Source organism: Sarcophilus harrisii, chromosome 3, assembly GCF_902635505.1.
Source record: "Sarcophilus harrisii chromosome 3, mSarHar1.11, whole genome shotgun sequence".
NCBI classification, from domain to species: domain Eukaryota; kingdom Metazoa; phylum Chordata; class Mammalia; order Dasyuromorphia; family Dasyuridae; genus Sarcophilus; species Sarcophilus harrisii.
In genome coordinates, this window is record NC_045428.1 from 83,989,555 (window position 1) to 84,133,733 (window position 144,179).

The following is a 144,179-nucleotide window of genomic DNA, read 5'->3' on the forward strand; positions in this document are numbered from 1 at the left end:
GTGTATATTTAATGTCATCATGGACCGTAGCAAATACGTGTATAAGATGTTTGACATCAATTATATTCATATATATAATATATGCTTATGTCATAACATTAAAAATGCATGTGTTATATTATGCTATATGAAATAAATCGCATGTGATGTCAAATACCTGTATAGATTTAACATAGAACATTTTTATAAATAAATGCATAAAAGGTTAAATATAGCATCACATGTCACAGATATATTTATATTTTGCTTAATGTGTCATAATGTATATTGTTATAAAAATATGCATAAAATATTTAATATATCATCATGTATATTGTATATTTATAGTATGTTTAATGTGTCGTAATGTATATTGTTATAAATATATGCATAAAATATTTAATATATCATCATGTATATTGTATATTTATAGTATGTTTAATGTGTCATAATGTATATTGTTATAAATATATGCATAAAATATTTAATATATCATCATGTATATTGTATATTTATAGTATGTTTAATGTGTCATAATGTATATTTTTATAAAAATATGCATAGAATATTTAATATATCATCATGTATATTGTATATTTATAGTATGTTTAATGTGTCATAATGTATATTGTTATAAATATATGCATAAAATGTATATTATATAAATACATTTGTAATATGCTTAATACATAATTATGTAGATAATCGCTGTCTAATTTATTTAATAGATCATTTAACATTGTTACAAATGCATGTATAAAAATGCTTAATCTATCCACTTGTATATTGTCATAAATACATGTGATGTACATATACATGTATATGACAATATACAAGTGTCATAAATACATGTGATATGATTAATATGTCATAATATTATTATGAATATGTGAATTTAATATAACATCACACAGGCTATCATAAATGCATTTATAATGCACTGATATAGCTTAACATTATAAATGCATACACAGAATGTTTAATACGTCACATATATTATCAGAAATATATTTATGCTATGCTTAATATATCACTATATATCATTATAAATATATTTATAATATGCTTAAAATAGAATAGTATTTAGAACATTACAAATATATTTTAATATATAATTTACATTATAAATCTATATATATAATGTATTATAAATATATTTGCAATGTGTAATATAACATTCTAGATACACAATATGTTTAACATATAAAACTTATACAGTTTTGCAATGTTTAATATATCATAAAATGTATTATAAATGCATTTATAATACATTATTGTATCATAAATATAGATATATTTATTATATCTGATACAGCAAAATGTGTTCTTACAAATATATTTATGATATATTTAAGTGATAAATATTATAAATGCATTTATGATATATTTGATATACTATAAAATAATTATAAATGTATTTATAATGTATGAGTGTGGGTGTTTTTTCTTCTTTAAATATAATAAGATGATCGTTCTCTCTGGGAGAGAGGGTTTCTCGGGGAGGTTTTCTGGAGGCAGCCTTAGTGTCAGTCACAAGTAAATAATCACCCAAAAATTGCAGCCAGCTGGTAAAAGTTCAGATCTTTTATTGTGTCTTTCAATATAGCCCGGTTAGCTCAGAGGCCTATCTCTCCGCTTGGTTCTCAGAGCTCTTGCACCTTTGTCCTTTGCTCCTCCCTCTGCTTTCTTTAGTCTCCAGCCAGCACCAAGTTGGGAGATACAATGAATCTCTCTTGCCTTGAACAGAGGGTTTGTGGGCTTCCTCCCAGAGTGCTCCTCTCCCACCCCTGGGAATGTTCCCAAGTAACTCTCTCTAGTGGCTCACTGAAGCTGTATTTATGCTGCTTCTCCGAGAGTGGGATTGTGGGATATCTCCCAGCGTGCTCTCTTCAAGGAAGCTTCAAGGGAGGTGTGAATTCAGATATCTCTTTCTAAACCCTGAAATCTCCCAAACATGTGAACTCCAATGAGTACTTAAATATTTCTTGCTTCTATGAGCTCTCTAAAGGTGTGAACACAAGCATGGTTTCTATCGTGTACTTAGTACCTTGTTTCAAGTTCTGGCCCAAAATATCTCCTCCTAAGATCAAATCAATCATATTGAACCATGCTAAATTAGATAATTAGATAAAATAATCTATCAACTCTAATGGCTTAACAATTTGTAAAGATTCCAAAATATGAGTATATTTATAAAGTAATTTCATAATATAAAATTATTCAACCTGACCACCCTGCTCCATCTCATCTAGTTGCAAGACCTTTTCCCGAAGAAGCCTACTTTTTAACTCTCAAGAAAAGTGCTTTATTAATCTATAGTCATTACCAGAAAATTCCTTTACCCTGAACAAACATGCATTAGGTGCCTACAGAGGGCAGTTCTAGCATTTATTTAAGTTCTTTCTCTCTGCCAGGCACACTATACAAGGTGGTGCCTTGAATACTATTCTGGACTTGAGTTCAAATTCCTATCTCAAATCCTTACTAAGTGAATGACTTTAAGCAAGTCATTTAACTATTCTTAGCCTCAGTTTCCTTCTGTGTAAAATGGGGATGATAATAATAATCCCTACCTCCCAGGTTTGTTGTGAGGATAAAACATTTGTAAACCTTAACACACTATAAAAATACTACTCATGAACTGAGTTCAAATAATACCTCAGATACTTATTACTTTCTAACTGTGTTTCTGACCAAGGCACTTAACCCCAATTGTCTCAGGAAAGAAAAGGAAAAAAAAATGCTATTCCTTATTAGTATTATAAAATCAGAATCAAAGAACAATACTTAAAGGAGCTTAAGTTTCTCTAGACTGCAAAGATGCAAAATCTGCATAAATAAGCACTTTGGGCAGACCAGTAAGGGAATTTCTCTTCCAATGAGGATCAATTCCAACATTTTGGCACTTAGAGTATAATTGAAGTACCAAGAAGCCTGAGAAGTTCAAAGGCTTGTGCAGATTCATTCAGCCAGTATGTGTCTCAGTGAAGATCTCTGTTCACTATATCCTTTTTGTCCATAACAAACATATTAGAAGAAAAATTGAGGAGACAAGGGATTCAGCTAGTAGGGACCTGGAAGGGAGATAAGGGTTCTGAGGGACAGAGAAAATATATTGCAAGCGTCAGGAGAGCATCAGGAGAGAACATGTAGAAGCTGGAGTAGAAAACAGAAGAGCTTGCTGTCTAGCTTTCCTATAATACATTTATTTTTTCATTCAGTCAACAAATGCATTAAATGGCTAACTTGTGCAAAGGACTGTGTATAGCCAGTGAGTCTAAGAATATTAACTGTTGTGCCCTAAATTGCTATGCCCTGTGTAAAATTATTATTCCCCTCCCCCCTCTCCGTTTTTCTTTGTCATTAGGACTGGGAGAATTGAGGCAGGAAAACCTTGAAGCTCTGGACACTTTACATTCCATTGTATCATAAAATCCAGGTGCATTATCTCAATCCTTGCTAGGATAATTCTCCCATAGTTTTAGTATTGCCCCTTGCCTTGCTGTCTCCTGCCCTCGACTTTCTTATCTTGACCCTTATCCTGTCAGGACTAAGTTTTGATTCTTTCCTGGAATTATGGCTTGTCTGCTCACCCAGTGTCCTCACCTTATTTATCTGCCTTTGTTTTCCCTATAAGCTGTTTGCAAACCCTAGTTAGCTATAAAGGTTCCTAGCCTTAGTAGGTCGGGGGCCAGAATAATTTTTGGACATGAGTCCCATCCCGGTTGACTAGCCTAAACTCTCCACAATTAAAAGATTAAAAATTAATTTCTATCTAGCCTCAGTTTCTCTGGCATTACATAACATTATAAGATATAAATAAACCAACAAGAGTGACCAACAAGGTTATCAAAATAATATTCTGAATAGCATTAAATATTTTTTAAATAGACACCATTTATCTCCATCTAACCCAGATCAACAAAAATCCTTTTTGTTTCAAGCCAGCATAATTCCAGGCTTAGTCTGCTTTCCTCTAAACACGATTTTGCTACATCTTTTAAAATATTTTCAACATCTGGTAAAACACAATGCTAATGGGATACAACTCCCCTACTGGGATGTTAGGATTGGAGGTATAAAGGCAGAATGTCTAATTATCCTCTTTGTAGTGAACTAAAGTGGGGGCTCCCATACTCAAACTGTAGTTGAAAAGAAGAGGAAAGGAATAAAGATCCTTTGGGGGTCTTTGTGTAAATAAAAGACAGATGCATAACTAGCAATTTTTTGCACCCAGTAGTTTCAACTTCCATTCCCCAGCTCAGCAGCTACAGCTGGCAGTGAGGAGTAGAAGTGTCTCCACCCTTTTACAATTACTCCCCTCCACTATTATCACCCCCATGCATTTTTTAAAATTACTTACTTGCAATGCATATGCGAAACAGTCCCAAAATCTGATTTGAGTGCATTATCTTTGAATCCTTGAGGTTGAGAGACATGGATCCCAGCTTCTCTGATCTGCCATGAACCACCAAATCTGCCATTGGTTATTAGCAGGTGTGGAAAAGAGGGATAATACAAATATATATTTAGAAAGATATTTCTTTTTATTCTTATGCATTTCTATTATTCTTCATTTGCAAAAGTGCAGATGTCTTCATTCTAGTGTTACAGATGCAGTGACACCAATATCCCAACTCCAGTTTGCTTTGCCAAGTTGAGTCCTGCAGGATTAGGTTATTACAACCCTTCAGGGCTCTAAAGGTAACCCTGAGGCATGTGGGATATATCTTTCTAGTTCTATATAATTCCTTAAACTCCCACCCTTGTGCTTCCCCTCAAATGAATGGATTATAATTTTGTCAACCAGTCTTAAGTATACCTTTTAGTCAGAGATCTTTTTATCAAGGCAATAGAGTAAAAAAAAAAAAAGTTTGGCACAAATTATTATCCCAAAAGACTGTGACACTCTGCTATCAGTCCATACAGACCAGGAGTAAGTGGGCTCAAACCCACTTGAGTACATGAGTACATGAGACAAAGAACTAACTCATAACTCTTATTTGTTGGAAGCCTTTTATCCCCTTGGGTGGGAGAGGTGCTCCAGATGTTCCCCTTAGGCATAATATAACTTCTTTGCTGGGTTCCTTTGTGGAGCCCTAAAACTATATCCATCTGGCATTAACATTTTAAAGGAATTAAACTAGACATAGCAACTGACTGATTCAGGGATGCCTGGAGAAAAGATGTGAAAGTCCAAAATCTTCCAATAGATTGTAAAGTTCACATGGTCCCCTTCTGGCCAAAAGAAAGAGAGGGGAGAGACAAAACTGAAACTTTTCTTTCCCTCCTTCCACTCCCATAGACCCTTCTCAGGAGTTCTTCTGAAATACCAAATGCCAAAATTATCCAACTTCTAAATTAGTTTGATATTTTATAGCTGACACCTAGGTCACCTTAGTCATCACTAGGGTGTGACTAAGTTTTCTCAACATAATCAAAAACCTTTCCTAACCAGTCACTTCAGTTCATACAAGTGCATTCTATATTTTAATCTAAAGTGTTGTTGGTTGTATATCAGATTTTTTCCTGTCTTGGGAGGGAAAAGAAGGAGAAAAATTTTGGAACAAAAGGTTTTGCAAAAGTAAAAATGTATTTGGAAAGATAAAATACTATTATAAATATAAAATAAATAAAAAGGGGGCAGCTAAGTGGTGCAGTGGATAGAGCACCAGCCCTGAAGTCAGGAGGACCCCAGTTCAAATCTGGTCTCAGACACTTAACACTTCCTTGCTATGTGATCCTGGGCAAGTCACTTAACCCCAATTGCCTCAGCAAAATAAATAAATAAATGAATAAAAAACAAACAAATAAATAAATGTGAAAAAAATTTTAAAGTTGATAGGGTACAGAAGTAATCCTGAGGTCCCTGACTTTAGAGTGCTATTGTTGTAACAATCTGTTTATCAATGATCCTAAAGTCTATTGACTTTTGGAATACTATAGTATAATCCTAGAAACTTTCCTGCCTTCCAGATAATAAGTTGGGTCAATAATAACAGGGCCATTAAAATTAGCACCTCCTTTTCTATGCATTACACAGCAACAACAATGTGCTTACAAGATAAGAGAGCATCATTAAAACAAGGTCTTGCAAGAAATAATCTTTTAACTAAACCAGAATGAAAAAAACATTTGATACCCTTAAACTACTTATTACCCATATCACTCCCAGTATTCTGCCAAACTTAATTTCAGTTTCAAATTCTTTAGCTATAATTTCTAGCTTGGTTTCATATTTATTAGATCAATAAGAAATATGATAAATTTTATCCAGAATCTTTTTAAACAATTAACATGTTTTATTTCAGATATTGATTCATCAATTAATCATTGTAATAGAAAACTTAAACAGTGTCAAATGGTTTTTTTAAGGAAAACTTGATAACAATTTCATAGCTATGCCAGACTTTCTTCCCAGCATTGTAATAACAACCTCAGAATAAAATGCAATTAAGTTCCTTTTTAGTTATTCATTATTAAGACCACAATCATTTAATGTGGACAATAATGTATTGAAAATAACTCTGCTGTGGTTGGTACCAATTATTTGAAAATAACATATAACCTCAGATATTTACTAGGTGTGTTACTCTGGGCAAGTCACTTAACCCTGATTGCCATGTGTGGTATGTGAATAGACATACACATAACAGATACATACATACGTACAAATATACAACATGTATATTACATCACAAAAACTAATTGCAAACACTGTCTGGGTTTAATAACCAGCTCAGACTCCTGAAAATGTAACCAGCTGCTCTCCCAAGTTATCAGGCACTGGCTCCAGCATACACTCCAGCACTTTGGATACAAAAACAAAAGTAAGCCAGTCCCTGCCTCAGTGATCTTATAGTCTACTGGAAATAAAAGATAAAAAGTCTTAACTGCTCAAGCTCTCTCAGTTCATTTTCCAAGCAACCTGGAACTTGATTTTAACTCCCTACCTTCTTCCCACACTCTTCCACCTGCTGAAAGGAAAAAGGGAGAAGAATAGACACATCAGTGTGGTTGAGAACCTCAATGCCAGCTTTATTCCTGATTGGCAAAACTGAATTAGGAAATATTTAGCGACTGGGTAAAAAAGTAGAAACATGGTGGGATACAATTGAAAACCTTCAATTTTGTTTCAAGAAGCTTATGTGACAACAAAGAGTTGATCACATGTTTTACATACACATTTTGCACAACTCCAGTGTAAAAGCTAGAACAATACAATATGAAGTAAAATTTAGTATGATATGGCCTGAGAGGTGTACTCCCAATCTACTGAATTATTATTCTGGGACAGACAAATGAACCTTGTGCCCTTTTCTTACAGTGAGTGATAAATGCTGGCTATTCCCCAAAGAAGGCACGGGCTTCCTATTATGGAGTTAATTACATACCATGTGCTACAGGGAAAATGTCTTCCTGTTCCCAGTTGGTGATTAGCTCATTCCCTGAAGCATCAAAAGGAATGAAAAATGCAACCTGCCGTATTACTCCCATACCTGCAATATGTTTATTGGAATGAGACACTGATCACAGTTTCCATAGATACGATTCGAGGTGACAGTAAAATTGCATTTGTCCATATGAGTTTATGAATGTATGACTCTGTATTAAAAATGCACTATAATAGAAAGGACTATAATAAATGTGTGTAGTTACTTCTATAATGAGTTTGGGAATGTTTCTCTTCCTTCCTCCCTCTTCCACTTAAATAAGTGAAAAGAATAAATGGCATCAACTTAAAGGCATTTACACAGAGGGAACAAAGAGATGATGATAACTGACAGAAAATAATAGAAAAGAAAAAGAGCCAGGGAGTGAAGAAAACAAAACGGTGAGAGGTTTACCCTCACCCCACACAGAGAATTTGGCAAAAAAACATATGTGTCCTGGTCACAGAAATAAATAACTTTATGGGTTGTGGATCTCCTTCTACTCCCTCCTTGGGAAAAGTGAGATTGACATTCCCTCATTCTACTACTTGGTACCTTACTACTCATTCTTCAGGACTATCCAGGGCCAGGGTCATACAGCTAGTGTAGGTTAAATGTCTGAGGTCATATTTGAACTCAGGTCCTCCTGATTCCAGGATTGATGCTCTACCCACTGAGCCATCTAGTTGCCCCGATGTTTTTTTTTTTTTTTTCAGGCCAAATCAAAGCAAGGTAAACAACAAAAAAAAGGAATAAATAAAAAGATAGGTAATTAGGTAGATAAATAAATAGATGAAACCTCTAGTAAGTACTTAATGAAGTATTTTATTAAGTAAATACTTAAGTACTATTAAATACAAAGCACTAGGGGTGCTAACAGAAAATAAAGACAATCCTTTGCTCTAGGTAGCAGTGCCACAGTGGATAAAGGGATCGATGGCCTTAGAACTGGAAAAACTTGAGTTCAAATTTGTCCCTAGCTGTATAACTCTGAGAAAATCACATAATCTCTATTTTTTTCTCATTTTCCTCATTTGTAAAATAGGAATAATAGCAGTACCTATTTCCTAGGGTTGTTGTGAGAATCAAATAAGATAATATTTGTAAAGAGTTTAGCACAGTGCCTGGCATATCATAAATGCTTTATAAATCTTTATTCCTTTCCCTCCCTGTTCCCATATTCTAACGGGGGAGACAACAGATATGGAAGGTTTCAACAGTGGGAAAGAAACTAGTAGATAGGGAGTAGTTGAAGATGGTTCTTATGTTTCAATTGCAAAGTATATGTTTATACCTCTTCTTTAGTGTCATTTCTACTTATAATATCATATCAGTTTCTGGCATCAATTGATTTGATAGTGCAAAGGACTTTGATGGCAAACAATTTCTTTCTTGGGTCAGTCATCAGTAGCAAGGGTTCTGGCATCTACAGGAACAATGGCCAAGCTGCATTTCCACAGGAGTTGTTTCCTAGAAAAATAAAGATACTACTACTACTATTAACTAAAATAATAATAATAAAGGAAGTAATAAGGAATTCTCTCCCACATATGTGGTTTGAAGAAAAGGATAATTAGTTCAGTTTTGAACATATTGATCTTGAAATATCTCCATGATGTACAATTTAATATGTCTAATAGGCATGTTTTTAAATTAATTTTATTGCTGTCTTTTGGGCTTTTTAAAAATCAATATAGTTTCCCTAAGTTTCCCTCTCCTCCTTCTTTCAGAGAACTATTCTATACAAATTCTTTTAAGACAAAAAAGAACAATAAGAATTAGTATAACTGATAAATAAATTGAAAAAAGCCTGAAAATATGTGCAATATGTAAACACTTGTGGACTTTTCACAACTGGTGAGTACTGCACAGTAGAATAGTAGTATGCTAGCTAATGCTTAATAACTAGCTCTCCAAAAATGCAAGATATACTTCCTCCATTTCTTTTCTAAGTCTAAACAATGAACAATTAAAAACTTCTGGTCTGATTTGTTGATTTCTGAGGTATACATATTCACACTGAAAATCGAGAGACTGAGACAGAAAGAGAAAAAGCAAATCAAGTTGGCTCCAACACAATCCTGATTGGGAATATCTTTTCATCTCTTTCAGTCCATGCTTATTCTTTTTTAAATTCTGCAACATTCATTTTTAATTCTGTGTGTGTGTGTGTGTGTATGTCCCATTATAGTCATGTATCACAATTTGTTTTGCTATAATCCAATTGATGGGTATCTATGTAAATTCCAATTCTTTTCTATTGATGTGATCTATGATGTGGAGTTTGTCAGCAAATGATGGCAGGCATCAAATGCTGGATTCAGTCCTATGAAAAATTCACAATGTTCATTCTCTTTGGCAAAAGGTAGATTTATTTAGGGGAATAGGTTACGGACAAAATGAAGGGATTGGTAAATATGAAATAGAGTGGAAGAACACATGAAAGTCAAGTTCCTCAGTAGAGCTCATTTAGAAACTAGAAGAAAACAGACCTAATCAAGCAGAGGGGGACAGTACCATTGCAAACACCAAAAGGGTCATTTGGGTGGCTAAGGACACATGTGCCAAAGTGTTCAAAAGGACTTAGGCACTGAATAAAAGGATGACAGCTTGAGATCAGCCTTTGTCCTAGTCTGACCAAATGTTCTCCTATCCCAAAATGCCAGGAGCCCCACAGTGGGAAAGGGATAGCTTGAGAGAGCATTAAAAGCAAGAGCTCTTGGGAAGTGTGTTCAAAGGGAATAGAATGTCCTCCACCTTTTGAAGATAGAGTCTGCCAGACAGAGTGAAGATAATAATCCATTTTAAGTGCCTTAGCCACAGTTTTGTTAACTTGAAGGCTAGTCACTCTGCAAAGAACTAGGCAGACCAAAACAAAGTATGATCTCTTTTAGTAGAGACTTAACTGTTCTTGTGCTGGCCTGGATGTTCCTCCTGAGGAATTTACTCTGCATCAGGAGTAGAAACAGGCTTAATTGGAAAGATATGATACCAGCAGAGAAATATAAGCTTGAGGGTTTGACATAATAACATGGTTTTCAATATGGATACAGTAAAGTAGGTTTCCAGATCTCCCAACTTGGGATGGAACTTTAATCACAAGTCCATTGCCTGGAGAACTGGGAGAGTAAGGCCAAAATTGTGGGTCTTTTGTGCTTCATCAACAAACCAGTTCCCAATGACTTGATCTGTGCATATCAAATAAGTTATTTAAAAAACCATGCTTGTATCACAGACACACAAGACAAACAGATGTTATTCCCTATTAAATAGAATTGACTTTTTGCATGAATATAACAAAAACTCTAAATTATATATATTTTTAAAACCACACTAAAATTCTCTACTCTAATTCACATTACATGAGAATAGCAATTGGGTCTCACAGTTGCATCAGGAGCTAAATATTCTTACAGTTTGAAAGACTGAAACCTTATACAAACATATTTTTAATAATATCTATCTCTAAAAACAGATAGATGACTATACCAAATATTAACCTACCTAATGATGGAAGGCAGTCATTTACCTAATGACTATACATTTTCAGATGGAAAACAGGAAGATTTTATATTTGCATTTTTGCTCATGGTTTTTAATGGTCATGGTCACCTTGAAGCTTAAAGTTCACTTGCTTTGAATATAGAGATTTGTTATAAGAAAAAAAGCAGGGACGGGACAAAGCATCCTTAGCTGTTTGACTTTAGGTATGAAAACCACGCATGAATTACACCCTCTGCCAGACATAGATGGGAATTATTCCTACAGAAAGTGTTGAGATTGGGGAAAGGGACTTCAAAAGATTGGAGTCACTCCCAAAAGAAGAGTGTCCCAATGTGTCTCAAAAGAATTTGCTCAACAGCTATACCCAAAGAAAGAACACTGGGAAATGAATGTAAACTGTTTGCATTTTTGTCTTTCTTCCAGGTTATTTTTTACCTTCTGAATCCAATTCTTCTTGTGCAACAAGAGAACTGTTTGGTTCTGCACACATATATTGTATCTAGGATACACTGTGACATATTTAATTTGTATAGGACTGCTTGCCATCTGGGGGAGGGGGTAAAGGGAGGGAGGGGAAAAGTCAGAACAGAAGTGAGTGCAAGATAATGTTGTAAAAAAATTACCCAGGCATGGACTCTGTCAATAAAAAGTTATAAAAAAAAAAAAAATTTGCTCAAAAGAGCTTGAACCCATTTCCTGGTCAAGGGAAAGTTTATTGTAATTGTAACTCCAATTGAAGTGGGCTAAGTTCCAAAAGAATTTAGTACTAAAAGAGTGCTAAGAGAGAGGAGACATCTTTATCCAGCTTTCTATCATTGACATGCTAATTCTATGGCCTAGAGATAGGACCAAGGAGTAGTCTTCTCTGGAAATTGGTTCTCACTGACCAACAGATGATCATATTGTCTCAGGAGTTTGGTCCTTGGGACTATCCTTTTCCCCAGGTGGGTAGCTTGGTGGAAGGCTAGTGTTAACTTCCACATGATGGGTTGAGGAATTAGCAGTTGTCCTTTTGGGGGAAATGTTTAAATTTAAAGAAATCTCATCTAACCAGTGGGGAGCCCAAAGAAGGGCTGAGCAGAGTGGGATTCTTTCCATCTCTCCCAATAATCAGTGAAGTGAGGAAAGGTCTCAGGCCAGATTAGGATCAGACACAACCAGTAAGAGAAGGGTGGATTTGCCCTCATTTATAATTATGCCAACTGATCTAAAATAAAACTATGATAGTTTTCACCCTAAATTTCAGATTATACCTGTATTTTCTTTCTTATATGGGAATTTCACATTTCATACCAAGTTCATCTTCTCAGGCTTATGAACTTGTTAGCTGTTAGAAAGAATGGACTAACAGATCCAAGAATAGAATTCATCTAGATAAAATATTTACTGTATCCTTCCATCCTAGACACAATAGGAACCAGTTTTAGTTTTTAAAACCATCAATTTCAAATAACTCAAGAGAATAATTTATCCCAATACTACAACCTCAGAAAGAACCCATGAACTCAGTTAATATCTATTGAGAAGATTCAGCTAACAGTTTTTTGTTAAGGAAACAAGACAATTCTAAAATTCAGAATATAGGTGATAAATAAATAATTTTTAGTGAAAACTTCACAAAACAAAGTAGGCACATGTCCAGCGGGGCTGAAGGAATTTTAAAACATAGCTCATAACATTGTACAATTGTACAATATACAATTTAGAAAGCAGCATAACACCTGAAATAAATTTCATCCAATTAGGAGATATAAACATGTGACTCAATTTTTGCTTAAAATCAAATCAAATACAGATTTAAACTTCCAGTAGCAATACTTCAATATTTGCAGGTTCTAAAATCTTCTATCAAGGCAAACAACTTCACAATTTTAGCATGCACTAGTTAATAGTAATTATCTCATACAATTTCAGGATCAGAATTAAACACACAACCCCAAAATTTAAGGTGACAGAAAACTGCCCTTTCAAGTCTCTCTATCCAATTCAATCTTTCTGCAGTTAGGATTTAAGGAAACGAGGGTGCAGGATGGCTGAGCCGATAAGTCACACTCTTTTACCCACTTGGCGTCCTGAGAAGAGGATTTTAGGGTTCAGGAAGTTGGGGACCCAGGAAGTTCCCACCTAGAGAGAAACTGAGGAAAGCCTACCATACATTGGAGAGACTGGGTATAACCACAAGCTTCAGAGATATTAATCAAGGCAATGATCTAATTTTGGACCTCAAATCTCTTCTGCAAGGAGAGAAGCTTAACTTAGGAAAAATTCAGGTTAGTCTGAATTGCAAAAATAAGACAAACTGACATAGATAGGCAGAAACAGGAGCACAGAGACAGGAACAATACAGAAAGAAGCAAGCTTCTTAATCTTAGATGGCCACATTGCACTAATTCCCTTTGCAATATTGAGGACACAAACACCCCTAAAAATCCCACAACACAATCCACTCTAGGGACCTTTCCTACTCCTATCGCATCATCACAGCCAATGCTCACAGATGCAGCATTCTAGAAAAGTGGGATTCTCACTAGAAATAAACCAGGAAACAGAAAAGGGAAGCATGGAGACAATAGTATCATTAAAACCTAGAGATGAGAAAATACCCATCCGGGATGAGAGATTCAATAGTAAAAAATACAGTAGATTAGGTCAAGCTAATGGTAGCAATATGACTTTTAACAATCATTCAAATGAAGTTGTTTTCACCAAAGATACCAATGGATGGGGTCAGAGTGAAATTCCTAATTTGAGATAAACATGTGACAAATTCATAATGGTCATTCTCTTTGGCAAAAGGTAGATTTATTCAGGGGAATAGGTTACCGACATTGTGAAGGGATACAATAAATGCCAGTAATGGTAAATATGAAATAGAGTTGGGAAAGCATATGAAAGAGATCCCCAAGGGAACTCACAATTAACCAGGAGAAAGGAAATACTCCATTTGGTGGGAGTAAGCCATTGACTGGAAATTTAGCTCCATAGAGGAGTTTAACAGACTAACCAGAGTTAGCTAGAGTACAGAGAAAGACATCATTAGAGAGAAGGTGATATGAGGAGGGAGAGAGAGAGTAACCTCATAGTGGGCTTAGTCTTGGAAAAAACTTAGCAAAGATCTTCATAATCAGATCTTTCTTAGGGGAAATACAGTCTTGGGGTTTTTTCAGGGAAGAAACATAGGGCAAAACTCAGAGGGAGGATCAAAAAGCACCTGATAGACCATGTCCCAGACCTGCCTGAAGATATGCTAATCAATATTTCAAAGTTTAAAGATGAGCTGAGTTTTGAGAGATAAATAAAAGAGTTCCATCTTCATAACCATTCTATACAAACAGGATACTCTGGGAATTTGTTTATATCTAATAATAACTGGTTGGGCTTCTTCCTGACAGGGGAAGAGAGTATGTCACATAACAATCATCTCTTAATTGTCAAATCTGATAGCCTTTTTCTCTTTCACTTTCCAGTAAAAAGTCATTGGTAACTTTACAGAGAGTAGTTTAATTTGAAATATGAGATCAAAAACATTTTACAAAGGATTGGGGCAGGGGGTGAGTCAGGGAAGAGGCGGTATGAGCAAAAAATGTAAACAACTTTTTCCAAAAAAATGTAATCAAAAAAGGAAATAAGATATAGGATAATGATGAGATCCTGAATGGTGTGTTTCATATACTCTCCCACTCTATTTCATTTTTACCATTCCCAGTATCTATTGTATCCCTTCATTTTGTCGATAACTCCTTCCCTTAAATATCTACCTTTGCCAAAGAGAATGGCCATTGAAAATTCTTCACATGGCTGAACCCCAACTTTTGATGCCTGCCATCATTTGGTATCTACATTGCCCCCATCATTTTTGTCCTCAAATTGCGTCAATAATAGCTTGTTAAAAGGGAAGATACAGTGAAGTTTTTTTTTAAGGAAAGGAGAGAGTGAGATATACTTGAAAACAGTAGGAAAGAAGATAGTAGATAGGAAGGAGTTGAAAATTATAAAGAGAGGAGATGACTGAGGTTAAAATATAATCTGCTGGGAAAAACCAGAGAGGCAGTATCAAGCACACATAAAGGGATTAAGGAAAAGTGCTATCTCTTAAGTGACTGTAGATAAAGAGAGTCTTATATAAAAGAGGTTTTGAGATGGAGGGAATGGGAGAAAAGGGAGTTCATGTCAAAAGGACTCAGTTTTTGTTTTGGGGTAGCTTTTTTGTTTTTGTTTATTTTTGGTAAAGTAAGAGACAAGATCTTTAGCTAAGTGCAAAATGTGGAAGATTCAGGAGAGAAGATCTGCATTAATTTTGTGGGAATCAAATCAGGGAAAAATGAAAGGAATTCATAGCTGCAGGGGAGGACCCACTGAGGTTGTATGACAAGAATTCGTAATGTATCCAGTCAGCACTTTTGAGAGACTTCCTCCAGTACAGTTCAGGACTTCTTGAGTAAGACCAGATGGCAGGAAATAATCCAGGTCTGATAAGAAAGATGAGCAATGATAGGACCAGGGGGAAAGGAATTTGAAAACAAAGAACTTGCCAGGAAAACTGACAATGAAAGGGAAATGGATGAATATTGATTGAAGAATGTCTTCTGATTGACTGCTGATCCAGAACCAATTATGCCATCACTAAAAGACCAAAGTGAAGCTTTTTTTTCTTTTCCCTATTGGTGATTGAGGCAAGGACTGGAGTAGAGAAAGAAGCACCAGCAGCCTGATCTCCCAATTGTGGGCAAGGAGGAAGCCATCCGCTCATGGTGCAGTGATTTTCTGTCTCTGGTGTATTCCTGTTCTTAGTTGAATGAGTGTTGAAGATGAATCAACTAAGTTATGATTTTATGAGCTTTGAAAGGTTAGAAGAGTCACCAAAAGTTGAGGGATTGGAGTTCATCCTGGATTTGCCAGAAGGAAGTCATTGAGTTGATCAGGCAATGGAGAGTGCAATGTCCTACACGCAAAGAGCCATTCAATTCATTGGTTATGCTTCATTTGGTACTGGTCTTGGTATGTTAAATGATTTGTAGCAAATGTTAAGTTTGAGCCAATTCTCCCTATGAACCAAGCTAATAGGGGATAGAGTGCAGCCGCTTCAGAGGGATATTTTGTATTTCTGTTCTTACTATATGTACAATCTTGGTAAACACTATTTGGTATTAATTGGCCTGTTTATAATGCTTACTAGCTATGTGACCTTCAGCAAATCATTTAATTTTCTTTTTCTTATTATAGCTTTTAAATCATTTAATTTTTGTAAACCTCAAACTCCTAATTTATGATGCTATGATATTTAATGATTACAATCCAACTCTCAGCTCAAATGTTACATTTTCCATAATTATCTGATAGCCGCACTTCCTTCTCCCAGCCTGAAGGGATCTTTCCCTTCTACCTCAGCTTAGTGCCCTCTATTTCAGAGCCCTTTATGCATTTTTATATTCTATTTTGCATTCTCATTACTTGTGAATTTTTTTCCTTACCTTTGGGATTGTAAATTCTTTTTAAAATATCCTTGTCAAACTGTTGGCAAAATTGGAAATTAATATGGCAGAAACTAGGTATTGACCCATGCTTAACACCCCATACCAAGATAAAATTGAAATGGGTTCACTATTTAGACATAAACAGTGATATTATAAGTAAATTAGAACAAAGAATAGTTTACCTCTCAGATCTGTGGAGAAGGAAGGAATTTGTGGTCAAAGAAGAACTAGAGAACATTATTGAAAGCAAAATGGATAATTTTGATGATATTAAGTTAAAAAGTTTTTGTACAAACAAAACCAATGCAGACAAAATTAGAAGGGAAACAATAAACTGAGAAAGGCTTCATTTCTAAAATATAGAGAGAATTGGCTCAAATTTACAAGCATTCAAGCCAGTTTTTAATTGATAAATGGTGAAAGGATATGAATGAGCAATTTTCAGATGAAGAAACTATAATCATTTCTAGTCACATGAAAAGGTGTTCTAAATCATTATTGATTAGAAAAATACAAATTAAGACAATTCTGAAGTACTACTACATACCTCTCAGTTTGGCTAAGATGACAGGAAAAGATAATGATGAATGTTGGAGGGGGATGTGGGAAAACTGGGACACTCATACATTATTGGTGGAGTTGTGAACTGATTCAACTATTTTGGAGAGCAATTTGAAACTATGCCCAAAGGGCTATCAAACTGTGAATACTCTTTGACCCAGCAGTGTTTCTACTGAGTTTGTATTCTAAAGAGATCTTAAAGGAGGGAAAGGGACCAAAATGTGCAAAAATGTTTGTGGCAGCCCTTTTTGTAATGGCCAGAAAGTGGAAACTGAGTGAATGCCCATCAGTTGGAGAATGGCTGATTAAGTTATGGTATATGAATGTTATAGAATATTATTGTTCTATAAGAAATGATCAGCAGGATGATTTCACAGAGAGGTCTGGAGAGACTTACATGAACTGATGCTAAATGAAATAAGCAGAACCAGGAGATCATTATACATGACAATAGCAAAATTAGATGATGATCACCTCTAATGGACATGGCTCTTTTCAACAATGAGATGATTTAGGCAAATTCCAATGGTCTTGTAATGAAGAAAGCCATTTGCACCCAGAGAGAAAACGGGGGAATTGAAGGACCACAATATAATATTTTAACTCTTTTTATTGTTGTTTGTTTACATTTTGTTTTCTTTCTCATTTTTTCCCCTTTTTTAATCTGATTTTTCTTGTGCAGCATGGTATTTGTGGAAATATGTATAGAGGAATTGCATATGTTTAACATATATTGGATAATTTGCCGACTTGGGGAGAGGATGGGGGTAAAGAAGGGGAATAAATTAGAACACAGGATTTTGTAGGAGTGAATGTAGAAAATTATCTATGTATATATTTTGAAAATAAAAAGCTTTAATTTTTAAAAAAATTAATAAATAAATAAATATCTTTATCCTCAGCACAGTTGTCTGTCCATGGTAAATAGGTAATGTGTCTGTACAATGAATGACTAAATGCATAAATATGTACACAAAAGTATGTAGAAGAGAAAAAGAGATAGAGAGTAAGGAAGTGTTTGCAAAAGACTTATTTAATAAGAATTAGGAGAAAAACATATGGCCAGGGTCACTTTCATCTCTAAAATCCTGGCATCTTTAAATAATGATGTGCCTTAAGAGGATTCTAGTACCAAATGTCTCCAGATCTCTTGATTTGAAGCAAGAGTGTTGCAAGGGGGCCAAGCTTCTCTGAATTGTATTCTTCTGCTATGTGTACAACCAGTCGGTCCAGGGAATAACATTAAGATATGTATTTCTCTGAGCAGGACCAGGAGATCATTATATACTTCAACAACAATACTATATGATGACCAGTTCTGATGGACCTGGCCATCCTCAGCAACGAGGTCAACCAAATCATTTCCAATGGAGCAGTAATGAACTGAACCAGCTACGCCCAGAGAAAGAACTCTGGGAGATGACTAAAAACCATTACATTGAATTCCCAATCCCTATATTTATGCCCAACTGCATTTTTGATTTCCTTCACAAGCTAATTGTACAATATTTCAGAGTCTGATTCTTTTTGTACAGCAAAATAACTGTTTGGTCATGTATACTTATTGTGTATCTAATTTATATTTTAATATATTTAACATCTACTGGTCATCCTGCCATCTGGGGGAGGGAGTGGGGAGTAAGAGGTGAAAAATTGGAACAAGAGGTTTGGCAATTGTTAATGCTGTAAAGTTACCCATATATATAACCTGTAAATAAAAGGCTATTAAAAAAAAAAAGATATGTATTTCTCCCCATGTGTCTTATAACCATAAATAGTTCTGAAATACCCTTGAGGATAGGAGGAACAAGTTTCCAAGTATGTCAGCTTGTAAAAGGCATTAGAGAAAATATTTGGAGCAAGGGCTAAGGAGTCATACTTCAAAGCTTCTCTTGTTTTGGCTGTAATAGGTTCTTAGACAATCCAAAAAAGGTTTTGAATTTGAGCTTTTCTTTTGCTCCCAAACACTCCACTAACAATTGTTTTCTATATTTTCTATATTAATTTATATTTTATATTTTAAATATTATTTTACATATTAAAAAAAACTGAGGTACAAACAGTTTACTGATTCATTGTGGTAAAGTAGAAAGAGCAATGGCTTTGGAACCTAAGGCCCAATGGCTAATACTTAATTATTGTGTGACTTTAAGTTCCTGGGACCCCAGTTTTCACAGGTGAGGAATGTATTGGAGGCCCCTCCCAACTCCAAAGTGATGATCCTATTATCCCAGGAATGTAAGTGTTTCATTTCTTATTTGTCCTATTTGATCTGTCCTGAGTCACGTCTCCCAGCTTGGATTGACTGGGTACAATCAGATGTATAACTGACTTCCAAAAGGCAGCAATGTCAGAAATGCTTATCACAGAATTTCAGAGATTGAAAGAAAGCCATCCATTCCAACTCATACAAAACTATCCAACAAGCAATCTAATCTTTGCTAGAAGTCTTTCAATGATACAGAAAGTACCTCCCAAACCAACCCGTGTTGTTTGGAAGTTTTTCTTTACTTCAAGCTTAACCAGTAGTCTGAAATTTTTACCTATTGTTCCTACTCCTACTTAATGGGGCCAAGAAAAAAAGTTAAAATAACTCTTCCATGCGATAACTCTTCTTATCTTTGAATACAACTACCACATCCCCATTTGATCTCCACACTAACTATTCCATTTCCTTCAACCAACTCTTGTATTGTTTCATGTCTCTCACCATTTTATTTTGTTGGCATTCTTTCTAAAAATGTGTGTTGCCCAAAAATGAACACAGTGTTCCAGATATATTCCAAATAGAGATGATCATGGGAGAAAGAACTTGTTTTATACATTAGTAGCCCCCCTTTTCTATTTCAATTTGACACCATTAACATCAAACTGTAAGAGCTTGTGTAATTTTTTTTTTTTTTGGCTTTTAGTTCTACATGGTAACTTCCCATCCTAATTAATTATTCTTTCTTTCTGGGTACAAAGTTTAGTAGTTTTTATACTACTGAAAGACTGCTATTGGTGCCTCTCTAAATTTTAGTGTTGTAGGAAAAAGTCTCATTCTATGCTTCTACATAATCAACCATCAAATATTTTTATTTTTCCCTTTAAATTATCTTTCATGTTGATCTCCTATTTTTCATTCCTATTGCCCCTAAAATATTATAACTCAATCATCTTTTTACTCCTCAAAAATTACAATAGCTTTTTAACTGACATTACATTATTAGAACAGTCTTCTACCTCCTCCCTCTGGTTGGTTTACCACACCACCACAATGGTCATCTTTTAAAGGTTATCACTCATTATATCACTAAGAATCTGCTTAAAAATCCTTCAGTAGCTTCTTATTACCTAATATTATTATAATATTACTTATTATAGGTTAAAGTCCAAGTTTCACAGATTAGTTTTCATGGACTTCAATAATCTGTCTCTAGCTGCCCATATTTCCCCACTACTAACTGCAATTTACTCTCTGTTCCAATTAGACTAATTACCTTTGTGTCCTTCAGATCCAACATACAAATTCTTGCCTACTTGAGTTTGCTCATTCCATATCTCTTACCCTTCCCAATATTCTCTATCAATCAAAATTCTACTCAACCATTCAAAGCTAAGCTGAAGTCTCATCTTCTCTCTGGAAATCTTCCCTTACCACATCTATGACTTAGCAACTCGAGCTCAGCCAAGAATATATTTGGACCTTTCCTTATATGTCCTTTCATGTAATTATTAAAATATTTCATCTTTGTACAAGAACTATGTAACTTTCAGCCTACTTTTGCTATTTTGCTTCTACATCCTCAATATTTTGCAGATAAATGAACATTCTCAAATTAACATCTGGGGGATCCCTCCTCAGGACTGTGCATTGGTCAATTTTTTTCTCTTACTTGCACATAAACTTATCTAAATGGTAGCCTTTGAGAGATTACGCCTCTTCTCCTTCCTAGCCTAGGTTTCCTCATATGTAAAAATTGATACCACTTGAACACGGGATCATCTAATACTGTGGAAAGAATACGCCGAAATCTCTCTTTGTACATTTAATATCAAAGTGACCACGAGCAAACCACTAAACCTTACCCTCAAATTTATAATCTGTTAAATGTGGATAAAAATATTTGTAAAAACTTCTTCACAGGGTTAGGTTGTTTGTGGGTACTGGGTGAAATCACATATACGATTTGTAAATCCTAAGGTACCCTAAAAATGTTGGTGAGGAGGAAGATGGATGTATAGATGGATGAGCTTTATGCCATTTTTATCTTTTTTTTTTTTTTTAAATTGGGGTTGTTACTTCCCCAGAGTCAATCACCAAGCTAATAAACAAGTCCAGATTTGGTATCCTGATCCCAGAATTAGTGCTATATTCATTGCACCATCTAGCTTCCCTGGCCATTTTCATTCTTAAAAATAAAAACTTGGCAGCAATTTATATTTTCATAGTCTCTTGGGCAAAAGGAAATTATGGTTTCTGGTGATTTTTTTCAGTCTTGTTTATTAGATACTATGATATGGCCCATATGTAGACATCTTAGTAAGACAATTGTGTTGAGAACACAAGTACCATATGTAATGTAATGTTACTTAGACAACTTTCCAAACAACTTCCAAAAATCTATCCAAAGTCTGAAGAAAAATGGAGACAATCTGATGTCTGGAAGGTATCATCTGGGTTCATCCTATGGTTCATGAACCAGAAATACATATTCTACTCTTTAGAAAACTCAAAAGAACATAGTACAGTCTATTTGAAATCTTTACTCACATTTCTCCAAGTTATATGGATGGATGTATTCATAGGTGTTATTTACTAAATTCTTGGAAAAAGTAGAAATTCTTCATATCTATCTATAAGATGCATTTTTCATGGCAATAAGATTCAGTAAGTGTAACTTTTATGTAGGGTAGCATTTATTATTATCATATATTTTATTGTTATTATTATACTATATATTGCTTGAGATACAACTTTTCTCTAGGCAGTTTTTCCTTATATAGGAACTTTTGTTATTTTTATGTCTTCTAGATGGTTAAGTTGAATCTGTCTGGCAGGGCTGTGGGAGCCTCATCATCAGGGATGATCAGAAAAGCTCAGGTCCTTTCACTTTTTTTTTTGTTCTTTTTAGTACAAAAGAACAAAACACTAGGGGTTTAAAACAATTTGATATCTAAAAATTCCTTTCACCTCTAGATTTTTTCCTTGTCAATTCTGTTGTGCTACTAACATTTTAAATTAATAATTTTATTAATAGTTTCTTTTTATCTTACCCACACAGCAAGGTAGCACAGTGGATAAAGCACTGGGCCTGGAATCAGAAAGCTATCTTCCTGAATTCAAATCCTATCTCAAATACTTGCTGTGTGCAAGTCATTTTTTAAAAAATTAAAATGTTTGTCTATATGTCATGGTCATTTTATAAAATCTGGGTTACACACACACATACACAGAGACATGAAAAAATACATGCATGTAGCACATAGATAACCACATATATATAGATAGATGCTGTTCAAGTCATTTAAGCCTGTTAACCTCAGTTTCCTCATCTGTAAAATGAACTGAAAAAGGAAAGCTACTCTAAAATTTTTGCCCAGAAAACCCCAAATGAAGTCACAAGGATTGGATACAAACAATCAAAACATATCCTAATGTATCCCTTCTTCCTTTCCTACAGTATCATCCCTTGACTAATGGGAAAAGGGGATAAAAGCTTATCAAAACTAACCACCACACTGAAAAAGTTTGATATGGTGAGCAGTGATCCAAATTTTTAGTCTGCTATCTCTGCGAAGAAGGAAGAAAGGTGACTTCTCATATCACTTCGTGGAGACCAAGGCATTTAATTTCACAACATTCAGTTTTAATCTCATCCTTTTCATTTGCATTATTATAGTTAATGTGTATGTGTTTTTTTCTATCTTCTCCTCGTTTCACTTTGTTTTGATTCAGGTCCATTTTTCTTTGCTTTTTTGTAGTTGTTACATTCATAAAATGATATCAAAAAAATTTACAGCAAGTCCTGATAAAGGCCTCATTTCTTAAATACATAAGAAAATGAGTCAAATTTATTTTTAAAAAATGAGTCATTTCAAATTGATAAAAGGTCAAAAGATTTAATTATATGAAAAAATGCTCTAAATCACTATTAATTAATGAATTATAGATAAAACAACTCTGAGGTATCACCTCACAGCTATCAGAAATGACAGATGCTGGAGGACATGAAGGAAAATAGGTATACTAATAAATTGTTGGTGAAGTTGTGAACCAGTCCAGTCCATCCTTGAGAACAATTCGGAACGATGTCCAAAGCAGTACCACTACTAAGTGATCTGTAATCCCACAGAGAGATCAAAAAGATAGAAAAGAGATTTATATGTCCAAAAATATTCATAGCAGCTCTTTTTTGATAGCAAAAAATTGGAAATTGAGGTGATGCTCATCAACGGGGAATGGCTAAACAACGCATGGTATATGATTGTGATGGAGTACTATTGTGCTATAAAAAATTCCTGAGGGGGGATGGTTTAAAAAAAAAACATAACAAGACCTATATGAACTGATATAAAGTGAAGTGAGAAGAAAAAGAAGACCACTGTAAGACACAGTAATAGTAATGTTGTAATAATGATCAATTATGAAAGATTTGGCTACTCTGATCAACGTAATGATACAATATAATTCCAAATGGCTCATCATGAAAAATGCTATCCACTTCAAGAGAGAGAACTGATCAACTCTGAGTGTAAATTGAATATAATTTTTATATAATTCAAATATAATTTTCTTACCTATTTTTGCTTTTTTCTGGTATGGTTAAGTGGATATATAGTTTGCATGATTTCATATGTATAATTAATTGATATTTTATTTTCCTTCTTAGCAAAGGAGTGATATGTAGAAGGGAGGGAAAGAATTTGGAACTCAACATTTAAAAAGAAAAGAATGTGTTAAAATAAATAAACAAATAATTTAAAGAAAATTTTAAAAAAGAACACAAGTCAAATAAAACAAAGAGCTTATAAAAAAGGAAAAACAAGAAAATGTAGTCTCAGCTCCTCTGGATGAAAACTATGCTCTAATAGAGTATTCTGTTTCTACCAACAATAATGAAAGATGAAAACTTTGTAGGAAAATTTGGTTATCTTATGTCAGCCTCTAAAGGCTAAAACCCCCAGAATTTCTCTGGTTTTCCTCAATAATTTATCAGGCATCAATCCCCTATAAAATATCTAACCCCTTTGAACAAATTTTTATTTTAAGCCTAGAGGTAGGTAGGTGAAAAAGTGGACAGAGCACTGGGCCTAGAGTTAAAATAACCTTTGAGTTCAAATCTGGCCTCAGACACTAGTTACTAGATGTAAGGCTCTAGGCAAGTTACTTAATTCTGTTTGCCTCAGTTTCTTTATCTGTAAAATTAGGGTGATAATAATACCTACCTCCTAGAATTGTTGTAAGGATCACTGAGATAGTAAAGTGCTAGAGTACAGAAGGTACTTAATAAGTGCTTGTTTCTTTCCTTCTGTACTATCGAGTTAGTTGAACTATCAAGAGGCAGCATGATATTAATGAAGAAACAGGGACTAGCAGCTAAAAATAAATTTCTAGCTCTGATACAAACTGTGAGAATATAGGCAAGTCACTTCCTTTTGGGGGGGTCTCACTTTCTTTATTTTAAAACTGAGAGGGTTGGAGGAGGATGAGTCTCTTCTAGCTCTCAACCAGTAAATGTAGATATGATGGAAAGAAGAGCAGCCTGAGAGTTAGGAGACAGTGCAGCGCCAGATCTGCCCTTAACCAGATCTCAGTGCCAGTCACTTATTCACTCTGAGTTTTGGTTTATAACATCTGTTAGATGCAGACAGTGAATGAGGTGGTCAATTTAATGCTTTCTAGCACTTAGATTCTATAACAAGTTTGCTACTGCATAAAATAGTTTATATATATACATATATATTAGAGTTATATATATGTATTTGTGCATGTTGTTTGTGTATAACATATATGACATACACAAATGTGTTTGTATATATAAGCATGAATGCATACATTGTGCTATGTATACAAATGTGTACACACATGCATGTAATACAACACATGTGCATATATATATACACTATTTGCTTTTATGGATGTATGCATGCAATGCACTGTGCATGTACATATATACACATGTCTTTGTTTTATACACACATATATCCATGCATGCATGTGTGTGTATGTCTGTAGGACATTTGGAAAATGTAGGAATTTGGAAATCCTAGGGGCTCACATTCTTAAGTTACAAGATTTGCAAATGCTATCATAGTTTAATAAAATGTGATCCTATTGCCTCTTAGCTTTTGTTTTACTAGGTTGAAGTAGCCATATCTTTTTAATCTGTTGTCACATACAAGTAGGGCAACTAAGGGGTACAATGGGTAGAGTGTTGGGCCTGGAGTCATCTTCCTGAGTTCAAATCTGGCCTCAGGCATTTACTAGCTATGTGACTCTGGACAAGTCACTTTTTCCTGTTTGTCTCAGTTTCCTCATCTGTAAAATAAGTTGAAGAAGGAAATGCAAACCCCTCACTATCTTTGCCAAGAAAACCCTAAATGGGGTCACAAAGAATTGAGATACAACTGGAATAACTCAACAACACATACAAGTAATTCACACACATTTATACAAAGCCTGATGATTTCAGTTTCTTTTATCTGCACATTGTTCAGCTCTTTTGCTGCCTCATTGGGGTTTGATAACAACAACCAAATACAGAATTCTATTTTTTTATTATAGCTTTTTATTGATAAAGCATATGCATGGGTAATTTTTCAACACTGACCCTTGCAAAAACTTGTTTCAGCTTTTCCCCTTCTTCCCTCCACCTCCTCCCCTAGATGGCAGGTAGTCCCATACATTTTAAATATGGTAAAGAATATGTTAAATACAATATATAATATATATATATATGTATGTATGTATATATATATATATCTATACACACACATATTTATATAGTTATCTTGTTGCACAATAAAGATCAGATTTAGAAAGAAGATAAAAATAACCTGAGAAGAAAAAACAAAAATGCAAGCAAACAGTAACAGAGTGTAAAGATTATGTTGTGATCCCTACTCATTTCCCAGTGTTCTTTCTCTTGGTATAGGTGGTTCTGTTCATTACAGATCAATTGGAACTGATTTGGTTGATCTCATTGCTGAGGATGGCCAAGTCCATCAGAATTGATCCTCATAGAGTGTTGTTGTTGAAGTATATAATGATCTCCTGGTTCTGCTCATTTCACTCAGCATCAGTTCATGTAAGTCTCTCCAGGCCTTTCTGAAATCATCCTGCTGGACATTTCTTACAGAACAATAATATTCCATAATATTCATATACCACAGTTTATTCAACCATTCTCCAATTGATGGGCATCCATTCAATTCTCAGTTTCTAGCCACTATAAAGAGGGCTGCCACAAACATTCTTGCACATACGGGTCCCTTTCCCTTTTTTAAGATCTCTTTGGGAGATAAGCCCAGTAGTAACACTGCTGGATCAAAGGGTATGCACAGTTTGATAACTTTTTGAGCATAGTTCCAAATTGCTCTCCAGAATGGCTGGATGTATTCACAATTCCACCAACAATGTATCAGTGTCCCTGTTTTCCCACTTCCCTTCCAACATTCTTCATTATCTTTCCCTGTCATTCTGGCCAATCTGACAGGTGTGTAGTGGTATCTCAGAGTTGTCTTAATTTGCATTTCTCTGATCAATAATGACTTGGAGCATCTTTTCATATGACTACAAATAGTTTCAATTTCATCATCTGAAAATTATCTGTTCATATCCTTTGACCATTTATCAATTGGAGAATGGCTTGATTTCTTATAAATTAGAGTTAATTCTCTATATATTTTGGAGATGAGGCCTGTATCAGAACCTTTAGCTGTTAAAAATGTTTTCCCAGTTTATTGCTTCCCTTCTAATCCTGTCCGCATTACAAACACAGAATTCTAGTTGTGGACAGATCATGGTTTTATACAAGAGTGGGAGTAACTTGCTTGGTTTCCAGTCTACTTATGGATGACATCTGATATTTTGACTGCCAAGAACAACTGAAGATGACTCCTAGGTTGTAATGAATAATCTAGGAACCATTATGCTATACCTTGGATGGTTTTTCTGTAAAAATGCCATGACTTTGTATTTGCCGATGGTGATGTCCATCTGCTATCTCTTGGTCTAATCATACAATCCAAATCTTCCTGCCGTTTGTCCTTCTCATTTTGGCATTTCAAAATCCAAAGAACTTAGGTATTACCAATAAACTTGAAGGTAGTGTGCACACTCATATCTTCCAGAGCACTGATTAAAAAGTTAAATTAAGAAACCTGACTTAACACTGAAACACTGAATACTGAAACCTTTAATTTTACTTTATAAGCTTATAGATTACAAAGAACACAGTAAAATTTGATTCATTTTTCCTGTGACATTCATCAATTATGCATTTCAATTTTGTACTTCTGAAAAATAGCATTATCCTGTTTACTTACTTGCTTAGATAATGAACTTCCTTCCGTAGAAACAGGCGGCTTGATTTCCAAGTAAGGATGTAATAGAAGATAGAATAACAGCTATTTCTTACGTAGAGTGCAATATATTTGTTTTTCTTGGCACATTTTCGGACATATTGATTGAATCATTTGACCAGAACAGAGTAAGTGGGATGTTACATTTCCCTTTATGTAGCTCGAGACTTCATTAACTTTTTTGGCAGCTACTTTCTGCTACTGACTCATAATAAAGCTTACAATCAAATAAAACCTCAACTTTTCAATAGATGAATTATTGTCAAAAAAAAAATCTCACCCATTCTGTATTTGTATGGATGATATAAAAAAATTAATCATGGGACTTTACATTAACCATATTAAATTTCATTCAAATTCTGTTCAAAAAAGCATTAATTAGCCCAAGTTTAAGAGATATTAATTGCTCCTGGGTAGGCCGAATTAATAAGGTAAAAAAGACAATATTACCTAAGTTAATTCACTTATTCATTTCCATATCAAACTACCAAAGAATTATTTTATAGAGAAATTTTTAAAAACACAAATGAAAAATAAAAGTGAGAAGGAAGGAAAGTTAGCAATAATAGCTCACAGACTATTCTTGAAGCTGCAATCATAAAAATAATTTGATACTGGCTTAAAAAACAGCAACATTAATCTAGGGAACACATTAAGTATATAAAACCAACCATAGTAGCCTAGTATTCAATAAACCCAAAGACCTAAAATACTAAGATGAACTCATTATTTGATTAAAACTGCAAGGAAAATTGGACACCAATCTTTCAAAATTAGGAATGTACCAACATCTTATGTTTTATCTAAAGAAAAACTCCAAATGAATCCATATCTTAGAAATAAAGGGAAGTATAATAAACAAACTTTTAAGTTTATGGAAAAAATTGCCTATAGGTGGATACAATAAGAATTCATGATTAAATAAATGATAGCATCAGACAATATAAAATGAACAATTTTGATTACATAAGAGAATCATGTGTACGAAGATATTTCTGCATAAAAATACGTACAAAAATTCTTTTTGCAATACATTTTTTAAAGAGTTTTAGCTTTTGATTCCCCCCCCCCCCCAATGGGGAGGATGGTGATAGAAAGAAAAATTGATTATTATTTATTATAAAAATTAATTTAAATTGAAAAGTAAAATAAAAATGATTAATTTAATACCTACAATGTACAGTGCTAGCTATTGGAGATATGAAGATGAATTTTTGAAAAGCTCCTGCCCTTAAAGAGCTCATTCTAATGGAAGTTCCTTGTTCTATCCTAGAAAGACTGTTAGTACATGATTCCATTATCCAACATATTTTCTGTGCTCCACCTAGCTTTTCACCATCTAGAAATGTTTTTATAAAAGTTATGGATAAAAATGCTGGACTGAAGCAAAAATAATTGGACTGAAGCAGTCAGAAATATAGATAGATAAATCATTTTTCATGGCTGTAAGGTCAAGAGATTGTGGATTAGATCAGAAAGCAATTAATTACATCTAAGACTATTCTTAATGATTACTATAGATCAAAATTAGCTTCTCTTTCTGAGTTCAAACCTGGCCTCAGACACTTCCTAGCTGTGTGACTCTGGGAAAGTCACTTCATCCTATTTGCCTCAGTTTCTCATCTATAAAATGAGTTGGAGAAGGACTAGATTTAAAGGGTGGCCCAGGGACCTCTAGTGGTCCCCAGTACATCGATACGGGCAACCTGTGAAGTCAAAACCATTTCTATAATAATATTAAGGTGTTTTCATTTTTTTATATGGTAAATATCGATAGCCATAATTTATAAACAAAAGCACCAAGGGGAAGAGGGACATCTTCAGTCATTTCAAAAGTAATAAGACAAGACAAAGTTTGAGATCTGCTAGACTAGACTATTATTTTATATGAGGACTTTCATCATTTCCTTCCCTCCTTCCCAGCTTCTAGTGCCTCCTCCACAAAATTACCTTGTATTGTACATATGGGTATGTATGCATATATACACAGATTATTTTTGTCTATGGAATGTAAGCTCCTTAAAGGCATTATATCTCATTTTGTCTTTGTTTCTCTAGCACAGTTCCTAGCACATAACAATGCACATATTAAAATTGTTTTTAAATTGACTTTTTAAATTGAGTCAAGAGCATCCATTCAATAGGAGTAAAAATAGTAAAAAAATAAAAAAATAAAAACAAAAGTAGTGGTCCCTTTCATCAGAACACAAAGGAGAGTATTGGATCATGCATGAAGAGATAGCATTGACACTCTCCTCTGCAAGCTGCAGGCAGTAACTCATTAAACGGCTCTATATCTTTATGGGGGCACAGTGGTACTAGGTGACAGCATTCAGAGTGCCAGACCTGAAGTGAAGACTCATCTTTCTGAGTTCAAATCTGACTTCAGATGCTTCCTAACTGTGTGACTCCAGGAAAGTCATTTCACTCTGTTTGCCTTGATTTCTCATCTACAAAATAAGCTGGAGAAGGACTAGCTTCCTCACTTAAACCTGTGTGAGAAATAATTCATTTGGATTCCCAATTATTTTCTTCCAATCATCATTAATCAGTTTGATATTTTACATCTATCATGTAGGAATAATTAGATAGATAGGTTCTTAATTTACTTTAATGTATTGTTCTGGTTTTAATGTAATGGCTTTAATTACTTTAATGTAATGTTCACTACTTGTTTATTAAGTTAGGAAGCTCATTTGTACAACCACAAGAATGCTGAAAAAGATATCTCTATCTTGTTTTACTCAAATTCCATGTCCAAAGCCGGCATGGATGGGATTCCTTAATGCTTTGGAAAGTCTCCCAATTTATTTTTGTACCTCCAGAGCTTTCTGTCTCTTGTCCAACATGAGCAAATGACCATCTTATCTCCACTTAGTGGAGAGGCCCAATGCTTTGCCCCACCCCCCACTATGTTATTTTTGACCCTCAAGAACAAGGTCTATAAACCAATGAGATTCTGTTGTTCAGTATCTCTCTTTTCCATATTTTGAAGCCCTACAGAAACAAGGTTCTGGAAAAAGGGGACATCTCAGAAAATGAGCAAGAGCTGAGGTCCACTTCATTAAAAGGGACCACAGACACTTAAAAAAGTATCATTGGCTCAGAGATCTGCCTTTTTTATTCTAGTTTGGACAATTGTAAAAATTAAACTGCATCTGAGCTCAAATGAAGAGACAGAAGGGGAAGGAAACTGATAATCACACTGGTAAATGTCTGAGATTACAATCAAATTTTTCCGACTCTAGATCTGGTGCTCTAGTCACTGTGCCATCTAGTAGCCAAGAGATTTCAAGGGATATTTGGAATAGCTATGAAGATGTAAGAAAAAAGGTATTTCTATAGATCCATCCATCATCTATCTATCTATCTATCTATCTATCCATTTATCTATCTAATAATCTATCTGTCCAGCTGGACAGATCTATCTATCTATCTAATTTAAATGAACCTGCATCCTAAATGATCATCAATTATTAAGGGATTCTCATCTCATCTGTTCCTTTATGTGATCTGGAGAAAAAGTCTTTTACCTTCTCAGTGCTTTGGGTTTTTCTATCTGCAAAATAAAGATCTTTGCCACTAACAAACAAGAATAACGGTAGAAATACCAATTCATTTCTTAATTGATGCTAAGTGAAGTGAGAGAACCAAGAGAACACTGCATACACTAACAAGATTATGTGATGATCAACTGTGATGGACATGGCTCTTTTCAACAATGAGGTAATTCAGGACAATTTGAATATACTTGTGATGCAGAGAGCTCTCTGCACCCAGAGAGAGGACTATGGAGACTGAATGTGGATCACTACACAGTATTTTCACCTTTGTTGTTGTTTGCTTTTTTTTTTTCATTTTTTTCCCTTTTTGATCAGATTTTTCTTGTGCAGCATGATAACTGTGTTAATATGTATAAAAGAATTACATGTCTTAACCTACATTGGATTATTTGCTGTTTAGGAGAAGAGGTTAGGTAGGAGGGGGGAAAAAATTTGGAACGCAAGATTTTGCAAGGGTGACTTGAAAACTTATCTTTGCATGTAGTTTGAAAATAAAAAGCTATTAAAAATTTTAAAAAGCAAATCAATTCTTAGGGAAACTTGGATAAATGAAACATTGCTTGATGAAGGACTTTTAATAAAGTCAGCCCACCTCATAAGAATATTATGTTTCTCCTATGGTAGACATGTATTTGTAGGATAACAGGAAATTATTTTACAAAACTAATACCTTATCCCAATTTCTAAGGACAGATGATTCCTAAAGGGATCACAAGGTAACAGGATTATCTTGTAGCTCAACTATGAAAGAGGAGGGTTTGAGAATGTACTTTTCAACTTGCTGGAAGGTAAAAATTCCACACCTGTCATCATGGACTTAAACTGTCTCTGATTTTTAAGACTCTTGAAGACAATATTTCTGTCTTTTTTTGTAAGTTCTTTGGAATTTTTCCAAAAATGATTAAAACTTTTGTTTGCTAAAGTAATCCTAACAAATACCTCTAAGTCAAGCCTTTGAAAGACAGGCCAGGTAATGGTTCATTTATATATACACATAAGTATAAATATACATAGAATATCTCGCTCTCTTTACATATATATATATATATATATAATATATATATATATATATATAAGATATATATATTATATAAAACCTTAGAAACCCTTGTTTCTAAGCATCTGTTTCTAAGCATGTTTCTAAGCAATGATCTTAGGAACTCTCAAGTGTGAATTTAGGATTAGGGTTAGGATCACTGAAGAGTTTCATACATCAACTCAACAGCTGCTGCTGTTCAAATTTTTATGTAAAATTAGCCTCTGTATAAACTGCCTAAACTTCATCCCAAATTAGTTGTACTTCCCCAGCTGCCAGCTTTAGGAGAAAAAAAAGAAGCATGCTGGCTTTGGAGTCAAATACACTGAACAGCTGAAGCAATACAAAGGGAATTTTTCAAAAATTTTTTTACCATTCTGGAGCATTTGCGATCTCACCAGTGGCCACCTGTCATCACCAATCTTTCTATGATGCAAAAATCTACAAACAGCTCATTTCATTCATCTCCTAGAACTGGCAGTACAATTCCAGTAAGTTTCCCCTCTGCCAGTTTAAAAATGTGTTCTCTGAGTACTAAGAAAAAATACTGATGAAATGCTTCTAAGTATTCAATCCCTGAATCTGCCGGCCATGTAGCCCAGCAAGTTGTTCTCCTGCCACTGATTACACTGCCAACAAAAACTGGGTCTATCTTGTTCACAGCAGGATGATGATCCCAGTAACCAGTTGGCAGCCAAAGCCAACCTGTCAAAACGTGGCACTGACACCAACCCTTAGTGCCAGAGCTGCTGCAGGACACCCACATTCTGGCCAAAACTTCTTGCTCGCTGCTGAGTTGCTTAATTGTCTTATAATGAGAGGAGGCAGAGGAAAGGTTCTAGAAGCAATAACTAAGCATCTCTATTAGTTCTCTCTTACTCTGTCACTTAAAAGTTGATCTCATCAATGCAAAAACCAACCATAATTCTAAAGGATCAGTGATAAAGCATACTATCCACCTCCCATCATCCTAATGGAGAACAGAGCAGTAATGAATTAAGGGGTATGATTAATTTTTGAACATGGTTAATAAGGGAATTCATTTTGTGTGACTATCCATACTTCTCCCAAGTTTTCTGTTTCTTTTTCCCCTCAAGCTGTATAGAAAGCAGAGAAAATTTTTGTTCATTGAAAAAATAATTTTTAAAAAAGCTGACTCCAATACTTTATATGTGTGAGGGAAATGTCCATATCTTCTTTTGCAGACCCTCACTTTGCTCTAGATTTCTAGATTTTTGGGTTTTTCCTTCACTTAAATAAAATTGCTTGAAAAGATCACAAAGAAAGACTTTTTCATTTTTATGCATTGCTCCAGTTTATTAAAAATTGGCCTCTGTACAACTCAGCAATATTTAAATAAAAAGCTAGAAGCAGAAAAGCTTATGAAAATGACAATTGTTTGTAAAGCTCTGTAATTCAAACTCATAAATAAATATAAGTAGGAAACATTTCTCTATACAGTGACTGGCAACTTTTAATAACAAAAGCTAAATGAATCCACATGCAAATAATAGAAAACATTTTTAGCAATTTGATTATAGAAGATATAGAGAAAACAATTTTAAATCATAAAATTATTTTATTCATATTCCAAAAACATACCAAAAAGTAGGGAGTAGAAGAAGGCTTTAGCTGTGCCCTTAAAACATATGAGAAGGGTGTGTCCTCCCAATTCCTCAGTCACTGACTAGCATCTTCTTAAATGATCCTTGATCATTCTAAGGCCTAAAGCTAGTCGAATCAAGTGCTTCATGATAGTGAATAACTGAGCCCTTAAAAATGGTACATTCTTTTAAAAGGTTTTAATGTGTTTTAAAATGAGGCTTTTTTTTAAAAGTATTTTTATTTAAACCACTGAATTTTCAGATAGAAAGGGACTTAGAATTCATCTAACCTAACCCTTTCAGTTACATTATAGCATGAACTTTGCATGCAAATAGTATGAAGACAAAATAATAGGACAAATACATAGGACGATCATAACTACATCAAATTATAATAGTTTTAATAATGAACTTGCCTATCTTTTGGAAAATATATACACCTTCTAAAAAATATTAAAGTGTCTTGTGCAATTTAAAAAAGAAAACATTATTGAGTGATTAGCTGGGAGAAAAAAGTCCTCTGAATTTAAAAGGAATCTGTCTTTTGATTTAACTATAGTCTATTGGTGGAATGTGTGGTAAAGTAATAAAATACAGAGATGGGATTTGGTAATGTTAACAAGCGATCTAAGGCTTGGATGGGCTCGGCTGAGTGATCCTATACTGCCACCTGGAGAAAAATCACTAAACAAACTTATTATTTATCTTAGGGTTTTGTCATTTAAACGAGTGCCTTGGGTTTTTTTTCCCCCATCCTGGTTTAGTTTCTATTTTTGGTAATCAAAGTCTACTTCATAAAATCTGAACAAACAACTCAATATATTCCTTAAACCATCAGGGAAGGCAACCTATTGTAACACAACTCATCTTTTGAAATGTAACAAGTCCAATACAGTAACTGCTTGCTGTAAAACTCTCAGCCTAGAGAAACAGGAAACATTATCATCTCTCTCAACACAAGGATTTCGAGAGATTGAATGATGTCATTTCACCTTTAGTACATTAGTAGGCCACTTCATAACCATTTTAGAGATGAGGAAATTGAAGAACTAGAAGGTTTTTAGGCTTTTCCTAAAAAGTTAAACAGTATTATTAGTGACACGGCCCAACACAGAATGCAGATTTCTGGACATTCTATCTAGTACCCCTTCAAACAGTGAAATAGCTCTCATTAAAGGCAACTTTCTTTGAAGCTGCAACAGTGGTAACAAATGACAGCATTGGCTAACACTTTGCCACAAAAACAAAGTTCTTAAAGCTTTACATTCATTGTGAATATGAAGTTAAAAGACATTCATTTAAAAATGAATCTAAAAACAACCACATACAAAAAAACAAAAACAAAAACAAAAACAAAAACAAAATTCAGGTATAAACTCTCTATACAATGTTTTCACTGATTATTCTCAAGCTGATCACTTAGAACCATCCTCCTTGCAGGGTTCTCTCTTCCAAAGATGCTAAGTCAAAGTCACCAGGAGTCCAAGAACCAAGTTTCTGGAGACTCCAGGAAGAAGCTAGAGAGGGCTTCTGCAGTAGAGCTCTTTAACATTCTCTATATAAAATACAGCTGCATGAGAGACAGTATGGAGTAGTAGATAAAGACCCTTCTCGGAAAATGGGAAGATCTGGATTCAAATCTTCCAGAGGCAAGTCACTACTCCAATCAACTCTTTAAGTTGCAAGGAAGTGGCTGACCTGCCCTGCTAGACCAAAGTTCCTTGGCCGGGAGCATCTACAACAAATGAAATCACAGATCCTTTCCCCATCCCCTGCCATTGTATAAGATACTGCCAGCTAGAAACTGAGCTATATCAGTCATCTTGTCACAGAAGAGATTCTATCTTATTTCTTCCTTCCCCCTACATAGTACTATAAATTGCAGCCTATCTTTTATACGTGTGATATCCAGGAGCACTGAAAGAGTAAGAAGAGACGTTCTGACTGCAAACTTTATACTTTCAGGTAATTGGTAAGTTCCATCTGAGGGATTTAAGTGGACACTCTTGCGGTGACATTTTTGATCCGCTGTCTGCATCTCAAAATTTGTGATGAGTCAAGCACTGAAAAGCAGAAAGCATTACTGTTGCTGAAAATAGCCTCCTTGTCAGAGTGGTGTCTGAAGCCATCTGTTCGTTGTCACAAGTCCAATTTTTTTAATTGTTCATATGTCACAAAGAACTGCAATAGTCAGTTAAGGCCAACAATAACTCCTTCTTGACTCCAATAAAGTAACCCATTGCATAAAAGTGAACATACCTAGTCTAGTCCTAGATTTGAGGCCCAAAGAAAATGGTAAAGCTGCCAAGAATCTCTCTTCCATAGGCCTGCCTTGGTGCCATCCCCTACTCTACTTGTGTTGGAAGCAATTCCCAAGAGCCCCAGTTAAACCATATGCTAGGAGGAAGCAGGCTCCTGGCTTTTCTCAATATTACATTAGTGCCAATTAGCTTATGAGATTAGTTAACAGACATGGTACTTTCTGAGTAATGAGATACAGGATGAAGGAGTTTCAGAGAGGGAGAATTTGGCATCTGAAAACCCTGGAGGGGAGTGGGGCAGCATAAGGGGAAGAGGGCCAGGCTACTGGAACAGGCACTGAGGAAGGAAAAGGCTTGGGCTAACAGAAAAGAATAAAACACCAGCTTGTTTTCCAACTTCACAATTTTGTCTGGGTTGAGTCCTGGACATGAAGTATTCAATTATTTTCTCCCTTCTGTGAAAATATGAATAACAGCCTTATAACATTCTCAGCTTCTACTCATGATGGAAAATGCTATTCATAACCAGAGAAAAACTATGGAGTCTGAATGTGAACTGAAACATATCAATATCACTTTTGTTGTTGTTTTTTTTCCTTCTCCTGATTTTTCTCTGTTGTTCTGATTCTTCTTTCACAATATGACTAATGTGGAAATGTTTAATATGATTGTACATGCATTGTGTATATATATATATATATATATATATATATATATCAGATTGACTTGTCTTGAAGAAGAGGAGCAGGAAAAAGGAAAAAAAGGGAAATAAAATATTATTAAAATGACTGCCAAAAGCTAATAAATGTATTAAAAAGAAAAAAAAAATATCCTCAACTTCTAACACATATCAGCTAAAATTGAGCTGTCATGTGGTATCACCATTACCTCCATTAATATATCATTTTTGAATACATCCAGGCTTCACATTGTCTGAAATGGAAATTCTAAATACTGTTCATTTTTTTTTTTAAAGCAGTCTAATACAAATGTTTCTTAAAATCATAAGCAAAGGGATTTTTAATATCATTCCCACTCTATTTTAAAATAACATTAATCAAGTGATGATCACAACAAAAACTAAAGTCAAGAACCAAGTACCCATCTAGTGCCAAAATATAAACTTTTAAATTGATGAAATCTCCAATTCAATTTGTCAAAATAAATAAATTGGACTAATTGTGGGTTGCAGTGGAAATTGACTTATGTCTGAGTTGAAAATACCTAATGAAATGTAATGAAATAGGCTCAATCACTTTTTTCCTGTGGTCTTTTGGTTTCAGAGCTTGACATATGGTAGTACATTAATAAATGTTGGATGAATTAAACTTATTACATTTGTGTGGGAAATAGTGTCAATGGGTAAATTATTGAGCATGTTAACTTCAGGTAAACCTCTCTATTAAGTTATGTCTAATAGACTTGTTATTAAGGTAAAAATTCATCTGGTAATCTATCAATTCAATTAAAAAAAATCACTCCTGCTTCATGTTTGACAGAATATATAGCCAGTTAAGTAAGCCACATAATTAAATTAGTAGTTGTGTGAAAATGGGAGTTCTGATATTCTGACAGAAAAGAAGTGCCATATTATATGTGAATGGGTGAGTACAAAATTAAAGACATAGATTTATAGCCAGAAGAGAGGTCAGAAACTATTTAGTCTACATTTTTTTGTTTTACTAGATAAATAAAATGACTTGCTCAGGATCACATAAGTTGTAAATGTTTTCTGATTTCCAATCTGATATGCTTGTCTATTATCCCATCTTCAGACTTACTTAAGTTTTCTATAAGCTTGATATGAATGCAAAGTCTGGTACTAATAATTATGTCACTTTGCCCTTTACTCATGTCTCAAAAGAACAAAGTCTTTGGAGACATCATTTAAAAATTCCTCCAAAAAAGAAAAAAAGATATACAAACTCAATTATTTTATGTATGAAAATGCAGGAAGTCATAACCTAAAGGCAACTCCCAAAGAATATGATTACCAAATCAGATTTGTTCTTTAGAATCACAAAGGAAAATAAGTTCTGAATATCAAGACTATAATTCATAGCAACATGATCATTATTATTTCAAAAATAGCATTCTTATATTTAAATTACCTTCAGACTTGACGAAACAGAAAAGGATACAATAATATTCCAAGGACCGAGTCTCAACCAATTTGGCCAAAATCCTTTATACAAAGCAAAAAATCCTTCATTCTTCCACGTCTATTGGGGAAGAAAGAGACATTATTTAAATTGTGAAGTGGTGAAAAGCATTCTCAATTAACAATATATCTTATTTATTTACTGTGAAAAGAAAACTAATAAGATTTTTTTTTTAGCGACTCTTCCATTTAGGAAAAATCCAATCCTTCATGTATAGCCTGACATAAGACTAATGATTCACCCCACAGCACAGTGTTATATTCATAGAAAGTTCCAAAAAACTTAGTTTGAGTCTAACCCACAGTCTTTCGGTAGTTTCTGAGTGACTGATTTCCCTGCTGAGCTACATAAGGGCTTAGACTAGAAGAAAAAGGAAGTCTTATAAAAAAAACAGTTATTCAGCTCTTTTCTGAGGGGAAAGAACTGAAAATTGAGGGGATGCCCATCAATTGGGGGATGGCCAATAAATTTATGTGATCATAATGGAATACTATTATGGTATAAGAAATGATAAGCAGGATGCTCTCAGAAAAACCTGGAAAGCCTTCCCTGAGCTGATGCAAAGTAAAATGTACTGTATACAATATGGTAAGATGATTATCTATATATATCATAAGAGTTCTTAGAAATATAATGTTTCAAGACAAGTCTGTTTATGATGAAAGATGCTGCCTACACCCAGAGAAAGAATTGATAGTATCTGAGTACAAATTGAGGCGTACTTTTTTTTTACTTTATTTTTCTTGTGGGTTTTTTTTTTTTTTTTGAGGGGGGGGATTTTTTTTTAATCTATGTTTTATTTCACAACATGACTATTATGGAAATACTTTGCATGGCTACACATATAATAACCTATATTGTATTGCTTACATTCTCAATGAGGGAAAGAGAGTGGAAAAGGAAAAAGGGAGAGAATCTGAATTAAAATGAATTACAGTGTATCTTCTAAGGAAATTTTGTCCCTTTCTCCACTTACACTTTCAGGCACAATAGGGTTCTACTCAATTCATATAAAGTCATTTACTCATTACTTACAACAGAATAGGGATAAAAAGAAAATAAACTTGGCTTTCCTATCACTTTTACAGATTAGAACAAATTAGAACAATGATCCATAATGACTAAAACTTGTGAAGTCTATTACCTTAGAACCTTTAAATATTACTCCACTTAGTTTGATTTTACTGGCAATAATCTTTGCTTTTATCAAACATATATTGTGGTTGATCAAACAAAAACATCAGAGGGGGCTCATGGGCTGTAATTTTCAGCAGATGCTAATCTAAAGTGTGCCTTGTTCTCAATTTGATCTCAGAAATAAACCTTTCAGAAATTTTCAATGCTACACCTGCCCACCCTACCTTCACAGTGATAAGTATGGATGCATACATTCCAAATTTATTCCTAGAAATTCATCCTTACCTGTAACAAGCAATCCAGGGTGCTTTTGTAACCAGAACATGCTCCATCTTGTAATGCTCGCTGATTCATCATACGTGTTCTCACAACGTCAATAGGATTGGAAGCAAGAGCTCCAGCTAAACCACAGGTGAAGCTTGAGCTAGTAAGAAAAACAGATAACTTTTGATATCTGAATTAAATACCACTATCAAATATTGGGTAATAAGCCCTTCCTTCATCATATTAGATTTCTTGAGGGAGACTTCTAGACTTGTAGAGGGAGATATGGGCTAGAAGATAATGATCAGGATTTTGGTGTCTTTGGTTAGGTTATGATTTATCATGTCTATTCAGGTTCTTTAGGTTTCACCATCAAGAGTTATAACTTTGAATATCAGACAAAAATTCAGACGACTCACAGGTAATGAAAGAAAATCATAGATATAAAGAAGATTAAAATCCATCCCCCAAGAGATAAGAATTTTAAGTATATTAACAAATAGTTCTCAAAAGAAATGCAAATTATTAACAACTATATGAAAGAATATTCCTAATCACATTCTCTTTCCCTAACAAATATCACTATCTTTTTCATTTTAAACAAAATCTAATCATCTGTTGGAAGTCTTACATGCTGCAGTTAGCCCAGGGCACACACATTCTATGAAATTGGAAGGGATTGGTTTTGAAAATCTCAACATCTTGTCCAAAATTGAAAAACTTTTAAAAAGAGACACACAGTAAACATCTGGAAGTTCTTACATATGTGTATGATTTCTCTTTTCATTATAATACCAATTAAAATTTTTAAGGATAAACTAATAGTATATGCATTAGTGATTTGAAAACTCTGAAAAAAATTACTTTTATACACACTTTATTTTGAGTATCTATAACAACACTTCCTTGCATTGTGACCAAATTACATTTCTTTAAGTGTGTATCAAGAGACTTCATGTCATGAAGATCTGGATTCAAGTCCTACTTTTATTAAATGCTGGCTGTTTGACTATAAGCAAGACACTTAACCTCTCAGGGGCCCCAGGCAATTAAGATTCTAAATTGCAGAGCAAGTAATAATCTGCTTTGGAGAGAAGCATTCCCTACAACTATGAAATCACAGGTCTGCCCCCAGTAACTAAACAAACAAACAAAAAGGATGTATTAAATCTTAATTTAATACTCAAATCCAGCTAATATATTTTTAAAGAGACATTACATGGACATACAGAAAGTGTGTACAGACAGTATCTCCCATCAGGCCAGACAGAATGAGATGCTTCTTGGTGATGTCATAGACTGGTAATTCCACTCCAACAACAATGGCGGCTCTCTGAGCAGTTAGGGATACCCCCTGAATAAAAAAAATGAACAGAATATAGCACATTAAAGCTAATCTTATCCAATATGCTGCATAATTTTGCAGATAGCATTACATATGAGCTAAACAATGTTGGTATCTTTTAACCCAAGAAGAGACAAACCAAAAGATACTAAATTTTCAAGAGAGAAAGCCTACACCAGAATTTATAGAATTTATAGAATAGGAATTTATATTCCTATGAGAAGGAATCATTTTAACAGCTACTTTTCCTTTTCTCACACTTGCTCAGGTACTTGCTACAGTACTGAACTGGGGTTGGGGGGGGGGGGCGATAAAAAAATAAAAGTTTTAATGATAAAATATAAATAGAATATAACCTATCTCAGAGTGTTATCATAAAGAGAGCACTTTGTAAATTGTAAAGGATATAGAAATGTGAGTTATTATTATTAGATATTATATATGTATCATTAAAAATATCATTATTTTTATTATCATTATTAGGGATAGAGAGAGGAGTAGGAACCAGACTTGTGTTTTCACAGGTATAAGGAGCTACCTGATAAAGAAACTTCCTCTGCTATTTACCATCTCAGAGAAATACCTAGAACACTGAGAGGTTAAGTGATTTGCCCAGCCAGTATGCGTCAGAGGTCAGAAGTGAGCCCTGGTTGTCCTAGCCCAAGGTTGGCTCTTTACCCATAAATTATTGCTGCCTTTCATCAGTATCATCATCATCATCATATATAATGCAATTTAAATACTTACCTTCCAAAGTCCTCTTGTTCCTTCTTGTTGGTAAATATTGATGAAGTTGCCTATCATTCCTCCTTGAATCACATTGCTTTGAGCTTGCATTCTTATCTAAGGATTATTTTAAAGATCCAAGTTAGAAGAAACAAGCATTTTCCTCCAAATAAATGCACCTGAAGACTATCAACTAATAATCAGTCCTAGGAAAAGGAATGTACAACATAAATAATTTCCCAAGATTCTCATCAAAAATATCTCCCACCCCCCAGGCTGTACCAGACCTAAAACTGTATTATAAAGTGGCAGTCATCAAAACCATTTGTTACTAAATAGTGAATCAGCGAAATAGATTAAGTTCATAAGACACAATAGTCAAAGACTAGAGTAATCTAGAGTTTTATAAATGAAAAGACTCCAACTTCTGGGACTCACTATTTGACAAAAATTGCTGGGAAAATTGGAAAATAGTATGGCAGAAAGTAGACATTGACCAATCTCAATACTCTATACCAAAATAAAGTCAAAATGGGTTCATGATTTATACATAAGGAGTGATACTCTAAACAGATTAAAAGAACAAGGGATAGTCTACATCTCAGACCTGTGGAGAAGGAAGGAATTTATAGCCAAAAAAGAAGTAGAGAATATCATGGAATTCAAAATGGATAATTTTGATTTAATATTAAAATAAAAAGGTTTTGAACAAATCAAAAGAATGCAGCCAAAATTAGAAGGGAAGCAGAAAACGAGGGAAAAATGTTTATATCTAGTGTTTCTGATAAAGGCCTCATTTCTAAAATATATAGAAAATTGACTCAAATTTATAAGAATACAAGCCATTCTCCAATTGATAAAAGGTCAAAGGATATGAACAGACAATTTTCAGACAAAGAAACTAAACTATATGAAAAAGTGCTCTAAATCACTACTGATCAAAGAAATACAAATTAAGACAACTCTGAGATACCACTACACCTGTCAGATTGGCAAAGATAACAGGAAAAGATAATGACGAATGTTGGAGGAGATGTGGGAAATGTGGGTCACTAATACATTGTACCAGTTGAGTTTTACAATTACCTCATTTGATCCTCACAATAATCCTGTAAGGTAGGTGGTGTTATTGTCCCCATTTTACAAATGAAGAAACTGGGACAAAAGCTAAGTGAATTGCACAGCGTCTCATAGCAAACATCTGGTGCCAAATTTGAAGTCAGGTCTCCCTGAATCCAGGCCCAGAACTCTGGAAGCTGTGACTCCCCCCAGATACTATCCTGTGTCTCTAAGCTCCTACTGCACTTAATGCAGGAGTTCACATATGCTGGTGTTCGGTCCAGATCCTGAATTAGTTACGAGCCAAGCCACTACTATTTTCAAACCGCTGTCCTGGAAAGTGTGCCAGAGAAGGAAACATGGGACTCCTGCATGATGCCCTTTATACCATCACCTCACTTGAACTTATCAGTGAACTTATCAGGTGGCAGGGAGTTCACACAGCTAAAGTTCCAATATAAAGATTGCTTAATACAGTCTTGGGCATTTTTTTTTAAGAATGAGAAGGGATTTCTCTTGAATTCTTTCTTTCACAGCATGGGCACTTGATAAACATTAATAGAATTGAATGAACTACTCGGCTAACCTGATTTTCTCAGGGACAAATGATTTGCTCCTAATTTGGACAGAAAATTATCATCATCATAATCTTAACTTTAAAAGATCTCTGATCTCTTGAGCTTTAGTAAAGGCCTTTATCCTTAAAAAGTAAGATTTTTTTTCCCCAAACTTCTTAATTAAAATAAAGGGAAGACATAGCAAAGTTAAAATTTAAGTCACTTTTCCAGGAAAATAGTAAATAGTAGTTGCAGTGAGCTAAAAATGTTTTTTTATTTGAAAGTCAAAAAGTACCCAACATAGGCTTAGCAGCTATGGTTTTCAAGAAAGACCATCTGCCTCAAGTTTTCACTTTCTTAACTTCCTATGATAGCAGCAAAGCCTGCTATTCTCTGTGTGGAATTCCCTCCCCAAATCTTGTTTCCATTTATTCAATTATTATTATTATTTTTTGCTGAGGCAATTGGGGTCACATAGCCAGGAAGTATTAAGAGTCTGAGACCACATTTGAACTCAGGTCCTTCTGACTTCAGGGCTGGTGCTCTATCCACTGCACCACCTATCTGCCCCCCATTTATTCAATTTTGACTCAATAACTCAAATTTTCTCTCTACTATGAATCCTCCTATAAGAATTTCAAGCAGAATCAAGTTCTCTCTTTCCTGAATTTCTCTTGTACTTTATATCTCTTTTTATCATTTTGCCCCGGGAGGCTTCTGATTCCTTTTTAAATTACTGAACCTTGAAAGTGAGCCTTTAATACTTATGATTTGTTATTTATATCCAACATCATGATCTGTTAATGTGGTTATGGTTTTTAACTATAAAGGGTCCCTATTGTATAGATGCATTTTTTATTTATTCAGTTCAGAAATTTCACAAAGGAGGTATTAATCTGTTGTATCCACTGTAAATAGCTGGCACAAAAATTTTATTGAATGAATAGTCTCTTTCTAAACTCCAAAAACAGGATTAACAAATACTACATTGAATATCATTATTGCGCCAGGAAATTATGTTCCAAAACAGCTAATATCCCTTAATTAATTGGACAAATCTTAATTTGCTTCTCTTTTTAGTTTACAAATGGCAGTTCTTTACCATTACCAAATATATTTTATGAGACAAATTAACCAAACATGGTCCCTGTCTTCTATGAAATCTCTATAATTTGTACTTATGAAAGTAACTTTAAAGGAGAAAAGAAAAATTCACCCCTAGTTTTCACATACATAATACAGATATGTGGTAGAAAATATGCTTTCTTAAAACATTTCTATTCCCAGAATCAAACACAATATCTGGTATATATCAGATTTCTAATGAATACTTGTTGACCTACTGATTCACTGAAAAATAATGTCCATAATTATAAAAATCAAGATTTTAAAATCACATTACTTTTGAAATGGGCTGAAAGATTTAAGGTTTGCCATAAAGTTAAAAAGCTGGGCCATGTCAAGGTCAAGACTAGAACCCATATTTTCTGAATTATCAGTAGGAAAAGATGTTCAAAAAGCATGTAATATACATCTTAGATTTGTGCAAAGCACACAACAGCATCATTTCTAATGAATAAAATAAAATAAAGGGAGAGTAATATTAACTGGGAACAAATAAAATTTGCTCTCCTTAATTCTCACAGAGTTCAGAAAATTAGTTCCCTTTTTAATCCAGTTTCAGGTAAAAAAAAAAAAAAGCTACAATATTACATAGGATACGGACCCTGCCTTCATAGAATTTATTAGTAAGATAACATGGCATATGCACAGATAACTATAATATAAAATTATACATTATAAGTAGATAGGGAAAATAAAGACTATATGAGTTAAGTGAAGAGGATTCTGGAAGCATTCAGAAAAAAAGGTATCATCTAAGTTGGGCTTTAAAGAAGTATCCAGAGTCAAACACAATCAGGCCACAGAAAAAGAATAAAGGCAGAGAGCCAGGAAATCCCAGAATATGTACAGGGGCAAAAAGAGCAGCCCAGCTGAGCTGAAGTGTAGAGTATATTATGAGATAAAGGTGGAAAGATACCCTTCAACAACAGACTGGAGGCAGATTGTGTAAAGCCTTGAAGGCCAAGTTTGAGTTTTAACTTAATTCAATAGACAATAGGGACCCCTAAAAAAGTTTTAAAAGTAAGGAAATCATATGATAAATCTATGTATAGGGATTAGTCATGAAGGGATGTGAAAGACTGAGGGAAAAAGAGATAATATGGAAACAGGAAGACTACTTAGCTAGTTCAAAAACAAATCCATAAAAATTAAGTTCTCAATTGGTTTGTTTTAAGGAAGATGCTCTACTAATGTTAATACCTTTTGGCAGTTAAACCTCCTAGTGAATTATTTCTATTATGAGCATATAGTAAAATAGGTTTGTCCTGCTAAAATTCTCATAAATTAAAGTTTTTTGTCCTTTGGAAGGAATGTAGATCAAAGCTTCTTAAAGTGTGGGTAGGGACCCCACATGAGGTCATATAACAGAATGTTTAGATTGTGGAAAAAATGACAACAATAAAGGTATCAAATATTCTACCAAGATTTAGTTCTTTATGTAAAAACAAACAAATACATCCATCTCATTAGTATGCAAATTTGCTTTCATCTTTAACAAATGGTAAAATTATATGTATGTCAAAAGAATTGTTTTAAAATAAATTTCTTTATGATTTATTATCAGTTTAAATATTGTATTTGTATTTATATACTTATGTACTTAGGGTTGCATAAAAATAATAACTTACTTTCAAAACATCTGTTGGATTGGCAATGGATGAAGAAATAACACCAGAAAGAATCCCACATATGACATTTAACAGGAGGGTTTCATCTATGAGTAAACAAAAGAAGATCATTATTTTGTCTTTGATTTAAATAAGCTTTTCTCTGAGAAAGTTGTGACTTGGTTTATGCGAAGATGAAGGTCTCTTCATCTTTTAGTTTCCTTATCTATATAATGGGGATCAAAGTAGGTGCTATTTTACAGTTCAAATGAGCTAATAATGCAAATAAAGTGCTTTGCTACATAAATGTCAGCTCTCGTTATTATCCAGAAGCTACATGGTATGGTAGAAAGAGACCTGGCCCTGGAAAAAGAAGGCATGATTTAAGTCTCATCTCTGACACATACTGATTGGAAGACTCTAAGCAAACATACTACTCTAAGCAACCAAGATTATAAATGGCAGAGGAAGTGTTTATATTGACAGAGGGAGTTTCTTCATCTTGAAGTTCCCTATACCTATAAAATCACAGCTCTCATTTTTTTTCATCATCATCATCATCTACTAGCTAGTATTCCTTCTAATAGAAGGACTCTTAAAGGCAGGGAGTCTTGTTTCATGTTTGTATCATCAATGTCAACAGAATTGAACATAACTGTGACAATCATTCTTATCATTTTACAGATGAACTGAGAATAAAGTCACAGAGCCAACTAATCAGCAACGTTTATTTAGCACCTACAGTGTGCTAGGCACTGTATTAGACAATGGGGATGCAAAGAAAGAAAATTAAATCAATTACTTCAGAGAGGCTTATATTGTCTCTAATGATAGCACAGAACTCAGAATTTCTAATTTTGACACATGATTAGCCTGTTAAACTATGCTGCTCTGTGGGGAAACAAATGGTTAATGGAATCATAAAAGTTCCAAGCTGGAAAGGATCTCAGTGATCATTTTGTCCAGGCTTTTCATCAGACAGATGAGGAAAATAACTAGAAACAGCTGCACAGATTTCTCTTCTATGCCCTAAGTTCTTCCCATTTATTAAAGTTGTTCAAATGCTGGCTGCATTTTAGCTAGAAGAATGGTTTCTGGGAAAGTGTTTATTTAATAGCAGATAACCTGGTATGACTTTGTTCAGATAAAAGTCCACAGTTCATTGGCAAATAACAGAAATGAATGAGTCTGAGTACAATCAACCACTCACAATCCCTTTTCTCATATACTTTTGCTTAATTGCTATGGAGTTTTTTTTTCTTTTAAACTTGTTAATCTTGTTTGCTCTGGCTTTGATTTTGCTTGTCCTGTCTCGGTCTCTCATTTCTCAAACTTTCCCTCACTGTCTCTGTATCTCTCTCTGTCTCTGTCTCCCTCTCTCTGTGTCTCTGTCTCTGTCTCCCTCTCTGTCTGTCTGTCTGTCTGTCTCTCTCTCTCTCTCTCCTCTTGTTCACATATTTGAATGCCTGCATATATTATTAAAAGCTAAAAAAAAAAAAAAAAAGCTAAAAACAACTTCGTGCAGTACCCAGACAATTTTTTCAGTATGTAAGAAATCCTGGTAGCCTAGGCAGCTATGTGATTCAGTAAATAGATTACTGAGTTCAAATTCAGCTTCAGAAACTTAGTTATGTGACTTAGACAAGTTGCTTAACTTGTGTTGCCTCACTTTTCTCAATTATAAAATGGAGATAATAATAGTACCAATCTCCCAGGATTATTGGGAGGACGAAATGAGATCCTTCTGAAGAGTTTAGCACAAGACTTGACACGTGGTAAACAAGAGTTTACTCTCACACACTGTTCACAGGATCATACATATAAAGCTGAAAGACTTTTAGTCCAATGTCTTCATTTTATAGATGAGGAACTGAGGCTCAAAGAAATTACAGAAACCCAGTCCTTAAACCATTAAGCCATGTTGTGTCTCAAAGAAAAATATGTCATATCCTTTTAAAAATAAAGTATTTATTTATATATTAATCAGAGTTGTTTTTGATAGTATAATGCCAGAAATGAATAGAAGATAATCTGATACACCAAACTGTAATGAAATCAAGAAGGCAGACACCTGGGCTTCTACCCACTAGGAAATAAATTTTAAAATATATATATTTCCTCACTCACCTTCTGGTCGATCAGCAAACATTCTCTTCAAGCTCTGATAAATGCCTATCTTTATTGTTCCATAAGAAGCTTGCCGTAACATTGCAGGGGCAATCCTGGTGCAGCAAATGTATAAAAGAAATATAAAAGAAGAAATGCCAATAGGAAATATTAAAAATCATCTGCAATTACCCTAAAAATTCACATGTATAGATCAGGCACCTATCTTAAAGAGAATCTGTTAGAAAATGTCTGAGGTCTTTTCAACTTGAGAGGTTATGAACTTTTTCCTATGAGGGCATGGTATCAAATTGGTAATACTAGACTTGGGAATCAGGAAGACCCGACTATATTTCCAACTACTAACAGTTATTAATTGTGTGACATTGTGGCAAGACAACCTCTGTTAGCCATAGTTTCCTCATCTGTAAAATGGAGATAATAACAGCTTCTCCTCATAGGGATATTATGAGGATAAAATATGCAAAGTATTTTGCTAACCTTAAAACTCTATATAAATGCTACTTATTATTATTTTTCTTATGTATAACAAGCTTGTCTTTCACACTCAAATTGTATTAACCAATTTCTTAATTTAATGCCTAAGTTCAATCATCTCATCTTCTTCACTCATCTAGGAAAATAGGTACTTTTTTTTCATCATTTGTGGTAGTTCAATAATATAAATTAGTAATCAGCCTTTCAACCATTAGTGAAAATATAAGGGAAACACATAATTCTATTAACTGCTGCCAAAATTAGATATATGAAAAACTGTGATGTATAAAAAGTTTGAGAGACATAATTTCTGGGTAATTAATCATTTTATTAATCATACCAGAATATAATTAACAAAATAATTAATTAACTAGAAGCTATATGTCTTGAACATTTCCTACACCACAAAATAATATATTTATTATAAAGGATTTCCATTTCTGTCTGCAAAGTATCATGAAATATGGTCATTGATTTTCATGATTCATTTGATAGGATAGACTTTGGAAAGACTTTGGGCTAAAAGGAACTTTAGAGATTATCTAATTGTATGCTTTCATTTTAAAGATAAGGAAACTGAGGTCCAGAGAGATTAAATCATTCTAAAGTATCACAGTAGTTTAGCAGAAGAGCTTGGATTCCTATGCACATCCTCTGATGCTAAATCTAGTACCCAACCTCTACCCATGTTAATATAGTGAAAACATCACTCATATGGTAGAATAAGTATCACTGTTGTACTTATCTAAGGTTCTAGATCCCTGGGATCTCTGGGGGTCCCAAAGATCCTTTCAGAAGTCCAAAAGATCAAAACTATTTAAAAAATAATATTAAGATATCATTTGCCTAATAATAAGTAAAATTATTGCTCTTCCCTTTTCCAAATACATAATATGTTAAGTTGAATTTTCTTCATATACCTCAATCAAAACAACAAATCACAAAAGACTGAATGCAGAAACAGATAGGTGAACCCAACTATCTTCTATTAGGTTAGACATGAGAGTTTTTTTTTTTTAAATAATACCTTTTTATTTTCAAAATATATGCAAAGGTTCTTTTCAATATTCACCCTTGCTAAACCTCATGTCCCAAATTTTTTCTCCCTCCTGTTAACCCATCTCCTCCCTTATTAAAGCAGCAAGTAATACAATATAGATTAAATAAGATATTAAAGAAATTTACAAAAAGTTTATTAAACAATCTTACTTTTATTACTATATTGGAAAATACTGTTTTGGAAAATATGTATTATTCAATAAAATATGATACTTATAATGATATATAATGGGCTTATTGTTTCTAATGAATACATATTTTAAAATTTTATCCATTTTCATTTCTATTACAGTAAATATTAATAGATATAACTCAGGTACATAAAAACTCCTTGGGGTTCTCAATAATTTTTAAGACTATAAAAAGGTCCTGAGGCTAACAGGCTTTAGAACTGCTGAACTAAATAGACCACACTCATAAAATAAAATCTATTTGAAAGTAAAAACATATCTGTAAGAAATGACCAGCAGGACGAATACAGAGAAGATTGGCGAGACTTACATGAACTGATGCCGAGCGAAATGAGCAGAACCAGGAAATCATTATATACCTCAACAGCGATACTGTATGAGGATGTATTCTGATGGAAGTGGATTTCTTCAACAAAGACAATATCTAACTTAGTTTCAATTGATCAAGGATGGACAGAAGCAGCTACACCCAAAGAAAGAACACTAGGAAATGAATGTAAACTGCTTGCATTTTTGTTCTTCTTCCCAGGTTATTTATACCTTCTAAATCCAATTCTCCCTGAGCAACAAGAAAACTGTTTGGTTCTGCACACATATATTGTATCCAAGATCTACTGTAATCTATTTAACATGTATAGGACTGCTTGCCATCTTTGGGGAGAGGGTGGAGGGAGGGAGGGGAAAAATCGGAACAGAAGTGAGTGCAAGGGATAATGTTGTAAAAAATTACCCTGGCATAGGTTCTGTCAATAAAAAGTTATTTAATTAAAAAATAATAAAAAAAAAAAAAGTAAAAGCATATAAATACATGAACTAAAAAACATAATCAATTAAAGCTTATTTATGCAAGGCAGATGTAAAAGGCAAAGTTTTGCCTCTATACAGATCAGATCAAATATCAGACATAGGACTATGTGTTATTATTGGATTTGTATTATATTATAGTATCATGTACTATGATATAGACTATATAATACTATATTGGTTACAGAAAGTTTTCACTAAATCAGGATAACATAAGTAAATAAGGGCAATTTGAAACAGTGGAATATCTGTATTTGAAGCATTATTAATTAAGTACTGCCAAATGCAGCAGATGACAGAAAAATAAGTGGATAGAAATGAAAAATATGGAGGAGAAATCTTGAATGTCATCACATTTTTAAAGATCATAAAAATCACTTTTATTTTTTCTGTAAGCATTACTTTGAAGAACTTTATTGATTTTAGAAGTTTCCCTTACTACTAAAAAATTAAATGCACAATAAAATTTTATTTACCCAGAATATAATGCTTTCAGTCCTTCTTCTCTGAATATCCTTACTAATGCATGTAACATTCCTCGATATCGAATTTCCTTGAATTTGGCATCATTTGTCTGTCCCTGAATCTGGAGACGTGTTTTGGTTAAATCAATTGGAAAAGTACCTTAAAATTTAAAATACAGAAATTAGAAACAGAATTAATTTTTAAAACTTCACTTTAGGCTATGTAAGAAGAGGATAAGAATCAAACAATAGCAGACATAGGATAATTTATTTTTTCATATTCCTGTGTTCAGAATCAGTCAACAAAATCATGCAAAATATTTATCAGTGTTACACACATATGTTTATCTGAAAATATATTTTATATATACATATATGAAAGCATACACATATATTTATACTATATATATATATATATATATATATATATATATATATATATATATATATACACACACACACACATACATATATATGTGTGTGTCTGTGTATCCAAAACAATGATGTTTCTTCTACCCACAAAGAAGAGCAATGAAACCTTGGTATTTTTGTGTATAAGAAAACACATTAATACAGTGTCAAGAGAAATCAGATAAAATGCTCATTTTTTTAAAAAACAAAACAAAACTCTAACTTCCTATACCAAAAAGGTATAACCCTATTCACTCATAATGAAGTAGTATTTAGTTAATCATGAACTTGCTTATTGAGTATTGAATTAGGAAGGCTATTGTAGATTCAAAATCTTCAAATTGTAAATGCATAAATATTTTTTAATGAGAATTATTGAAATTGGGAAGACTGAACTCATACAAATAAAAAAAAAAAGGTAATGAAACAAAGATTATAAAGTTTTAATAGAGAAAGAGAATCAAAATATCTCCAACATCATCTAGACCAAAATAAAGGTGGGTCAGAAACCTTTTATGATAACTCTATGACAGGAGCTTTTTACCTTAATTGTATCATGGACCTTTTTGGAAGTAGGATGAAGCCTATGAACCTTTTCCAGAATATTTTTAAGTGTATAAAAATTAAATACAGAGGATTACAAAGGAAATCAGTTGTCAAAATAGTCAAAATTTGTTTGTGAAAAACAAGTTACAAACCCCAGTTTAGAACTGCCCTTTTGCAGTGACAAAAAACTGGAAATTGAGTGGAATTAGGGAATGGCAGAATAAGTTGTAATATATGAATGTAATGGAATATTACTTGTTCTGTAAAAAATGATGAGCAGAATGATTTCAGAAAAGTCTGGAAAGACTTACATGAACTAATGCTGAGTGAAGTGAGCAGAACTGAGAGAACACTACACAATAACAACAAGATTATGTGATGATTGACTGTGATGGACTTGGATCTTTTCAACAATGAAGTGATTCAAGGCAATTCAAATGGGCTTAGAATGGAAAGTGCCATCCACTCCAGAGAGAGAACTGTGGAGAGTGAATCTAGATCAAAGCATAGTATTTTCACCTTTTTGTAAATGTTGTTTGCTTGGTATTTTTTTCCTCTTCTTGTGGTTTTTTCCCTTTAGAACTGATTTTTCTTGTGCAGTATGATGAATATGGAAATATTTTTAGAAGAATTACACATATTTAACCTGTGTCAGATTGCTTCCTGTCTTGGGGAGGGGATAGGAAGGGAAAAAAATTTGGAACACAAGATTTTGCAAAGGCAAATGTTGAAAACTATTTTTGCATGTATTTGGAAAAATAAAATACTATTAAAAAAAAAAAAAAAAACACAGCCCTGCTATGAGTACTCATCAAGTTCTTAATAAGTATCTCTAGTGATAGGTAACCCACTACTCACTTCATTTCAACACATATATAAAGCATCTACTGTGGAAAGATGAATAAGTACTTGAGAAGATATAAAATTTAGCTATAAATGGTCCTTGCCCTCATGCAGCTTAAGGTCTAGTAGAAGTATAAGACACACACAAAAATATCTAAAACATATACTATTATATGATAAGTACATTAAAAGAAGTATTGAAAAATATACAATGAAGCCCAAAGAGGAGTTATAGGGGAGGATCAGAGAAGACTTCATCAAAGAAGAAGCATTAGGCTTTAAGGTTTAGGTAGCACTCAATAGGCAAAGACTGAGAAAAAGAGATTATTCTTGTCATAGAATACAGAAGCCAGATATGGAAAAGCATTATACATATTCAAGAGATAAGAGTGACTCAATTTAACAAAAGCATATAACACACTATGGGCAAATCTGAAACAAGCTTGCAAAGAGCGGATGCAGAGCATGAGGGGCGAGGCACGCCGCACAAATCTGAGATGTGGAACGAACCACAGACGTCAGTCTCAATTATACCAAAAGACAATCAAGGACTACGGAAGTTTTTTGAGCAGAGTAGCAACATGACTAGATTGATGCAAAGGAAAGTTAGCCTGGCAGCAGGACAACCTATGGTTTGGAAGGAAGAAGAATTTAATAAGACAGTGAAGATCAGTTGGAAGGGGCAGAACTATTTTACTCAGACCCAGAGAGTAGAACCAAGAAACCAGGACCAAAAAGGTCCTTAAATCCCTGCCTCATCTGTCTCCAATGCACACACACATACTGGGGGGAAGGGTCTTTTTTAGTTCTCTCTTCTCCAAACTCAGTGTTAATTAATCATCAAATAATGTGACTTCCAGTTTCCTCACCGTCCTGGTCACCATCCGGCTCCAGTTTGCCAATGTTCTTTTGGAGAGGTGACCTCCAGAACTGAATACAGCACATCCAGTGTAATGTGACCAGGGAAAAGAACAGAGAAATTCTAGACAAAATAAGATCAGAATCGTTTTTCTGCCTGCCCTGTCGCACCACTCACTCATATGGAGTTTAGAGTCCGCTAAGCTCTACAAGCCACACCCCTGCCACACACAAAATTGTGCTTCATACACATGTGTGTATGTCCAATGGGTTTATGCACATACACACACACCATTGTCTAATCATATGACAGCCTACATTTTATCATCAAAACCACAGAAATCTATTGTACCATAAACATAACATGGGAAACTGTCAAAGATCTAAAATCCTGCCATACAAGCCAGTTCAACAAATATTTATTAAGCATCTATTACATGCAAGCCATCGTGTTAGCCGCAGAGGATACAAAGCCATAAATAAAATGAGGAGCCTGTGTTATCCCGAGTCCTCCCCCAACAAGAGGCAGCTTGGCACAGTGGATGGAGTACACACTCCTGCCTCAGAAGGCCTAGAGTGACATTCAACTTCTGATGCTTCCTTTATTTTGCCTCTTAGGCCTTGGTTTTCTTATCTTGTAAAATGAGAAAGTTGAACTAGGTGAATTTTGAGATTCCTTCTGCTTTTCAATTTGTGATTTATGATCGTGATTCACAATCTGTTGTTGTGAGCCCAATTTGGGGTTTTCTTGGCAAAGATACTGGACTGGTTTGCCATTTCCTTCTCCAGCTCATTTTACAGATAAGGAAACTGAGGCAGGGTTTTAAGTAACTTGCCTAGGGTCACACAGCTAGTGAATGTCGAGGGCTAGATTTAATTCAAGATGAAGAGTCTTCTTCCTGATACCAGGCCCAACGTGCTGTCAGTTGTGCCATCCCACTGCCACTCTTCTTACCAAGCAGGAAGGCTCCCTGATATGGCTTGTTGTGCTGAACCCATGCTGGTTCAAAATGATTATCGCTTTCCTTTCTAATCTCTGACAGAGCATCCTTCTAGCTGAATTATGACATTAAGAAGTATTAACGGTATCAACACAGAGAAGAGAAGTAGTTAATCAGCAACCATTTCCTTCCTGCTGCCACCTACACTCTACCAGGAAACACTACACAATTTTTCTTTCAAACAATGCAACTTCTATCCTATCACCTCCCACATGGAGCTTTATCTGACTTTCCCCTAGATCAACAGAAAAGGCAGCCTGGAAACTTTCCTGGACAAAAGTGTGCTAAGGTTCAAAAGAACATTACAGACTAAACAAGGGAAATTTGGGCATGATGGAACTCAATAATCCAGTGTTCAATGAACCAGAAAGCATGAATTGCTTACGAAAGAATGTGTTTGATTAAAAAAAAAAACCTGCTGGGAAAACTGGAAAATAATCTGGCAAGAATTAGGCTTAGACCAACACTTTACATCATCTTCCACAATATGGATATGTGATGTTAATATTAAAGATTATAGATTTTTTTTTTCCTTGCTGAGGCAATTGGGGTTAAGTGACTTGCCTAGGGTCACACAGCAAGGAAGTGTTAAGTATCCGAGACCATTTTTGAACTCAGGTCCTTCTGAATTCAGGGCTGGTACTCTATCTACTGTACCACCTAGCTGCCCCAAGATTATAGATTTTAAGAAAATCTTAAGAAATCTTAAGAAAAGAAGCTAGAGTTCAAAGCCAGGGTTTTGGATAAATACAGAGAGCATATAAAAAAAAAAAATCTGTGGTTAATTAGGAGTTAATTAAGTAATTATAGATACAGTGATATAAATATATCCTATATGCTCAAGAGTCATTGGAGTGATACCAACCCATTGGTTTTTTCTGTATAAATCTAGTCAACTGTGGGTTAACTGTGGCATTGAAGAGAGAAAAAGTAAGCCAGATAAAGGGAGACTGCTGAAAAAATACAGACAAATGACCTTAAAATTTTCTTTGGCCAAAAGATTTAACCCTTCACCTATTGGACCTTGAACACAGCTGCTAATAAATAGCCAAAGTGTCTTCTTTTGTTTAAAAGAAAATTTACCAAATATAGGACAGTTTGAACTCTGAAGTTAATTTTCCATGACCCAATGCTTTGCATTTGAAATTTGTTTACATTCAAACAGTATTTGTTGGTTTAAGATTAAAACACTACTACGTGGAACTACTACGTGGAGCTATTACACGATACTACTACATGGAACAGACAAAACATCTTCAGTGACTTGCTGTCCTTACCACATTCTGCAGTGATAGAGGCCAAACCTCCATAGACAAATGGTTTCCAGCTAGGAGCTGACATTCTTCTTATAAATGTTTCCTGCCCTTTTCAGTTTACAGAAGCACATCAATGTAGTTTCCTACAAAGAGAGAAATAAGATATTTCAAAATGATAACTTCTCATAAGATTCACTTTCCTTCCAATAACTTCACATTTTCTTTCATTTGAGAAAAGATTGAAAAGGGATTCCCAAACTATCAATGGTAAAATAAAGGACCTAGAGATGAGAAACTAAAACAGTAGAGAAATGAGGGACTACCAGAGCAGAATGTTGTATACACTGTTAGATGGGTCACTATATCAGGTATTTTTTGCTGAAGTTTTTTCTTTGTTTAACTGGAGAGAGATACCTGTTTTACAGATGAAGAAACTGAGGCCGAAAGAAGTTAACTGATTTGCCCAGGATCAGACAACTAGAAAATATCTGAGGTCAAATTTAAATTCAGGTCTTTTTGACTCCATGTGTGGCATTCTATCCACTATACTGTGAGCTGTGTCTAGGTGGGTCTACTATATTTCTATAGCTATGGAGGACACAGTTTGATCTATGTCTTTGTATCCCAGTGTCTAATACATAGTAGCTTAATAAATATTTACTGATTAATTGACCCACTTAAGAGTGACAATGTATCTGATGGAGAGGTAAAGTGGAAGTTGCTCTAAAATTAACAAACAAGAAACAGCAGTAAACAGATCAAGTGTTGTACATGCATCAAGCAGAAATTATTCTCGTGTAGCCCTCCTCAGAGGTCCATTCTTTCAGTAGGGAGCTCCACAGTAGAATTAACACTGGATAGGGAGTCAGAGGATCAGAGAACAATTCTGTCACTACCACTGGATCAAATGAGATAATATTTGTAAAGTACTTAGCACATTATGCGGCATACATTAGGTACTTAAAAAATGCCTGCTTCCATGCTTCCAAAATCCATGAGCAATGGAATATGAACATATAGTAACATAGCACAATCAAAGTCAACACTGGGCATTAATTCTCTAGCACTATTTTACTCACAGAACTCTGAACTGTACTAATCAGTAGATTTGGGGGGAGTTTTGTTTGGACCTGTGATTTCATTGTTGTGCAAAGAACTTCTTCAACTGATGCAACTCCTGTGTAATTTAATCTTAGAAAGTTGCCTGGGACAATGAAAGTTTAAATGATAATTATTTAGTTTAATGTATACTTTAATATACACTGATATAAACCACGTTTATAGTTCCACATATAAGCCTCTTTTCTGTTCTTTGTATAGTGAAGTGTTGATATTTGCCAGTTTCTTAAGTTCATTTTTTTTTTTTTAATCAAATGTTGAGAAGCACTGCATAGTGGATAAAGAACTGGTCTCCAGTTGGGAAAGTCGGATCTAAGTCTGAGCAACTAAATGGTGCAGCTGACAGAATACCAGGCTTGGATTCAGGAAGATCTGAGTTTGAATCCAGCTTTATTTTAGGCTGTGTAACCCTGTAAATGTCACTTAACCCCTATGTGCTTCAGTTTCCTCATCTGTAAAATGGGGGCATATGGAAAAGGAAGGAAATGGCAAACCACTCCATATCTTTGCCAAGAAAATCGGTCCATGGGGTCACACAGAGGCACAACTGAAGCGTGGAACAACAACAAACTGGCTATTTGATCCTTGGCAAGTAGCTTAGCCTCTCAGTGTCCCAAATAACTCTTTAAGACCATTCATGACAGAGCAGGTGCTGATCTGCACAGGTAGAGGAAGTTTCCTTGCACCAATAAAATCACAAGAATTTTTTTAAACCCAAAGAAGTTAAATAATTTGCCCAAAGTCATGCAGGTAGTGCATGTCAGGGTCCCCTTTTGAATATAAGAACTATCTGTTCACCTTGGTCTTACTTTATTTACCAAATAGCAGTCAAAGGGATATTACACAAGAGCCAAACAGCAGATTATTTAATGACTATTTAACAAAATCTGCAAAACCAGGACTTGTACTACTAATATTTTCTGAGGTGTCACAGTTTTTAAAGATAACTAATTGCTGGCATGTGGCCTAAGACCTAAGTCATTATTAACTTCAGTTTTCAGCTGGATAGAAACCCTGGCCCTTCAGAAGGATGCCAATGAAACAAAGACCCAAACAACGAAGGAGCCATAATTTCATGTCACTGTCTACCCCAAAGGTTTTAAGAACCATAAAAGATTTCATCATCTGTTGCTACATGGGAACAAACTCACAAATCAATAGCCCCCTCATCTCTAAATGTATTTGCATCACTATGTCTAAGAAATACTAGTGTACATGAAAGCACAGCTCTTCCAGAGTTTAATTAGCTGGGAAGAGGATAGAAATTCTCAAAATAGCTCTGACCTTTGCTCCCACCCTTTCCTAGGATTAGATAAATTCCAAAACATCCTAAGGCTGGTGGATTTTTCCACAGGATATGCTACTAATTTCCAAGACTAAACCATCTTCAAAGATTGTGCCTCCATCAAAAGGAGAGAAAGTATGCAGCTGGCAGTCATTTAAATGTGTATGATCCAATTACTATCTCTTCTTATTTAATTAATAATAGCACAACAGTCTTGAAAATTTACAACATATTTGAAAACTTCATAAGCACTATCCTATAGGGGTCCTTCATAAAGATGTTCAGGGGACATAGGGTGGGGAACAAAGAGAGTGACAGATACAGGGAAGGGCTGAGTCCCACATCTTCAGTAGAAAGAAAAAAGTGGGGTGGTTTCTTTTCTTTGTCAGAAAAAAAAAATCAATTCAACTCACAACTCAACTTATTAATACTTACCCCAAAAGGCATTACACTAAAACTCTGAACAAAAATAAAAGCAAAAGTCCCTGTCCTCAAGAAGCTTATATTCTACTGATACCATACAGTTTTTGCTTACCTATGCAGATAAATAAAAACAAAGTAATACAAAATGTAATTTTAAAAAGAAGAAAACACTAATATCCAAGTGGATTAGAAAAGGGAGTAAGGGTTTTAGAGCTGTGCTTTGAAAAAAGAAAAATCTTAAGTGGTAGAGAAGAAATGAGTGTATTTTAGACCTGGAAGACCACCTTGGTCAATGCATGGAGGGAAACTACTACAATGATACAACAAAGAATTGACTAGGTCCCAAACTAGTATAAAGTATCTGAGAATTGAGAGGTACAACAAGATCTGGCAAAGCTGTTTGGAATTAAGGACAGTAAGGAAGAGATAAGAATCTCTCAGAGGTTGTAACTAGAGTGACTAGAAGAATTTCAACAGAAATCTGGAAGTTTAGAAAAAGATGGATTTACAAGCCATTCTCCAATTGAAAAATGGTCAAAGGATATGAACAGACAATTCTCAGATGAAGAAATTGAAACTATTTCTAGTCATATGAAAAGATGCTCCAAGTCATTATTAATCAGAGAAATGCAAATTAAGACAACTCTAAGATACCACTACACACCTGTCAGATTGGCTAAGATGACAGGAAAAATAATGATGATTGTTGAGGGATGTGGAAAACTGGGACATTGATGCATTGTTGGTGGAGTTGTGAACGAATCCAACCATTTTGGAGAGTAGTTTGGAACTATGCTCAAAAAGTTATCAAACTGTGCATACCCTTTGATCCAGCAGTGTTACTACTGGGATTATATCCCAAAGAGATTATAAAGAAGGGAAAGGGCCCTGTATGTGCACGAATGTTTGTGGCAGCCCTTTTGTAGTGGCTAGAAACTGGAAACTGATGTCCATCAGTTGGAGAATGGCTGAATAAATTGTGGTATATGAAAATTATGGAATATTACTGTTCTGTAAGAAATGACCAACAGGATGATTTCAGAAAGGCCTGAGAGACTTACACAACTGATGCTGATGAAATGAGCAGGATCAGGAGATCATTATATACTTCAACAACAATACTAGATGATGACCAGTTCTGATGGATCAGGCCATCCTCAGCAACGAGATCAACCAAATATTTCTAATGGAGCAGTAATGAACTGAACTAGCTATACCCAGAAAAAGAACTCTAGGAGATGACTAAAAACCATTACATTGAATTCCCAATCCCTATATTTATGCACACATGCATTTTTGATTTCCTTCACAAGCTAATTGTACAATAATTCAGAGTCTGATTCTTTTTGTACAGCAAAATAATGTTTTGGTCATGTATACTTATGGTGTATCTAAGTTATATTTTAATATATTTAACATCTACTGGTCATCCTGCCATTTAGGGAGGTGGGGGTAAGAGGTGAAAATTGGAACAAGAGGTTTGGCAATTGTTAATGCTGTAAAGTTACCCATGTATATATCCTGTAAATAAAAGGCTATTAAATTAAAAAAAAAAAAAAAGATGGATTTAGGGATGTGAGGGAGAATAGATATAAGTTTGAAATGCCCCTAGTATTAACAGTATGAACATATTATGTTCAATAAAGTTTGGCAATCCTTTTATAGTATTTCTTTTTGAATATTATCTAGTAAAGTAAAATCAGTAGTAATTATCAGTAAAGTAAAATCACAGAACAGGCTATGGAGACAAGAAGATTCAAATGACCCTGGTATAGTGTAACAACTAGGGAGGAGATAGAAATAACCCCAAGGACATCTGGCCTTGGGAATGCACTAGTTTCACAAACAAGGCTGGCTATCAGAGAGCAATCTGTTGGTCAGTAATAACAAAGTTTCTGAGACAATCTAAGTCAAAAAATTCAATGATGGGGGTGCAATTCCACCTGTAAGGCATAAAATTCAATACTGGGATATATACCAGACCATTCCTCAACTCCACCCTTATCTAAAACTACTCAATTCTACCTCTAAATCATAAAATTAGCATGTCAGTGACATGAAACATCTGGTCATTCTATCTTTTTCCTATAAATTTATCTTCTTGGTCCTGTTTCTTTGCTAAATTCTTTTGGAACTTAGCCCAAAGGCATAATAAATCTTTGCCCCTAAATTTGGAGACAGAGTTTGCAAATTCTTTCACCATACCAACCTGGGGACCCTAAGATTGCTGGGGTATCTTACACTTCAACAACCTTGACATGAACTATCTGTGTGACCCCAGGCAAGTTACTTAATCGGATTGTCCAGTCCTGTCTGACTCTTTTTGACCTTCTCTGGTGTTTTCTTAGCAGAGATACTGTAGTAGTTTGCCATTTCCTTCTCCAGGTCATTTAACAGATAAGGAAACGGAGGCAAGAAGGGTTAAGTGACTTGTTTAGGGTCACAGAGCTAGTAAGTGTCTGAGGCCACATTTGAACTCAGCTGCAGGCCTGGTGCTCTGTGTTCTATGGCACCATCTAGCTGCCCTAGTTACTTAATTACTGCAAGTAAAAAAAAAAAAAATTCTTATAGACTGTAGATTTCACTGATGCAAGGAATCTTCCTTCATCCTATACAGGAAAAGATGTCTAGTAGGCAGCTGATAGTGCAGGGCTATAATTCAGGAGAGAAATTAGAGTTGGACATTAGGGATTTGAGGACTATCAATCCAGAACAGACACAATAATAGAGCTTGTAGAGGAGAACAAGAGATCCAGAACAGGGCTTTGTGGAATGTCTATATTTAAAATCCTTTACAGCTATTAAATAAATATTTTTAATTATTTTAAATTTATTTTTCTTACTGGAGATGTCTAAAAACACTACCTATAGAAGGGGGAAAAGCAAACTATTAAAAAGTAAATTTAAGGGAATCACTTTTTTTTTGGTAGACTTAAAACTTCCTATTTTCTCTCTTTTGTACGTCTACTATCTTTAGTTGTATTTTCCTCTTGTCAGTTTTTTATAGTCGATCTTAATAAATGAACTGCTAGTGTTACTACTGGGCTTATATCCCAAAGAGATCATAAAGAAGGGAAAGGGACCTGTATGTGCACGAATGTTTGTGGCAGCCCTCTTTGTAGTGGCTAGAAACTGGAAACTGAGTGGATGCCCATCAATTGGAGAATGGCTGAATAAATTGTGGTATATGAATATTATGGAATATTATTGTTCTGTAAGAAATGACCAACAAGATGATTTCAGAAAGGCCTGGAGAGACTTACACGAACTGATGCTGAGTGAAATGAGCAGGACCAGGAGATCATTATATATTTCAACAACAATACTATATGATGACCAATTCTGATGGACCTGGCCATCCTCAGCAAGGAGATCAACCAAATCATTTCCAATGGAGCAGTAATGAACTGAACCAGCTACGCCCAGAGAAAGAACTCTGGGTGATGACTAAAAACCATTACATTGAATTCCCAATCCCTATATTTATGCCCACCTGCATTTTTGATTTCCTTCACAAGCTAATTGTACAATATTTCAGAGTCTGATTCTTTTTGTACAGCAAAATAACAGTTTGGTCATGTATACTTATTGTGTATCTAATTTATATTTTAATGTACTTAACATCTACTGGACATCCTGCCATCTGGAGGAGGGGGGTGGGGGGTAAGAGGTGAAAAATTGGAACAAGAGGTTTGGCAATTGTTAATGCTGTAAAGTTACTCATACATATAACCTGTAAATAAAAGGCTATTAAATAAAAAATAAAAAAATAAATAAATGAACTGCTAGGCAGGAAAATTCAAGTTATGTTAGATTTACTTATATAACCTATGCTGAATCTATGCTTTTAATTTTAACAGCCTCTTTTTTCTCAACCTTCACTATTTTCCCTATCCCCATCATATCCCATGATTTCTTCCATTTTCCTTATCAGAAATAATATTTTCTTTCTGTTTTCTCTTCATCTAGTTCCACTAAAAAGTACCTAATCCAAAGTGAGTCAAAGCTAATATAGTTCAATTTTTGTAGAATATTTTCTATGTTATCTTCCATTTCTTCTGGCACTTTTTTTTTGAATATTTGTGACCCCCACAAAATCGGGCCTGTTGTTATCACCAGCTGAACTGGCTGGACCTGCAGAAAGAGACCTTGTTTTGGAAGATTAAGAGAATTATGGTATAGCTGAAGCACTGAAGTTTTTTCAGAATTGAGCAACTGAATAATTCAAGCCTGTCAATATCTTTTGGGCAAGGAAAGTGGCCAGTTACTTTCATAAAACAGAAAACCAAACCAAATCAAACCAAGACGATCAACAAATAAATGGAATGTATTTACCAAACACTATTATGTGCCCAGTGTGTGCCAGGGTACACTGAAGATGAGGAAATACAATTCTTATCCTTTAGGAATTTTATAGTCTAGCTAGGGAGATAAATCACACACATGGAATAGTCAGTGAGATACAAGATAGACTAGAATGGAAAAACTTTATGACTTTAAATAAATGACCTGTAGAAATAAATATGCATTAAGCACCTACAATGTAACTCGGTTTTCTTTTTTGTAAATGAAGTCCCTTACAATTTTAAATCTCTAAAAATAAGACTGGGTCTTGAACTGGGGGCCAAGAGATGGGTCCTAGTTCCAGCTTCACCGTGAACAATTGCAAGACTTCGGGGAAGTGGTATATTCTTCCTAGAATTCATTTTGGATACATTTGATAAGATCGTTCCTAAAGACTCTTTCAGTCTTGAAATTCTTTTTCAGCAGATGACACCACTTTATGTTTTACTGAAATGCTTTACCATCCTAAGGTACCTCATATCTCCTTTCTGATATGGAAAAACCTGTAGCCCTTTACTTATTCCCTCTTTTTTGGTCTCAAAGAATGAAGTGATTCCTCTCTTCCCCTTCTTGCCAAGACTTGACCCCTTATATCTTTTTTCTAATCATCCCTTATCTCCTTCAGGACCTTCTGCTATTCATAACTTCAATTTCATCTGCAATCTCTTCCTCTCTAAGGACTATTTCTACTCTGCCTACAACTACACTTAAATCTTCCTCTTTCACCCCTACTAGTCTAGAAAGACCAGACCATCTATACCACCTGCCTCTATTTCCTCACCAACCTCGTTTCTCAAGGACATTCAGTCTTGCTTCTATACCTGACCCCCACTATTCAAATTATTCTCTACACAACCACCAATGATCTTTCAAATTCAGGGGACATTTCTCAGTTCTTCCTTAACTTTCTCAATAACATCTGACACTGTAATTCACTTGTCTTCCTTCTTGATAAGTGTCTTCACTTCCCTTGCCTTCCAAGACACTTCTCTCACTCAATTTACCCAGTCTATTGACAACTAGGCCCTTATTTTAGATCAAACACAATTCAATAAACCATTTATTAAATGTCCATTATATACAAAGCTCTATACTGGAGCTATAATTAAAAGATGAAAAGTAAAACAATAGTTTTATATAAAAAGCAAAGAAGAGGTCCAGGGAAAGGTCTTAGGAAAATCCCACTGGGATCTTCATAGTCATCCTACCTCCCTCTAACTTCTCCTTACTTCTTTTCATTTCTTCTGGTTCTCCTTCTTGCTCCTTTAATGTAGCTTTTTCCTTAATTCTCTTTTCTATTTGTCCCCTTTATCATTTCAGCCATTCCCACTATTTTAATTATTACCTCTATGCAAATGAACTAAATTCTCCAAGTCGAATGTGGTGTAGCCTATGATTTTGAATATCAATCTCCACCTAGAAACTGTCAGCTCTTCAAATTCAGGATGTTTAAAAGGGAATTCATTTTTACCTCTAAATTTAGCCTTTTTATCCTCTCTGACACTCACATTTGAAACTGCATTTTTCTTACTAACCCCATCTACTCTGGCACTCAGTCTTGTTGACTTTACCTTCACAATCTCTTTCACAGTCCAATTATCTTAGTGCTAATCTTCATAATCTCTCCTGAAAATTTTAATAGCCTCCTAACTGGTCTCTCTCCTTCCAGCCTCTCCTTCAAATCACTTCTAAAGTCATGTGTTTCTCTCTCTCTCTCTCTCTCTCACACACACACACACACACACGTTATACCTCCCATTTTTCATGCAATCTTTTTGAGAACAAGGATTGTTTCATTTTTTTTTTCTTTCTATCTCCTGCAACTAGCCCAATAGCAGGCCTGTACCATTTAATAACTGATTGATCCTCCCAATATATAAGTTTTATTACATAATTGGTATTCAAAAACCTTCAAATGACCAAAGAAAACAATAAATGTAGTAACAACTTAAACTCAACATCCCCCAAACTGAATTATCTTGCTTCCTTCAATAGTCTCCTCTTACAAACTTATCTTTCCACTCATCCAGGTGTCATACTCTCTCACTCTCCATACCCATTCTATTACCAAATTGTACTGATTTTTACATCTGTTAAGATCATTCCTGTATACCTTCTCTCCTGTTACACATCTATCACTCTAATGTAGGCTTTCATCTTCTCTTGTCTGAACTATTTCAGTAACGTCAAAATTCTCCCCACTTTCCATTATCCACTTAAGCTACTAAATAAATCTTCCTAAAGCACAGATTTGGCCACATCACTGCCCTTATTTAATAAAGTTCACTGGTTTAATAGTTTAATTAATTTTATTTAATTAATTGATTTAATAAAGTTCATTGGTTGCTCGTCACCTCCGGGATCAAATATAAAGTCCTCTATTTGACAACCTAATCCCCTCCTAACTTTCTAGTTTTCTCACACTTTACTAGATTTTTTAATCCAGTGACAATTCTGTTCCAAACTTTTTCAGATTTCCCTTTAATGCTGTCTTCCCTCAATCATCTCCAGTTTTCCCTGTATATATCTTGTTTGTACATAGTTGTCTTCATGTTGTTTCTCCCATTAGACTGTGAACTCTTTGAGAACAGGGATTGTCTTTTGTCTTTCCTTTAATGCCCAGAATTTAAGTGCCTCACACAGAGCAGGCATTTAATTAACGTTTGTTGATTGACAACAGTAATGTAAATGAGCAGATAAAAAAAAAAAAAAAACTGTTCTGAGGAACTTAAAAACTAACAAAAGGTCCCAGAGAACATATACTATCTGTCCTCTCTCATAACAGAGATGTGGGGGTATAAAATGTCAAATACACTGTCACATGTGGTAGTTGTTCATATTGGATATTTTCTTAATTTTTTATTTTGCCACAATGGATGGTTCAATTTGAAGGGAAGGTGGAAATGACTCTAATAAACACAAAAGCCATCAACAAAACAAAACAAAAATTCAAATGCATATTCACTATATAAGATAATTGTAATTCAAAGATCCATTCAATTTATTTTCAACTTATTTCACAGGACTCATCTTTATATTCCAGCCAAACTGAACTACTGACTTTTCCCTATCTCCTTCTTCAGTCATTATATATAAATCAATAACACCATCCCCCATGTCTAAAATAAACTTGACATAGTTGATAAAGCACAGAGTCAGAAGTTAGAAAGACCTGAATTCATATTAGGCCTCAGACATTATTTGTGTGACTCTGGGCAAGTCACTAAACCTGTTTGCCTCAGTTTTCTTGGCTGTAAAAGGAAAAAAAGTGTGGAAATCAAAAAATGCTTAGCACAATGCCTGATACATGGAAGGCAGGCCCTCTATAAACGGTGGTTCCCTCCCTCTTTGTTTTGAAAACTGACCCAATTTAAGGGCCACAACTTCTGTGGAAGTTTCCCAGATCCCCTTCTAGCTAGAATCTAACCTTTTTCATTTTTTGAATTCCTAATTGTTCTGACCTGTGTATTAGACGAATCTACTTTGTAACTTGCAAACTTACCTGTGTGACTGAACTCTAAGCAAAGTTATATCACGGACCATTGTCATTGTTTATCTTTACATCCTCAAAGAGTAGTACAAACTACATCCTTCATAAACTTTTGCTGAATTAAACTGAACTCAGACTTCTGTGTGATTTAGATCTTTCTCACACTAGGAATGATCAATTCTTTTAAAAATAAAAAAGAAATTAATCTTTAAATTTGTGAAAATTTCAGATTTTCAGCAATCACACTGGGATCTTTGGGTTTGGCTAGGATGCAGTCAACAATTTTAGGCACAAAGTTTCTCTACCATCATTACTTACCATTATAAATTTTAAGTGTCTAACTTTCTCATAGAAATATAGAACTGGAAGACACATTAGAGATTATTTAGTCCAACTCATTCATTTTACAGATGAATAAGGCCCAGAAAAATTAAATGACTTACCCAATATCACTAACCAGTGGTGGAGTCAAGACTAGACAGCTGGAAACTGACCCACTTGTGTAGCCCTCTGATGGGACTAAGACTTATAAACAACTAATGGAACCAGCAAAAAAAAAAACAAAAAGTAAACTCCACAATACAAATAAGCATTGCTTATTTATCACTGCTAATAACTCAAGTAACAGTTTAAGGTTTACAAGGTGTTTTCCTTACTTTTTGAATCAAATATTCCCTAAATTTTCAACCCTCCATTTTATAGAAGTGGAGGAGAGGTTCAGAGAAATTAAATGACCTGCACAGAGTCACTCAGCTATCAAGTGTCAGAACCAGAATATGAGCTTAGTCCTGACTCCAAATCCAACGCTCTAAATTACGATTCTGTTGCCTTCTAATTAAAAAAAAAAAAGTATACATATAGCTTATAATATCCCAATGTGAGAGCGTTCTGCTGATATGAGTATGCTATAAATCACAAAATGAGGGCCCCAAGTCCTGATTTGATACCCGTGGGAGCACCTGTACAGTGACTGGCACGGTTGCAAGTGTTGCCCAGTGGGGAGGCCACCCACAGTCCAGCCCTGTCCCCTCCTGAGCTGCCCTAACCCCTCTCTTGGGGGCCAAAGAGGAACCAGGCTTAATACTCTAGCTCCACGCCGGGACCAGGCCAGCCTTCAGAGGCCGGGGCCGGGGCCGGGAGCTGCGGGACTAACCAGAGCGCAGCAGCCCGGGATCGCCTGGGAGGAGGAATTCCAAGTCCAACCCCGCCTACGTCTCCGTAGCTCGGGACCCCATGCGGGGCTTTCTTTCTCCAAGACCGAGATCGTACATGAACCTGAAGCCGGGCGGAAAAAAAAGACAGAAGCTCTGCAGTGAGCTTGAGCTGCTCAGGTCCGAGGGGCACGCACGGCCAAACTCGAGTGGTACCGCCCCAACTCGAGGCAGGCGAGAAGGGAAAGTCCCGTGGGCCCCTCCGCCCCTGGGGAGGCCGGCGGCCCCGAGCTCGCAGAACTTACCGCAGGCCCGCACGGAGATCGGGCTCCGGCTCAGAGAACGCGGCCCAGGCAACGAAGCGGAGACTCCAGCAGCAGCAGCAACTACGCTCCAGACGTACAGAGCCTCTGGGGAGGCGCGAGCAGCTCGCACCGCAGTCCGCGTGGAAACCCCGCCCTCCGCGTGTCCCGGCCGGCTTGCCTCCCATTGGTGGAAGCGGGGCCGGCTTCTGCCGTGCACCAGCTGGCCCAGACTGGCCCGGAGGCTCCGGGCCGCTTTCCCCAGCTTCCAGGGCTGGGGCGATCTGCAGCCTGCTGAGAGGGGCGAGGGAAGCCGGCAAACCGCATTTTCCCGTTGTCTCCACGGTCCCACGGGAGCCTCCCAGAGAGCTGGGGTTATTTTTTGCTTCTCTTTGTCTCCCCACCCTTGGGCACTGTGTCCGTAGCACACAGTAGGCCATGAATGAATGCCGATCCCGGTCCCGCGGTATAGGCAGGAAGTTCCCCCGTACATAAATCCCGAGCTGGGTGGTTGCTCGGGAGGAAGGAACTAACCTTGTCCCGAAGGTGTAAGGTTTTATTTTTTGTTTGGGGGAGGGGGAGTAGGAGAACCCTCCATCCCAGTGGCCGCCACGGCATTGCTGGATTTGACTCTTCAAGTCAATGAGCAATTAATAAGTATCTGAAATGTGCCAAACACAGTGCTAAATTCTGGAGGTATCCCCCTTCCCCCCAAAAAAAGCAGTAGAGAAGATGCCATTAAGAGCTCACAATTTAATGGGGAGATTGCAGTCAAGTACCCTCACTTTCTTTCGCTGCTGTGTGGGGTCAGGGGAAATCTGGGGATTTCGGTCTGAAGCCGACCTAGTTCAACGTCTCAGGATGCAGAGGGGCCCCTTTAAAGGAAGGAAGTTCTTTCAGGCAGCCCCTACCTCCCCTGTGTTTTCGGAGGGGAAACCGTCTTAGCAGGAAGTAATGTAGTGCAGCAGAAAGAACCCTGCTGGTGAGCCAGAGCCCGGGGGTTTGTGTCCTCGCCCGGCGTCTTGCTTGCCAGCTCGGGATCCTTAACTTTGCTTCTTTGGCCAGAAACTCCGTCACCTTTGAAATTCAGGAGCTCTACTAGGTGATTCCTTCCAGATCTAAGCCCTGGGGGGCTGGCAGGATTTTTCCTTTGATCCCCAAAAGGAAGCGAAAACTAGCCCTCTTACTTTCGTGCTGTTTCCTTTTTTAGAAGAGAAGGAAACTACCAGTTCCTAGCTCCAACCCCCAGGAGTCCAAGCCCAGAACTTAAGGACTACAGTAGCCCAGCTAGGATGGGAGTTCTATATGTACCCCTGGGGTTTTCAGAGGGGTGGAGGAACCTGGTAACTGGAAAGATTGTCGGTCCCCCTGTTGTATTCCGAATTAACTGTTGTTTGTTTAGAATGTTTCATAGGGAGTTAAGAAACAGAAAATAAAACGATTCCAAGAACAAGTGGCTGAACAGAAGAAGTGAAAAAGGGTATGAAAAATCATTAGTATATAAATTGTTGAGGTCTAGATTTGGGGTACCTAAATGAAATTAGGGTTTAGTTGAGGTCTAGTGGCAGGTTTGGGGTACAGGAAGTCAAGCAAAGCTCCCCTGCAAGCTCCTTGGATTCCGCGCAAGGATACGAAGATAAATGAGTTCTAGTAGCAGGGCGAGTCCCCAATAAAAGCATTTATTGGCGGAGAGCTAGATTGATAAAAGAGGTTTATTATTGAGTTTAGCAGTAAGGAGATAGGTGAAGGTAGAGATAAGGAGGGCCCTTGATAGAGGGTCCTCACATGGCTAGCATGTTTGGAATCTCTTCAAAGAGGGGGTCCCAGCATGTCCCTTTTATAATGGGAGCTTTAGGTTGAGGGGCTTTTGGGTATAGCCCCAAAGTTGGCTCAGATCCTGGTGGGGCTGGGACAGATCCTGATCTTCTATTGGAATTCAAACGGACCAGGATTTGTGAGTCAAAGGGTAATTACATTAACTAGAGGGGTTTGGGAATCAAAGATAGGAATCTTAACCACATCATAAACTAGCTGTATGATCTTAGCAAAGGAATTTGAGATTTCTTTGGATCTGTTTCCTTTGTACGATGAAAAAATTGGGCTAGTTAACTTTTTTCTTATATAATAATTGCTTTTTATTTTTCATACGGCAACAAGAAGATTTTGTGATGATCAACTGTGATGGACTTGGCTCTTTTCAACAATGAGGTGATTCAAGCCAATTCCAATAGACTTGTAATGGGCAGAGCCTTCTGCACACAGAAAGGACTGGGGGTTGACTGTGAAGCTGGTTATGGTCCTTTTAATAAACTATTTCCTATTGATCTGTGATTCCTTTCAGATTTCTGGCTGAGGCATGTCAACCCCAGACAAGTTGTCTTTCCAGATGCCAGAGCCTTTGATTCATTACAAATCCTGGCCAAAAAGCATCCCTTTGAATTCCAAAGGAGATCCGTGCTTGTCCCAGACCCTACTGGGTCTGAGCCAACTTGGGCTCTCCCAGCCTCCACTGGTTCTGATCTGCTCCGGTTGTCCCAGCTCCCACCAAGACACCAATTATAATAAGTTTCCATCAATTAAAGTCTTTGCAGATGGACCTTGGCAGCTCTCTTTGCTATCCACTGAAAACTGCATTCTCTGTGCAAAACTCCATTTTCCATAGATCTGCCACTATAGAAGTCGGTCTCTTGGTAAACTGATTTCTATCTAACAATAAACTTTCATTTTGCAACTAATAATTTGGGAATGAATGAATTCTTTCACTCCTAAAACCTGTGGCCAATTTAAAGGGGATTCTTAATAACTCTATTATAGTCACTAACCTCTAAACCATCAGGAATCTACACCACTCAAACAGCATCAACTGTGGATCACAACAATATTTCCATTTGCTGTTTGCTTGCTTATTTTTTTTCTTTCTTATTTTTTAACCTTTTTGATTTGATTTTTCTTGTGTAACATGATAAATGTGGAAATATGTTTAGAAGAACTGCACGGTTAACATATAAGATTACTTGCTCTCTAGAGGAGGAGAGTGGGAAAAAATTAAAACACAGGGTTTGCAAGGGTGAATGTTAAAAACTATCTTGCATGTTTTTTGAAAAATAAAAAAATATTTTATTTTTTTTAAAGTTACCAAGTCCAATCTTTTCATCGTACAAAGGAAACTGAGATCCAAAGAGATCTTGTTACTTTGCTAAGAATATACAATTAATTAAAGGCAGCAACTACATCACTAGAATCCCAGTGCCCTTTGCAATACATCCTCTAACTTGTCCATTTCACCTCATACCATTTGCCTAACCATCACCATAACCAGGAAATGGAAAACTATTTTTGTCATCTAGTGTTTGGTTGTAACTATACTTATTTAAAAAGCTCTTCTCTCTATTTGTAGTGTGTGTGTGTGTGTGTGTGTGTGTTTTGGATGTAGGCAAATCTCTGAAAAGGGGGTATTATCTGCCCAGGTCGTACCATCCAGCCAGTTCCAGTATTATGAATGCCAAAACAATTAAAGCAAAGAACTGTAAAAAAAGTAAACAAGAGAATACTTTCATTAATCTATAAAGCACAGTAAATAACTGTCAAAAAAAACTTTGGTACATGATTCCAGGGGATTGCTGATAAACAGGTCTACTCACTTACAAACAGGAGAGATAATGGGATAATGGATTCAAGATGTGGAATGAGATATTTTGGACTTCAACTATATAGGAATTTGTTTTTCTCTTTTTTCTCTTTTTTTCTTCTTTTTTTTCTCTTTTCTCTTTTTTTGCTGGAGGAATGAGAAGGGGAAAGAAAGAAAGACTGATTCAAAGGGAATTGATTTTGATATAAAAGCATAAGGTAATGTAACATTTAAAAAATGTTTTTAAAGGAGACTTTGAATTTAATATGTACTCAATAAATAAATTAATCAACTAACAGTCCAGGCAGCAGCCATACCTGGCATCCTAAGACTACATGTGCAAGCTTTATTTATGATTAACTGGGAGTGAAGAAAAATGAGGTATAAGATTTTCCAGGCAATCTCTGTCCTTCCAAAGGACAAGTCAAGGCCAATCTTTGTCACGACGGCTTCAGTAACAAAGACATTTCCCGTGGAATGAATGAATGCCAAGTTTGTCCTGTAAAGCAGAAAAACAATAAATGATTAGATAACTTTTTACCAAAAAAGTTGGGGTCTACAGTCTTCGATGTCATTAGGAACTCATCTGTTTCTGCTTTTCATTTTCCAGGTACCTGGATACAATCTCTAGCACCATCTTTCCTTTTCTCTATTTCCCTGAAAAGGAGTGATCATACCCTCACCTGGAAGTTACTGATTAATCCAGTGAAGGCTTTTGTACTTTTTGACCTTTTAAATAGTGCCCTAATTTATAATTATGTTAGTTGGTCAGTTGTCCTCGTTCTTGAAGAGGACCAAAATGACATCACTATATTAGTCAAGTCTGTGGCAGATTAGACCAACAGGAGTTCAGAATGCTCTGCCAAAGGTTGGACACAAATAGACCCTCTGAACATTTGAGATGGCTTCTCTAACTTTGGGCATTTTGCGTTTCTTCTGAGCTAATTCAATTCTGCTAGCTCACAGAACACAGTACCTTCTCTGGTGAGGGCACACCATACTAGGCAGTCCTGTGCCAGTGTCTCCCATGTCTCACAATCAATTCTAAAGTTCTTAAGAGGTGCCTTGCATTGCTTTTTCTGACCATCTTGTGAGCCTTTGCCCTAGCTGAGTTCTCCATAAAATGGTCTTTCTGGCAAATATACATTTGGCATTTGAGCAATGTGGACAGTCCAAGAGTTGTGCTCTCTGCAGTAAAGTTGAAATGTTTGGCAGTTTAGATTGAGAAAGGAGCTCAGTGTCTGATATCTTATCCTGCCAGATGATCTCCAGGATTTTCCTAAGACAATTCAAATAGAAGCGATTCAGTTTCCTGGCATGGAGCTGGCAGACTGCCCAGGGTTCAGAGGCGTACAACAATGAGGTCAGCACAATGGCTCTGTAGATCTCTAGTTGGTAGTCAGTCTAATATCTCTCTTCTGCCACACTTTCCTTCTGAGTCTCTCAAACCCTGAGCTAGCTCTGGCAATGCATGTGTTAATCTCATTATCAATGTGGACTCTGGAAAGTATATTGTCAAGATAAGAGAACTTATCCACAGCATTTAAAACTTCACCATTTTCTGGAACTGATGGTTCCACATATGGATGGTGTAGTGCTGGCTGATGGAGGACCTGTGTCTTGTTGGTGTTTTGTTAGGTCAAAATTAGCACAAGAAGCAGAGAATTGATCCATACTTTGTTGCATCTCAGCTTCGGAGGCTGCATGGAATGCACAATCATCTGCAAATAAAAATATAGATATAAAAAAAAAGAAGTCTTGAATACATAAATAGATTTCTTTTAGATTAGCATTCCTATCATGAAGACTTATTTGAAATGGGACATCATGAAAACAAATGGCAAAAGTAACTTATTTTTAAAGACTAATTCACTTGAATCATTTTTATGCAACTGTAAGTCAGAAAGACCCGAGTTTCAATTCTACATCTAACAACTATTATCTGGGTAATCATAGATAAATCACTTACTTAATCTCTCCATCTCTTCCTCTCCTTACCCTCAACAGTTCTTTGAAGCTTTAAATTATAGATGAGTAGCTCATTTGCGATAGAAAAGTAAGTTTCTACATAAGGAGATCACTACTCAAACAGATGAAACTATTGGTCCAGACTCAAAAAGATAAGGAAAAAAACAAAATTTTGTATATTCTTCAAATGTAAGCTCAATTATGCTAACAGATGGAATCATCCAGCTATTCCAGTGTGAAATATATGTCATCCCTAGGAAAATATGGTTACTTGAAAATACCATCTGTATTAAATAACAGCAATGCTGGTGTTGAAAATTACAAGGTCAATCTGTTTATGGGTCATGAGACATCATTAAAATACCAGAAGCATGAAATACAATAAATAGCCTTGCACTTCAAGAGCATTGGCAAAATGCTTAGCAATGATGATAATGATGATTTGTGTGTGTGTGTGTGTGTGTGTGTTGTGGCATATTTGCTGTGTTGTTTGCAGCAACATAGCAAATCCAAAATCATGGAGATGGGATAGACATTGAAATCTGGACTTATAATAAGCTGTAAAGTTTATGAAATTAATTTCTGCAAACCATAGTTCCATATTCCCTAAATTCTCTGTTACAGAGTGATGACTAATTTTGTTTTTATAAGCAGGGAATTTTTATAAGTAATTACTATCTCTGCAAATCTCAAATTATTTAATTTTTTTAATCTACAGAAGAACAATATAAGAATGATGGGCTCCTGACCAGGAATGAAGTACATCTAGAAATGGCTTGTAAACATGTGTTTCTTGAATTTTGCAAATCTAATTAAGATGGTTTTAAGTTAAAAGAGATGAGGGAGGCAAGAGTGGAGTCCACAGGTATAGAATATTTCATATATGGTCAGATTTGTTCAAGTATTGATCAGTGTGCTGATGTTTTCCTCTTCTTTTTCTTTAAAAAAAGTTCTTGTTATATGGGCTCACTCTTTATGGGGGAAAAGAAAGAAATAGAAGGGGGAATTTAGACAATGTACAAATCAGTAAAATATATTTTCAAAAGAAAATAAGAAAAAAATGAGGAAGAAAAATCATGGTCTCATAGATTTAGAGTTGAAAGGGACCTTACATAGAATATAGTTCAAGCCCTTCTTTTTACATGTGCATGGGTGTACAGGGAGAGGAAGGAGTTGCTCTTTGACCAACCTTTCATTCCAGGAAAAGTAAAATTAAGAGGCAGATAATGAAATCTCAAACTAAGTATAACCATATAACCTTATCATTAGCTTGGCACTACAGTAAAACCCCCCAGCAAAACTGCAATAATTTTTTTGTAGATTCCATGATGGTTTAATTAAAAGAACTCCAGAACTTCAAGTAAAATTTAATTTAAACAGACTTCAGTAGAGTAGAAGTGATATAAACTGGTTTTCCCCTTGATTTTTTTGGGGGGAAGCTGAATCTCAAACTTTCGCCAATTCCTAATCAGGAAAGACCACTGAGAAATTGGTTCTTCTCCGTGTAAACCCATCTTTGCTAAAAATCCTATCTTTGATAAAAATCCTTTCAGAATCTGGCCCGCTGAGAAAGTTGTTTTCTCAGTGTAACAAACCCATTTTTGCCACAAACCTCACCAGTATTCATTTGGGATTGTGAATTCTTTCACAAAGCCTGCAACACTAGTCAGAGGACCCCATTGCTATCAGAGGTCTCTGAACCCTCATTTCTCACACCTCAACTTTTGGTGGCTTGTTACAGAGATCCCTGAAATTTTGGCCAAAGTAAAGCTCTTACTGTTGTCTATTCTATAGCTGGGACACCCAAATACCCAGCAAGATTTGGGCTGTTGGAAGCTCTACATTCAAGCAGAATTCCTTGGCTGGGGACATCAAGACTGGGAATTCTTGTATTTTTAATAGAAGTCCCCTTAATCAGAGAACTTCTGTCACTCTCTTCCTCTCCAGGGATGCCTGGGAGGATGAGGTACTATAGAATCTGTGAAAATCAGACTTGTGGGAAAAAAATGGGACAGTCTACCTTTGTTTCTATTCCTAAGGATTTTCCCTTAGGGTGTCTCTTAAACAGAGAAATTTGGCTTAAAAGATCTCAAAACAAAACAACACACACACAAAAAAAAATAAATTAAAACAGCACTGCAGGATGCTGCTAACATTTGCTGGAGAGAAATCAAAATTAGATACTAACCTTTTAAATAACCCCCTCCTTCCTGCTCTTCTAGGGACACAGGATCCCTCCTCTGCACCCCTATGCAGTCTTTATCAGGAGGCCTCTGAATCCCTTTCAAAACCACCTCCTTACAAAAGACAGGATCTTATGTCTGAGAATTTCTTTAACTGTCCCCCTCACCTCCTGAACCAGATCCTGAGACTTCCCTACCCTTACTCCTCAATTCCTCTAATACAAGGAGTGGGACCCCTTTTTCTCCTCCTCAGGATCCTGATTCAGCCACTCCTAACTTCTGCCCCTTGAGAGAAGCAGCAGACTCTCAGGGAAAGACACTCAGGGTACAGGCGCCTTTTTCAATGCCAAATCTCTCCCAGACTGAGGAAAAACCTGGCTATTACTCTGAGGATCCCACCAAGTTTATTGAGGGGTCTAAGGCCAATGCCCTCCAATTTGACCTTTCCTGGAAGGATGTTAATATTAAACAATCTGCCCCAGATATATGGAGGAAGCTGCAGAAGCCAGCTTTGGGCCCTCAAACTTCTCCGACTCAGCTAGAAACTAAGTTAGAAATAGCTGTTAGAGGTTTTAATAGGGAGCAAACTGCAGCAGAGGAAAAAGACCAAGAGAAATGGAGAACAATCCCAAATTTTGGCTGTTGCCTGCTAGAGTACCCAGCAACAAGAATGCTAGGGAACAGAATAACAAGAGTCTGCATTAATCTTGATACCCTTCATCATGTATCTTGCACACAATGTACCATTTGCATAGGCAACAAGTCTGTGCAAAGACAAGTCTTGTGTAAACTTGACCCTTGTGGTCTTTGGTTGGTTGGACCTCAATCAGTTCACTCTTGGGAATGGATGTTGAGGCCTCTGGTGTAAGTTCTGCCTCATTGGCTAAAGTTCGGGGGTACACACCCTGGAGACACACCAGGACAGGCATCGAGCACGCACCAAATCGAGATCACCCCCACCACCTCAGGAGTTGAGCTCCTGGATACACAAGCTAAACACATGCTTCTTGTTGGGGCACGTTGGCAAGGGAGATGAGAGGGGTATAAATACAGGACAGCAGAGGGAGAGAGAGGAAGCAGGGAAGCCGGGAAGCAAAGAAGCCGGAGGTGAGACAAGATGATGTAACCAAGCAATAAAGCTTCTTTAACTGCATAAAGGGTGTCAGAACTGCTCTGTCATATCCGGAGAGGGAGATGTCCGTCTCCAAAGGTCATAGAGGCGACAATAATTGTGGGTAAGTGCTCAGACAGCGGCTGGTGTCAGCAGTTCTGTACTAGCTGGGGACCCCAACAGTTGCCATTTCCAGGAAACATAGGAGTTCGTGCTTCAGGTGTTATGGACAGGGCAATGGGGCTCGAAACTGTCCTAGGAAACTCCCAAGTCCTTGCCCTGAGTGCAACCAGGAGGTGTACTGAAAGAGAGACTGCCTATAGGGGAGAAGCTATCCCCCCAATGCCCTGCCCTCTAGCAGGAGTTTGGGGCTTGGTCAAGCTCCCCCTCGCTCCACCACAACAGCCCAACACCCGCATGTGCTTGGTAAGACCACTGAATTTCTTTTTGATACAGGGACTTTTATTTCCATCTTGCCTGGCACTCTGGTCTCACTCCCCCTTCCCCCCATAGAATGGGGATTGAAGGAAAACTTAAGAATTGTTTTTGCAGAAAAAGCATTTGATAAAATCCAACATCCATTCCTAATAAAAACACTTGAGAGTATAGGAATAAATGGACTTTTTCTTAAAATAGTCAGGAGCATATATTTAAAACCATCAGTAAGCATCATATGCAATGGGGAAAACTGGAATCTTTCCCAGTAAGATCTGGAGTGAAGCAAGGTTGCCCACTGTCACCATTATTATTCAATATTGTATTAGAAACACTAGCCTCGGCAATAAGAGTGGAGAAAGAGATTAAAGGAATCAGAATAGGCAGTGAGGAAACCAAACTATCACTCTTTGCAGATGATATGATGGTATACTTAGAGAACCCTAGAGATTCTTGAAAAAGCTATTAGAAATAATCCATAACTTTAGCAAAGTTGCAGGTTATAAAATAAATCCCCATAAATCCTCAGCATTTTTATACATCACCAACAAAATCCAACAGCAAGAGATACAAAGAGAAATTCCATTCAGAATAACTGTCGACAGCATAAAATATTTGGGAATCTATCTACCAAAGGAAAGTCAGGAATTATATGAGCTAAATTACAAAAAACTTTCCACACAAATAAAGTCAGACTTAAACAATTGGAAAAATATCAAGTGCTCCTGGATAGGTCGAGCAAATATAATAAAGATGACAATACTCCCTAAACTAATCTATTTATTTAGTGTTATACCAGACTTCCAAGAAAATATTTTAATGATCTAGAAAAAATAACAACAAAATTCATATAGAATTAATGAAAAAAAAATCAAATGAAGGTGGCCTAGCTGTACCTGATCTAAAACTATATTATAAAGCAGCAGTCACCAAAACCATTTGGTATTGGCTAAGAAATAGATTAGTTGATCAGTGGAACAGGTTAGGTTCACAAGACAGAATACTCAACTATAGCAATTTAGTGTTTGACAAACCCAAAGATCCTCACCTTTGGGATAAGAATTCATTATTTGACAAAAACTGCTGGGATAACTGGAAATTAGTATGGCAGAAATTAGGCATGGACCCACACTTAACACCGTATACCAAGATAAGATCAAAATGGGTCCATGATTTAGACATAAAAAACGAGATTATAAACAAATTGGAGGAACATAGGATAGTTTATCTCTCAGACTTGTGGAAGAGGAAGAAATTTGTGACTAAAGACGAACTAGAGACCATTATTGATCACAAAATAGAAAATTTTGATTACATCAAATTAAAAAGCTTCTGTACAAACAAAACTAATATAAACAAGATTAGAAGGGAAGCAACAAACTGGGAAAACATCTTCACAGTTAAAGGTTCTGATAAAGGCCTCATTTCCAAAATATATAGAGAGCTGACTCTAATTTATAAGAAACCAAGCCATTCTCCAATTGGTAAATGGTCAAAGGATATGAACAGACAATTTTCAGATGATGAAATTGAAATTATTACCACTCATATGAAAGAGTGTTCCAAATCATTATTAATCAGAGAAATGCAAATTAAGACAACTCTGAGATACCACTACACATCTGTCAGATTGGCTAAGATGACAGGAAAAAATAATGATGAGTGTTGGAGGGGATGTAGGAAAACTGGGGCACTGATACATTGTTGGTGGAGCTGTGAACGAATCCAACCATTCTGGAGAGCAATCTGGAATTATGCCCCAAAAGTTATCAAACTATGTATACCCTTTGATCCAGCAGTGTTTCTACTGGGCTTATACCCCAAGGAGATACTAAAGAAGGGAAAGGGATCAGTATGTGCCAAAATGTTTGTGGCAGCCCTGTTTGTAGTGGCTAGAAGCTGGAAACTGAGCAGATGCCCATCAACTGGAGAATGGTTGGGTAAATTGTGGTATATGAATGTTATGGAATATTATTGTTCTGTAAGAAATGACCAGGAAGATGAATACAGAGAAGCTTGGAGAGAATTACATGAACTGATGCTAAGTGAAATGAGCAGAACCAAGAGATCATTGTATACATCAACAACAATACTGTATGAAGATGTAATCTGATGGAAGTGGATTTCTTTGACAAAGAGACCTAATTCAGTTTCAATTGATCAATGATGGACAGAAGCAGCTACACCCAAAGAAAAAAACACTGGGAAATGAATGTAAACTGTTTGCATTTTTGTTTTTCTTCCCGGGTTATTTCTACCTTCTGAATCCAATTCTCCCTGTGCAACAAGAAAACTGTTTGGATCTGCACACATACATTGTATCTAGGATATACTAGGACATATTCAACATATGTAGGACTGCTTGCCATCTAGGGGAGGGGGTGGAGGGTGGGAGGGAAAAATCGGAATAGAAGTGAGTGCAAGGGATAATGTTGTAAAAAAAATTACCTTGGCATGGATTCTGTCAATAAAAAGTTACTATAATAAAAAAAAAAAAAAAAAAAAGAATTGTTTTGAGATTTTCCCTCTGCCCTGGTAGTTTGGTGACCTGTTGTTTAAACATTTGTTTCTTATTATTTCCTCCTATCCTGCGCCCTTATTGGGGCATGATTTAATGATGAAATTGAGGACCCAATTTTCTCTTCTCAGACCTCCAGGTGGCTTTTTTGTGCTGCTTTCAAAGCCCTTGCATATGCCCTCTGAAATCTGGAAGAAAATAAATTCCTGTTTGGGACCAAGAAATTCCTGGGTGAGCCACTCCAGCCTTACTCAAGATTGAAAAATTTCTTAAGCACAACCTTTTAGTACTGGCTAAAGATTTAAGAGATTTCAAGCTGCTTAACTGCAGTCTTATCTTGATCTGCAGTCCCACCCAAGAGGCTTTCCTAGATGCAGCCATAAAAACCCTTAATTTTACCCTAAAAACCAAATTGACTTCTGCTCCTGATCTGGCTCTATCTAATTTAGAAAAGCCTTTCACTCTGTATGTAGATGAAAGGCAGGGCCAGGTCCTGGGGTCTTAACTCAGGCTTTGGGGCTCGATCCCAACCCAGTTGCCTACTTCTCAGTTTCCCTAGAATGTCTCTCTTGTCTTAAGAGTCGTTTCACTATAGCCCTTCTAACTGTGGAACTGGGGAAGGAAATGAGAGTGAACATCTATACTGACTCCAAATATGTTTTTCATATTCTGCATGCTCATGGAGCTATATGGAAAGAAATGTTCTTCAATCCTTTGTGAAATGCAATTTTACTGATCACAAGCTGGGAGCAACAATCAGATAGGTCAGCCAGGCCTGCCCAGTTTGTGCCGAAGTAAATCCCGAAGAAGCTGTTAGAATCCCCCTCTCCTGACACTTATTCAGAGAAGGGGCACATACCCGGGGGAAGATTGGCAAATAGACCTCTTGCAGAGGTTTCAAGTTGCTTTTGGTCTTTGTTGACAAGCTTAGCCCCTTTGAACTCCTGTATGGAAGGCCCTTCTGGGGCTCGGGGCCACAAAACCCCAATATAATAAAAGGCTGAAGCCCAAACTTTTGCCAATTCCTAATCAGGAAAGCCCACTGAGAAGTTGGTTCTTCTCAGTGTAAACCCATTTTAGTAAAAATGCTAAAAACCTACTGTTGCTAAAAATCCTTTCAGGATTTGTCCCACTAAGAAAGTTGTTTTCTCAGTGTAATAAATCCATTTTTTGCCTCAAACCTCATCTGTATTAATTCTGGATTGTGAATTCTTTCACAAAGCCTGTAATACTGGCCAGGGGATCCCACTGCTGTCAGGGGATCTTTTAACTCTCATTTCTCACACCTCAACAGAAGGATATAAAATAAAGTCACAAAAATAATTAACCTTTCTGTATATTACCAATAAAACCTACAGGAAGAAATAGAAAAAAATTTCTTTCAAAATAACTATATATAAAATATCTAGAGGACCACCTACCAAGAAACACAGGAAATATATTAGTATAGTTACAAAACACTTTTTATAAAAATGAAAAAAGACAATTATATAGAAAGAAATTCTTCATTTTCTTTTTCTGTTATATTAGCCAATTAGACAGGTGTGACATGATATTTCAGAGTTGTTTTAATTTGCATTTCTCTAATCAATACTGATTTAGAACATTTTTTCAAATGACTAATGACAGTTTTATTTCTCTCTCTGAAAATTGCTTGTTCATATCCTTTGACTATTTATCAAGTGAAGAATGGCTTTATTCCTATAAATTTGAATCAATTCTCCATCAATATGAACATAGAGGTCTTTATCAGCAATACTTGCTATAAACATTTTTCCACCTTTCCTTCTAATATTAGCTGCATTGATTTTGTTTGTGTAAAAAGAATTTTTTTGCACATTTTTTTCTGATTATATATGCATTCATTTTTTTTTTTTACACATTTCCTTATAAATCATGTTGGGAAAGAAAAATCAGAATAAAAGGGAAAAATCATGAGAGGAAAAAAATGGAAGAAAAGGAAGAAAAGTGAACATAGCATGTGCTGATTTACATTTAGTCTCCATAGTTCTCTCTCGGGATTCAGATAGTGTTTTTCATCCAAAGTTTATTGGAAATGATTCAAATATATAAGTACAGGAGTCATTACCATAAAGGTAATTGATCAAAGGATAAGAACAAGCAGTTTTCAAAAGAAGTAAGGTATCACCTGCCAGATGAAAAACTCTTTAAATTACTAATAAGAAAATACACATTAAAACAACTTTGAGAATCTTATCTTATACTCATCAGACTACAAATATTATTTTTTAAAAAAAGAAAAGTAGAATTGTTAGAAAGGATATGGATTCTGACAGACAGGCATATTAAAACACTGTTGGGAGAGTTATGCATTGGTCATTTGGGCCAACTGATAAAAAATCATTACACTGTGTTATGTACTCCCTTTGAGTTAATAATATCAATTCTAAGCATCTACTCTGTTCTGAGCTAATCTGACTCAGATCAATCCCTTTGTAATTTAGGTTTGATACTAGAACAAAATGAGACATTTCACAGGTATAAAAAGTGGTTTACTTATAAATAGCTGGAAGATATTCAAGAAGGATTGGCACTGAAGTCACCTCAAGCTGATTCAACTGAATGACACTTCCTTGCCTCAGTTACCTGTCATTAAACATCAAGTATCAGGATGCTTTGTACTCAGATAACCAGGAAGTGATATCATCACCCTGAAACCTTAATCCCCTAAACCAACCAAAATCGAAGAATGGCCTCATTACCAATTTTTTCCTGAGCAATTGGGGTTAAGTGACTTGCCTAGGGTCACACAGTTAGGAAGTGTTAAGTGTCTGAGACTAGTTTTGAACTCAGGTCCTCCTGACTTCAGGGCTGGTGCTCTATCCATTGCACCACCCAGATAACCCCTGGCTCATTACTTTTAAAGGAAAAATTAACTTGCCTGGGAGAGGGTGCATAATATTACCCCTACTCTACCCCCCAAAAATCAAAGACAGAAGGAAAGGACCCAAAAATACAAAAATATTTATAGCAGCATTTTTTGTTGTGCCAAAAGGCTGCCTGAATGAAAAGCCTTTACCAGGTCTTACATATGTGCCAAGCACTATCTAACTGTTAGGGGATTATAAATAGGAGAAAAAGGTTAATGCTCTTCAGAAGCTTACCTTCTAATGGAGGAAATAACAAGTATAGAATTCAGTGACAAATAAGAGAGGTCACTTGGAAAGAACTGGAAGCAAAGTGAATGACCATCACTTAGGATGTATCTAAACAAATTAGAGTATATGAATTATGATGACAAATGTTATAAGGAATGGTTCTAAGGAAATTCTGGAAAGACTTGAATGAAGTAATGCAAAGTGAAGTGAGTAACAATATGTGTACAATAATATAATGAGAAAAAAAAACTTTGAATGGCATAAGAATTCTGAAAAATGTAATGACCAATGTCTCCAGAAGACTGATGATGAAGCATATTTTTCACCTCTTGGCAGAGAGGTAATGGACTAGAGGGGCAGAATGAGACACACATTATCAAACATGACTAATGTGTGATTTTTTTGTTAGACTATACTTGTTACAAAATAGAGCTTTTATTGGGGAAGGGGAAGGGTTAAGGGCAATATAGGAATAATTACAGCAATGCAAAGAAAAGAAAAGAAAAAGTGTCAATGAAACTTTTAAATAATACACAGAAAAGAGAGCAAAATAAAGTTCAGGAAACTTAGACAAGTAGATCAATGTTGGTACTCATATACATATATTATATATGTATATATATATATATATATATGAGTATTATATATATATATACATATATAAAATAAAGTTTCATTGTTCCAAGTAATTCTGTCTTCCTTATCTATTCTCTGAATATGGAAACATCGATGTTTGTAGATGTTTGTTCAGGTTCATAACAATAAATTTTAAGACATCAAAAGGAAAAAGAATTTATATGTTATTCAGTTGCTTTAATTATAACATAACAAACCTATTATGTCCAATAAACAGAAAACATCCAAATGAATTATAATATATTAGTATATAATATGATATACTGGAGATTTGATATAATGGCAAGATGGAATTTAGACCTTGCAGTCAGGATATCTTGAATTCTTGTTCTACTTCTCAGACATGTTACTTGTATGATGCTGGGCAAGTCATTTAAACTTTCTAAACTTCAGTTTTCTTGTTTGTAAAAAGGGAATAATAATTATAGCACCCACTTCAAAGTTGTTATGAGAATCAAATGAAATAATATTTGTAAAGTACTTTGCAACCCTTAGGACATTATGCAAATACTAGCTATTATTTTACTCTTTGTCTTCTTCCTCCTATATTTCCTCCTCCTCCCACTATTTCTTTTCCTCCTTCTTCTCATTCTCCTTATTTTCCTCCTCCTCCTTATTCTCTTCCTCCTATTATTCCTCTTCCTTCTCCTTCTCCTACTACTACTATTCCTCCTCCTCCTATTCCTCTTCCTCCTATTACCACTATTCCTCCTCCTCTTCCTCTCATTCTCCCCTCCTCCTAATTCCTTCTCCTCATCTTCCTTAATCTCCTCCTAATATTCTTCTTTCTCCTCCTCCCCGCACCATTCCTCCTCCTCTTTCTCCTCCTATCATTACTATTCCTCTTTCTCATTCTCCTGCTCCTCCTCCTCTTCCTATTGTTCCTCCTCCTCCTACTTCTACTACCATCCATCACCATACCTTTCAGTGCCCTAATCAATTCACTAATTAGAAATATTATGAACTATAAAAAAGTTCTAAATATGAAGAATACAGGAAAGTCCAGGAAAATTTACATAAAGTTAGCATGCTACACTAGAAAAATAATGGTCTTGGAAATAGAGGTCTTGGGTTCAGATTCCATCTATGATCCTTACTACCTGTGAGAAATTGGGCAAATAATTTCATCTCCCAGGGCCTTGGTTTCCTCGTTTGTAAAATGAGAGGCCTGGACTTGGTGGCCTCTTAAGTACAGTTCTAGAGCCATGAACATCAGGAATACAAAGTGAAATCAATACCATCAGAACAGTGTACACAATGATTACAACTGCATAGAAAGGAAAACAAAGCCAAAGGTCAGGTGGAAATCAACCTAGCAATATACAGTAAAAGTTACTCTTGGATCTAATGATCACATTATTAGAATTATAGACTGACATGTATACTTATTGTGTATCTAATTTATATTTTAATATATTTAACATCTACTGGTCATCCTGCCATCTGGGGGAGGGGGTGGGGGGTAAGAGGTGAAAAATTGGAACAAGAGGTTTGGCAATTGTTAATGCTGTAAAGTTACCCATACATATAACCTGTAAATAAAAGGCTATTAAATTTAAAAAAAAAAAAGTAGAATTATAGACTGAAAATATCACTAGAACAAAAAAAAGATCTCTCTGAACAAAAGGATTCTTAGGGACTTTATTTTATTGTGTGTATGTGTATGAAATACATACATATATATATATATTTTAATTGGAATTAATCTATGTGAGTAATAGTGGGGGAATGACTGAAGAGTCATTTATCATTGTAGTGGGATATTTTGCCATAAAGTGTGCTATGTCTTCTATAAAGTGATACAAAGCAGAATCAGAACACACACATGAATTATATATGGAGTAGGCCTATACTACTGTATAAAATAGCCCCTGGGGTCAGAGAGTCCCTCTTGACATGAAGGGACTAGATACTTCTTGGAGATCTTTCACTTCTCTTCTTATTTCTCCCTTATATCCTTGTGGAACTTGGGAATATTGTTACCTGGTACTTTCCCAAGGGCAACTATTAGTTTATTATAAGTCCTTAGGCTCATAAAGATCAAAACATGAAACATTTATTATTAACATTTATTTATTTACTTATTATTAAAGTTATTGATTTACACATTAAAAAGTACAGAGAAGCAAGAGGACTCTAAGTGGCCAGTTTGTCCTTTGTCCTCAAAAGGGACCATAATATCAGGTAAGTGCTATCATTACTTGCAAGGGAATTAGGTTTAAGTGAGGAAGAACTGTGCAAAGTCATCAGCTTCCCTCTCTCCTCTGGAGCCAGTGGAACTCTGGTCCAGTGGCAAGATACTGATCAAGACAACAACTTGATTTTTCCTTGGGTCATTCATCAATTCTTCCAGTGGGTCCTAAAAGTTGGTTAGATAAGATATAGGGGGAAGACAGTTGCAAATGAGGTTATGAGCACATGACTACTTTTAATCTTTGTTCATTCCTGATATTAGCTAAATGGGAATCCCAAGATGGAAGCATCCAGGTAGCACTGTGAGTTGTAAAATGTCTGTCCTGGGAAGCCTGCAGAGTAATGGTTGGGAGTTTAGTTAGACGACTCAACAGACATCCAAGGAAGGAGGAAGCTTCAGGAAACATGATACTTATGGTTCCCCCCTGGAGAAGCTGTGAGGGCTCTATGAAGAGAGAAAAGACTTCCAGGACCTCAGTTATAGGTAAGTTATCCTTTGTCACATATATAAGCTACATGAGTGCCTGGTTGTATTATAAGTTTGAGCCAACTTATCTCATTATAACATTGCTGTATGTATTTATGGCAAAGTGCACTGAAGAATTTTTTAAGGAGGAAGCTCAGTGCCAATTGTTCTTGAATTGCTATTTGAGTAAATGCCTTTAAGAGCTCATTTAGACTATTGTTAATGGGAGGCACCTAAGTAGGGACTTGAGTGTACAATATTGGCAGCATAGTCCAACAGGGTTACTTTTGAACTCCAAGAGTAGAGACAGCCACTTTCTGGGAAACCTAATCTTTGAGTGTGAATTGCTGGGGAAGTTTCCCAAAGGAAATATTAAATTATGATTTTTAAAAAATTTACTTTTACATATTTCCTTATAATAAATTAGAATAATTTGACAGTTTGTTTTAAATATGATTTTATTCTTTATTTTATGAGTTTATTTGGTTATTTGTCCTTGTTGATGGTTATAAAGTTTTATAATTTTTCAAAAAAGATTATCAGAGACTTATGACCTCTGGCACAGGCCTTCTCAAGAGAACAGGAAATGGATCTAAAGGTGTGATCAAGGATTGGTATTGACCTTGCAACACAGTCATCATCATTTCCAAGTTCTTTAGTGTAATTATATCACCTAGAAGTTGAAAGGATCTCAGAGATGATCTAGTCCAATCTTCACTTTTTATAGAGCAGGATATTGAGGCCAAGGTCACATAGGGGGTGAGTGTCAGAGTAAGATTCTATGTTCTAGGGTTCCAGTGGCAAGGCTCATTCCACTATATCACAACTAAGATCTCTACTCCAGTCCAAAACAAGAGATTTTTCCAGAGACCCACCCTCAAAAGTAAATAATGAAAATAAAATTATTGGCAGTATATGATTTCCTTCCTTTATCTTCCATTCATGGGGATAGGATCTTTGTCTTCTATGCTCTTAGGGAAGCACCAAGATGGGCTTAAAGAATTGTTTCCTTAATTGTCAGATTGGGTCAGTGCTGGTTCACAACCTTTCTTACCAGTTTGTACTTCAAACAAATCACTTAACTTCCAAAAATTAGTTTCCCTACCTATAAAATGGGAATAATACTATTTTTCCTACAGACATTACAAAATTGTGAAGAAAACGCTTTATAAAATGCAAATTACTAAAAAAAATCTTATACATAAAAAAAATAATTCTCCTTGAAGCAATGATTCTTTAAATATGAAGGTTATTATGGTCTCAATGCATACTTGTCTAATGCTTTCTCCTTTTGGTGATCAATCTCTCTTCTTGTTCATTTCTGCTAATGGATACTAATTATTCTTTATGTCTCTTTTATATTTTAAAGGTTCTACCAGGAACAGAATAGAACCTAGAGATTTTTTCACCTCAGACAAAAATTGTTCGGAGGGGTATAGAAGACTTTTCTTAAGCCATAAGAAGTGTGGCCCATTTGGGACTCATTAAAATGTCAGAATGTTACACTGCTGGCTGTAGGTGCTTTATATGCTTGTTTGTTTGTTTGTTTTTATATCTCTTTTAGAGATTTTGTGAATCTTTTCTGCCTCTACTATTTTCTGTGAGTTGAAATAAAGGTTGTGTCCACATGATTTTATTACCTTGAGTGCTTATAAAGGAGATTTACTCTATCTCTTACTGGGGATTTCAGTGAAGACATCCTGCTTTGAGCTTTAGTATCTTCACCTATTAAATGAGGAGATTTTGACTAGGTGTTTTGTCATCTTTAAATTCTATGATGTTTATGATATAACTTCAACATTGTACATTATTGCCTCCCAGACCTAATTCTCTTTTCAGCTTTTCTCAAAATTTCCAAAATTCCTGCAAATCAAAGAACTGAGAAATTTAAAATGAAGAGAGTTTAAATGGAATTTAATAGAGTGACTAGAATGTAAAATGAAAGGAGTTTATCCACTATTTATTTATTTGCTGAGGCAATTGGGGTTCAGTGACTCATCCTGGGTCATACAGCTAGGAAGTGTTAAGTGTTTGAGGTCACATTTGAACTCAGGTCCTCCTGACTTCAGGGCTGGTGCTCTATCCACTGCGCCACCTAGCTGCCCCTCTACCCCTTAAAATCATTAGAGTTGTGGGCTTCTTTTGCTTCCTACTTACAATAAAAATTATTATCTAGCACAATCTCTCACACAAATAATTACACAATTCAATATGAAAACAAGACCCACAGATTTGAATAAATTGACTCATAATAAAGGAAGCAGAACTGACAGCAAAACAGAATTAACCTAATGACTACAATGATGTAAATGATGAGATACTAAAATAAAATCAAACTCTAACAAATTGATAAACCAATTAAAATTTCTGAGAACAGATTATGAAACCCCTCACTCCCAGTAGAAAGTCAAGATATAGAATAATTTATATATGTACTATCTGCAGTGACTATATCAAATGTTTTTCCTTATTTTTCTTTGTCAGAAAGGAGTTTTTCTAGGCATAATGAATCAAGTCAATGAACATTTTTAAGTGCTTACTATGTATCAACAGTGTTAAGTCCTAGGCATTATGATGAGTGAGAGGCAGGGTATATAGCTGTGATATAAGAATAAAGGGCATCAATAAAAAATGTGGTCACTTTTTTCTTTTTTCAATGTGACCTAGACCAAGTTGTTGCTATCAAAATTATGGCTGCATCTAGTTCAAACAGGTCAGAATAGGTTCCCACATTCCTTTCTGCATTTCATAACTGCTAAAAGCAGACCTAGAAGTTTATCCAAGCCAATACTGGCCTTTTCTGATCCCCAAATGAAAGCAGCTGACCTCATTTAGGAAAGCTTGAGGTGGCCAAGTTAAAGATTAAGCTTCTTACTTTCTATTTTAGACAACTTAATGATACCAATAAGATTAAGATCTAGTGGTTGATAATCTTAGAAGAAATAACTCCCTGTGTAAATGCATCTCTTCAAGAAAACAAATTTACTTACTGTCTTTTGGAACTCTCTTTCCATTGCTTTATACCATTTCCCCCATTTAAAGCCTCTTCTTCCTATGTTCCCTGTCCTAAATGTCCTTTACTCCTGTCTCATCTACAGAAGGAAGACTCATGAGGCTACTTCTCCCCATTCCCTTTTTTCCTTAGACTGCTACACTTTCAGAAAGACAAATCCTACCTTAGATTGCTTATGATATTGGGCAAGTTACTTAAGTACTTTCAGCCTCAGTTTTCTCATCTGTTAAATGAAGATGACAACAAGGGAATAAGCATTTATATAGCACCTACTGATGTGGGAAAGATTCCTATCTTTGATTCCCAAACCCCTCTAGTGAATGTAATTGCCCTTTGACTCACAAATCCTGGTCCCTTTGAATTCCAATAGAAGATCTGGACCTGTCCTAGTCCCATCCGGATCTGAGACAACTTTGGGGCTACACCCAAAAGCTCCTCGAGCTAAGTTTCTTATTATAAAAGGGCCACACTGGGAACCTCTCTTTGCAGAGATTCCAAACATGCCAGCCATGTGAGGACCCTCTGTCCACTGGACCCTCTGTCCGGTATCTTCCTTATCTATACCTTCACCTATACTTTAACCTTGCTTACCCAATAATAAACCTCTTTTATCAATCAATCTTTTATCTATTAGCTCTCTAGGCCCATAAATTCCTTTATTGGGAACTTGTCGTGCTACTAGACCTCATTTACTGCCGTATCCTTGCGCCAAATCCAAGGGGGTTGCAGGGGAGCTCTATTTGACTCCCTGTACCCCAAACCTGCCACTAGACCTCAATTAAACCCTAATTTCATTTAAGTAACCCAAATCTAGACCTCAACACTACTATGTGCTAGATACTAGATTAAATGTTTTTACAAATATTATTTCATTTGTTTCTCACAACACAGGGAGAGAGGTGCTATTACTATCCCCATTTTACAGTGGAGAATATTGAGACAAATTAATTGCTTACCATCACCAAGTTAGTAAATATCTGAGGCTAGATTTGAACTCAAATCTTCCTAATTCCAGGCTCAGGGTTCTTTCTGCTATTTCCACCCAGCTGCCTACATTGTTTCATCAATATGTTATTCACTATGTGCTATTATTTCTTGGGGACCTCTCTTATATTACTATTGTACATAACTCTTTAACTATTGTCCATGTGTATATATATCCTAGCTCCCTACAAGTCAGTAAGACACTGTTATACAGTATCTCCCCTCTATTCTCCTAGACATAGAACAGTATGTCCCTGGCAAGGAACATTGGGTTATAAAATGGTACATTTAGGACTAGGAAAATCTACTTTCTAATTCCTGTTGATTGATGAAGAGGTCAAGGAATAGAAATTTGAAAGAAAAGTCCATTTTTATTTCTTTTAGCAGAGAATATGGAGAGCTCAATTCAGGGGGTCAGTTGCCCAAGTCTGAATTCTGAACACCAAAGAGGACATTTCCCCCTTCTCCAAAAAAAAAGCATTCTCTTCTATCCTCTTGCCCTTAAATATGCCCTGGGCTATGTATATATTCAGGAAAGAGATGTTTTGGTCTGGCTAGTCCTGGTAATGTATCTTCTTCTTTATTTAAATGTCATTATCTCCCAGTCAGCCAACAAAAATTTATTAAATATATACTATATGGCAAACAGTTTTAAGTGTTGGAGATGAGAAGAAAGGCAAAAATATAATCATTGTTCTCAAGAAGTTCACATTGTAATGATGGAGAAAACACAAACAATTGTATTTTACATGACATTGATAAGGAAAAATAACGGGGTTTAAAAGAGCAAGGAGAAGATATCTGGGCTTCTCTGGAATGATTCCAACTCTAAAGGAAAAAATACCTGTGGGAAATTCTTTCAAAATTAAAAAGTCCTGAAGTAATATTACTCCCATATGGTATAAAACAAATAATGGAGAACTAGTTATTAAAATAACTGGGTGACCTTGACAGGAATAGTTAGAACAAACAAAAGGCCAAAGACAAAAGACATGGTGAGCTCATGGAAAGAGGCTAGTGTGAAGTTCTTTTAAACATTTCCCAAGGGACTAAGCATAAGGAAATGTCACTGAAAGACAAGGAATGACAAAGTAACTAAAATCCCAAAGCAAAGGCAGGTTCCTTCCACCCCTTAATATGACTTTCCTCTTTCCTGTCTCCACCAATGTAAAGATGACCCCTGAGCAAAAGCAATCATTGGCTTTGAAAAGCAAGTAAAGTTCTTCAATCCCACTGGGACAAGGTAGGAGTTTAAAAGGCTCCTCGAGAATAATGGGAAGAAATAAACTTAAATAAAAGAAAACGTTCATATTAGGTAAAAACACATAATTTATTGGCAAGTACTGCCAATCTTACACCAAGCAGCCTAGAGGGAAAAGAATGGATTTAGATAGTTGGGCTTTATTTTATGCAGAAGGGTTATATTGAAAGATAAGAGAAAAATAGAAATGTCTCTACATTTTGCCTAAGAAACTGGAGACCTGGGGATGGCTATTTGGTGAAGCAGGGGGGAACGCTGTGAGGAACAGTATGAAGCTGGAAAAAGGAAGGGAAGAAAAGTCTCTTTCCTTCCTCTCCCACAAAAGATAGACAGTAGTAAGCCATGACTATTTGTCAGAGGGAAGATTTTTTATAAAGAAGGATTAATCCAAAGAGCAGGCTGAGGTGAAGACTTGGCTTCATGTTACTAAGAGTTGTAATGCATAATAGTAATTTTTTTTTAATTTTTTTTTTATTTAATAGCCTTTAATTTACAGGATATATACATGGGTAACTTTACAGCATTAACAATTGCCAAACCTCTTGTTCCAATTTTTCACCTCTTACCCCCCCCACCCCCTCCCCTAAATGGCAGGATGACCAGTAGATGTTAAATATATTAAAATATAACTTAGATACACAATAAGTATACATGACCAAAACATTATTTTGCTGTACAAAAAGAATCAGACTCTGAATTATTGTACAATTAGCTTGTGAAGGAAATCAAAGATGCAGGTGCATAATAGTAATTAACATTTATAAAGTCTTATGATTTGCAAAAACTTTTACATATATTATCTCATTTATTCATTATAAAAATTCTGCAAAATTACTATCCCCATTTTACAGTTACAGTTGAAGAAATAAAGGCTGAGAGACTTGAACTCACTTGATGATGATCACAGAGCTAGTAAGGGTCTGAGGCAAGAAATCCTTAGGTTTTCCTGATTGTACATACAGCAGTTTCTCCACTGAGCCACCTCTTATCTCTAATTCTGTTTGCTCAGATTTCCTGAGTACTGGCAGTAGTCCTTCCAAGTAAGAAAATCCCTCCTGATGTATTATGAGAATGTCTAGAAAGGGTTACTTTTAGAAGCAGAGAGTTGTCAAGATTGAAAGAAATAGTGTCTAGTTGAACCAGGCCTGACTCTCTGGGGAGCCTGATCTAACCCCCTCATCTCATCTTTCTAGCCTCTCACATCCCAAATGGTAGGGCAAGAACAAGCTATGTAAGAACACTTGTGGGAATACAAATTCTTTGATAAAGAAAACTTTTATTGGGAAATTTGTGTGCCTATGAGAGATATATTTGCCTATCCAATGACAACTACTTATAATGTCTGCATGGTCTAGATTGCCTTTGCGGTGAACATGAATTGAAAAAAGAATTAAAAAAAAAATTAGCAAATCAATTTTTTATTTTTCCAGAAAATGTCCACGGAGGTCTGGATTCTGAAAAGATTTGGAAATAGGAATATAAATACTGCATCAAGAAACCTATTATATAAAAGAAGTGATCATAGAATCATGTTTCTATGGGTTCTGTCCACAGTTAGTTTGTTGCTTTTGCCAAATACTTCAGAGAAAAACTAAACCCCTCTGGCAAAAACCTGTGTTAAGAATGCCAAATTTTCTTACTTCTAAATGAATCATCTGATCTGGCTGCCAAAAACTCAATTACCCTTTTCTTAGTACAGGGCATACAACTCCTCTTATCTTTATTGGAGATAAAATTATGCAAACCCTGCTCAGCATCAGATTCTGTGATCTACAATCAATGTATATTTCACAAGGTTTTGAAATTCAGGATTATTAGCATTTCCTTATAGACCTCTTAACTATAGTATAGCAAGAATCAAGACTCTAAACTCAGATAATTAATACTAGTGAACCATTCAGTCATTCCATCAACAAATATTTACTGAAGATGTACTCTGTGTAAAGATAATACTATTCTGTGTCCTGAAAGAAATAAGAGCCAGTCCTATTCTAAAGTAGTTTATAGTCTTGGGAAGATAAGACTTTCCTCAGCAAAATAATTAGAGAACAATGACCATACAATGTATTCTAGGATCTTAGAAAAGTTGATAGAATCTCAGAATTGAAAAGCACCTTAGACGTCATCTAATTTTCTCTCTCGATGGAGGAATCTTGTCTAAAATATTCTTGATGATATTTTTCCTGTCTTGAATTCTTCCAGTGCTAGAGATCTCATTGCTTTTTAAAGTATCTAGTTTCACAGTTGATAGATCTAGTTGTTTAAGTTTTTCCTTACATTAATCCCATATCTACTTTTTCCTTTCCACTCACTGAGCCCTCTAAAGCTACAAACAACAAAACTAATCCTTTTCCCATTTGACAATTCTTCAGATATTTGGGGACTATTCTTTAGTAGAAGCATTTCTTTTCTCTAGATGCTGCCTGATTTGTCAAGCAATTTGTTCCAGTGGGTTGATTAAAAAAAAACAAAAACAAAAACAGAGCCCTGTGGCACCACATTAAAGAACTTTTAGTGAGTTGTTATTAAAACATTAATGAAGCCTTTTTTACTTGTGATAAGTTATTCAGATTTACAAATCCATTTAAATACATGTCATCCAATTTAAATTTCTCTCTACTCCACAAAGGTGGTATAACAGAGAAGAGTGATCAATGAAAGCTCAGTCATTAGGAACATGAGCAATGTGTTCTGCCTAGTATCAGCCTGCAAGCAGGCTGGGTGAGGATGTTTCTGTAAATTCATGATAATGAAGGAGGGCCCTATCCCTGATTCAGAACATACACAAGTATCCTGAAAATTTCCTGTTGGTTTGCTTATGTTGACAAAAAGTTTTACTTGATTGCTGAGTTGGAATTGAGCATACAAACAAAAGTCACAAACAGACAAAAAGTTCTCTGTCCCTAGTAATTTTCCAATGAAGAGAAAAAAATGCTGTATTCTTCTAGGTAGAGAAGTCACTGCTGGAAGCCAGATAGTAATATCAATGGGTTAAAAGATATATACAGTTTAGAAAATTTGTATATAGCCCCAAATTCTTTTTCAGAACAGCTGGACCAGTTCACAAATCCACCAACAGTGTATTAATGTGCCTTTTTCCAATAGCCCCTTCAATCCTTTTGTCATCTTTACTAGTCTGATGAAATGTGAAATAGAACCTCAATGATTTTAATTCTCTTATTATTAGTGATTTGGAATAGTCTTTCATAAGGCTATCGAAAGCTTGTATTTTCTTTTTTGAAAATTACCTGATAAATGAATATGGACTACAACATAACATTTCCTCTCTTTCTGTTATTGTTTGCTTGCATTTTTGTTTTTTCTTCTCAGGTTATTTTTACCTTCTTTCTAAATCTGATCTTTCTTGTGCAACAAGACAACTGTATAAATATGTATACAAATATTGTATTTAACATATACTTTAACATATTTAACAAGTATGGGATTACCTAGGGGAAAGGGTGGAGGGAAGGAGGGGAAAAGTTGAAACAGAAGTTTTTGCAAGGGTCAGTGTTGAAAAATTACCCATGCATATGTTTTGTATATAAAAAGCTATACTAAAAAAAGAAAATTACCTGATAATATTATTGGAATCATTGAAAAAAATATATGCAATATCCTTTGATCCAGCAGTGTTACTACTGGGCTTATATCCCAAAGAGATCTTAAAGAAGAAAAAGGGACCCGTGTGTGCAAAAATGTTTGTGGCAGCCCTTTTTGTAGTGGCTAGAAACTGGAAATTGAATAGATGCCCATTAATTGGAGAATGGCTGAATAAATTGTGGCATATGAATATTATGGAATATTATCGTTCTGTAAGAAATGACCAGCAGGATGATTTCAGAGAGGCCTGGAAAGACTTACATGAACTGATTGATGCTAAGTGAAATGAGCAGAACCAGGACATCATTATATACTTCAACAATAATATTGCATGATGATCAGTTCTGATGGATATGGCTCTCTTCAACAATGAGATGATTCAAACCAGTACCAATTGTTCAGTAATGAAGAGAATCAGTTACACCTGGAGAGAGAACTGTGAGAAATGATTGTGGACCACAACATAGCATTTCCACTTTTACTGTTTGCTTGCATTTTTGTTTTCCTTCTCAGTTTTTTTATCTTGTTTGTAGATCCGATTTCTCTTATGCAGCAAGATAACTGTATAAATCTGTATACATATATTGGATTTCACATATACTTTAACATATTTAACATGTATTGGACTACCTGCCATCTAGGAAAGGGGGTGGGGGGAAGGAGGGGAAAAGTGGGAACAGAAGGTTTTGCAAGGGTCAATGTTGAAAAATTACCCATGCATATGTTTTGTAAATAAAAAGCTATAATAATAATAATAAATATATGCAGGAAGTGGGGCTAGCAATATCAGAAATCAAACAATTTTACAAAGCTATAATTTCAAAAACAATTTGGTACTAGATAAGAAATAGAGTATTTGATCAATGGAATACATATACACAATATATAGAAGCAAATGAGCACAGAAACCTGGGGTTGGATAAATCCAAAGATCTCAGATGCAGGGGCAAGAATTCACAAAAAATGTTGGCAAAACTGGAAAGTAACCTGCCAGACCAACATCTCACACAATATACCAAGATAAGTGTTAAATGTATACATGATTTAGAAATAAAGGGTGATATCATTAGCAGATTAATGGAGCATGGAAGAAATTATCTATCATATAGGGAAAGAATTCATGACTAAACACAAGATAGAAAAGTTCACAGGAGATAAAATGGATAATTTAGATTGCACAAAATTAAGAAGTTTTTATACAAACAAACCCAAATCCAACTAAATTTAAAAGAAAAGTAGGAAAATGGGGGGTAGGAGCTTTACAATTAGTTTTTCTGATAAAGGTCTCATTTCTTTTTTTTTTTTTTTTTAAATTTAATAGCCTTTTATTTACAGGATATATGCATGGGTAACTTTACAGCATTAACAATTGCCAAACCTCTTGTTCCATTTTTTCACCTCTTACCCCCCACCCCCTCCCCCAGATGGCAGGATGACCAGTAGATGTTAAGTACATTAAAATATAAATTAGATACACAATAAGTATACATGAAAGGTCTCATTTCTTAAAAGTACAAAGAACCGAACCAATTTTATAAGAATGAAAGTCATTCCCCAATTGATAAATGGTCAAAGAATATGAGCAAAGAGGAAGCCAGTGGTGCAGTGGATAGAGCATCAGCCCTGAAATTAGGACAACTTGAGTTGAAATCTGACCTCAGACACTTAACACTTACTAGCTGTGACCCTGGGCAAGTCACTTAAACCCAATGCCTCAAAAATAAAATAATAAAAAAAAAAAGAATATGAGCAGATAGTTTTTGGAGGAAAATAATCCAAGCTCTACTTACATAGCCATATGGGAAAAAATGCTCTAAATCACTAAGAATTAGAGAAATGCAAATTAAAATAATTAAATCATATCACCTCATAATTATTCACCCACCATATTGGCTAAGATGGCAGAAAAAGAAAATGACAACTGCTGAAGAGGGTGTGGAAAACTTAGTTCACTAACAGTGGAGCTATTAATTAGTCCAATCATTCTGGAAAGCAATTTGGAACTATACTCAAAAAGTTCTTAAACTATGCACATCCTTTGATTCAGCAATACCACTTTTAGTTCTATATTCCAGAGATAAAGAAAAAAACACATAAATGCAAAAATATTTATAACAGCTCTTTTGTTGTGACAAAAAATTGTAAATTAAAGGGATACCCATCAATTGAGGAATGGCTGAACAAGGTATGGTATATGGTTATGATGTAATATTATTGTGATATAAAAAATTATGAACAGGATAGCTTCACAAAGACCTGGCAAGACTTACGTGAACTGATACAAAGTGAAATGAGCAGAACCAGGAGAACAATGTATACAGTAAGAGCAGTGTGGTAAAGATAAACAACTATGAAAGACTTAGTAACTGTGCTTAGTATCATAAAAAATATGTACATACAGACAGAGAACGAATGCACTCAGAATATAGACTGAATCATATACTTTTTACTTTATTTTTCTTGCTTTGGTGGTAATGGGAGAACATGTGGGAACATAGTTAATGTGGAAATATGTTTTACATCATTTCATATGTATCATATTTTTTACCATCTCAATGAGTGGAGCAGAGGGTCATGTAAGGAAGAGAATTTGTAACTGAAAATAAAACTACAATTTTCAAAAATTATTAAGGGAGGGGTTCAGAACAATCTGAGAAAACCTAAGTGAAGACAAAGAGTGAAGTGAATACAACAAGAATTTTTAAAAGTATATTTATGTTACATATAATTTATACAATAATAGCAATATTGTAAGGATAATTGACTGTGAAAGATTAAGTAATCATTGTGAGTAACACAATAACCTACCATAATTCCAAAGGACTCAAGATGAAAATGTCATTCATTTCCAGATAAATTACAAATGGACTTGGAGTACAAATTGAAGCATATTCTTTCTTTTTCTTGTTTTTTTTTTTCCTGAAACATAGCTAATTCAGGGACAAAAAAAATTAATAACTAGTTTTGATTTTAAAAAAGTAAATTTTCAACTGAATACTGACAAGCAACATATTAAATGATTAATGTACTAAAAGTTTTATTTTTTTAACTGCTTGTTCATATTCTTTGTTCCTTTGACCATGAATCTATCCAGGAATGACTCTTATTCTTGTATGTTTCTGTTAATGCCCTATAGATTTTGGCTATTTATTAGAACTTTATCAGAGATAATTTTCCTAATTAACTGCTTCTTTTCTTATTCTAGCTGCATTGATTTTGTTTTGTAAAAAAATTTCAATTTTATGTAACTGAATTTCTACTTTATCATTTATTATCTTACATTTTATGTAAGAATCTATCTCCTAGACATAATTGTACCTACTTGAATTCTTTTCTCACTTTTAAATGATGGTCTTTTATATTTAGATAATATGTCCATTTGGAGCTTATTGTGGTTATCTGTCATTTATCAAAGAACACCATTACATCCACAATTTTTTTTTAGCATCTTGGGATATAATCAATATTAAATCACATTTCCTGATTCAATGCCTATCAGAAGGCTCTCTCTATCTATTTGATGTTATTTCATGAATCCCCCCAAAAAATTCCCTCAAACAATTTTCTTTCCTTTAATTGCACAATTAGAAATAAAGTTCAAATGCAAACACCCTTGGGAGAGAAAATATCATGTAAATTCTCTGTAAGATATAAGTGATTAGATAGTTTTCTAAAGGCAACTTTTAATTTGGGGAACAAGGAGACAGAATTAGGGAAGGCAAAAGGCAATTATATGGAAACAAAAAAGTTTAGAAGAGAGCTGAGAAGGCCCAGGACAATATTTTCTAGTTCCCATTTTTTTAAGGGCCAATCCTATCTTGTACTGGAATTGAAAAAATATATAGTTAATGAATAACAAAGACTAATGAAAATCTATTTATAAGCTTACTCAATAAAAATACATAAATCTATCATTTAATTTTTCAGAACCATAACTTTGGATCTTCCATTTCTAAGATATGATCCTGGTTCTTTGCTCTCATTTTCTCAAGGTTTTGACTGAGCTGAGTCCAGGCAAACACCCACCACTTATCTAACTTATGAGTTAGTGACATTAAAAAAAAAATCTTGCAATACGGAAATAATATGCCCATTTCTCCAAAGATCTCTCTCTTTGTATCTCTAATGGGTATATTATCACTCTTGTATATAGAATACTAAAAATACTGAGCCCCAACTGTTCCTTCTACTCCTTTCTAAAGTAATCTTATAATTAAGGATATGAAACCCAAGGAGAAAAAGAACAGAAATAGAGAAACTGTAGGAGTACAAGAACTCATATCTCAATATCATAAACATGATAATTTTAGAATCAGTCAAACTTGCACATAATATATTTTTATGGTCTTAAACTGATAATATGAGTGTAATTCTAGAAAACATACAAAACAAAGCATAAATTTAATTCACTTTCCCTCAAATGTCCATTACCTTCCTATTTCTCATTTTCCTTAATCAAAAAAAAAAAAAATTCTTACTAAAAAAAAAATCCAGCCTCAGATACTTAATAATTACTAGCTGTGTGACCCTGGGCAAGTCATTTGATTCCAACTGACTTACAACATAAATAAATCAATAAGTAGAATGTATACCTCTTTTCAAAATCTAAATTCAACTTTAAAACAAAAATTCCTACCAGTAAAGCAAAGAGCTTCTCTCTCTCAATAGGTTTTATTTTGTTTATAGAGGAAATACCTTTTCATTAATATCCCCTTGCACAAAATGTCATGAAATTGGAAGCTTGCATCAAGGAGCACTTGAAAGCTTGGATTAGAAATCATAAGCCCTGGGTACAAATCCTGAGTCTTCTACTTATTATCCTGTGACCTTGAGCAGGTTACTTTATCTTTCTGGGTTTCTTCTTCTATGAAATGAAGTGATAACTCATTTTAAAGATCCTTTCCAATTTCATGTTCTCAAAGGGATCTATGATTTCATCAATGTGGATGCAGATTGCAATCCATCCCAACAGACTCTTATTTAGATCTTTCTATAAATTTGCCACCAAGAGTCCATCCTACATTATGGAGGTCTTTCTCCTTTTCTCCTGATATTTTAAGATGTCTATTGAAATACTAGGGTTATGTGCTTGCTATTGTTCTTCCCACTAAAAAGCCTATCTTATTTATTTATTATTATTAAAGCTTGTAATATCCATCCCTTCTTCCTATTATTCTCTGGAGAGCTTTATTTTTTTGTATGTTGTAGCTCTTTTGCACTTAATATATCTCTCTGTTGCTCTGCATGTTACTCATTTTTAATTCTTCCAAATTATTTGTATTCAAATATTTTTTCCTGTGCTTGTTTCTTAGAAGCAGAGAAGTGATCAATAGAGAATGTTGCTGTTATTCAGTCATTTTCAATCATGTCCAACTCTTAATGACCTCATTTGGGATTAACCTTGGCAAAGATACTGCAATAGTCTGCCATTTCCTTTTTCAGATTATTTTACAGATGAGGAAACTAAGGCAAACAGGGTTGAGTGATTTGCCCAGAGTCACACAACTAGTATGTATCTGAGGCCAAATTTAGATGTGGGAACACGAATCCTCCTGACTCTGGGACTGGCACTCTATCCACTATGTCACCTAGCTACTCTCTATAGAGAATTCTCAGAGAATAACAACATTCCATCCTCTGGAAAATTTTTTATATACCCTGTGAACAGTAGAAATGCAGTGGCAGTTCAGAGCCCTAACTGCAGGGAGGACGCACTTTTACACAGACTCTAAGGTTTCTTTCAGCTCTAAATCCTTTGATACTGTGATCTTATTAATGTTCAGTTGGCTTTCCTCTGGATTTATGTAAGATACAGGTGAGAGACAGGCTGTCTTTATACAAAAATCAAAGATGGCAGCCTTTCATTTTATAAGACCATAGACAAGTTTCGAGCAATTTGGAACTATGTCCAAAGGGCTATCAAACTGTGCATACCCTTTGATTCAGTGTCTCTACTGGGTCTGTATACCAAAAAGATCATAAAAAAGGAAAAGGACCTACATGTGCAAAAATGTTTGTAGTAGCCCTTTTTGTAGTGGCAAGGAAACTGAGTGATGCTCATTAGTTGGGGAATGGCTGAATAAGCTATGGTACATAAATGTAATGGAATATTAATGTTCCATAAGAAATAATCAGCAAGCTAATTTCAGAAAGGTATGGAGGGACTTACATAAACTGATGCTAAATGAAGTGAGTAGAACCAAGAGAACATTGTACACACAATAACAAGATTATGTAATGATCAATTCTGATGGACATGGTTCTTTTCAACAATAAGGTGATTCAGGCCAATTCCAATAGACTTGTGAGGGAGAAAGTCATCTGCATCCAAAGATAGAACTATGGGGACAAAATGTATATCATAACATAATTAGTTTCACCTTTGTTGTTGCTATTGTTGTTTGCTTTATTTTTCTTTTTGATCTAATTTTTCTTGTGCAGCAGGAGATTTGTGGAATTATGTTTAGGAGAATTGCATATATTTAACCTATATTGGATTACTTGCTGTCTAGAGGAGGGAGGAAATTGAAAGGGAGGGAGAAAAATTTGGAACACAAGGTTTTGCAAGGGTGAATGTTGAAAACTATCTTTGCATGTATTCTGAAAAATAAAAAGCTAGCATCATTAAAAAAAAAACCCCCACAAAACAACAAAATCTTTGAGATCTTGATTAGAATAGCTTTAGAAAGGTTTGGAACCTATAAATGCAAAAATATTTATAAAAATCCTTTGCATGGTAGCAAAATATTAGAAATTGAGGAGATGCCCATCAATTGGAGAATGGCTGAATGAGCTGTTAATGTAATATTATACTATGTGTAATAAGAAATGATGAACAGACAGATTTCAGAAATGAAATGAGCAGAACCAGGAAAACATTGTACACAGTATCAGCAACACTGTGTGATGATCAACTCTGAATGATTCAGCTTTTCTCCACAATATAATGATCCAAGACAAATACAAAGAATTCACAAAGGAAAATGCTATCCATATACAGATAAAGAACTGTTAAAATCTGAATGCAGACTGAAGCATATTTTTTTCCATCTTGTTTATTGTCTCATGTTGTTTTTTCTTTTTATCTATTTTTTCTCATACAACTATGATTAATATGGCAATATGTTTTACATGATAGCACATGTATAAACTATATCAAACTGTCTACCATCTTCAGAAGAAAGGAGGAGAGGGTAAGAAATTTGGAATTCAAAACCTTGTAAAAATAAATACTAACATTTTTCTTGGCATATAACTGAGGAAAAAATAAAATACTTAAAAAAAAAAAAACTCCACCATCTTTTTTACTAGTTCTCCCATCACCCCAGTTATCTGTTTTGGCTATTTCCATCCATCAAATTACTTATATCATTTAAGTCTTCACTTCCCTTTGTGCTGACTAGGCTATCTTAGAGATTTGCTCTATCTTTTATGCAATTTGGAGTTCTCTCTCACATTTCCCTTGTACCATTTACCTGCTGTGGATTATATCAAGTTCATCCCTCAACATTTTTATGAATGTAATCTGTCTTCATCTGTCCTGGATTATTTTTTTGTCTCAGGCAATAGAGTTGGTAATTTGAGGACAGGGAGAATTAACAAAAAGTTGCTGACAAATACCATGCCTTTCCTGCCTCCCTGAGTTTCATCAGAAAATCTCAGAAGACCAGAAAGAAATAGTGCTTTGAGGCAAAAAGCTCAATGATGGGAGGAAAGAAATGAATTACAGATGCTGATAGCTGGATTTATTTTCTTTCCTTCCTCCTTTGCCTTTGAGAGACACTTCAAGTTACTCATTGGTGATACTGTGGGACAGACAGACAGTCTAGTAATGCTAAGGCTCCCTATCTGCCATTCGAAAGAATGACAGTAGATTCTAGGAATCTTTTTGGCTTATTGAACTGAGGTCCTTAGCTAAAATGAATGTTAAACTTCGTCATTTATGTATGCACAACAATCTTATTCCTTGTACTTTGTCTAATCTTTTTAGGCTCAATTAGCACTTAGATAAATTTGTTTATTGCTTGTGACTTTAGATAACATAAGCTTTGAAAAAATAGAAGACATTTTCTCTTATTCTTTTTATTTTTTTTCTCGATAGCATTTTATTTTTCCAATTACATGTAAAGATAGTTTTAAACATTCATCTTTGTAAGATTTTGAGTTCTAAATTTTTTCTCCCTTCATCCTTTATCAACCACCTCCCCAAGATAGGAAGCAATCTAATATAGGTTATATATGTACAATCTTTTTAAACATATGTCCATATTTGTCATGTTATAAAAGAAAAATCAGAACAAAAGGGTAAAAATCACAAGAAAGAAAAAGCAAGCAAAAAAAAAAAAAAAGGTAAAAATAGTATGCTTCAATCCATATTTAGTCTCCATAGTTCTTCCTTTAAATGTTGATGGCATTTTCCATTTCAAGTTTATTGGAATTGTCTTGGATCACTGTATGGTTGAGAAGAGCCAAGTCTACCATAGTCGATCTTTACATAATTTTGCTGTTATTTGTGAACAATGTTATCCTAGTTCTGCTTACTGCACTCAACATCAGTTCTCTTAACATTTCTACTTTAGCAATCTATCTTTCCATGTTGATTAGGTCCAGAATAAAAATCCTGTTTATTAGTACCTTCACCTTCTTCAAAATAAAATTATAACTAAGAAAAGTCAAATATTTATAAAATGCTCTATTTTTGTCAGGTTGATCACTATGGCAAATTTTAGAATCATGATTTGTATTATATTATGTCTCCATACCAGATTTGTGGTCTGTTTTCTGAATTCATTATCTGTTACTTCTTTTTGTTATATAGCTTGTAGTATAGACCCTCTGTTGGCCTTCACATGTTCTCTACCATGTTTCCTCTCTCTAGCTCATTAATTTCCACAGTAGTATATATATTTTGAGATACAATGCCCCTTCCATATAATCAGTTCCTTTTATAAGGTATATGTTTTTTCATAGTCTAATTTCTTTCATTAGTCATATTCCATCAAAACTTAGTAAAACTTCTGAGGTTTAATTACAGATCAGGTTATTATTTTTTAAAACTATTCTTTAAATATGTATATGCAGACATCTGAGGTCCCAGGTTATTGCTGTCTCATTTCTTGGATGATATCATTATCTGCAAAATATTTGTCTTCACTTATATTTTTTCTTTCATAGCTGCTTTTCTCCTTATAAATCTGCCTTAGCCTATCAATATAAATAGTTTCCCCCCCTTTCCATTTTCAGTTTAAAGAAAGATTGATCAAATTCACAAGATTCTTAGAAATGAAATCTTCCTCAATCCTCATTAAGTATAATCCTATCCCTAATTAAAATTCCATTTTCTATATTTTAAAGCAGGAATCACAAATACAAATCCCATACTCAGACACAATCTTTTAAAACCAGATCTTGACTTCCCAAATTTAACTTTCTCTTGAAAAGCTCCTACTTTTAATTGGAACAGTTAGATACCAGCTCTTCCCTACAATCTTCAGTTTCTTGTTTAGGACTTCATAACCTTAGCAAAATTTTCTAGATTCTTTTGTCAATGTCCTAATAACATCATGTGAATCACCAGAATCATTGTTATTATTATGGGAGAGACAGAGGGAAGGTTCCCTAAGCACAGTGCTTTTCATATAGTAGGTGTTCAATAAATGGTTTTTGTATTGGATTAGATGAAGCAATAACATAACTGGCAAATTTCTATTTCATGACCTCCTTCTTACTTTGTCCATGGTCTGCAAAAGCTAAAGATGAGGCTGAGAAAAGTCATAAGCTAGACAAGCAGCCTGTTAATTAAAAGTTGGCTATTTTCTTCCTAATTAGCCCCAGAGACAGGTCATTTCCTTCCCCCCTTCCCCCACTCCAATTCACAGTCTAAGCCCAGGAATAGCATAAAGTCTTTAAAACTGCCAATGTAAGCTTTCACTGGTTTTGTTTTAGAGTCAGACTAGGTCAGGGCTATGTGACACCTGATGGAAAATCTCAGGGCCAGGAAACTTCCATTCCAGCCTAGTTGTTGTATGATCAGAGGGCAGAGAATCATTGGCATGCCCCAGGGAAAATGAGAATATTGTATTCCCCTGGATATTCCTATCCCCTGTGGATGCTTTGGTTCTTCCTGCAACACATACCATTTAATCAGTGCCCCCAAATAAAAGCCAATAGTCTGCAGAGAGAGCAACTTCTGTGTTTATAAAAATCAGTACTTAAGGGAGTGCCTAATTGTACCTCTCCTCCCTCCTTTATCTCCCCTCCACCAGGCATTTTCTATTTTATGTGTTCTGCCCTACATAGGCAGCTATATTCTTTGCTTCCCCCAGCAGACTATATAAATGAGTATATTATTATTGAGGTATTATTAACTTAGTTAATTATAGGTACTATTAGTATTCCCATTTTACTGATGAAGAAACCAAGGCAAATAGCATATAAATGTCTTGTTCTGGGTCACACATCTAGTTAAGTAGCTGAAGATGGATCTGAACTCAGGACCTCCTGATTTCAGACACAGCACCCTATCTATTTTGCTAAGTATCTATTTATGCCCTAAAATAATGTCAGAAATAATTGTATTGGTTGGTTTCGCTAAAGTGCTTTTTTCTCTTTATTTTTAAACTATGTTATAGAGGATGGCTCATTGGGGGAGGGGGGGAGGAAACTAATAAAAATAGTGTATTAAAAAAAGTAACCCTCCAACTTCCAGACAAATAGAATTCTTTCAATGCCACTTTTCATAGCAAAATATGATTTGTTGACAAGATATAGATTGGTACCTTATACATTACAGGTATTCAATAAATGTTTGCTAAAAGGAGGATGCTATAAGGAAAGGATCTTAAGCCTGGGGAGTTAGAGAACTTGGATTCTAGTCCTGGCCCTGTCTGATCTCTGACTAGTTTATGAATGTAGTTTAATTTTTGTGTCTTTGGGATGCTTGGTTTCCACATCTATAAAAAGATTTTAGAATAGATAATTTCTAATATCTCTCCCAATTCTAAAATTCCAATTTCTGATGTGTTTTTTTGGGAGAAAGAAAACTGATCAAGAGGTCAGCAAGCTGAGATTCTTTGTAACCTTCAAAATTTTATAAATTCTTCACTGCCTCTGAGCTTCAATTTTTTCATCCATAAAATGGTGGATTTGGACTACATATCTTCCAAATTTTACATTTCATGAGACTATTTTTTTCAAAACAAGTTATTAACTATTATGCACTTATGTAATGGTTAAGACTAAGTTTTTATGTGTGTGGTGGGGGCGGTATTGAGTTGATGTGTTGGGAGAATTCATTTTGCATGCAACCAATCAGAGCAGGCCTGGCCTAACTTGGCTAAGTTAAATGCCCTTGAAGAATAGACTGTCCTCTAATTATATTTTTAAAAAGTCTTTCCAGCTTTGTTGGAGCAGTCAGAATTTGTGCTCTGTGAATACATCCCTTGAAAACTCAAATTTATAGGATCTAAAGTTAGAGCTCCTTGACCATGCTTAGTTGGCATTCCAGGTGAGCCCATGAAAACTTAGGGTGAGACTTGGGGTTGCCTCTATGGGCAGCCTACTAAAGGAAAACATGTTTTTGAAGATATAATAGGGGGAAGAGGCCCATCTGTGAATAACTGAAATGGTCCATATTGTTCCTAGAGAATAGTTGAAACATATTTTTCAATGGGCTAATCAATGCTAGACAGACATGTCAGGTACAATTACTATATTGGTTGTTTTTGTACTTAGCTGTCAAATTACTAAAAGAAATATCCTGGTGAGGGGTATTTGGGTGTGATATAAAAACAAAAGCCCTCAATAAAACCTAGTTAAAAAGAAAAAGGTGGGACAAAATTTAAATACCCCAAATTCCAAGAAAAAAATTTACCTGAACTACATTTCCCTCACAGACTTCCTTGCTTTGGCAGAGAGTACCAGCTGGTAGCTTTGTTTCAGGGTGAATGGGAAAGATTTCAGAAAGGACAAAAGAAGTATTACTGATGCTCATTGCTTCATTTCCCTTTCCCCACCTTCTCCCCAGGAGCCATGCTTCAGTAGCACCATCTACTGGACAGGCATCAATGGTGCTTTAGTAATCTCTTCATCTCCCTCCATTGGAAAGGTACTCATTCCAGAGGGAATGAGTATTCATTGACAATGATTCATTCTATGTCATTAGCAACATCTCTTACATCTGCCCCCTTATTTCTGTTCTCACAGCCACCACCCTACCACACCTTCTTACACTTTTTTTTTTGAGTTTAATAATTGTATTATCCACTCATTCAAAAACATATTGCCATACACTTTTAAAAGGCTTTGTTGTTTCCCTTTCTCCCTCCTTCAATCCAGACTTCTTGTTCTCATGTAGTCCTACCACTGCTCTGTTCAACAACCTCACTGCTTCTGATTTTTCTTCCAAGCAAAGGATGGAATTTGCAAAGAGGAAGATTTTGATGTCAGGGAAAACTTCCTGATATCCTATAATGTGATGGGAGAAAGCCCGAAGAGATGGTGGAGTATGGGCTATAAGTCATTAAATAAAGGCTGGGTGACTGCTTTGAAAGAATGTTGGAGAAGTGAGTTTTGTTAAAGTTATCAAATGAACTAGATGTTCTTTCTAAGGTCCTTTTCCCCTCAAAAATCCATGAGTCTGTAATGTTTCAAGGAATGAAGAAAATGGGAGCAATCATCATATTTCATATGAATGAAACTGGTTATACAAAGTTCTAATTGCTGATCAGTAATTGGGATTGGAGCTAAAGGTTCCCATCTGCCAGTTCAGCATTTCTACTAAATAGCATCTTTCCTAAGTGTTATCTAGAATGAGAGTGGATATTATTTCCCCACTTCCTGTTGGGTGGGGTTATAACTCTGATTGAAGTAGGGTGTGTCATCATCTTTATGTCCAGAGGGGGGGAGTGTGTGGGCTGCGAAGTAGATCCTGAAGAGTGTGTGAGTCATATTTCCTTTTGACATTTCCTTTGTTAGTTGTCCTGTGGTACAGTGTCTGTTCTTGTCTTTACCTCTTCCCTTTCATTCCTCTCTAAATTAGTGCCACATCATGGCATCCCCAGCCCCCATTCCTCTCTAGCTTCCTCTTACCTCAGTGTGCATTCATCAGTTGTGGAAGTAAATTATCTTTCATAATTCCCCTCCTCCATTCATTGCTATATTAAGAAAAGCCCCCCTGCATTCCTTGCCTGAGAAGAGAATTAATCCCCAGGGAAACCAGCTCACATGTGCTGCTTGCCCACACAGAGAGGCCCGGCAGCTGTTCTGGCTTCATTCTGCCAGAGCACAGGCTTATCTCCACAGCTCAGAAAGGCAGCAATGTTAGAATATATGGAAGGTGGGGAGGACAAGGACCACAGAAGGTCCAGTTAGCTCTGAAGTTAGCCAAAGAACTGCAACCAAAATCTTAGTTCACCTAGTAAAATTGGGTTTACCATTCTCTTCTGGGTTAGGCCAGGGGGAAACTCTTCTTCCACAAAACAAATCCCAGAGGAAGGCTTCTGACAGAGCATGCTTGGCAGTGGGAAAGAAATCACATTGTTAGAACAGAAGCCAAATCCCAGACTACAGCAATCAGTCTTAAATCCTAACCTGCTAGATTAGGATTAATTTAATAGAAATAATAGGAATAGATGATTGATTTAATTGAACTGCTTTACAAAAACTCCATATGAAAAATTAATATTATTGCTCTCATTTTACAAATGAGGAAATTGAGGCAAGAACTGTTCTAGAATCAGAACTATCCCAATTGCCCAGCATAAGCAATTTGTTTTACCTCTTTGAGACTCAGATTCTTTTCTTTTTTAATTTTCCAAAAGTGTTTTATTTTCCCAATTACATGTAAAGATAGTTTTCAACATTCATTTTTGTTAGATTTTGAGTTCCAAGTTTTTCTCTCTCTACCCTGTCTCTCCTCTCCCCAAGATATCAAGCAAACTGAAATATATTCTATATTGGTCATGTTGGGAAAGAAAAATCAGAACAAAAGAGAAAAACCACAACAAAGAAAAAGCAAACCAAAAATAAAAAAATTAAAAAGGTGAAAATAGTATGCTTTTAATCCTCACTCAGTCTCCATAGTTTTCTCTCTGGATATGGATGGCATTTTCCATTCCAAGTCCATTGGAATTTTCTTGTACTACTGTATTGCTGAGAAGAGTCGATCATAGTTGATCAAAATAATCTTGCCGTTACTATGTGCAATGTTCTTTTCACTTTACTCATCTTCATTTCATGTTTCTCCAGGCCTCTCTGAAATCATCCTTGTGATTATTTTTTATAAAACAATAATATTCCACTATATTCACATAGTAGAACTTATTTAGCCATTCCCCAATTGATGGGCATCCACTCAATTTCCAATTCTTTGCATCACAAAAAAGAACTACTACAAACTTTTTTTTTTTTTGCACAACTAGATCCTTTTCCTTCTTTTACCATCTCTTTAAGATACAGAGCCATTAGTGACACTGCTGGATCAAAGGGTATGCACAGTTTTTAGCCCTTTAGCATAGTTCCAAATTGCTCTCCAGAATGTCTGGATCTATTCACAGCTTCACTAACAATGCAATAGTGGGATTCAGTTTTCTTAATTGTAAAATAATGCCATTATTTTCCCAATTTGTAAACAGTAAAATAATGCCAATTTGTTTCCAATTGTAAAGTTATCTTTATTCCTTATTAGTGACAAAGTTAAAATTATAATTGGAAATTGAGTGGATGCCCATCAACTGGGGAATGGCTGAATGATGCAACTCAATAACCCAGTGTTCAATAAATCAGAAAACAAAAAGCACTCTGGAAATTACTTTCATTTGATTAAAATTGTTGAAAAAACTGCAAAATAGTTTGGCAGAAATTAGAAGTAACACCTTATACCATATTCTGTAATAAATTTTAAATTAGTATATAACATTAAAGATCATATTATTCAGAAATTAGAAAAGAAGCAGATCACAGACCTTTTACAGCTATGGGTAGCAGATGGATTTGTAATGTTTAAAAAGTTTGGGAGGCCAAGACTCCTTAAGGCAGTAAGTTCAGAGTTTATATGCTCTTGGAAGAGGAGGCATTCTTGAGGGTGGAAATCAACTCTGATTGGTCAACAATTAATGAGAGAATGAATACAAATACTTAGAGGCTTGGCTATATTCAGGTGAGAGTCTTGGGGTATGTGACTTGGAATACTCAAGTCTTGGTCAAAGAGACTTACCAAACTCCATTTCAACTGTGTGATAAAAGGGAGAAATAACAATTTCCCAGACCTGTATGAATAAACACAATGATCAGGAATCCTCCAATTAGCCTAAACTTAGAGTTTCTCTTATTGTCTGATTATATCTTAGTCTGGGTAAACCTTTGCCTAAGATTTCCCATACTGGTTATCTCTGGATCAGGAAGTAAGTAGAAAAGGAGAAAACTCTTGATCCTGATTTAATACTTAAGTTATCAATGCAAAAGAGAAAAAAAAAAATCATCTTTCTCAGATTTTTAACCAAACAAGAGATAGAGGCAATTACAAAAGATAAAATAGATAACTGTACAAACACAATGTACCAATAAATAATTTAAATAATTTTTTATTATTTTATTATTAATATTATTATTGAAATCCTTTTTAGCTTAAAAATCATATAAGAGAAAGAGGAAAAATTCCCTTTTAAGTTGTCCTATGAGTTATTTCTGGGCTTGAGATGACTTCCTGTATTTATTCGGTATTTTGTTCATAGGTGTTTTGACATTATTATCCTCTTCTAGAGTTTGTGTCCTGATCTTTGCTATCACCATAATGACTTTCTATGGCCCTATTCTTTTTTATTGTCATTTTTTGTTTATCTTTTTGGCCTTTTTCCTTTTTTAAAAAAATTTAAGCTTTGCTACCAGGATAGGGGCACTGTCTCAGACTTCTTGTGCCAGGGGTTATTTACCTAGTGCTGCATTGATATTGCCCTTAGGCCCATGGGGGTCCTCCAGTCTGGCCCTGTACTGAGAGGCACATGGTTAGCACTGCTAGACAGTATAGGGATCTAGCAGCTTACCTGGTGCTAAAGGAATGGTGTCTGCCATGTGCTGAAACCAATTTAGTATTTCTGCATTTCCCCACAGCTACATAGAAGTCAGATAATGTAGACTGCTGTGTTGCAGCTGTCTGTTTACTTAGGCACCCTAAGGTTAGTATCTACCTATTTTAGTTTGGGGCTTTGCTGAACCATGAGAACTGGTTCTGGTAACTGTCTGTTTGCCCAGAGCTATGTTAGTGCTTAGAACTAGAGTCTGCCAGTTCCCCTGACTATGCTGAAGCAGACAGGGATGTTGGGGTTTGCTTGCTCCACTACACTGCAGTTTAGGATCTCCCACTGGTTTGCTGAGGTGGGGCTTGCTGCTGGTTTGCTGGGATGTTTCTTGTCCTGGACTGTGCTTCCCTTTTACAGAATGAGACAGACCTTTCATGTTGATCTTCCAAGTTTTGTGGGCTAAAAGACTACCTTACCCTGTCTTTTTGCTAGTCCTGCTCTTCCAGGATTTGTTTTGGGGCACTATTTTATAGTTGTTTAGAGGTAAATATGGGATAGTTACAGTGATTTACTGCTAGCCAGCATTTTTAATAAAAGGTCAGTGATATTCTTAAATGCCAAAATCAATTATGGTAGAGGACTCACAGTTTATATGCCCTCAGAATAAAGATGTTCCTGAGGGTGATAATCAACTCTGATTGGTTAACAATTTATAAGATAATGAATATTAATGAGAGACTGAGAGTAATATGTCACAGAGAGACTATTCCAGTCCCTTAGAGCATAATGTCTTCCCCACCAGGGTGGGGTCTGAACAAGTTTATTAAGAAAATTAATCTAATCTCATTATCAGCAATGTCCTTCAAGAGAATGAACTTTGAAATGAAGACTACAGAAAAAGGCAGGAATTCTGGATTTCCTCAGATCATTGGTTATTAATCATTTTCTCATGCTAATCATATTCTAATATTCTAATCATATATTCTCATATATGTATCATGTATACATATATGTATTGTATATTTTAAACTATGTAAATATATACACACTTGTTTTTGTCGTAAGTATACAAGATACATATAAATATATATAAATTTATATATGTATATACACCATACACACACAATTCCAACCAAAGCCACTTGCCATTACCTAAGTGTTCAACTGATATGAACAAATAGTTCTCAAAAGAATTATAAACTATTAATGATCACATGAAAGAATACTCCAATTCACTAATCAGAGAAACATTCATCACAACAACCTTAAGGTTTCAACCCCACACATTGTAAAATGGAAAAGATGACAAAAGATAAGAACTAGAGAGTCAATACTGGAGAGATTGTGAAAAACAAACATACTGATGCATTGTTGGTGAAACTGTGAATTAGTATAACTATTCTGGAAATCAATGTGGAATTAAATAAAGATTCAGATTATGTCAGATCACTGACAAAAAGAAAGACTCCATAAACACTAAAATATTTATAGCATCACTTTTTATAATAGTAATTGCATGGTAAACAAAATAGATGCCCATTGGTTGAAAAACAATAAACAAATTGTAGACTATGAATATAGAGTAATATTTGCTGTTGTAAAAAAGCAAAAAATGTGATGAGCAGAAAGAAGCATGAGATTTACACAAACTGATGTGGAATAAAGTATGTAAAATAGAAAATATATACACAATGACTATAAAAATGTAAATGGAAAGACCATACATAAAAATCAAAAGTGATTAAAAATTGAAACGAACAAGGATGGCTCAAAGTAAGAGATGTGAGAAGATAGTCTTACCCCATCCCTTTGCAGAGGTAGATGGTCTACATGCATTCTACACCACACATATTTTTGATATATTGATATATTTGATATCAGACTTTTTGATATATTGATCAAACATGCTAATTTTTTCCTTTTTTTCCCCTTTTGTCTTAAAAGTACTGATGAGGTGAAGGTTTTGGGGTTCCCTTTTATACGGAACCAAATGATAAGGTCTAGATTTAGGGAACCAAAATGAGATTAGGGTTTCTGGTGGTCAGGGAGTTAAATGATAAGGTCTAGTGGCAGATTTTGGGTTCAGGGAACCAAATGGAGAGGTTTGGCTCCCTGCATCCCCTTGGGATTCCGTACAAGAATAGGGAGTTTTAGGGAACTCCCTTCTGGCAGGGCAGGGATTCTCTATAAAGGAATTTACAAACCTGAAAACCTAGCTTGATAAAAGGTTTATTTATTATAGGGATTGGGAAGTAAGGTTAGAAATCCTGACAGAGAGGCATAAAGTCTCATCAGGGAAATAGGTGAAATAAAGAGAGGGTAGTACTGGGAAAGAATATTATCCAGTGGGCAGAGGCCTCCTTGGCATGGCAAGCATGGCATGGCAAGCATGGCATGTTTAGAACTCTGCAAAGAAATGAGTTTTAATTGCCATTTTTATAAGGAAGGATTTGGCTACAAACTGGGTTTCAGTTTGAGCTGAATTTGAATAGAATTGAATGAGTTTCTTTAATTGAATAGGATTGGAATTCTTTTAGCTCAGGACTGAACCAACCCTACCTAGATAACAGAGTGAAGCTGTTTATCTTATTTCCTTCGGTCCCTCACTGAGGTAGAGTCCAAGGAGAATTTCTTCTTCAAGGATTTTTAGAGTTTCAGGGTACCTTCTTTGTTTTTAGAGTTGTAGAGTCCCTACTATTTGTTAAGGTCAGATGACATTCTGGAAGAAATATTGTTGCAAAGACTTTTCTCACAGTTGAGTATCTCAAAAGACCCATCACATCTGTCTTACTTGAAAACTGGTCCCATTACTGATCAGTCATTTAGTGTTTCCACTTTACATTGTTTACAGATACTTAGAGGGAGAATAATACCTCTTTTTCTTTCTTGGGGAAATTACACCTGTTCAATTTCTCCCTCCCAATTTAGAAAGTCCCTAATCTTTCATCCAATTAGAACTCAGACTACCTAATGTTAGTTTCCTTTTAATGAATTGGCCTTATTTGTTTTTTTTTTTTTTTTTTTTCATGTATAAAAAGTCTGTCTCCCCCTGGATTTTCCAGTCCTAAACTGAGTACTGATTTGTTAGGTAATTGGCATGTATTATTTAACAAATCAGTATGCTTGGAAGACTGAACCTTTGTTTCCTCAATCATTTCTTCCTTCATTTACCACTTATTCTGGGGAATTTATAGAACCCATGGACGAGTTTAACCTTGTACCTTAGTCAACTCATGCAAGTTAACATAGAGTTTTTGGTTTGTTGTTGTTGTTTTAAATAAAATTTATCTTATTTTTCTAACAAAATGGTTCCTCATAATAATAAATGCACAAAGACACACATCTTCATACTTACATTGATGCTAGATTAATAATTGTAGTAACCTATTTAGAAAGACTGAAAAAGATCAAAAAGTTTCCAATATCTATTGTTTGGGTTACTACTAAGAGGAGAAAAATTTAAATTGTATAGATAAACATGTTCTTATATTGAAAATTATTTTTGGAAGTAACAGGAACCTATAGGATTCTTTTAAAAGCATGAAAATACACTTCAATGTATCATTTGTTATCTCTAATTCCCACCTTGAAGCTGCTAACTACTCGAAGGACTGGAAAGCTAAAGATAAACTGTATCTTCCACAGAATCTTAGCAAATACTTCAATTCCTCATAAACTATCAAATAGATTATATTGTTTCCCCAAAGATTTTCAGAAAAATAAAGAATTTGTGAATCAATTAACACTGTACAATGGGAAGTTCTTCTAACATTTACTAAATGACTGGGGTTTTTTGTTTGCTTTACAATAGTAAAATCAACTATATCAACTACTGGCTAAGTTCCAGGATATATGTGTATGCTAAACCCCTGTGGATACAAAGAGGAGGGAAAATTTTTTTTTTTTAAATTGTTCTTAATCTCAAGAAGTTCACAATTTACTGGGTAAGACAATGTGCAAATGATCATGTGCAACCAAGATATATACAAACTAAATTGAAATCCAAATATCTATAATTCAAAAAGTTTGGAATTGATATTAAGGTTTCTTATCCTTTGTTATGCTCTACCTTCCCCTGTCACTTTTACTAGCAACGGAAGATGCCATCAGGTAAGGCTCACAGAAGTGGAATGAGGGAATAAGGTTTTTTTTTCGTTTTATCCATAAAAAATTGTTTTTATGGATAAATTTATCTGAAATTTATCTGAAAAGGGGGGCAGGGGAAGAAGGATGGATCAATCAATGTTATTATTTCAGCCTTTCTTCCTTGTGCACTTCCTTACCAATCTTATTCCCTATGCATATGAGCCTCCAATCAAAGATATGCTATTTGTATCTGTCTAGAAGTGAAGACATGGATGAAAAGAAAAAAGTTTTAATTGGACCCCTTAAAATTAAGCAGAGGTTTTGAAAGTGTATTTATTTATATCTATTTGTGGTATGCTGAGAATTATATTGCTTGATGTGGAACTAAGGTAGTTAATGATTTTACTAACCACCTAGATTTGCTTGACTTCCCTTACTATCCAAAAGAGATTGGACTAATCTGGGAATCAGAATCAACCAATCAGGAAGCAGACTGAGCATCCCTTGCGGCTGACATACCAACAAGTTTTCTGTAATGCTGAGTAAATTCAAAAACCTTTTGCTGTGGCAGCAACCACAAGAGTGGTTTAATTTTGCACAGACATCCTGAATCAAGGACATTTCCTTGCTTTATTAACTGTAATCTTGGTTGACAATAGGCAAGACATTCTGAGTCAGGAGCACTTTCTTACTTTATGGCTTTATAATTCCTCTCTCCTAACGCTTTCCAGTGCTCATTTCAATCTGCAGCTCCATATGCATACTGCCAGCTTGAAAGAATTAAAGTATGCATACAACCTAACGCTATTTTGTCTTTCTTAGACTGAACTTTGGGAAAAGGTTGACATAGATTATTATTATTTTTTTAAAAGATGTTTTGGTCGTAGAATTAATCAAACATTTCCTTCAAAGACTTTCAAAAGCTGTGTTTTAGTAAAATCTGTTGCCTATTATTATTCTAGCAAGCTAGGAAGTATATTTCAGGAACAGTTTGATACAAAGAGTTTAACTAAACAGAATAGGTAAATTATTGACATAATCTCATTTCCTAATTAGCTTGACATGACTTGAAGCATTATTCAGTATCTCTCCTTTTTTGACTACTGGGATAATGCATAGGCACACTGCTGGAACCTAATCCTTTGGATCAGTTTCTTTATTTACTAGTTCACAATGGAACTAAATTTGAGCTCAACAAATTTTCATTAATCACACACCATGTACAAAGCACTTTAGGTCACCAGATGAGATAAAAAGTAAATAAGTTTCTTGTTGATGATCAATAGAAATTCGATGACTTAGCCTCTTTATTCTTAAGGCAGGAGGTTTGTATTTATATTCCTAGTGCTTAGCATAGATGGGTCCCTACAATAACAGTTCATATTTATTTAGTGTTATGCAGTTTATAAAGCACTTTCATTTCCCAAACCCCACAAGACAGTACAAGTATTATTCCCTTTGTGTAATAATAACTACAATTCATTGCAATTCTAAGATGTCACTGCCCTTCCAAGGGCAAAACTCTGAAAACTTCGAAATGGCAAGGTTTTGAGGATCATGAAAGGTGACAGACTCTCTTGTTAAAAATAGACTTTGCTCTTGAGGGCCAAAAATTACATCTTAGCAGGAGTCACAGGTTAAATGAAACATGGGGCATTTCCACTGATTAAATGCTCATAAGGTTACCTGCTCATGGTGGACAAGAGAGAATGGTCCAAACATATAAAAATAAATTAGGGGACTTTCCAAAGCATCAAAGCATCCCATCCATGCTGTTTGGACAGGGAAAGTGAATAAAACAGGATGGAGATATCTTTGTTAGCATTCTTGTGGTTGTGCAAGTGAGCCTGATAACTTGGTAAACAAGTAGTAAACATTACTTTAAATTTTGTAATCTCTTATAAGAACCAGAACCTATCCTCTGATATTTTATATAGAATATCAAACTGGTTAATACTGATTACAATAGAGTAAGAGTCCAAATTAATTATTTCTCATATTCCTTTCTCTTCTTTCCTTCCTTCTTTTTCCTTTCTTGCTTCCTCCTTTCCTCTCTCCCTCCCTCCTACTTCACCACTTTTTTCTTTCTTCCAGGTTTGTTGCTTTCTCTCTTATTACTACTTCATTATAATTCCCCTCCCCCATCCATGCTTACTATTTTATCAATTTATTCAGGTTTATTTCGTGTTGGTTTTGCTACTTTGGATCCATCTCTCAAAATTTATTGCTTAAGAGCCACCTCTATGGGAAGCTGGACTATAGGTTTGGGAAACTTTTGAGCACCAAGAAAAAAACTTGGGTTTTTATTTTGCTTTTGTTAAAAAGCCTTGTTGCTTTAAAAGCTGATATTAACCCATCTTTTACTCCTCATGGATTTTAAAATTGATTTTTTGACTCCTTATGGATTTTTAGAATCAACCTTTTGGCTCACCTATAGTTAAGCTGATATCTAAGTATTAATGCTTTAATGTTAATTTGTTCAATAAACAAAAAGATTTCCAGGGAAAAGTAAATACAGCCAGAAGCCAGAATATGCTGTTCTTTGAAGAACCTACTGTAGCAACATATAATTGCAGCTTATATTTGATTGGTGCTCTCCAGTTTTTCAAAAATAATTTCAGAAACATTATTTCATTAAATTTTACAATAGGACATTAATTTGAATAGTATTAAAATAAGACAGTAGGATGTAAGTTTTTCTCCCAGAAGAATACAAATTCTTTAAGCTTAGAGACTGTTTTTTCTATCCTGTAGTTAGCTCTCCAGAGCCTAAGGAAACAGAGCCTTGAACTTAGTCAGCTCTTAGTAAATGTTCAGTTGAATTGATATTATACTGTAGTACTACAGTAGTAAGTTTGCAGGAATGTGACAAAAAGATATATAAAACTGACATTTAGACTTTAAGCCTGCTCTAAATTTAAATAGCAAGACTATTCAAATCTTATCAGGCCCTCCATTATTTTGAATTAAAACTGTAAAAGAAAATATCCATATTGCATTAAAGCTTTTGTTCATCTTAAAAATAAGTTTCTGAGATGACAAGCTAGCACAGTAGATACCACTTTAGCTATAAAAATTCATAGTCAAAAGAGGCTAAGCAGTCCCAAACCAAGTGTTTTCAAACTTGGGCAGTTAGTGACAAAGATAATGGCTTTTAGACTCTTACAGATGAATGTGAGCATTACATATGGAGGCAGGAACCAATTAAGACACTAGCTGCATGAGCATGGGCAAATGATTTAATTTCCTAGCTTCAGATTTTTAATTTGTAAAATGGGAATAATAATTACCTAATAGAAGAGAGCACATTATAGACCAAACTTGTTTGTCATGATAATGTGTCAATTCCTTTAAATTTTAAACTTTAAAGCTCCACATAAATATAAACTATTACTACTATCGCATACTATACTATTACTATAAACCTATTATATATAGCTTGAGAATACTTTTGTGTGTCAGCAGAAAATTACTTTTCTAAAAAATTTTTTTGTAAATTCAATTTTGGACATTTTCTACCCATTTATGTTTTGGAAGCTTCTAATTTACAAAGCCTTTCAATTAAAAGAGATTTTAAATGTCACTGTGTCCTGCTGTTCTAGAAAAAAAGAGTTTTCTTTCATTAATTAACATTACTGTTTCCCCTGCTATAAGATACTCTAGAAAGAAAACTGTTACCATACCAACAACCAAAGAAGTTCTCTCCATTTATTTCAGCTCAAAGATACACTTCAAAAATTAAAAGATTAATTGGAACAGTTACAGGGGAACCATGCTCCTTTATGAGTAAAGACCAGAGCAGAGGCCAGACCTGTGACCGCACATCTTTTTGGATCATATCACCTTAAAAGCACTGAAAACATGTCGGCCCAGAACTAGTTCTGAGAACAGTAGGACAAAAATCTGAAGCTTGGCATAGTGCCTCTTCCATCCCAGGGACAAAGTCTATTATTTGTTTATTTATTTTTGAGGCAATTGGGGTTAAGCAACTCGCCCAGGGTCAGACAGGAAATGTTGTGTGTGGCTAGATTTGAACTTGCGTCTTCCTGATTCCAAGGGTCAGGTGCCCTATGCACTTCAACATCTAGCTGCTCCCAGAGGCAAAATCTAACTTCAACATCAAGTTAAAAGTCAAGAAAAAGACTGGAAAAATGAGCAACAAGAACAAGAACCTGACCATTAAGAGTTACTATGATGAAAGGGAATATCAAGACATAAAATTAGAAGCCATTAATGTCAAAACAACTACAAGGAGAACCTCAAAGATCCAAGCTTTGAATGCATTAAAAACTTTTTACATAAACAAAACCTATGTTGTTAACATTAGAAAGCATAAAACTGGGAGGAATATTTTATAGTAAATTTCTCTGAAAAAAAGCCTCATTTCTCAAATATATAGAGAACTGAGTCAAATTTGTAAGAATAGAAGTCATTCCCAAGTTACCAAATAAACAGATAATTTTTACAGGAAATTAAATCTATAGATATAAAAATATTTTAAATATTTTAAAAATGTTCTAAATCACTATTGACTAGAGAAATGCAAAGTAAAACAACTCTGAGGTACCACTTTATACCTATCAGATTGAGTAATATGACAGAAAAAGAAAATGACAGATGTTGGAGGGATTGTGGAAAAAATTGGGACACAGGTACTGTTGGTAGAGTTATGAAGATCCAACTATTCCGGAGAGCAATTTGGAATTATGCTTAAAAGGGCTATCAAAATGTGTATCCCCTTTGACCTAGCAATACCATTATCTGTGTCCCAAAGACAGATTTTGGCCATAACATCCCAGGAAGTAGGAAAAATTTCAAAATGACCCTCAGTTCTATAGGATCTCCTACTTCTGCAGTGATAATGGAAGACAATAGAAGCTTCTGTAAACATTCTTATTTCAAACAAGCAAACAAGTATCTAAATGTCAAGCAGATAAAGATGGAATTAAGGTATGGGGGTGGTAGGAAATAAAAAGTGAGAAAATCTTTGCCTTCAAAGAGCTTAATTTTACTAGGGTATACAGACCTGCAATTATAGGATATATGCGATATAAATTGACAACTTTGGTTGGAAAGAAAAACAACTAACAACTGGAGGATGATGAAAGACACATTAAGGGAGGTAACACTTGGATTGAACCTTGAAAGGTAAAAAAAAAAAAAAAAAAAAAAAGAAACTGACTTATTTTCCTTTTTGAAATTAAGTAAAATTTATCTGTGTATACCCAGGGATAAAACTGAGAATTCTTGAGATAAATTTTACTTAGTTTTAAAAGGGAAAATAACTCAGTTTCCTCTTTTTTTGTTTTTTTAAATAATATTCAGTCATATTTAGGTCTGCAGCCTGTGAGTTAAACCCTGGAAGTGGCTTCAAAGCATGTAGCTTTCTCTGATTACAAAGACATTTCCAATGGAAAATGCACTAGATAAGGAACCAAGAAATGTGACACCCAGTCGATCTTTGCCAAAAATTTTTAAAGTGGACATGGATAAGCAACAATTTTTTTTTTTAAACTCAGTTTCTTTAACTAAAAGTGAGAAATAACATATTAAAAAATGTTTGTAGCTGTTCTTTTTGTGGTGGCAAGGAACTGAAAACTGAGGAGAGGGGCATCAATTGGGGAATGGCTAAATAAGTTATGATATTTGAATGCAATAGAATACTGTTTTATAAGAAATCAGATGAACAGCCTGATTTCAAAAAAGCTTGGAAAAACTTACACGTACTGATGCTGAGTGAAGTAAGCAGAACCAGAAGAATATTGTACACAGTAACAGCAAGATTATATGATAATTAACAGCAAGATTATCCGATAATTATGATGGATTTAGCTCTTCTCAGCAATATATTGATTTAAGGTAATTCCAATACAACTGGGATGGAAAATGCAACTTACATCCAGAAAGAGAACTATAGAGATTGAATGTAAATTGAAGCATACTATTTTTACTTTTAAAAATTCTTTGCTTTTCTTTTTCTTTTTTTGTTGTTCTGGCTTTTCTTTCTCAACACAACTAACACAGAAATATTTTTTAAATGATTATACATGTATAACCTATATAAGATTGCTTGCTATCTTGATAAGGGAGGGAAGAAAGAAAATTTGGAACTCTAAATCTTACAAAAATGAATGTTAAAATCTATCTTTACATGTAATTAGAAAAAAATAAAAGTGAAAAATAACAGCTCTTAGAAGAATGCCAAGAGGATAAGTTAAAGGCATTGAGTTACTGTAATAATTCAACTGATATGTATTGTATTCTTTTATTGTACAATATTGCCTCTCTATTCATAATGGTATTACATTATTACTACTCACAACAGTAATTCCCTTTTTCTTTAAAAAACAAAACATATTTATGTCTTTTGTGTTTTTTTCAGTCATTTTTGACCTCTCCCAGAATGAACTCTCTTGATTATCTGACAATATATATTTATTCTCACTAAATAGGTCCCCATCCCTCTACAATAAGGAGGTATGTTTCACTCATCAAATTAATCAGTACTTAATCAAATTAACTCTGGCTATTCATTGAAGGGCAAATACCAAAGCTTAAATTCTTTATACACATAATGAGAAGACAGGATTTGTTCAAAAGACTTTGATAGGAGCAAAGACTGAAATAAAAAAAGACCATAAGATGGATAAATAGTGTCAAGGAAACAAGTTTGGGCAGACTTTAGGAGATAGTCGAGGCAAAAAGGGCCTGGTGAGCTTAGCTGGGTATGACTGAAAAATAACAATGTATCACTACTTCTTTCCAGTACAGATTGCACTTAGTTTTGTTTTTTTCCTTTTAGTCTGAGTTCAACCTTATAGTGATATATTTACAAAATGACAATCATTATACACATCATTTTCTTGATTCTGCTTATTTTAATCTGCATAAATTCTTGATGAGTTTCTCAGAACTCCTCATATTTATCATTTCTTATTGAATATTTAATCATATTCATATATAACTACACTTTTTTTCAGCAATTTCCCTAATTATTTTTTTTAAAGCATAAAGCTGTCAGTTTTAATACATCTATTATACTGCACCAATTGTAATTTCCCCCTTATCATTGTCCTACAAAGCACTCTACAGTTACCTATCTTATAGATGTGCCATATGGTCCTCTCCCTTCCCACTAATGATTTGTGTATAAAATCTCCACCTTTCCTGCAACAAGGGGAGGTCTACCACTAGAGAACTTCCAGTTTGCAAACGGTATTCCTCACTCTGAAAGTGATGAATTATATTGCTACTGAATTTATCCAGGTTTACCTGTCTCTGCTTTGTGCAGCTATAGATCCACAGCTCAGAGAACAAGAAAGCAACATTAAGTTAAAAGTCTGTAAAATATTCTAAACGACATCTTAAGTATTTCAAGCTCTCCATCTAGGATGTTATCAAGAGGGACATTTAGCCTGGACCCGAGAAAACGTGGAAGGTGGCATTCCCTCTTGAGAAACTTTTGGTGTCCTAAGTGTCCCTAGCACCTAAGTTTAATACTTAACGTATAAAAGAAGCTAAATAAATGTTTGTGGAATTAAATTGGATAGGATTAAATAGGTCCCGTATTTGAAAGGCCTCTTTGTGAAAGGTAGGTCAGATTTGTTCTGCTTGGCAAGGGAGGGTTAAAGCTGGGAGCAAAAGGCATTCGTTGTAGGAGCAAACTGAGGCTTGATGTAACAGGGACATGCTGGGATAGGTGGTTTCCCAAAAAACACGCAGGCAGAACGATTAAAGTTTAATTTGCATTATCGACATAATTTCCGTCACTGTTAAGTCCGGATAAACAAAAGCATAAAGATTCTCGGCCCGTTGGCCGCGTTTGCCGTTTGGGGGGTACATACTCACGGAAGACCCAACCACCGGTTCCCGCACAGCCCAGGACCCAACCCCCCCCCCCCCCCCCCAGGTTTCCGGGCCCACGGTGGCTGACCCCATGGGGCCGGACAGGAGCCACACGCCCGGGGCGCGCCGCAAGTAGCCGCAAGCGCCGTCCCCTTCACAGACGTGAGAGGGGAACTCGCGAAGCGCGGGCCCGGGGTGCCTTAAGCGAAGGGGCGAGGACAGGCGGACCCTCCAATGGCCTCCCGATCGCTTCCTCGGCTCGGAGCCCTTCCCTCCCCACCCCCACCCCCGTAACAAAGGCAGTCCGGCAGAGCGGGAGCGCACCAAGAGCCAAAGATGGGAAGGGGGGCATCCGAGCCCCCCAAAGTTCTACCACACTAACGGGCGGCAGCGGGAGGTGACTTTCCTCGCCACGGGAGTCCGTTGGCACACCAGGAGCCACCTCCGGGAGCGAAGGGCCGGGACACAACGAGGTTTCCGCCGCAGTACAACTACTGAGGGGCTGGTCTCCCCCAGCGGAAGGGAGGCGGGGCAGGCGGGGCCAGGGGCGTGACCAACGAGGAGAGGCCTGGCTTTACCCGAGCCCCGCCCCCTTCCGGCGGGGGCACCCCTGGTGAGCCCGCTGACCCCCCCCAAGCCAGACGGGGTCTGGTGCCCCTCCGCCCTTCCCCCCGGACACGGGGGGATACGTCGACCCCTTTGGAACGGAGCATTGTGCCTTGGCGGGAAAGTACCTGGATGCTTCTCGGTTCCATCCCCACGCCCCCTCCCCCGCGGGGCCTGCGTGACACGTCCCCGGTTGCAGGGCTTCCGGATGCACGGGGGTGGGGGGGGCAGTGACGTAGGGGGAACGTGCCCTCTATATGAGGTTGGGGAGCGGCTGACTCGGCCTTTTCCGCCCGCTCCCCCCTCCCCCCCCAAGCGCCGCTCCGGCTGCATCGCGCTCACACCGAGCTCCGGGCCCCCGCAGCGCTAGCGCCGCCACCGCCGCCTCCCTCCTTCCGCCGCCATGATCATCTACCGGGACCTCATCAGCCGTGAGTGCTGCCCGCGCGACCCCTACTGCCGCGCGCTGGGGAAAAGGAAGAACTGGGAGGGGGAGGGGAGAGGAGGGTGGACGCCGCCGCCGCTGCTCGGAGGAGCGGCGCGCGCCCGCCGCGAGGCCTCTAGATCCCGGATGGGCTCGGGGTTTTAACGGGGGGGAGGGGGAGAGAGAGATGGCGCGCGCGCGGGGCTGGCGGCCCCCGGGAGGGGGGGAAATGGCGGCACTATCGCCGAGGTCTGTGCTGGAGAAAACCGGGAAGGGGCTGGCGGGGAGTGAGCCGGGGCCCCAATACTGTCTCTCCCCGAGCAGATGATGAGATGTTCTCCGACATTTACAAGATCCGGGAGATCGCGAACGGGCTGTGCCTGGAGGTGGAGGGGAAGGTGAGGCCGGGGTCGGGTCGGGCCGGGGCCGGGGCGGGGGCGGCGGCGCGGCGTGGCTCGGGTTTCCGCAGCGCCCAGGCCGCAGGCGCGGTGACGCGGGGAAGGGAGGTTGTGCAATCCACCTCCTGGCGGAGGAGACGCGGTCTCCTGGCGGAGGCCCCCGCCGAGACCCAAGTTTCCAGGAGGGGTCAGGGAGCGGAGCCCGCTCCCGAGGGGCGCTGCTGCTGCCACCTCTGGTGCCTGTGGCTCCCTGCATCCGGGCCGCGCGCGGGAGGGGGGAGGGAGGCCTGACCAAACTGGCCTGTCTCGGGAGGGAGCCGGGGGAAGTCCCCGGCGCCAGATCGCGGCCGGGGCAGGCCGGGCAGGCCGCGGCTCCTCTGCTCCAAGTTAAACCCAAGCGTTAACCGGAAAGCCGGCGGCCTCTCTCAGCCTTTGTCTGACTTGCATGGAACCTTTATTTTATCCTGCTTTACCGAAGCAACTAGGATGCAGGGAATCGGTTCGTTGCAAAAGGAAGTCGGGGATTCTTCAGGTTCCATTTCGGACGCAGCCCTTGGCCCTGGCTGTCACTTAAGTGTCTGGTGTTCTTTGGCAACTATTGTGCAAAACAGGTTTTCGAATTGGCGGAGGGGATTTCCTCCCTTGGGAGTTGCGTATACGAAGAGGAAGCCAAACAAGAAGGCTAACTTAATGTTATTCTTGGACTGCATTTAACGGGCAGCTTAGATCTTATTCATAAGAGTCTTAATTTTTTGTTGTTGTTGTGTTCCTCTCTGCCTTTCCTTTTCTAACCCAGATGGTCAGTAGGACAGAGGGTACCATTGATGATTCACTCATCGGTGGAAATGCCTCTGCTGAAGGTCCTGAGGGTGAAGGAACAGATGCCACTGTAATCACTGGAGTTGACATAGTAATAAACCATCATCTGCAAGAAACTAGTTTCACAAAAGAATCCTACAAAAAGTACATCAAAGACTACATGAAATCGTGAGTTATTAATGTCTTTTTATAAATGACTTAAAGATTTGAACTTTATCTATTCAGAATTAAAATCTAATGGTTTTAAGTGATCTAAGAGTTATGGCACCAAATAGTGTGTAAAAATTTACCCAGATTTTTAGGTGAGCGTTGTGAAGAAAGGATTGGGATAGTTGAAGTTTTGTTTGCATGAGACTGTCATTAGCAATGATTAATAAGCGAGCCTTTTTAGAATTTAATCCTTTGGATTTGTATTGACTTCTTGATGCTGACATTTTGAGGAATTTTACAATTTGGATGTTGTAGGTTGCAAGGACACGACTATTGTGAATATTGTGTGTTTCTTTGGGGTATTTAATTGTGAGAAAATAATTTCAGTTACTCATTTTCTTGGAATCGGTATTTTAAGAAACTACTAAATAGAATCTTTTCTTTTAGAATCAAAGGCAGACTTGAAGAACACAAGCCAGATAGAGTAAAACCTTTTATGACGGGAGCTGCAGAACAAATCAAACATATCCTTGCTAATTTTAAAAACTATCAGGTAAATATCTTCAAGTTGCAGATTTAACTGGTTTTCCCCAGATTACTTAAGCCGTTTGGGCACTTTGGTAGGAGTACGTATAGTTTGCTAACTTGTGGGATGTTTTATTTTAATTTTGGATGCCATTAGAGTTGGTATAATGTCTCCAAGATGCTTCTATAGGGTTTTAATCCCAATTGATAGAACTTTTTTTTTTTTTTTTGGAAAATTCGAGGCTGTTCCAGAGCAGGGTTTAGTTTGTTTAAAAGTACTAGAGACATGTTCTATCAGAATCAGAATGATTTAACTTTCCCAAGACCCTCTGCTTTCAGAAAGATTTGTTACTCCTTAAAGGCAGTCTTTCTTGCTGGAATTCCAGCTGTGCTTTTGTTGGTAATCCTCCCCCTATCCTATAGATCTCAATTCTTAACATGGATGTATACAAATAGAATGGGGAAGCTATTTGGTGCAGCATATCAAAGGCCTTAAATTTAGAACTGGAAGTTAAGGGGGCAGAAAAGGATATAGAATCTCCCAGTGTTTTATATCTTCATGGTGATAAAAATCATACTTAGTGACACTTGTTTCTCTCTTGGTCTTCCCCTCAAAAGTTCTTCATAGGTGAAAACATGAATCCAGATGGTATGGTGGCTCTCTTGGACTTCCGTGAGGATGGTGTGACCCCATATATGATTTTCTTTAAGGATGGTTTAGAAATGGAGAAATGTGTAAGTAAAAATAAAATATTTTGGTACAGAACAAGTAATTTAAATCGAATATAGTTGAATGTTAGGTTTCTTTACTGTAACTTAGGTTTGGATAATGTAAAAAGCCACAAAAGTTTAATGTTTTTCCACACAATCCAGATCTAATTTTTTGTCTTGTTTTAAGTTTGATTTTGTAATAAAACTTAGCTTTTAGATGCTGAAATTACTCATATGTCCATAGATTTCAAATCGTACTAAAAATTTAACTGATAGAAAATGTTTAGGTAGATGGGCCTATCCTATTGGACCAAGTATGTGGATATTTCAAAATCTATTTAAGAGTTCACATTTTGACCTTGAGACATACTAACCTAAAGCATTATAACCTTGTTTACATTTGCAAGGCTCCATTTCATTTGCAATAATCATAACATAATTTAGTTTAGGATTAGTGCTGATGATTTAACTGAGGTAAAAAATTCAATTGTAAAAAAAACCAGGTCACCATTTCTTGAGTCTACTGTTTTGTAAGGCCAGTAAGTTTACTATAGGAGCAAGGGTACAAGGAGTTCACAGAAGATTTGTGTGAATCATAGAACTATCTTAGAAAGATCACTTAAACTAATTACTCTTAGTTTATAGATGACAGAACTGAGAACCTGAATTTTTGACCTGAAGGTGGTCCTGTGTAGGTAATATGTGAAAAGTTAAAAATAAAAGTTATTAAAGAAGATCCTATGTTGGTGATGAGGGAAAATGTAGAAGTAGAGATAGTCATGTTGGAGTGGAAAGTCTCAATTTAACAGGATGTAGAAGGTAGGATTTATTTTTAATTTCTTTTTTATCCCCATACTCCCCCATACATGGGGGAATCACCAATAAGATGCATATAACTATCAATGCAGATCTAAGAGTTGTCAGAAAAGGTTGAGGCCAAAAGTGCTTCAGCATGTTTAGAAAAGAGAACAATGTTGTTATGCTTCTATATAAGGTTTGGAAAATTGGGAACAGTGAGAGCAAAGCCATTATATAGTTTAAAATTCTGTTTATTAGGGATTAGGTCAGCTTTGATAAATCATTTACCTGCATCCACTGATAGACCTTGAACAAGTTACTGTTGTTCACTGGTTTGCACTAGGGTGCCAAAGAGAAGTCCTCGCGCTTTCTGTCTGTCTCTCTGTGGCAGCCCAGATTGAATAGAGGAATACATTTACACCAAAGAAATAGTCTCTGTTGTATCTGTTTAATATTGGGGGGAGCCCTTTTAACCCATCTCCTTTTATTGCAGTAACAAATTCAGCTGATTACTTTGAACCACCTGTCATCATAACTGGCTGCTGCTTTTTGTCATCTACACAACACCAGGACTTGGACAAACTTGGACTGATGTCATCTTGAGCTTTATTCATTTATTTTTGACCTTGATTTATTTGGAGTGGAGGCATTGTTTTTAAAAACATGTCATGTAGGTTGTCTAAAATAAAACGCATTTAAACCCATTTGAGAGAATTCCTCTTGGTCTAATGTTTTTTAAGCTCAAATTACAGTAACTTGCTACAATTGTACCTCAAGGATCATTGTAGAGATCATTGCCTGGTCTTAGGTTACTTTTCTGCATAAGACTCTTCAGATAGACTTACTTTTCTGCATAAGACTCTTCAGATAGACTTTTCTACAGTTGACTGCTTGTGAAACTGGAATTAAATTCTGTTTGCTAGTTAAACCTGAATCGAATAAGGGAAGAGATGCCCACAAATGTGCCAACAATATGAAGTGGACCTTTCTACATTTTCATTTCATCTACAAGCTGAAGTAGAGATAACTCTGGAAGAGATTACATCCAAACTGAATAAAATGAAACTGTAAAACAATTGGAAGCTGAGTACTGACTGAGCTTATTTATCAACCAACTTTAAATTCAGGTTATTTACCTTGAGTCAGCAGGGAGACAAACACCCCTGAGATACTGGGGATTGTAGATAAGGATACATAGTTGGCAGATCACGTGATGGGCAACTGGTAAAAGATTGTCAGTATTGAATCTACATATTTTATACTTGATTACTTTTTCAAATGGACTTTTAATGAGTGGGTAGCTTAATTTATGGAAAATAGGTTGGGAAATGAGCATGATTACTCTTGAGTAGGTTGTTCAGCTTTTTAATAGTGAAAAGTAGAAGAGGGGAGTGTATGTATCTTTTAAAATGCATGTTAACCAAATAGGGAAGGAGACGTTTAAGATAAGAGAAAGCAATTAGGGAATTTTGAGATAAATTATCTTTTTTTTTTCTTTCAGGTAAATGGAGGGGGAAGGAAGATTGACAAGCCATAACTAGCTTTCACAGGAGTGCAGTTAATGTTTCAAAAAATAACCAAAACCCCTGTTCTGTAGATGTCACATGAGTCACATGATCATTTATGCATCTCTTTGACAGACCTGGAGCAGTTATGTCTGCTTTTAAGGTTTCCACAAAGATGCAAGAAAAATTTTCCTCGCGCTTTCTCTCTGCCCGATTATGGCAGTCTAGATTGAATAGGGGAATACAAGAGGTGACTGAAAACTCATTGCCTCAGAGGCTTTATGTGAATATTTTAGAATCCTTTTATAATTTTTATTCATAGGCATTTTGGAATGGAAGTTGACAAAAATGTATATCCCACTCCTGTCAATTTTCTCTAGACATTTTGATTTGGGCAGGTTCTCTAGTTTGGGATAATTTAGAATTTTGAATATATGGGTCTAATTCTGAAATAGGATTTGTTGCAGGAGTTTTGATGAAGATTAAGTACAGCAGTATGACAAGTCTGAATTGATTTCTAAGTGTTAGCTTGTAGTTACAAGTCTCCATCATAGAGATCAATGGTACCTAGAAATCCCAGACTGAATTTTTTTTTTTTTTTTAAAGAAGCTCAAGTGTTGATTCCATAAATAAAACAGTTTTACAGCTGATGTTATGGTCTGTCTTTATTCCTAATAATTTATTTGGTATTTTGTTCAGAGTAATTAAAGCTAAGGATTACTTAGCTCATAAATGGTTAGCTTATTCCCTTATATAAAACTTGCCCTTATTTTACATTTACAGTTTACATGAGTTGTAGCCAATCAGAGGGTGGACAAAGTATGAGGGGAAAATAGTTCAAGTGGAAATGGCAAGGTGAATTATAAAAAGTGCTGAGGAATAATTGGGTTGCACTCTTACCTGTCACAGGTTTTTGACACATTTTGGAACCTGTTTTAGTTTGCTCAATTGTACAGTAACATTAAAATTATCGGAGTGTCAAGGTTTCATCTCTAGGAATAATCCAGCTGTTAATTATTTGAAGAATGCAAAGTGTTTTATGGGCTCTGTAGGGTCCTATCCAAAAGTAAAATCTCTTGATCCTGTGGTAATAGGTCTATGAGACACAGAAACTTTTATCTGTTAGATGACATAGTTGGCATTCATGGTTCCTTGATTTAATTTAACCTGCATTTGCCTTTAGCATAACCTTGTAGAAATAATACCCTTTATTCTTCCTAGAATACCTGTAGGTGAGGAAATTGTCAGAATTGCGTTTGCATGTTTGGAACTGCCTTGCTTCAGTTCTAGTAGAGCCTGTATAGCCAGCTAGGGAGCTGTTCTTTATGGACATCACTCAATATTGATACTTTAGAACAGGGAGGTGATAAAATCAGAAGTGTAGTTTCAGTCCCTTCCTAGTATACTGAACTCCATACTGAGAAAATTATTCCAACATATTCAGAAATGCACAAGATAAAACAGGATTTTTAAATAAAGTGCTTATTGTGTTTTCCTATTGTTGATAACCTTATTTAAAACCCTTATTCTAATCCTTTTTAGAAAATATTTTGGGGCAGCTAGGTAGCTAAATGGATAGAGCACCAGCCCTGAAGTCAGGAGGACCTAAGTTCAAATTTGATCTCGGATACTTCACGCTTTAACTGTGTGCAAGTCACTTAATCTCAATTGCCTCAGCAAGAAAAAAATTTCTCCATTCCCCAAAATAAAAAGGGGAGAAGCGGAAGAAGTTCTACAAAACTAACCAAACGAGTTGACATGCAGTACAACTTCTTGTAAATTTTCTTTCTCTGCTAACTTTTATAAAATGTTTAATTTTTTAATAAGATTTGGTAATCAGCAATATCCCCAGGAAAATACCCTGGCTGAATCATCTGTATGGACTAATCTAAAAACATGGGAACATGGGTCTTCCTATTGGCAATCTTCATCTTTATTTCTGCACTCCCTAGTTCCAATTGCAATGCCTTGCTCCTACACAACAGTTGCTTCATGAATATTGGTGGAATTCTATCATCCTTTGCCATAAAACATTAGGTAGGAATTCCAGCCAGGGCTGTTCCTGATTCAAAAAGATAGATACTGGCTTTGTGATCGTGCACCCCCAGGCAACTCTAAAATCACGAGTTGAGCATGTACTGAAGCTAACTCTTCACCAGGATCTTCCTGTACTAGTGGAAGAAATCCCAGATCTGATTAAAAAAGGGTGGGGGGGGTAAGAGGTGAAAAATTGGAACAAGAGGTTTGGCAGTTGTTAATGCTGTAAAGTTACCCATGCATATATCCTGTAAATAAAAGGCTATTAAATTAAAAAAAAAAAAAAACAACAAATTAGCTGATGCGATGGCACATGATAACATTGTGGCTAGGATTCCTGGTATTTAAATTTGAATTGTTTTTGTTCAGCTTTCCAGAAATTCTGTATACTGTAACAATCCCCTTCAGTGTTCCCCAGACTATCAGTGTTAGAATAATATGAGAAAAAGCAAAGCAGGATTTAATTTGAAGGCCTGGATTCATATCCTCCTTCCCATACTTCTCTGAGCAAGTTATTGCAACCATTCTTGAAACTGAGAAACTTTTGATGAAAAAACTTTCATAAAAAAAAGAGATTGGTCATATTTAGCAACATCAAACAAGAAATATATAAAGCATTAGTTCTAAAAGTTATAATCTTTGGTATATCACTTTTTCTTTATAATTATATAATTATAAGGATAATCACTTTTTTTACAAGGCAGCATAAAGTAGTGATCAGGAAAAAAACAAACAAAAAACCAGGCCTTAGAGCCAGGAAGACTCTTAATAATTAAGGAAAGGTTCCACCTGTAGAGGAGAGAAGGGATACATGGCAAGCCTAAGTGATATAAAAATTAAGACAAAAAAAAATCGATTAAAAAACAACAAAAGAAGACCTGAGTTCTAATTCTGCCTCAAACATTTGCTAGGAAACAACTTTCAGCCTGAATTTCTTTTTCTATAAAATGGGGATAATAACAGTTCCAATGTTGTAGAATTGTTGTGAGGATCCTATGACATAAAATATATATAAAGTACTTTGCTAACATTAAAGCACTTTGTCCAATTATTATTATTCCCATTACTCTCTTTAAAGATTTTTGCATTCTCTGATTAATCTCTGGAGCAGAATGGGAATTGGATCTGGGCGAGAACAGCACTTCCCCAGCTAATTTCTCCAAAGAACCTTTATGGGTTTAAACTATATTAACAGAACCCATAAATGTTAATTTGAGGATATGGAATGTTCCTGAGATATTAAGAGTGGTCAGAAAAGTATTTAGAGGGAAATGTTGGAGGAAAATAGAGTTTATGAAATCCATTTTCATCTTGAAAACATTGCCACACATATTAAGATACATAATTTTATATTGGTTAGAAATAAAACATTTGCTATTTGACATTTTCTCATGGAATTCTTGTTCAGACTATGTGGAATTCCAAGGTTCAGTGGAAGGCAATTTGAAAAATGTCAGGATACAGGAACATAGTCTGAAAAATGACGGCCTTAAAAGGAAGAGCTTGGCAAATCTTAACTAAATTTGCCCCATGATTACAAATAATGGATTAAGGTGTCTGCTCCAAGATTACTTTTTAAAACTTTTATTATTTTTTTCTAGATCATACTTTTTAAAAAATTGTTGCTATCTTTTACTTTCATATCATTTCAATTTCTCCCTGTCCCCTCTCAGAGAACCATCTCTTATAATAAAATTTTTTTTTTTCTTAAGAAAAAGTGGAAAAGCAGAATAATCAACAAAAATATTCCGTACATCAGGAAAAAATATAGTATTCCATGGACATAGACACTACAAACTCTGTAAAAGATCTCTTCATAGAGGTCAAATTTGTAATATCTTGTTGTTACAATGTTTGCAATGTTTTTGTTGCAATCCAAATTTTGCAACATTCATTTATTTTTATTATAATTTTTTATTGACAGAACATATGCCTGGGTAATTTTTTACAACATTATCCCTTGCACTCACTTCTGTTCCGACTTTTCCCTTCCCTTCTTCCTCCCCCTCCCCTAGATGGCAGACAGTCTTATAGATGTTAAACATGTTATAGTATATCCTAGATACAATATATGTGTGCAGAACCGAACAGTTCTCTTGTGCAACATTCATTTTTAATTGTTCTACAGTGGTAGCTCGTTCCATTTTTATTATAGTCAGTGCTTATAAAGCTTTCTTGGAATCCATTCACATCTTTCCATTTTTCTCTATATTCTTTGTATGCCATTTCTTATTATATTAATATATCACATTTTGACCAGCTAATTCTCCAAAACATGGGATGATGGGTGCTACATAATTTCCAAACTTTTTTTTTTCTCAGTAGTATTTTATTTTTTCCCAAATGCATGTAAAGATAATTTTCAGTATTCATTTTTGTAAAACTTTGTATTTCAAAGTTTTTTCCCTCCCTCTCTTACTTCCTCTTTCCCCAAGACAACAAACAATCTGATATAGGTTAAATATGTGCAATCCTTTAAAACATATTTCCATATTTGTCGTGTTGTGTAAGAAAAATCAGACCAAAAGAGGAAGAAACAGAAAAAAAAAAAAAGTGAAAATACTAAGCTTAGATTCATAGTCAATCTCCACAGTTCTCTCTCTGGATGCAAATGGCATTTTCCATCCCATGAAGGGATATCTTATGCACAGAGTAAAGTTATTTCATGTGGGGGCCAACACCAACACAATCAAAGACTTCCATTATATTTTCAAGTTGCATAGCTTCAGGTTGCAAACCAGCTCCCTAACATAACTGCACTCTATTAGGGATCTAAGAAACTTGATTTTGGTGGGAGTAGGAGAGAGGAGATCTACTTGTGGAAATTCTGCTTTCTCCTGCTTGCCCCAATCTTTTTTTTCCTTTCCTCCTGTTTTGCCCCATATCCTTTCAAAGTCTTAAGTAGATGTTATTTATTAAATGTTATTTATAAACATATAGATGTTATTTATAAAGCCTAGGGAAATGTTATTTGTATGGAGCTGAGAGAGGTAAATAATATGGGCGGGTTTCCGTTAGTTTAGCATTGGATTCAAGGGTCAGAAGATCTGAATTCAAGTTTGGACTGATAATTACCAGCTGTATGATCTTATACTTCCCATCTTGGTATTTTCTATTAAATGGTATTTGTGCTAAAACTCCTAAAGTGCTATGTTAAACATTGTTTTCCCCTAGTCTTAGCTACAAAAGTGTTAAAAACCATCACTTGATATTTTAGAGCATCTGTTATCTCAACACTGAGCATTTTTGCCATTAGGCAGATTGTAGCCCATTTCTGCTTCTTTATCCTGTGTAATGAGGTGTAAAATATGTTCAGGGAAGACTAGTACTTTTAGTATGTGAGCTGCTGAGCCCCTTTTTAGGGATGCTTTCCATTTTTGGTGTCTATTGGTCCACCTAATTCTCTCCTTTGGCTTCAAGAAACTATAACACGCAACAGCAGCTACACCTAAATAAATCAGTTCAACAGATGGGCTAAACCAGGTTGAGAGTTACCAAGGGATCTCAAACCCTTTGGTGTTTAGGGAGATGTCTACTGTAAGCATGTGAAGAATTCCTCTAGTGGAATGAGTGAATGAGAACAATTTATTCCTGTGGCTTTGAAGGAGGTTGAAGCAGGCACTAAGTAGGCACTTAGAGCTAGGTCATCCACTGCATTCTGAGTCATCATCGTTTATCTTAACTTCATTCTGCCATAGACCATGATGACTCGGGAAGAGAGAATGCAGATGAGTTCATGCTGCTTTGCCTTACTTAAATCCAACTTATGCACAAATAAAAAGACATCACCCACTCTCTCTGAAGAACTTTGGAATTGATTGCATGACATAGGAGATGCTGACAAAGAACTGTCCAGCATGGTGGACCTGCATCCAAAAAGAAGCTGTGCTCTATGAGCAAAACAGACTTGCAGTAGTTCTAAAGAAACATAGGATGCACAAATTTAGAGAATCCCAAATGTTCACATGGAGTATTTGTAGCCCACCTATGGTAGAGCTTTCCAAGCTCGTAATTGTCTAATCAGCCACATTTGGACACATCATCATTTCACTCTAATATCATGATATTATTTTGGTCCTCTGAGAATGAAGGACAACTAATCAAACAATAACCAGTGAATTCTTACCCATGCTCTCCTTGTTGTTGTTATTTATCCTTTGTTCTCAAAGAGGACTAATAAAAATGATTTTATAGGATTCTCTCATAAACTCTTTTTTTAGGATCTAACCAATGCACTCTAGAGATTTCCTCTGGCTCACAGATTATTAATATAGGTTTATCGACCTCAAGGGATTCATGTTTAGTTTCAGAAAGTCTGTGAATAGTCACGGGAAAAGAATCATATCTTTATTTCCATGTAATTGGCTTCCTTTGTCAGCCTATGCATTTCATACTTGTAAAAATTTTATTCTATATTGCTTGTTTTCTTAAGGGGCAGGAAAAAGAATTTAGTATTCAAAAAATTTTTAAATGAATGTTAAACTTTTTACATGCAACTGGATAATATTTAGTGACAAATTATATGAAAAGTTTGCAGAACTTGATTTGGAGATGAGTGAATGCCTAAGTGCTAATAAATAGGCGCTCTGTGTTTCAGTCCTCCAACTTATACTAGGGCACCGAATAGAGTGTTCTGGCATTGCCTTGATATTCCCTAACATATTATACAATTTCTTTAATCCATATATCCCAATATCATATATATATGTGTGTGTGTGTATATAGACACACATATGTATGTGTAATATATACATATATACAATACATATGCATATATGTATATATTCATATACTTGCATGTATATATGTATATGTACTTACATACATATATGCATATATAATGTATATCCATATCTTTTATTTCTTCAATCTATATATCTTAACCAAGTGGATCTTTTTGAAAAGAAAAAAAAACTTTTTTATTTTATTTATTTAGTTCTGATATTAAGAAATAAAACAAAAATTTCTATTAGTAGAATAGAAAAAAGGATGATTACATGTGAAATTGCAAATCTATAAACACAACTTGCTATTCTTTTTAAATATATAATAAAATTATAATGAAACCTTTTCCTGTTTTTCTTGCCTCCTTTCCACCCCTGCTCTATAGATATCTATCATTAGATATATACATGTACCTATATAACATACAGTATATATGTGTATGTATATAAACCATACTATACATACTCATATGCATCCAGAGAAAAATGCAGATAACATCTTCCTTCATATGTCCTTCATATTTATAATAGTCAAAATAACTTTTAATATTTTAATATTCTTCAGCAGTAGAGGAATTTGATGGAATCTCAAGAGAATGCTATAACAAATATTATGGAAAAGAAATTAGATCATTAGAGAAACTTTGACCTGAAGAAGAAAATTAGATGAGGAAAAAAGGGCCATTTTTTTGGTCCTCTGTTCCTATCTTTGTTGCTTGAACATGTTATCATAGTCTTACTTTATAAACCCACTAAGTTTCTGAAAATAATTTGTGATTTATAGATTTCGTATCCTCATTTCTTTGGAACTTATCTGACTTAAAACTACTAGAAAGGGTAAAAGAAAACTTTTTTTTTTTTCCAAAAAGGAACATTTGAAAAAGAGAGTTACCTCCTTCAGATTCTTGAGGTGGAAATATAGAGATGATTTAACAAAGAGAATACCCGCCATGATGGAATGGTTGGGAAAAAATAATATGGATCCTTAAGGCCTAAAATTAAAACACTGAGAAGAATGGACAGAGAAGCCCACCAGGCTGTTTTGCCATGTAAAACAGTCCAATTCAACAGAAGTATATCTGGTTTCTAAATTTTCCTGGAATCTAGGAAATTTGTATTTTTTTTATTTCCTCATTTTTCTTTTCCCAATTAGAAGACTAGTCAGAGAGTCAGATTTGAGGAAACAGATTTTTCGCTCCTTTTGCAAAAATGGAAGACTTCATGGGTGTGGAATATTATCTATATTGCCAAGTTTTTCTAATATACTGATTGTCTTTGTTGATTATTTTTCTCTTATTCTTAAGAAAATAAATTCTTTATTATAAGGGATAGTTCTCTAGGAGGGAGCAGGGATAATGTTATAGGGGGAAATATAAAAGCAAAGTGTCCTTCTGGGTCACAATTTCTTTTATTATTATTATAATAGTTTTTTTTATTTTTTGTAAATTTTATTTACAAAACATGTGCATAATTTTTTCAACATTGACCCTTGCAAAATCTTCTGTTCCAAATTTTTCCCTCTTTCCTCCCATCCCCTCCCCAGATGGCAGGTAGTCCAATACATGTTAAATATGTTAAAATATATGTTAAACCCAATATATGTATACATATTTATACATAGTTCCAAATTGTTCTCCAGAATGGTTGAATCTGGTCATAGTTCCACCAACAATGCATCAGTGTCCCAGTTTTCCCATATCCCCTCCAATATTCATCATTATCTTTTCCTGTTATCTTAACCAATATGAGAGGTGTGTAGTGATATCTCAGTTGTCTTAATTTGCATTTCTGGGTCACAGTTTCTTCATCTGTAAAATGAAATGCTTAGGTTCGATAATTTCATAGGTCTACAGACACACCTGTAATTCAGCCTTTCCTAAAGGTTGCATAATTAGATAATAGTTGGGAGCCTATCCAACTTCCATGCATTTATTTGCTTTTTATAAGAGGTTGAGAATAAATTGTGACCTTTTCTCTCTCTTTGTTGTTTTGTTTTAGCTTGGTTCTTCCTCTGCTCACTCTATTTCAATGGATTCTTGGATCCCTGATTCTTTCACTTTAGTGGTCCTGAGGATACTGCTTCCCCTTAATTAGAGCAGAACACAGAGATTGGGGAACTCTACCTAATATGTCTCATTAGAGGCAGTTAGTTAGTGCAGAGGAATAGAATGCTGGATCTGGAGTTTAGAAGATCTGGATTCAAATTTAATGCCAGACCATAGCTGTAGGATCCTGATCAAGTAACTTAAATTCTGATTGCCTCAGTTTCCACAACTATAAATTGGGAGTAAAAAAATCAATTCCCGGTGTTATAGGATCAAATAAGATACAATATTTGTAAAGTGCTTAGCATAGTTCCTGATGAATAGCAAGTGCTATATAATTGCTTATTTCCTTTATCTAAATGTCCATCACACTTTCCCTAACAAAACCCAATAATTTCATCATGGGACCATTGCAGGGTAGGGGGAGAAGAAGAGTAAGACTGCTCTGAAAAGCAAGACAGAAAAAAAAAAACATGATGGAAGAATGATAGTGTTGATCCAGCCTTGAGCTGCCACTCATTCTAGTTGAGTCTAGTTGGGACATGCTTCATGAAATCAGGAGATAGGGAGGGAGTCATGGCCATCTAAATTTAGTAAAGTGGTCACTTTGTACTAAAGATGTCACTTTACATGTGAAAATATCTGGAAGGTTAATGAATGACTCAGAGAATTTGAATAAATCTGCACTTACCATTACATGGGTAGTTAAGAATATGTCACTCTCAGTTTAATGCTATTTAGGTAAAAGTGAGCAATCTGAAGAGAATGCTCACTGGAGCTTCTTGGGCTATATGAAAGCATTTTGGATAATGAGTCATCTTTTGAAAATTTGATTTCCCAATTATCTCCATGAATTAGGAATCCTTAACCTTATTTATACCATAGACCCCTGTGACAGTCTAATAAAGCCTATAGAATCTGAATAATGTCTTTTGATAATTATTATACGTTATATTATATTTTATATTATTGCATATATATAATATATGTGTATATTTAGATAATTGTTATATATAATAAATATAAATATTTTACATGTATATATTATAATATAAGATGTATTATATACATTATATATATTTTATCAATATTATACAACTGTGAAGGGGAACAATTACATTGAAATAAAATTATCAGTTTTTTTTTAAAACAAGTTCATGAAGAAAGCCTGAATTTGAGTGCTTGTCTTTTTAAGGAGGAGAAGAGAAGAAGGAGGAAGAAAATTTGGACTTCAAAAATTTTTAAAATAAATGTTAAAAATTATTATTACATGTGACTGGAAAAAATTAAATATAAAACTTTTCACTTGAAAAAAAAAAAAAAAAACACCTGAATTTAAGAGACTTGATTACCAAAGAAAAAAAAGAAGGTAATTAATTAATGAATTACAATCAAGGGCCTATCCAAAACTTGCCACATATCCGGAGGCAGCATGGTGTAGGAAAATGATTACTTGAATTTGGAGTCAAAGGATATTGGTTCATGATGCTGAGTGAAATGAGCAGGACCAGGAGATCATTATATACTTCAACAACAATACTATATGATGACCAGTTCTGATGGATCAGGCCATCCTCAGCAACGAGATCAACCAAATCATTTCCAATGGAGCAGTAATGAACTGAACCAGCTATGCCCAGAAAAAGAACTCTGGGAGATGACTAAAAACCATTACATTGAATTCCCAATCCCTATATTTATGCCCACCTGCATTTTTGATTTCCTTCAGAAGCTAATTGTACAATATTTCAGAGTCTGATTCTTTTTGTACAGCAAAATAACGTTTTGGTCATGTATACTTATTGTGTATCTAATTTATATTTTAATATATTTAATATCTACTGATCATCCTGCCATCTAGGGGAGGGGGTGGGGGGGTAAGAGGTAAAAAATTGGAACAAGAGGTTTGGCAATTGTTAATGCTGTAAAGTTACCCATGCATATATCCTGTAAATAAAAGGCTATTAAATAAAAAAAAAAAAAACAAAAAAACAAAAAAAACAGAGGATATTGGTTCAAATCTCAATTCTGACGGTTTATTGCCAGTGTGGTTTTAGGTGACTCATCTAGCCTCCATAGTCTTTGGAGTCCTCCCTTTTAAGCATAAAGGCGATCCAAGAACTGCTCCAGCCCAATATCCTTTGAAACTTAATGGGCTGCTGGCTTCCCTTCTGCTTGCCTTTCCTATGAGGAGGTACCTTATGTTTGCATCCCAATTCCTCATTGACTTTAGCACTCAAACACAGCAGGCTGTGCATTGTTGTGGAAGGGAATAAGACACAGTAGGGTGTGTATTATTGCATAATAACATGGTACATTGTTAGGCATAAAGCCCAAATACTGTCACCCGCCCTATCTCAGTATTATAACATGCTGACATGTTCCTGCAGCGTCTTGAACGTTAATCTTTTCCGTTCTCACTTTTCTTTAAAACATTTCCTTATATATAAATAACTTCTAAAAAATCAGAAATTAGCTATCCTTCCGTGAAGAAAAACAAGTTATGGCAGGAGGTTAGTATAAGAAGGAGAAAGATTCAAACTCCCCACCCCACCCCCTTTATTTTATTCTTTACTTATTTAATAGCAGCCTATACTTCAGTCTGAATATAGCATGGACTCCTGAGTACCCTGTAGGGGTCTGAAACCAATAGTGCCGTCATTAAATTGTCACCTTAAATCCCACAGATTCTTGGCTGCTGACACACCTGCATTTCTGCTGCGTGGGCAAGCAAAAATACAAAAATTGAAGAGCCAATTTTTAATTATATCCTCATCCCCAAATCCAAAGCGAATTATAAGGGATGTTTGGAAGGTACTGTTCCAGTCACACTCAGCAATGGACAGAACTTAAGCAGAATTAGGAATCAATTGGAGATGCCTTAAACCAAGTCTTTAAAGGGGTGGAAAGAAGGGCCTCTGAGGGTAGGATAAAAGGAGGTATGATCAACCACTTGTGAAAATTTTTGTTTTCACCTGACCTCAGAAGCAGAGAAATGGTGGTAAGATTTGATTAGTACTTAGATGAGAGACCAGTAACTAATCTTGGATAAATTATTTGACCTTTGCAGTCCTTGTTTCTTCATCTATAAATAAGAAGGCTCAACTGGGCATTTCTCAGGTCCTTTACAATTGTACATTTATTATTTTATTTTTTTGTATTTTGGAGAAGATAAAGCTTAGGTTGTTCTACTAATTGCTCTTGGGTCCATGAAATGTGAAGACAGACTAAATAAGATGCATGGGGGATGCTCAGAAGACTTGTCCTGTGCTCCAAAATCTTTCTCATTGGCTGACACAATGCCTGAAATGACACTGGTAGAGAAGAACTGAAGCATCAAAGACTTTGAAGGAACCATCTAATCCAAGACCTTCACTTATTCCTCGTGGAAGGAAAAAAACCATCATCAACAAACTTCCACATTTGCCTGGATAAAAATCAAGAACTGCAGAAAAATTTTAGGAATACTGTATTTTAGCTTTTAAAAAATTCAAATTTGTGTTGTGAAAGTAGTTTTCAAAAATTCACTGCACTTTGCAAGGATTTCCAATTCAATTAGCCTGCAGGCGACCTAAAGAGCCTTTGCAGAGAACAATTTGACTTAGAAAGCTAGGGAAGTTTGGAAGTAGGGTTCATTTCCATTTACCAGGAATGATTTGCAAAATTCTGTCTGTGAGCCAAGGTGAGTACAGTGGATGATCTTTAAAAAGTTCCTAGCACAGGCATATGATGATCAATAATTAGGAATGTAGTGTTTTAGAGCTGGAAGGCATTACCTAATCCAAAATTCAAACCCTTCATTTTGTAGATGAGATCTTTGGAGCCCAGAGGAGTTACCTAACTTGTTCAAGGTCATCCAAAAGGTGTGAACCAGAAAGCAACTGATTAATGCTGTTTATGCTGTCAGAAGGGTTTTCCCCCCAGTATCTGTTAGACGTTTCAAACTGGATGTCTCATAGTTGTCTCAAACTCAGGGTATGCAAAACTGAATTCATTATTTTTTCCCTAAAACTCATCCCACTTCTAAGCTCTTCTATTTCTTTTGAGGACACTATCAGCCTTCTAATTATCTAGACTCCTAATCTCAGCATCATTCTTGGCTCCTTACTTTCACTCTACATATGCAATCTTATCATTTTTGGCAACATAACTTGTAATTTCACAATATCATTTGCACCCTGCCTTCTCTTTACTAATAGACTTGGCTCCTTCCCTGTTTTATGCCTTCCTCACTTCTTTCTTCAATTATTGCCATTTCTTCCAATTTGTGTCTTTTCCACTCCAATTCATCCCTACTTACCCTCTAAGTTATAGATCTGACTATCTCCCCTTTCCTCACAAAACTTTAATTGTTCCTTATTATCTCTAGGATCAAATCTAGATTCTTCTCTTTAGAATGTAAAGCTCTTCACAAAATATCTTCATCCTATCTTTTTGACCTTCTTTTCTCCCTCCATGTCTGTCCATGCTAATCACCTCTGCCTCCCTTCTGTCTCTTGGAATCCTTGGCTTTCTTCAAGAATCAGCTCAAGTGACATCTTTTGCAGGATGTTCTTCCTGGTCCCTCCAACTTGCTAGTGCCTTTCTGGAAAGTTTACCTTGAATTTACTTGGTTTGTGTTTTAAATATATATCAACATACATGGATGTGTTATCTCCCCAGTTAGAATACAGATTCCTTACTTTTAAAAATCTGTGTATATCAAGTATGGAGTGTATGGAGTGTTCACAAAGGATTGACCCCTCTGGTGTGAGAGCCCTTTCCAAGGATGGTCATCTACCTTTGGTATCTACCTTCATTCAGCTCTCACCTGTGATTCCAAGAAGCTGTAGCATGCACAGCAATGGTCACACCCCAGTAAACCGTTTTGGCAGATGGGCTAAACTAGGTTGAAGGTAACTAACAGGCCTTAAACCTGTTGGTGAGATGGAAGGGTGTCTACCCAAAGCATGGGAAGATTTTTGCTGGAAGAATGGAAGGATGAAAATACTATATTCCAGTGGCTATGAGGCTGAAGTAGGCACTGTGGAGTTCTGAGATTTTGGTCAGACACTGAAGATGCCAGGATCTTCCACTGCATCCTGGGACATCACCATTGAACTTCAATAACTCAGAAGAGAAAGGCTGACAACTCTATCTCACTTAAATGCAATTCAAATTAAAGTCAAGATATCACCCATCATCCATTGTTTTACCCTAACATCGTGATATCATTGGTACTCTTCAAAAGTGAAAGACAAACAATAACTTAGTATATGATAAGCACTTACTAAAATTTTATTTAATAATAATTATTAGATGCTGTCAAATTTAGATGTGGCTAAAAATAAACGATGGGGAGGTGTCATATTCAAGAATGTAATCCTAATTCTCTAATTTTACTTGAATAATTAATATTCAGTAGCAATTAATATTTATTAAAATGAATAACACAATAATTTAATTAAATCAAGCAAACAAGAACAAACAAGGACAAATTTCAAGCAATATCTGATTCTCCTTGGGTGCTGCATGTAGCTATTTGTAACTGGTTTCAATTACAACATATTAAAAATGAAATAGAACCTGGAGACAGAGTATAATCAACTTGCCTAACTCCATTGTTTTAGAAATTTTTCCTCTAACATCTTAGTTCAATTATGATATCAGCAAAGGGATATTTTCTAGTGTGATGCTCACATTGGGAACTAACCACTAATCAGTCCCTTATGAGACATGTAAGGAAAGGATTTCCTACACTACTTCCTTATTCTGATTTCCCACCAGTATTCCCCAAGTTTGTCATAAAAGGCTTAGAATAAAAACAAGGACAATACTTTAGGGCTATCCCACTCCTAAACAAAGAATCCATTACTGAATATGTTTTATGGGAAGTGAGAGTGCTAAATGAGACCAATGCAACCAAGATTATAAAGAAAGCAGAAAGATGGGAAACAATTTTTACAGCAAGTGTGTCTGATAAAGGCCTCATTTCTTAAATATTTAGAGAAATGAGTCAAATTTATAAAAATGCAAATCATTCCCCAATTGACAAATGGGCAAAGAATATAAATAGGCAGTTTTTAAAGACATCAAAATTATAGTTATGAAAAAATGCTCTAAATCACTATTGATTAGAGAAATACAAATTTAAAACTGAGGTACCACTTCATAGTCATCAGATTGGCTAATAGGACAGAAAAGGAACATGATAAATATTGTAGGAGATGTGGGGGAAATGGTATACTAATACACTGTTGGTGGAATTATAAACTG

The 144,179-nt window shown here is 35.6% G+C and overlaps 2 protein-coding genes, 1 long non-coding RNA gene, 2 other non-coding genes and 1 pseudogene across 7 annotated transcripts; 3 read left to right on the forward strand and 3 right to left on the reverse strand.

Annotated features, from left to right (window-relative positions):
* Positions 1-33,408: 33,408 nt before the first annotated feature.
* On the reverse strand, positions 33,409-68,298 carry SLC25A30 (solute carrier family 25 member 30). Of its 3 annotated transcripts, XM_031958392.1 has the most exons (12): positions 68,121-68,298; positions 67,818-67,939; positions 67,108-67,200; positions 56,025-56,146; positions 51,101-51,248; positions 48,094-48,188; positions 45,988-46,073; positions 41,640-41,735; positions 40,777-40,901; positions 39,569-39,707; positions 38,126-38,206; positions 33,409-35,904 (listed from the first exon to the last, which is right to left on the reverse strand). In XM_031958392.1, the coding sequence occupies exons 4-12, from the start codon at positions 56,086-56,088 to the stop codon at positions 35,863-35,865; spliced, it is 876 nt and encodes a 291-aa protein (XP_031814252.1). In that variant the 5' UTR covers positions 56,089-56,146; positions 67,108-67,200; positions 67,818-67,939; positions 68,121-68,298; the 3' UTR covers positions 33,409-35,862. The 3 variants fall into 3 exon arrangements, with proteins under 3 accessions (XP_031814252.1, XP_031814253.1, XP_003765918.1); XM_031958393.1 differs by lacking the exon at positions 67,818-67,939; XM_003765870.4 differs by lacking the exons at positions 67,108-67,200; positions 67,818-67,939 and having other exon boundaries at positions 68,121-68,296.
* A 3,357-nt stretch (positions 68,299-71,655) lies between these two features.
* LOC116422247 lies at positions 71,656-72,845 on the reverse strand. Its single transcript, XR_004232808.1, has 2 exons — positions 72,722-72,845; positions 71,656-72,244 (listed from the first exon to the last, which is right to left on the reverse strand). It is a non-coding gene; the product is annotated as an uncharacterized LOC116422247 (long non-coding RNA).
* Positions 72,846-123,287: 50,442 nt separating this feature from the next.
* On the reverse strand, positions 123,288-124,138 carry LOC116422246 (annotated as a pseudogene).
* Positions 123,990-128,327, forward strand: TPT1 (tumor protein, translationally-controlled 1). The gene is made up of 6 exons (XM_031958397.1): positions 123,990-124,219; positions 124,537-124,610; positions 125,407-125,597; positions 126,027-126,132; positions 126,723-126,839; positions 128,107-128,327. Exons 1-6 carry the CDS (start codon positions 124,192-124,194, stop codon positions 128,107-128,109), a joined length of 519 nt encoding a protein of 172 aa, XP_031814257.1. The 5' UTR covers positions 123,990-124,191; the 3' UTR covers positions 128,110-128,327.
* On the forward strand, positions 127,902-128,030 carry LOC111720273. Its single transcript, XR_002770022.1, has one exon. It is a non-coding gene; the product is annotated as a small nucleolar RNA SNORA31 (small nucleolar RNA).
* A 909-nt stretch (positions 128,328-129,236) lies between the features above and the next one.
* LOC111720274 lies at positions 129,237-129,367 on the forward strand. Its single transcript, XR_002770023.1, has one exon. It is a non-coding gene; the product is annotated as a small nucleolar RNA SNORA31 (small nucleolar RNA).
* The last annotated feature ends 14,812 nt before the right edge of the window (positions 129,368-144,179 follow it).

Coding starts and splice junctions, on each gene's coding strand:
- SLC25A30 (XM_031958393.1), bottom strand. CDS start 56,088: ATGTCAGCTCCTAGCTGGAAACCATTTGTCTATGGAGGTTTGGCCTCT. Junction 51,249..56,024: donor CTCTATCACTGCAGAATGTG/GTAAGGACAGCA, acceptor TTAAATTTTAAG/GTACTTTTCCAATTGATTTA. Junction 40,902..41,639: donor GAACAAGAGGACTTTGGAAG/GTAAGTATTTAA, acceptor TTTTTTATTCAG/GGGGTATCCCTAACTGCTCA.
- TPT1 (XM_031958397.1), top strand. CDS start 124,192: ATGATCATCTACCGGGACCTCATCAGCC. Junction 124,220..124,536: donor CTACCGGGACCTCATCAGCC/GTGAGTGCTGCC, acceptor CTCCCCGAGCAG/ATGATGAGATGTTCTCCGAC. Junction 124,611..125,406: donor GCCTGGAGGTGGAGGGGAAG/GTGAGGCCGGGG, acceptor TTTCTAACCCAG/ATGGTCAGTAGGACAGAGGG.